Raw genomic sequence first — 144179 nt, forward strand, 5'->3', positions numbered from 1 at the left:
GGCCTCTCAGAGTTGGTAAGACAACTCCCACCTGTTTATGCTCTCTGTATGTGTGTATATATATATCTCCTCATTATATGTTCCATTCTATATGCATCCGAAGAAGTGGGCTGTAGTCCACGAAAGCTTATGCTCTAATAAATTTGTTAGTCTCTAAGGTGCCACAAGTACTCCTGTTCTTCTTATTAGTAAGAGATGCACACATAGATGAGAATGCAGGTTTTACCTCAGGTGGGGTAGATGTGGTATGGAACTAGCGACTCTCTGGCTTTCCATTACCTGGTGGCTGCACAGTTCTCTGCTTCTGAATGCACTGAGGAAATCAGGAGTCATGGTTTGCAGGATTTGCTGGTCTGGTGTTCAGAAACACTGCCCTGCCCACGTGCTGACAGAACCTGATTGGAAGGGAGGAATTGATTTAAGCCAGCACTGCAGTGCTAGAAGACAAACCTCCAAGCACCCAAGTTTATTTTGCCTGCCTCAGCAATGGAGAAGCTGAAGTTATAACTAGGTCATTTCCTTGCATGGAGAATGGACAAGAAGAACTAGGATCACAGTTTGCTCAGGGACCTCTCAGCTGCTCTCATGTACTATGGGCACATCAGAGTATCTGCCCAGCCCTCATCAGGAGGTGGAATGGGAGGGTATGAAAAGGACAGCAGACTATTTAAGGGCAGACATATCAGAACTACCAGAGGCCCAAGCCAAGTGCCTACTGCCCAGTTTTTCTCTCTCTTTACAGAGGAACTCACTCCTTTTCATATTTGGCATTAATATGTTCCAAACTAAGGGCTTGGCATGTGGGGACAGGGGTTAAGTTAATTCTTCTAAACCCCTGTGTGGACACTGTCACTTAGAATGAGAGTGGCTTTAGTTCATTGTAGCTAATGCAGAGGCTCAACCTTTAGTTAATTCATTTTCTTCTGAGTGCCCCTGTGTGAACAGGCCCCCAGGCAGGTTTTTGCACTACATAAGTCTAGGAGTGCTAGCTGAACCTAAAGCCAAAGAATTTTCCAGTCCACTGCTGTCCTCTGTCTCCTGAAGCCTCCCTCAGCACCTGGCCCTCATACCAAGCTATGGAGAAGGCACTGAAGGATAGCAAGATGAGATTAGAAGCTTGATAGCATTCAGGGAGGTGTAAGGTGACCAGACAGCAAGTGTGAAAAATCGGGACAGGGGATGGGGGGTGATAGGAGCCTATATAAGAAAAAGACCCAAAAATCGGGACTGTCCCTATAAAATTGGGACATCTGGTCACCCTAGGAGGTGAGCAAACCCAACTCATTTGCTACAATATTTCCTTGAAGAGATTAATTCCTGCAAGACTGGAGTAAGGAAAGGAAGGAGTTCTATTCTCCCCCCCTTCTCAACACCTCCTCCCAGACTTAACCACCAGCTAGAATGCTGCACCCAGCACCTGCCCTCCCAAGACCCATGGCTTCTCAGATGCAGGCTCCTTACTTGACATAGAAAAAGCTGATTAGTAATTAGGCAGCTGCACCACCTCCCCACCCCAAGGCGCTAACTCCTAAGAGTCACATTAAAGATTAGATAGAAGTGATATTTCAGGATGAGCATTCAGATGTTCTGTACGCAGGACAGATTCCTACACCTAGCACCTTTGAGATGTTTGGACTTTGCAGATTCCCCTGTTTCTGCTCTAAGGACTGTTTTCTTAGATTGGAAGTTCCTCAGGGCAAAATCTGTCTTTTCCCATGTTTGTACAGCACCTAGCACAACAGGTGCCCTAATCCTAGTCAGGAAACTTTGGAATAGCCCTGTTACACCCAAAGCGCCACTTTACCAGTATGTCTAAATCAGATATTTGGGGCTAAATTACTGTTTGTTTTTGTTTGGGGGCGGGGGAGAAGGGGGAAATAGACACACCACTATCACAAAAGATTCTGGCACATCAGAACTCCAGTGTCTGCTAGAACACATTTATACACACACAGAGCAAAGGTTTCAGAGGGGTAGCTGTGCTAGTCTGTATCAGCAAAAACAATGAGGAGTCCTTGTGGCACCTTAGAGACTAACAACTTTATTTGGGCATAAGCTTTCATGGGCTAGAACCCACTTCATCAGGTGAATGAAGTGAAAAATACAGGAGCAGGTATAAATACATGGGGATGCTTTACAGTACAAAGGATGGGGGTTGCTTTACCAAGTGTGAGGTCAGTCTAATGGAGCTAAATCAATTAACAGCAGGATACCCAAGGGAGGAAAAATAACTTTGAAGTGGTAAGAGAACGGCCCATTACAGAGAGTTGACAAGAAAGAGTGAGTAGAGCGATTCCACACCCCTTTTGGAAAGGAGGAATCTTTGAGAACCAGCTAATTTAGTTCTAGATTCCTTGGTTTTGCTTCTGCAGGCCAGTTCTTCCCCACATCACCCTGTCAAAGTTAGAATCAGGACTCACAATTTGTCAAGACCACTCTGTTTATTAGCACAGCGCTATGCCAACATATACAGATAATAATGTGAGCCCCATGCAAGACTCAAACTGTCCTTTTTATAGAGATAAAAGGGCGCAAACTTAACAAAGGAACAAAAGAGGGCAAGCCTGATAAATTTACCTGAGGCAAAAACACACATCTTATTTCCTCACTAACTCTTAGGGATCTCCAGCTAATGTCCGACCATTAGCTTAAGTGGACCTATTGTTCTATATCTTAATGTTTCTCTTCCTGACAACTATATCTCAACATACCTTATTTCTACTTAAAGGCACATACAGCATTTCTTTAATCCATTCTATTTCTTTAATCTAATTCATTTCACTTTCACAACCCCTACAGATTAATGTAATGGGGGAGAGGAGGAAGATAAAACCTCTGACCACTTATACCAGCCCATAAACACCAGACCATGTTATAAACCACTTACTGCTGCTGGTGAATTTATAATCAAAATAAGAGGAAAAACTGAAAACAGCAGGAGATTGATATTTGTATTCAGCCAATACCTGCCCAAGGCAAGGACACGCACACACAAAATCATTTCCTTTTAAACTCAGAGAGCTCTACTCATACACTCCTGAGCCTTAAAAGCTCCATTTGTGAACTGACAGTTTATACCTACACTGCTTCAGTTAATCAAGGGTGGATGATGGGGATGAATGTGATAGTCACATAGTTCCATTAACACAACAATCTTTTCTTAAAGGGATAGCTCGGTATTCTAAGCTCCTCTTTTAAAGAAGAGATGTAAGCCATCTGGGGGTTTACAGGCCCCTCTCCAATCACCATAGTATCTGAAAAGGGTGCTGATGTTCTGAGTAGAAACAACCCAGACACCAAGGGCTTGTGACACCCTGTGGATTAAAACACCAAGTTTTCTCCTCCCAACCACCAGTGTGGGCTGTAGCCCACTCCATTCTGGACACATCACTGAACCAACACCCAATATGACACAGCATCAGCTGATGCTTGAGAGAGACCCAGGGGTGGAATAATGAGGAACTGATGCAGCTCAGGACGGGTGCGCACACACATTGTTGGGAGCGGTCAGGGCAGGACCAAGGTACATGAGCAGAGTGGTGTGGTTATCGCAGGGGTGGGACAAGTCAGGACTGAAGTGCATTGGCAGACTAGCGTAGTGATCCTGGACTGGAGTGGTAGAGGGTGCAGGTCAGCACAGGAGTGAACTCCCTAGGGAGAGATGTGGGGGACCTAGGAGTGGGATAATAGGGGGGTGAGGCTGGTCAGGAGTGAGGTGGATTGGCAGAACTGTCTAGGAGAGAGAGCTGTTCACTGACTGCCTGTTTTTCAAGTGATGAGCCCCAGCCAGGGAGGTTTGCAGGAGACTTGGCAGATTTCGTTCTAACAGCATTGACAAAATTAACCATCTGAATGGCCCTTGGCAGTTCAGGCCAATGGCACTGTAATGGTGCAGGCATTCGGCGCTTACCTGCCAGGTGCAGGCTGCAGACTGCCACCAGTGTCTATCTCCATGGCTCAGTATAAACTTCCCTCCTAGCAAGAAGGTGGGACATGGAGGCTGAGATGTATTAGAGCGGAAACATCTGTATTCATATTAGACACAAGGCTAATACCATATGGACAATTCCTCCTTTATAGTCCTTTTCTGCCACTGACTTGTTGTGTGTCCTTAGTGCAGGTCCATTAATTTCTCTGTGCCGCAGCTACCCAACCTGGAACAAGGGAAGAATAATCCTGACGTACCTCTGTACAGTCTATAAGGTTTATCAAACAAAAGCGATTGGTCCTTATGCAATCTGCAAAGTGATTGGTCTTTGCATGCAAGAAGCAGAGATGTTAGTAGCTAGGAAAGATGTATATTAACTGTGTGGTGCGTGACATGAATTGGAATTGTGGTATCACCCTGTACCTCAACCCCCTGTGTCTGTGCCTAGCCAGAGTGGACAAAGAGCTGTTACATGCCTAATAAAGTAACCTGGGTGACCAGCTGGAATCGAATTGAGTTTTTTTGGATCCCAGAGAACTGGATGAAGTGTTCTGAATAAGCCGAGTGGAAAGGTCTCAGAGAGAATCCCAAGAAAAGTGCTTGGGGATCCTTGAGTGAAAAACACCATCAAAGGACAAATGTTATAGAATGGCTTTGTGAGATGGCAAAAGCTTCCTGCCAATACCCACCAGCCCTGGTATGGTAACCTTGGCCTAACTTGCTAGCCATACTGATACTTCTCATTACCCAGGGCTTAATCCTGCTCTCATTAAAGCCAATGGGAACCCCCACCTGACTCCACCAGGTCCCGGCTCAGGTCCTGTGGGAGATGACATGCTCTACAAGGCTGAATTTAGGAGTGTGACCCAGTCACACAGTTGTGTTCTAGCCCCAACGGATAGAAGCCAGTTATTCTGAAAACCAGACCAATTAGTCTGACGTAAAGCCAGCTCCAACAGGGCCAGTCTAGCCCAGCAGCAGGTGATGAATCCATGTGGACTTTGCAACCAGGCAGATGTCAAGAAAACAATTTTCTAGATTAACTGTAATAAAGGGAAAATGGCAAGTGCCAGACTCCCATAAATCCCATTCTTCTCACACATGCCGAACAGGCCTCGGGCTTATGGCTAAAATGGATACAAGCATCTTCCTATTGCTCCTAATACCATGCTGTTCTGTCTCTAATAGAATTATTAGAGTAAAACTCAGCACAGCTGTGTTCCCTGACTCAACTGCTGAATGGCTGAAGAAAGCTTAAGAAAGAAAGAAAGAAAGAAAGAAAGAAAGAAAAGTGCCGTGAGCTAAAATTTTCCAAGAAACTAAGGACTTTGGCTGCCCAACATGAGACATGTTGAACGGATCCACCGAGCATCTGCTCTCTGAATCTCAGCTCCTTAAAAAAAGGTACCTCAAGTTGGGTACCGAAAAATCTTTATTCATTCTTGGAAAACCTTGTCCATAGTACTTCAATTGAGGGTCAAGACTTTTCCACTGGCCTCTACTACAATACACAAACAGTCCTTTGCTACTTCCCCTCCCCCACCATCCCATAGCGAAGCAGGGTTTATGAGGGGTATGACACATCCTTAAAGAATATCTAGCAACTTGGAATTTTATCCAGAAGTTAGCAACCGTTGCTAATAGCAGATCAGTTCTTGCCGGGGTGATGTGCTACCATCAAACGGCCACCAGTATTTTAGGTATTGCACCAGTTAGATCTGCTCAGAGTGTGGTTAGGTGACATGGTGCTAGACTCCAGCAGCTGTCCAGAGTTGAGCACTGACATAGCTAGCACTGGACCAGTGGTAACCATGGTAATCCATTTATGAAGAATTTCCCTGGTGCAACGGAGTGTCTGAACACTTGGAAAGCATTCGAATTTTGGAGAGAGCACACTGCAAATAAAGATCTAGCTTGCGATTGGAAAGATTAGTATCTGAAGAAACCCAGGACTCTAGGAAAGTGTCTGGATTTAAAATGAATTAAGCCAAATCTGAAATGCTTGCTATAAATGTGCCAGACTCTGAGAAGTCATATCTCCAGAAAACATTGGGGGTATAAATGGGCCACAAATTCTATAAGATACCTAGAAAGAAGAGCTGGGCACAGAACAGAGAGAAATTTTGGCAGACCTGAAGGCCCAGCTCAGAAGCAGGCTACCACCACACCAGAGCGGACAGACAAGCTAACATCAAGAGCCAGATGGAGGAACTTTGCATCAGAGGCAAGCTGAACGGGACAGACATGCAGAAGGGGCAGTCTCGTCTTGCATTCACGAGCTGCTTACAGACACCTATCTCAAGAGGCGTATCTAGCTTTTTAATAAGCAGCTCGCCCACCCAGAAGTGTAGTTTTTTTCACTAGTTGTTTCCCCAGAGAAACAATTCTAGCCTTGTTTACTTTGTATAGGAGCAGGTGGGAGAGGCTTCCCCTATATGGAAAGCAAGCAGTAGGAAGATGTTGCAGTGGCCTGGGACAAAATGCCATTTATAGCAGAAGCTAGCACTTCACTCCTCCTCCTGCCTCCTCACCGGCTGCTGCTTTTCCTCCACTTCTCCCATATGATGGAAAATGTAAGCCCTAGGAGACTCTTATTACTACCTCCCCCCACAGAGAAGAGAACCAGGCAGCTTCTTCCAGGAAGTCCCTCCTCTGTAGAGTGCAGATTGGTCCTGCTCGCAAGACCCTCACCCTGTCCTGATTTACATAGGAGCCTTCTCTCCATTTTACCTTAGCCATCACCCTATTACTGGACTAGCTTTGAAGACAGAGACTAAACATGATCACAAGTCATTTGTTTTCAGCTGTGTTTTACTGAGAGGGACCATGATGGTGCTCTGGGGGTTAATCTGCCACTTTGTAGGCATCCTCCTCAATTCTGTAACAGAAAGAAAAGAGTCTCAATGCAAGCAGGTCCTACCTGGAAGGGAGAACACAGGCTCCACCACGCTCAATCTTCTACTCTTCCCATCACCACGGTGTCAGAGCACCTGCAAGTGGTGGTCGTAGCTGTGGTAGATATGGCAATATCCTGGGCAAGCCTTGGTTAAGTTAAACCTGATTGAATTATGTGCGATATCTTTGGGGTCCCTTGTATTGAAAATGCAAATGATGGTGTACTATTGCGGGACTGTATGGAGCTTGTTAAGGGGGAAGGAGGATTAATGCGATCTCTGGGAGTTAACATGAACTTCAAAAGACGACGTTGACCAATACAAGCAGACACGATTGATCTTTTGGGACAGTGTGTGTTAAGTGGACTGGCTAGGAAGCCCTGAAGAGGAGGGGATAGCAAACCCCCACCTACTAAATCAGCTTTTATATCTTTGTCCTGAGTGGGGGGACCTTTTGTCTGCTGATCACCTGTTACATGAGGATAGTTCAGAGACCCAACCTGGATTCTCCAGGGACCAACAAAGAAAGGATTTTTGAATAAAAGTTTAAACTGACTCGGGGCCTTCATTCTGATCCAGCAAACGGATAGAACCTTCTGTCCAGGGGTGGGGGGAAGGAGCCTTAGGGAAGGGTTGGAAGGATGGAAACAGATCAAAACCCTTGTGGACTTGAGGGTGCTGAGGGGTGGGAGTGATCTCTGGTAAGCTTATTAGCATACACGGTTTTGGGGGTTTTTAATGTTTTCTCTGTAATGCTTTTATCTTAAGAATAAAATAGGCTTGCTTAAAAAGAGCTATGTGTGGTAACTTATAACTGGGAAATCACACTGGTATTAGTCTCTGAAGAGAGCAAACGGGTCTGCTTAGTCAGCCTGTCTTTTGCTGGGAACAACACAGTGAAGGCAGGGTACTATTCAGCCTGGATATACTGCTTTCTGATTGGAGTGAGACGCGAGTCTCCACCCAAGAGAGGCGAAGGCTGGGAAGCCAGAAGCATAGAGTGGCTGCCCTTGCTAGGCCTGAGGGGAGAACAAGCAGGCCAAAGCACATCCCACATTAGAAGCAGGAGTCAGTCTCAGAGATGGTCTGTGGGTGAGAGGGTGCATGAAATGGCCACCTGCATAGGTCAGCAGCCGGGTTTGAACCCAGCACCTGAGATGATACCTCTATCTGAGCTGAAGTAATGATTGTGTAGTGTACTCTGGCTCCACAGCCCACCAGGGGTCTCAGCTGGCAACTCGTCTAAGGAGCCGTGGGCACTGGCGGGTACCTAGCACAAGTCATGAACTCCCCTGACAACTATCGTTTCTGCAGTGAGAGGGAGACCCTGGCACACATCTACGTAGGGTGTGTCAGACTGCAGCCCCTCATCTGACTCCTCCAGAAACTCGTACTCAGTAAGAGATTCTAGCTGCACTTCTCCCTGCACCTCCTCATTGATGCACACCCCAAAGTTGCAAGACCTCCTTGTCAACCTCCTTCTGGCACTGGCCAGGATGGCCATCCATCACTCCAGGAGGAGGAAGCCAGAAGGGGGTAGGGTGCTCTGCGCCTGTGGGGCCTATTTCCGATCCCTTGCTCCAAGCAGAGTTCCTCTGGGTGGTGTCCACTGACTCCTTGGACACGTTTGAGGAGCACTGGGCTTGGTGTCCCCTTCTGGTTCCCTTTGACCTTCATTTCAGCCCATTTATTGTGGCTTGGGGGTCACTGGCCCCGTCTGCCTCAGGTGAGGGGGCCTTTAGTTTTGGGAAGGCTTAGGCCCACCATCTCCCTGCAACCACAATAGGTAGAGTAATGAGTAGTGAACATAGACCAGGGGTGGCCAACCTGTGGCTCCGGAGCCGCATGCGGCTCTTCAGAGGTTAATATGCGGCTCCTTGCATAGGCGCTGACTCCAGGGCTGGAGCTACAGGCGTCAACTTTCCAATATGCTGGGGGGTGTTCACTGCTGAACCCCTGGCTCTGCCCCCATTCCACCCCTTCCCCCGAGCCTGCCATGCCCTCGCTCCTCCCCCACCGAGCCTCCTGCACATGTGAAACAGCTAATTGCAGCAGGTGCTGACTGGCGGGGCTGCTGGTGGGCGGGAGGCGCTGGAGGGTGGGAGCTGATGGGGGGCTGCTGACGCATTACTGTGGCTCTTTGGCAATTTACATTAGTAAATTCTGGCTCCTTCTCAGACTCAGGTTGGCCAGACATAGACTTATCTAACCACCAGAGGGGGCTACAGCACGCACTTAACTCGCCTGGATCATACAGACATGGTCTGTGCTGTGCAGTAGGGGGAGACTCAGGACAAACCCAGCGCTCTAGTCAGGCTTGGAGCAGTGGTTCTCAACCCATGGCCCAATCAGCACACAGCTGTGGCTCATGTGACATCCTCAGGGCTGCACGGGTAGTATATGTGTTGTGTGGATGCAGCCCACACAACACCCAGGGAGTTCCATGTGGTAAATAGGTTGAGAACCATTGACTTGGAGGGACACCAAACATTTGATCAGAGACATATACGATTTTGTTTACAATCCAGGGGTGCATGAAAATAGAGGAGCAAAGCCTCTCTTCCCTTGCTCTTAGAGGCCCTTTAGTCATTACTGTTGGAATTTCACTCTAATTTAAGTGAAGTGGACTGTATTCTCCACCCCTTCCACGTTTTCCTTATTAATTCACTTTAAGACTCAGATAAATGCAGAAGCAATCTTTAAAAAGGAAGAGGAAGGGCTGTTCAGATGCTCTGCAGGCAAAGCAGTTTCATTGCTGGTGATTCATCATCTCACACCGACTGAAGTAATTATTGTCAGCATTTCACTGTATTGAGTAGTCTAGTTCAAGTCCTCCTTCTAAGCAGTATAAACACAAAGTTAGATTCCAAAATAATACTCCCATAAGTGTAACGCAATGGTTCCCAAACTTTTCAGTTGCCCACCTTTACCCCTTCCACAGGCCTCCCCCGGAGCTAGGGGCTGGAGCGGGGCTGCACCTCCCAGGGTGGGGAACGCAGATGGGGTAAGGGAGCCAAGGCTGGGGCCAGGTGTGGGGCTGCAGCCAGGGGCTGAGACTGGGGGCAGAGCTGAGACTGGTGCCAGGTGCGGAGGTGAGGCTGGGGGTGGGGCCGGAGCAGAGCTGGGAGCAAAGTGGGGCTGAGTGGCACTCCCTCCCCAGTCCTCCGAACGTTCCTCCACACCGCTTGGGGGGGCACACCCCACAGTTTGGGGACCTGTGGTGTAATGTGTAGCAATACATCATCTTCATAAGGAGGAAGGGGTGTTTTTCCTCCTTTGGAGGAAGCCTTGTAGCAGAGCTTTTTACAGCACTACATCAAGACTGTCCCTATGCTTTCCCCTCTCTATTACTATGACAATACAGCTCATAGAGACAAGATGGATGAGGTAATATCATTTATTAGACCAACTTCTTTTGGTGAGAGAGAGACAAGCTTTCGTGCTTACCCAGAACTCTTCTTCAGGCCCAGGACAGGAAAAGTACTGTGTCACAGTTAACTACAAGGTGGAACAGGGTGTTTAGCATAAGTAGTTAAACACATCTTTCAAGGGACCATTCAAGGTGAAATGGCCCATTAACACCTCTCCCATGGAGGGGGGAGGAAAAAAGGTTTTGGGGGGAGAGGTTAGTGGGTTACAGATTGTTGTAATATGTCATCAATCCAGTGTTTCTATTAAGTCCATGATTTTTAGTGTCTAGAAATTTATGGATTTACGCTCCCAGGCTCGTCTTTTGAAGATATTGTGCAGGTTTCCCTTGAGGATGAGGACTAGAAGGTCAGATATAGGGTGATCGTTTTGTGAAAAGTGTGATAGCGTGTTTTTGTCTTTTATCATTGTTCTTTCGCAACAATGGCAACATCACCCACAATTACCAAGTCACCACCAACAATCATAGGAAAAAAGAATCATCTGACTTGACACCAGACAGCAGATGAAACAACACTTTCGATCAGTATGTTGATTGCTTCAGGAAATCTTAAACAGCACATCCACCACCACTGAGAGGTCAGGTATACAGTCCCTGAAATTCAACTACCAAATAGCAATCAAACCAGCAAACAAAGTAGGCACCATAGTAGTAGTCCTCAACCATGACAACTACATTAATGAGGCCAACCAACAATTCTCTGACACTACCTATTATAAAGAACTCAAAGGAGACCCACACCATAGCTTACCCAGGAATAGGATATCATCATTCCTTCCCCAAACAACTCCAAGGGAAACTCTACAACCTCATCCTCCATGAACACACATCCCAGGGACTTTCTACAAGGTACAAACAAGGGAACCCTCAGATCTGGCCACAGTTCTCTTACTGAAGGAATATTGGGACTTAGAAACCATCTGCAAACCACTCACCACACAAAGGACCAGCATCCTCCAGGACACAACCGACTTCCTCCAGAAACTCTGCAACATTAACAACCTCCGTCAGAACACCATCCTTGCTACCATGGATGTCACTTCCCTACACACCAACATCCCTCACAATTACGGCATAGAGTTAGGTGAGAGACCCATTTGTGTATGGCAGTGGCTCTCAACCTTTCCAGACTACCTTTCTGGAGTCTGATTTGTCTTGCATACACCCAGTTTCACCTCAATTAAATACTACTTGCTTACAAAATCAGACATAAAAACACAAAAGTGACACAGTACACTATTACTGACAAATTGCTTATTTTCTCATTTTTGCCATATAATTATAAAAAGATAAATTGGAATATAAATCTTGTACTTATATTTCAGTGTGTAGTATATAGAGCAGTATAAACAAGTCACTGTCTGTATGAAATGTTAGTTTGTACTGACTTTGCTAGTGCTTTTTATGTAGCCTGTTGTAAAACTAGGCCAATATCTAGATGAGTTGATGTACCGCCTGGAAGACCTCTGCATACCCCAGGGGTACGCGAACCACTGGTGAATGGAATAGTAGGAACCCTGGGTAGCCTGCAGCCGGGGATTTTTGTTGCAGGTGATGCTTGTAAAAATACAGGCCAAAATTCCCCACCATTCCACTATGAGAAGGGAAAAATCCTAATGTAAACAGAGCCTGTAGAGGCTGGAATTGAATCTGGCTCTGTCCAGTGCTGGATTTGTGAGGCGGGGAAGGAGGTCTCAGAGTCATACTGTGCACTGGAAATCCCCCTACAGACATAATGCAACATAAACCTATGGATGATGCAACCACCTGTACAGGGCTTCACCAGTCGACTGTCAGCCACCAATAGTTTATTTAAAGAACAATCCACAAAAACTTCATTTTCTTCAAACTTTATTGAAGGAGTTTAATCTTGTGCTATACAGGGCCCTCAGGGTCTGCTGTCTTCCACCCTGTAGATGAATTCTTCTCTTTCCTGGTAACAAGGGTGATTCATTAGCAAGATGCCATGGCCTGGATGAGATGATCCATGACCGAACAAAGAATCTTTGCTAGCTGGTAGCTGCCCAGTTCTCTGCCTCTGAAGTTACCAAAGATCTCACAAGCCACATAATATTGAGAAAGTGTTGATCTCATTTCCAGAAGCACTGCCCAGCGCCGGTGCTGACAGAAGCGGAGACTTGGCAGGGAGAGGGCATTAACGGTCAGAACGATTGCTGAATACCAGAGAGGCTCCCATCAGAGCACTGTAGTCTAGAAGTGTGAGGATATGCCAAGTCTCATTAACTGGGCAGACGCTCAGCTTTGACCCCATTTTACGGAGGTCTCAGCCTATAAACATTTTATGTTTTATGTTTGGCCTGCACAAGACCATTTCATTTGAGACTGTCACTTGAGTTGCTTTTTAGACAAGGCCATTGATCGGCGTCTCCATGGTGATGGCATTGGTTGAGCCAAAGCAGTTAACAGGATGCACTGCATGAAGATTGCCAACTTCCTCTCATGCACATATGAGAATACGGCCGCATAACAACAAACCCACAGTTGCCCATCTATGAAGATCTCCAAACTCCCTCCCTCTACCCCTGGAGACACAGTCTTAAGTCCAGAAACCCCATGTCCTTTGGCCAAAGCTCTCAAAACGTCAGGGACTGTCACCAAAAAAGACAAGTGAGAGAGGCTCTGAGAAAACAGTGGGGTCAAGATCTGATTGCATATCCTAGAGACCGACCACCTGGCTTCACCCTGCCACATAAGATATAGATCACAGGGAACCATATCAGAACCTTACACAGGTATTGCAATTACACACTGCACAAATGAAAACTGAAGGGAAGCCCAATATTTGAATGTGGAGAAGACACTCAAACCATGGAACACTAGTGAAACGCTGTCCTCTAAAACCCTTCTGCAGAAAGACATCCTTGATTCATTCTGTGTCACCGAAAGCCACCAAGTGGATGACAAACTTGGACATCCACCTTTAATGTGTTTTATTTTTAAGTTGCCATGTGAAAGCAGCAGACTATGCACAAATACCACTCACAACTATTAGCTGTGCAAACACCCGTGGTGCTGAACATGTCACAAGCTGTTGATATGACAAACAAGCTGTGGGTGGGAGTGGGAAGAGACCACGAGGAGCACTGTACATTCATTCACTATTTCTTTACACACAGTAGGAGGAACGGAGGCATTTGGTGTGACTGCCCTTTCTGAAAGCAGAGCGCAGCTATGGAACGCAGCCCGTAGAAGGCTGGCAGATTGCAGTCATACTCTCAGGCCCCCACAGCAGATCTGTCAGGAGCAGAGCCTCCTGGTGTGAGCACTATACCAAGGGATGCATGTGAGCATATGCAACTGTAAGCTGCTCAGGGCAGAGACCTTGTAGAATAGCCAGTGGCTAACTCCACTGTATCAATGTCAGGGGAGCGCTGTGACCCAGAGCCCCCTTGGTGCTAACTGGCAAAGGGGTCACTGTTCTTTCCAAGCAACTCCCACCTCAGACCTGACAAATGACCTGACTGCTTTCATGGTGTTTATCCATAAAGGGCAACATGTAAGGTCCCTGCTGAAAGCTTGTAACTTATCAATACTCATAATAATTGCAAGATGGGTGTATGGGTAATACCTAAGGAATAAGTTAATATTGAAAATTATGCCCTTATGGTCTGGAAGTGAAAGTGAGTCACCAGGGAATGATGTGTCTGGGTGACGGCCCATTCAAGTGGGAGGGAGTTGTCACCCCTCCCTGGCTAGCAGTTATGTAACATATTGCTCCACTTTGTACCACTCCAGAAAAGTCAATAGAAAACCATCAAACACAAACTACAAACATCGAAACCACTTGGAAGTGAAAAAGAAAGATAGGACAGTGAAGGAAGTGCCTGTCTGCGAATAAAGACAAAAGACTGATTCAGCATATCACAGGGTGGAGAAAGACACACTGCATCCATTTACTGAAGAGGTACTTTGATGAACAGGGGTGCTTCATGAAAGACCGGCAAGCACTGCAAAAGACTAAACTCTGTGGGATGAGAACGAATCTACTTTATTAGCTAGGAAATGTAACAAGTGTAGGCCTGCCTTTGTGTTTTATAATTGGTTTGTGTGTAATCATTTGTTTCCATCACTTTTCTTTTTTAATCTCTACTCGTTCTAAAATAATTTTGTTTTACTAATTGAACTCTAGTGCTGTGAGAGATACAGGAGTAGTGGGCTAAGATAAAACTGGGAGACACGGTTCCTCTGAGAACAAGATCTGGAATTTCTGAGGGTATCCAGTGATTGGGGCTGGACACCACAGGGGGACACTTGGAAGGGACTTGTGGCCGAGTCCATCTCTTTGCAAACTTCAGGGCAAAGGCAGGGCGGGTGTAGCCCAGAGGAGAGTCGGTGGCTGACTGGCTGGTGGTGTTAGGGAGGTAACACGCAGTTGGCACAAATTTCCTCATGCTGGAGTCAGGTTGCAACTAAGACCATGTCTACACTAGCACTTAGGTCAGCAAAACTTTTGTTGTTTAGGGGTGTGAAAAAAACCACACCACTGAGCAACACAAATTTTGCTGGCATGCGCGCTCGTATGCACAGTGCTAGGTTAGCGGTGTGAAAGTGAAATGAATTATATTAAAGAAATAGAATGAATTAAAGAATGCTGCATGTACCTTTAAGTAGAAATGCTGCAATCCATGTGGCAGGAAAGCAGACATTAACTGCTTAATGAATTGCCCCACTTAAGGGCAATTTGTGAAGCATTAGCCTTAGATCGATAAAAGTTAATAAGGAAGCAGGATATGCATATTGTGCCCCATGCAAATTTTACAATTTTGCTCTCTCTGTCCCTTTGTTTAGTTCGCACCCTTTTATCTGTATAAATAAGACTGTTTGAATCTTGCACGGGGGCTCACATTATCTGAATGTATTAGCAGAGTGCTGTGCTAATAAAACACAGTGGTCTGACAAACTATGAGTCCTGAGTCTAACTTTGACAGCGGGAGATGCTCTCCTGTGGATATAGCTACCGGCGCTCGTTGAGCTGGTTTTATATCAACAGGAGAGCAGTCGCCCATCGGCGTAACATAGCTAGATGAGTGCTGTTACAGCAACACCGCTGTAAGCTTGTAAGTATAGACATGGCCAAAGTGACTCAGTTCTGGGTGCCCCAGAGAAGCAACAGGGCCCCCTATTTCTGATCATGGCCTCTGGCTGGTACAGCAATAGCAACAGAAGTGATAGAGTGGCTGAGATAGAACCAGCTCATAGGTGGGCCTTGTTAGGCAAGACTACAGTGGGCAGGAGACAGTTTCTTTATAGCCCCTCAGTGAACAGGCAACAGCTAGGATCAGTCTCAGGAAACCTCCTTGTGGCTTACTGTTCTATGCCCTAACGCCCCGTTATTGCATAGCACTCAAATCCTCACCTGCTGGAATCACAAGCAAGAGAGCAGGCCCAGGCCAGAGAGCAGCAGCCCCCAGGGTGATCTGGAACGCAGGCATCCATGCTGCTCTCTGCCTTCTTCCTTTACCAGCAGCTCGTCTTCTGCAGGAAATGAGCTGCAAGGCTGGCCTTGGAGAACAAAGCAGGTCTCGCCTAGTCTCCTGTACCCATGCTCTTTGAGAGGCCATTTACCCCGCTCTCCCGCCCAGTCCCCTGGCTCAGGCTTGCAGGACTATCCTAGGAGGGATGGTGATGGAGGTAATAGGAAAGGCTCTTGGCTCTCACAGGCCATCAGGGTTCAGCTTTCCTCCCCAGCTCTTATAACTCACTGTTGGAGCTCTGTGCAAAAACTGTGGGGAGGGACACACCAGCCTGGCTGTGCCTCTGCTCCCTTTCCTAGCTGGTGCAGAGGTCCCCTTAAACTGCTCCCTCCGCGGCTGTGTGCAGAGTTCTCTGGTGGGGCCTGGGGAGATTAGCTGGAATATGATCTCCTCCTTCGCCAAGCCAGACGTTCCCCAGGACAGTTAGCAAGACACTTCCCCTTCAGAAATAGTAAATTCCATCAATTCCTCTGCCTAAAACAGCAGAGGATTTCAGTGCAGAAGCATAAGAGCTGCTGCGCTAACCCCTCTCTGGAATGGCTAGGGAAGCACCTGTACAGTTTCTCAGCCAGCTAGTCCCCAGACAAGGAAGTGAAACAGACCAAAACACGGAAGTGACACTGATTAGGGGCAAAACATTGCCAGATAAAGTTTCCCCCCCGCCCCCCATGCTTTTTGGCATCTAAAGGAGTTACAGGGCAGCTTAATACAGACAAATGTGATCTGAGTTGACGGCGTCCTTTTGGAAGCATGCCAAATGTATCAAAGAAGAAGGGGACATAGTGGAGTTATTTGCCATTTATCCCCCTACACTCAGCCATAGGCAGGGACTTGGAGTCTTGCAGCACTGAGCTCTTATTCATATCTCCGTTCAATGTTCTTCGCTAATGCACTTATAACTAATGCAATGCAGGCAAACAGACCTTCCTCGCTTGCAGTGGAAGCTGATGGATTATGAAACTTTGACAGAAGCTTTAAATATTTTATTACCATAAAGTTCAAAATTTCCCATCTCATGAACATGGTCTGTGCAAAGCTAATAAATTCACCATTTGTCCTTACACGCTGAAAGCCAAATTCAGCTGCTTTGTCATGGGGAGGGCTGGGGATTTTTCCTATGTGGTTATGGCAGTAGATGCCACTTTCACTGTAGTAAGTTGGGGATGGGGTTAAGAGTTCAGAATGAACTGTCTGTATAATGACAGGTTTCAGAGTAGCAGCCGTGTTAGTCTGTATCCGCAAAAAGAACAGGAGTACTTGTGGCACCTTAGAGACTAACAAATTTATTAGAGCATAAGCTTTCGTGGACTACAGCCCACATATGCATCCAAAGAAGTGTCTGTATAATATGTCAGACCTCAACCAACATGATAACCATTTCACCATTCACTGTGTCATCCAAAGAGTGTTGCTTCATCTGTGTCAGAAAACATCAATGTAAGTTTCCACATGCTGACCTGGAAGCCAAGAAGGCAACAGCTCTATAAACGAAATCTAGGAGCCATGACTGCATAGAAGTGGGCCACAGGTAATGAGATCTTATAGTAACTGGTTCTATGTTAGCTAGTAATTACTGACCACCTTCCCTATCAGATACTACAGCAAGAGCCTCAGACCAGCAGGGCTAAGGAGTGCTTGCACATAATATATTAGCACCACAAGCAGGGACATAACTTTTTTTCTACCTACCTTTTTCGTAACTGGTGTTCGAGATCTGTTGCTCATGTCCATTCACGTTAGGTGTATGTGCCCACCCTATACGCCGATGCCGGAAGTTTCTCTCTCAATGGTATCCATAGGGGACCAGCGCTGGTGCCCTTTGGAGTGGCATGCATGCGCCATGGTATAAGGGGCGCTTGCGGCTCCCCCCACCCTCAGTTCCTTCTTGCCAGAAACTCCAACAGTGGGGAAGGAGGGCACGTTGTGGAATGGACATGAGCAACATCTCGAAGAACACCAGTTTCCAGAAAAAGGTAACTCTTCTTCTTCGGGTGCTTGCTCATGTCCATTCATGTTAGGTGACTCCCAAGCAGTGTCACCGGAGGCGGGTAGTTCATGGACGTGAAGACTGTAACAAAGCTCTGCCGAACCCCGAGTCGTCTCTGGCCTGCTGGGTGAACGTGTGCACCGAAGACCATGTTGCGTCCCTGCAAATATCCTGAATAGGGACGTGTGCCAGGAAGGCTGCTGAGGACACTTGAGCTCTAGTCGAGTGGGCCCTTCACAATAGGTGATGATTGGACCCGTGCCTGCTCATAACAGGCCCGAGGTAATCCGGTTGAAGATCCTTTGAGAGGACACCAGAAGACCTTCATCCTATCTGCTGCCATGATGAAGAGTTAGGTTGACCTGCAGAAGGGCTTGGTATATTTCAGATAGAATGCCAAGGCGCGCCAACATCCAGGGCATGCAGCTACCTCTCCTCAGCAGTCGAGTGCTGTTTGGGACAGAATACCGTGAGAAAAGTGTCCTGGTTGACGTGGAAAGAGGACACTACCTTCAGCAGGAAGGATGGGGTTGGATGGGGTCACCATATATGGCGGCTCCGAGATCAGGGCTTTCAGTTCTGACACTTGTCTCGCCGATGTAATTGCTACAAGGAAGGTGAGACTTTCCACAACAGTAGGAAAGGGGACAAGAGCCCATAGGCTCAAAGGGTGGGCCTGAGTCTGGCGAGAACCAGATTGAGGTTCCATTGTGGGACTGGGTTCCAACCCGTGGGAAGAGCCTCTCAAGGCCCTTCAGGAACCTGACAAACGTCTCGTGCGAGACCCCTGATTTTCCTTGGACACGTGACTGAAAGGCCAGGATGGGCACTAGATAAACCTTGATGGAAGACAGGGCTAGGCCCTGGTTATTCAGGTGGAGCAGATAGTCTAGATGGACTGCAGGGATGAATGCATCGGGGAGATGCTACGCACCAATGTTCAGTGGGAGAACCTCATCCACTTCGCCAGGTACGTCGCTCTAGGAGGACCTACTGTACCTCAGTAGAGCAGGTCCGTTCCTCTGGGTTCAACCATGTAGCGTCCAAGCCGTGGGAGGGAGGCGAGGTTTGGGTGCAGGAGACTGTCGTGATCCTACGAAAGGAGGTCTGGGCGACCAGGTAGCAATCAGAGGGCAGCTACTGCCAGGTCCATCAGTATGCTGAACCAATGTTGGCGTGGCCACGCTGGGACAATCATGACGACTCGTGTTCTCTTTTGACCTTTGACAGGACCCTGCTGATCAGAGGAATCGTCGAGAATGCGTACATCAGATCCCCTATGACAAAAGAAAGGCGTCAGAGAGGGTGCCCTTGCTGAGACCCTGCAGGGAGCAGAACTGATGACACTTCCTGTTCCATCTGGTGGCGAACAAGTCCACTCGGGGAGTTCCTCACCTCTGGAAGAGCATCTGGACCATCCCTGGATGGAGTGACCACTCATGGCGAGAGAAAAAGGACTTGCTGAGGTGATCCGCCAGTGTATTCCTCACGCCGGGGAGGTGGGCAGCCTCCAGGTGGACCGAATGATGGATGCAGAAGTCCCACAGATGGAGCACTTCTTGACAGAGCCGACGAGCGTGCTCCCCCTTGCCTGTTGATGTAGAAATTGAGGCTGTGTTCATCAGCACCCGCACCACTCTGCCAGTCAGATGTGGCAGGAAGACTAATCAGACTGCCCTGAGCTCCTTGACATTTATGTGCAACCCCAGCTCCTCTGGGGACCACGTCCCTTGGGTCTGCATCTTGCCAAGGTGCTCCCCGCAGCCCAGGTCGGAGACATCCAAAATCAGAGGCTGAGGGGCAGAGATTGTCGAGCGTTACTTTATCTAAGACTGACCTCGGGTCGGTCCACCACTGCAGAGAGGCAAGTACCCTTGGTGGAATCGTGATGACCATGTCCAGGTGATCTCTGGACGGGGAAATCAACTGTCCCTAGCCATTGTTGGAGAGGCTGCAGCCTGAGCCTCATGTGGTAGACGACCTAAGTGTACACTGCCATGTGGCCTAGCAGCCGAAGGCAGACCCGGGCTGTGGTGAGAGGGAATGCGGAGAGTCCAGCAAGGAGATCCACCATCTTCTGGAATCTGTCTTGTGGCAGGAAGGCTCTGGCACAGGTGGAGTTGTGCACAGCTCTGATGAACTCTATACTCTGCACCAGAACTAACGTTGATTTTTCCTAGTTTATCAACAGGCCCAAGGTGTGGCAGGCGACTTGAAGTACTGCAACATCACACTGGACCTGGGACCTGGAGTGGCCCTTGACCAGCCCGTCGCCAAGGTATGGATAAATCTGAATACACCTCTACACAGATATAACACGACCTGATAGAACATTAATTCAGATATAACGGGGTAAAGCAGTGCTCCGGGGATCAGGGGGGGAGGGGAAGGGTGTTGGGCTGCGCACTCCAGCGGATCAAAGCAAGTTCGATATAACGCAGTTTCACCTATAACAGTAAGATTTTTTGGCTCTCGAGGACAGCGTTATATCAGGGTAGAGGTGTACCGTGACACCTGAGGTAAGCTGCTACTACTGACATGCACTTGGTAAACACCCTCAGTGCTATTGCCAACCCAAACTGGAGCACCACAAACTGGTAGCCCACCATGGAACGGAGAAAGCATCTGTGTCCATGAAATATCTCTATGTGGAAATATACGTCCTTCAAGTCAAGGGCGGCATACCAGTCTCCCGGGTCCAGGGACAGAATGATGGAGGCCAGGGAGACCATGCGAAACTTCAACTTCTTGAGATATTTGTTTAGTTCTCACAGGTCCAGGATGGGTCTTAGACCCTTTGACGAAGTGGGAATGTTCTTAATGTTTTCTCTGAATACGGTATGGGTGTTGCAGTTTCCCCTATGCATTTCTTAGGTATCTAGGGACGGGGGGGGGGGGGGGGGGGGAAGGAGAAGAAGAAAAATCAGGGTGTGTGATTGTTGCAGAGCCCAAGATGGCCCCGTGATACTGTCTGCACAGAGAATGGCCAACACTCTGTCTCCTGGCAATTAATGGCCTGGGCCCCTCCTCTACAAAGGTGCCAACTGAAGGTGTTTGAGAACAAAGATGAGGCGACTCCTGGCTGGGAAAAGGGACAAAGGCAGAGGAGGAGCTGAAGAGTTTCAGTTTGGAGCTGGCTGGGAAAACGGAGGGGAGGCCAGACCTCCTGACCTCATAAGATGGACCTGACTGAGGGGGTCAGGTTGTCTGTACCTGCAAGACCTGTCTTGGACTGTGTTCCTGTCATCTAAATAAACCTCCTTTTACTGGCTGGCTGAGAGTCATGGTGAATCGCAGGAAGCCAGGGGTGCAGGGCCTTGTCTCCCCCAACTCCGTGACAGACCCCCTTTGGCCTTTGGAATCAAAGTAACGGGAGTAAAACCCCTAGCCACTGTGGTGTAGAGGGACTTCCTCCACGGCTCCCACCTGCAGAAGGCCCTGCACCTGCTGCCAAAACAGGCTCTTGTGAGGGGTCCCTGAAGAGGGACGGGGAGGGAGGAAGCAGAAAAACTGGAGGATATAATCCTGAGCCACAGTACTGAGGATCCATTGGTCTGCAGGTATAGAGGTCCAGGCAGGGAGGAAAGAGGATAAGTGGCCCAACTAGTTAACATAGTAAGGGAACTATCTAATAACTATTTACAGGAGAAAAGTTCACAACGAACAGTTCTGGACAGGGAGGTTTGCCAAAGCAAAGGACGTACCAGCACATTCACTGTTGGTAAGAAGGAACTGAGGGTGGGGGAAGCCGGCAGTGCCCCTTATACTGTGGCATACACACGCCACTCCAGAGGGTGCCAGAGCTGGTCCTCTACAGATACCACTGAGGAAAAAACTTCCGGCACTGGTGCATGTAGCGGGCACACAAACCTAACATGAATGGACATGAGCAAGCACTTGAAAAAGTTAAGTTACTGCTTCAAACACAGGTGCTATGCAGCCCCCAGTACCAGGAAGTCTAAACAAGTCCAACTTCTCCTTCGTAAGTCTTTTGAGTAGATTTGGAACAGTAGATCAACACATTCACCTCTTCCTTACCAACATCCATCCTCCAACAGAAGTGGAGTGGGGAAGAGATTAACGGCCTAGTAATGAAAACAAGAGCTCAAGTTTAGCTTGATAACACATGATTTGGGATGGAGAGGGAGGGAAAGATTTCTTTCAAAAGGGTTTCACCTACTCAAAGCTTCTCCACAAGGCTCACAGCTGGTTGGATGTACTGTACAGCCTCTCCCCCCCCCGTGCCCAAGCTAGTTTTCAGTACCAGCACAGGATAGTCCCCAGGATTTTCTAATTATGTTATGAATTACTATGGGATAGAGTTAGAAGTGCTTCTAGATCAGATTTCTAGGGGTGGAGGATTTCTGTGGGTGAAGGAGGCAAGTGTGAAGGCTAATAGCTCCTCCCTCTAATCAGACACATGCACTGATTAGAATTGGTTCATCAGCAACACTGGCCTTTCATGTCAGTTTCTGAGCAGATGCTGGTGAGAGTCCCAACCCCTGAAGCCGCACTGCTTTTACCATGCAGAGGAGCGAGTCCCTGCTTTTGTCGAAGTGACAGATACTGGAGCAGACCATGACCACAAAGGTAATTGAGGGTTTTCATTTATTTCACAAAGAGCAACGTAGTGTTGAGACAAATCAAGTTCGATTAAATTTCCTCCAATCTGAACAGCTACAAAAATAGATTCTACCCAAATCCTTAAAACCAGTTAACAGTACCGTCAAACAAAACCTAACCAGAATGCCTCATTCAAATACCAGTTACAGCAGCCACAGGGATCTAAAATGACAGATATATTATTTCATTTGTTTTGGTTTTTTTTTAAAAAAGTACATTATTAAAATACGGTTCCATTAAAACAAACACCCATACGATTTAAAAAATTGTACAAAAAATAATCTTAAACCACTCAGAGGTAACAGTGTGTTTATTAAAACTCTGCACCCAGGGCAGTAACATTTATAATTTAAAACCCAGCCCAGTAGAAAAGAGATAATTGTGCAAACATTAAAAATAGTTACAAAGACGTACACAGAGGCTTGTGGTGCATCAGAGCAGGCAGTCTGCTTCTGGCCTCCGTGCAAGGCAGACTCCAGGAGGAGGTGGTGGTTTCTGGTGAGGCACGAGGGGGAGAGGAAGAGGAGAGGCTGAGTCGCAGCTTTATCTCCCGCTGTGCAGGGAGAAGTAGAAGCCTCCTCTCCATGGGACGGCTTTCCCAGTCAGTAGTGTTATGGCACTCAATCCAATGCCAGGAAGTCACAGCGGCTTTGCTGAGGTCTGATCATTCCGCTTCGGGAAAGAATATGCAGCACCATATTAGGATCATTCTGGACAGATAACTCCCCCTCACCACCAACCCCCTCCCGATTCAAGAACATATGGGATATAAGGTTTGTAGAGCTCATGCCAGTCTGATCTTTAATCTGGGGTTCACATCAATGCTCACAAGATCAACTCACATCCCTATGCAAATCCCAACAACAGGCCTTATGCCCTGGCTGGCAGACACTCCCTTAGAGAAGACAGGCAGCCTGCACATCCATGTCAGACAAGTTGGTTTATCCCTCTGGCTATCATACATACCCTGTAAGGGTTCTCCCTCCCCCCCATGGCCGTGCTGAATGCAGCACAAGCAGCAATGCTGCAGTGTAGGCCTGCCATAGCTTAGCCTTCTCATGGTTTCTTGCAAAGAGATGGAGAGGGTAGTGGCATGCGAAGGAGTTCTACATGCCCCAATGCTCCCAGCTAGAGAGCCTCTCTCTACCAGCAGGTCTCCCAAAAAGAGCCCACAGCAAATGTTAACAGCTTAAAATGCAAGACAGGGTTTTAGGACTTGTGTCACTCCATCCAGGACTGGGGCAGCACTTGTTTGTTCAGGTGGCACCCAGGCTGCTCAAACACTGACAGACATATCAGGCAGCCACCAGGTTCCCATCCAGTCAGATGAGGTGATCTGTAGAGCAGTGACTCTCAACCTTTCCAGACTACTGTACCCCTTTCAGGAGTCTGATTGGTCACGTGTACCCCAAGTTTCACCTCACTTTATTTGCTTACAAAATCAGACAAATACAAAAAAGTGTCACAGCACAATGCTATTGAAAAATGGCTGACTTTCTCATTGCTACCATAGAATTATAAAATAAATCAACTGGAATATAAATCTTGGACTTACATTTCAGTGTATAGCATACAGAGCAGTACAAACAAGTCAGTGTCTGTATGAAGTTTTAGTTTGTACTGACTTTGCAAAAGTGCTTTTAATGTACCTGTTATAAACTAGGCCAATATCTAGAGGAGCTGATATACTCCCTGTAAGATCTCTGCATACCCCCGGGTACACATACTCCTGGTTGAGAACCGCTGCTGTAGAGCGCCGCACTCCGGAGTGCCATGTAAATGTAAAGCACCAGATTGTTAGGAATGCCGACCCTTTGCTTCTTGCCTCATGTTGTTGCACCAGAGCCTGGAAATACCCTTGGCTTCACTTACCTCCTCCATTACTTAGTCCATGTCCTACGTGAATTCTTCTTGAATTTCTCTCTCCATAGCTCCTGCAATGACAAGGGAGCAAAGTCCATCAGTGCAATGCAATCACCCTATCTGGATAGATACATGCAGGTGTGTCAGGCAGTCACTCATCCTCTCCGCAGATCGTTGGAAACCCTGGGTTTCCTACCCCACCAAGCGCTAAAGTATTTTGCATCAATTATAATGCCAGTCATTCATCTGCACTTCTGTAGCCCGTCACCTGAACAGCTCAAAGTGTTCTGTGGACAGGAGTTAAAGCCCAGCACCCATGAGGTAACTTATTGCCTATGTGTAGAGATAGGGAATTGGAGCAGAGAGATACATGTCCAAGTTACAGTCAGTGCAGAGCCAGGATTAGATCCCTAGAGTTCCTGTCCCAAGTCCCATCTTCAGCCACCTAAGCCCATGTGGCTTGCCCATAGAGTAATGTGGGTTGATTTGAACCTGTATGCGAGTACTCAGAGTCCTGCTCCTTTGGGATATGGAAATGTGATCGCTTCTGTTTCTCCAAGAGAAAGAGACAAAGGATTATTCATAAAAACCTCAAGGGAGTTGTTCTTGCGTAGAACAAGTTTCTCTTTGGACCAGTTTGCGACACACACACATATGAGCAGTTGCTAGTGCTTCACTGCAACAATATCTGCCATTGTGCTGGATATTCTCCCCGTTTTCCCACCTTTACCAGCTCACCAGGGAGAAAGGAAGGTTGGTCACAGGGTACTCACCTTCTCTCCCCCTCCAGGGTACTTTGGATCTCCTTCAGAACTTCTGGAAAGCAAACAGTTAAAGAGCAGTGAGAAGTGGGAGCAGATGTGCAAGGTCCTCTGCTTGAATCAGTAAACATTTACAGTGAGGTTGTTTTAAGAGCTTGATTGCACATGCTACTTCTACTGCACCTCATTTCAGAATGGCCTTTAAAATCTGTCTTCCTGCCTCCTCCATGACTGTCAGACCTTTAAATATCACTGCCTCTTCTGCAGTACTAGTCTCTGACACAACAAAACTCTGAATAAGGGGCTGGCACACAGAAGTGAGGCAGTGTCTCCAGAATGCTGCCACCACCAGCACGCTAGCAGTCCAGGAAGATAGCCAGTTCCAGCTGGCCCTTCATTCTTGGGTACTGCTGGAAAGTGAAGTTCCTTATGTATATTAGGGCTAGGCAACAATGGAAGCAGGTAGGCAGCGATGTGGAGCTTTCTTATCTTTTTTCCTTAGGACCCTCCCATCCTCACCAATCCATGAAATAAAGCTGTTAAGGATCTTTGGGGAGAGGGACTATCTTCCTGCTGTGCTTGTCCAGCACCTAGCCCAATGGGGTCCTGGGTCCATTACTGGGGCTCCTAGGGGCTACAGTAATGCAAATAAATAATTCTATTCTGGCATTATGTACTTTCTGGAGCTGCAAGAGTCTATTGTAACCAGGAGGATGAACAGTCCATGCCTCCACCAGAGACAGCTACACGTCACCCCCACCAACCAATGCAGCTGCCCCCCCCCCCCCCCCGCAGCTCCAATTTTGTCTCACTCACTTTCATCATTGAGTAAGGCATGTTCCATCAACCTCCCAGATTTCCTCTCTGAAAGGTAGAAAACAAGTTGATGTCCAGCAACTTTTCATGGGGGATAAAGGCAATATGCACTTAGAACGCTACAGTGATAGGCACTATGGGAAACACCACAAATACAAAAAAAGAGGTGGAAACTTATTAAGCCCAGCTTGGCTTGTTTTAGAGACAGCATCACAGCAAAGTGCTTGTTAAATGGTAAAAGACTCCACACTCACACCCACAATCCCTTCTTCATAGCACGACTGGGCTTCCCTTTCTAAAAACAATCCAAGATCGGCCTGCTGTAGAACCTGACACGTTCAGGTCACCTGAAGGTTCTGAGATGACTACTTCTCATGAAGAGAGAACAATCTCAAATTTATCTTCGTATCTCCCTCTTCCCAACACTACAGCTCCTCACCCCTTTTCTTTGAAGAAAATATGACCACCAATCGCAAAGGCTTAAAAAAAAATGTTTATACACGTCATTAAGTTAAATAAATACATTTGTTGCCTGCTTACCATCATCTTCTCCAGGGTCACCAGAACTCCTGCCTGATTCCCTGGGGAAGAAGGTTTAAAGAAAAGTGTATCAGAGAGGCAAGTAGATTCTTGTACATACCTGGCAGATCAGACAAGGAAAGATTCCTCTGGGTCAGTCAGAGCATGCATGCTAATGCAGAGGGGTGTCCTGAGCAAGCAGCTGAGAGAAGCATTAGGATGGTTGGTGGTGAGGAGTTCTAGTCACTAGGGAACTTCCCTAATTTTTCTTAAACACCCCTCCTAGGGGACCTGCATCAAAACGCATCACCTCTAGGGAAGATCTGCTTCCACAAGGAAGAACATCAGGGTTTAAACTACAAAGCAACAGTCCAGTCTGCTACATAATAGAATGCAAACAAGTAATATGACAAAGTGCAAATGGGTGGAGAGGTGGGAAGTTGCATGCAATGTCCTCAAAAGATGTCACTCATAGAAAGTTGGTAGTGGGAAATGTAAGACAGCTGGTAGGGAAAGGACCAGGGAGAAAGTTACATTGCCTTATGGCAGAGCCCTGCAGCGGGACTGGAATCCTCCGAGTCCCGCAGGACCTGCTGCCATAATAGCGGAGCAGGATTGAAGAACAACCCCGCACAGGGCTCTACCTCATGGCAATCAGTTTGGAGTGATGTTAACAGTCTTCAAAGGAAGCCCTGTCCAGTCCTTTTTGGAAAGAAAGGGTTCTCTGGCTCCACAAGATAATATATGGAGATATCCTATCTCCTAGAACTGGAAGGGACCCCGAAAGGTCATCGAGTCCAGCCCCCTGCCTTCACTAGCAGGACCAAGTACTGATTTTGCCCCAGATCCCTAAGTGGCCCCCTCAAGGATTGAACTCACAACTCTGGCTTTAGCATGCCAATGCTCAAACCACTGAGCTATCCCTCCCTCATGTATCACAGTGAGCTTGGAGGGGGAGAAGGGCAGACAATAAGAACATTTAGAACTCAGAGTAGCATGGTCCTGTCTGGATCAAGCCAGGGAGACTAGATTTAGAAGTAGACCACCCTTCAAAACACAAGCTATAATGGAAAAGCTAAAGAGAGAGAGGTAAGGTGCTCCAACAATTTTTTAAGCTAGTCCTACCTGGATTTCCTTGTAGCCTTCTCCATGCCAGATCTGTTGTGCAAGTAGTTGTTGCCCGGAATTTCTGGTGTATCCACAACACACCGGGGCTCAACCAACCATTTGGTGGACAGGGAGAACCTCTCGAACTCTGATGGTGAAATCAGATAAAAACCTAGAGGGGAAAACGTAAAGGGTATTTGCTTCATGAGAGAACGCATGCTCAGGAGCCAGAATCCCAGTCTAAAAGGAAATGAGATCTATATGTACTCTGCTCTCCACAGAAAAGGCATCTTGTTTATATTTCCTCCAAACCAGTGCACTGGGGCTTTGGAGAAGCGCATTGCACCTGCCTCGTTAAGGGGTCAAGCCAGCAATTGACCAACTGAGGATTGCTGTGTGCCACGTGTCCGAGACCCTGCAGTTTGAGAGTTCTTTCAGCTACAACCCCCAGGACAAGAGCCTGAGCAGCACCCACTCTTCCCACAGTTACACTATGGGTTTGTTCCCTCCCTTTTATAGATGTGAAAGGGGAAAGCGAGTGGCCTGGGAGGAGCTCTTCCACAGATGCCAGTTTGAAATGACAGTGTTGTGGAGCAGTAACTCAGGAAGAGCTATCCAGCAGCCCAGGAAGATGCCAAAATACAGACGTCTTATTTTGAGGCCTGACAAGAAATATGGAACACACCGGACACCACCCTCTACTGCGAGGTGAGTTAGCACCTAATGTCTGTTGGATCTGAATGGCTACAAAGAGGATTCAACATGCTCATTATGGAAGCAAAACCATTGCTAAGTTTAAAGAACAGTGAAACAAGGGTTCCAAAAATATGGCAGAGGCGAGTGATCTAGGGGAGCTTACGCTGTTTGTGCCATTACCTTGGCCATATTTGGTGAAGACACAGGAAGCAATGCCACTCACATCTTCCTTACGGATACAGGGGTAGCGGATCTGCAACTTGAGGAAGGGCAGAGAGATGATCTGAATGTCTCCCAGGTTAGTGAGGATGGCCAGGTCATTTTCACTATAATCATCAGTCTTGCAGCTGCCAAAGTTAGCGACTGTCACCTTTCGTACCCTACAGCCTTCCAGAGCTGTCAGCTTGAGCTTCAGTTTGGAGCTAACCTTGGGCAGCGTGAATACCTGCCAGGAGGAAAAAAAAGCCACATAATACACCTCCACGCTGTACACTGCCCACAACCCCTGCTCAGGAATGGTGCTGCTCCCTCCTGCTTAAACAAAGCCTTGATTCATAGGGAATCTTTGCCCAACAGCATGCACAGAAATGAAGGTCTGAATCTGCCTTCCTGCTTAAAATGAGGCCTGGATATCATGGGATACTGAACAGGCATAAGTGTAGCCAGCCGTGGTCTCAACTTCAGGGCCTGTTCCCGCTCTCACTCAAGTCAATGGGATCTTTGCCACTGACTTCACTGGGAGAAAATGTAAGGCCTCATTACGACTTAATTCCTGTCCTCTCAAACCCTTTCCCCTCCAGCCACAAAGTATATCCACAGGGAAAAACTGAGATTAACCCAACAGCCGACTCTACCACATTAAAATGACAAGGAGATCCCTGATAAATTATTCCTAGAGACTCCTTCCTTAAACTAGCCAATTACTGGTTATGTAGCTATTCTGCAAAAACAGCGAGAACAATTTTTGAACACTTGCCAATTCTCAGTGTCCTTTTTAAAGAGTCATGTCCCCTAAACTCTAATCTGCAGAATCTAAAGCTTCTCCCAATGGCCAATTACTGCAGCTGTCAAAGAGTTTTAAGTAAATCTACAAACATTCCTATATTCTCCATCTGCATTATGCTAAACTCGCACTTCCACTTGTCCATTTCATGCACTAGTTCTGCCCTGACACCAAGTCTATGTTCTGTGGGGCAGGGAGTGTCTTCATTTGTCTGTATGGTGCCAAGCATAATGGGGCCTAATCCTACGCTGCAGTTCCTAGGGGCTACTGTAATCCATCCCTAGGAGTACAGATCAATACCTTAAAAAAGGGAATTTATATCAGATGAGATGCACGTGGACTGTATTTACCTTAAACTGCTCTTCAGACACCACAAGAAGTTGATGGCTGCCTTGCATATCAGGACTTTTAGAAAGGTCATGTGCTACTTCTAGCGGCTCTGGGAGGGGAGTGCCGTGCCCATCCAAGACAAGTATCCCCACAACAGGAGCCCTATGCATCAGCTGAATTTCCTTGGCTAGACAGACAAGATGTGGAGAAGGGTGAGGAAAAAAAAAAAAAAAAAAAAAAGGACAGGTATGATACCAGCTGAGAGGCTGTGACAAGCATACAGTGTTAGAACTCACACACGTCCTCTTGAAATGAGACAATGGTGCATTTCTACACCCAATTAGAGTCTTCCATCTAGCAAATTTTTTATTATTATTAATTTATTATTAATTATTATTAAAGGAGAGACCTATGTGGCTCTCTGTGTTTGCTTCCTTTGCTTATGCACCAGCACCTGTATCTGTAGAAAATGTTAGTTAACTGCATGCCCTAAAGCCATGATTCTAGAAATTACACTTTACCAAGAGTAGTTTCTAAAGCATTTTCATCAGCCATGTTAAAGCCATCCTAGGCTAGAACGTGCATCTAATAATTCAACTCCTTTCATGCTGTGAGGTCAAACAGCTTTAGAACCCAGTTTAACTAGAATGGGCATTTAAACTGAATTCAAACATGGTTTCCAAATTCCAACTGACAAGGGTTTAATAAATGCATAAATGGATTAGGCTGTTATTGTAGGTTTCCCCCAAAGCACCCATCAACATGTCGTCTGAGACTACTACTGATACGCATTGTCCAAAGCAAGCGTCGTTGCAAAAACTGGTATTTGAAGCAGGAATAATTAAATGCTGGTCACCTAATGTACTTTTGCTCTGAAAAAACACCTCCTGGATTAGCACCACAGGCAAAAGCATACAATGGTGATACAGTCGTTTTCAAAACAGTCACATTTAGGCCTGGTCTACACTGGGGGGGGGAGTGGAAAAAGAGATTGATCTAAGATACGCAACTTCAGCTACGAGAATAGCGTAGCTGAAGTCGACGCATCGTAGATCGACTTAGAATTACTTACTTTGCGTCCTCGCAGCGCGGGATCGACGGCTGCGGCTCCCCCGTGGACTTTGCTTCCGCCTCTCGCTGAGCTGGAGTTCAGCAGTCAACGGGAGAGCGATCAGGGATCGATTTATCATGTCTACACTACACGCGATAAATCAATCCCCGATACATAGATTGTTACCTGCCGATCCGGCAGGTAGTGTAGACGTACCTTTAGTGTATGGAGGTTTATATGGAAATATATACTTCTCTCATAGAACTGGAAGGGACCTTGAAAGGTCATCGAGTCCAGTCCCCTGCCTTTACTAGCAGGACCAATTTTTTGCCCCAGATCCCTAAATGGCCCCCCTCAAGGATTGAACTCACAACCCTGGGTTTAGCGGGCCAATGCTCAAACCACTGAGCTATCCCTCCCCCCAAAAAGTCACCTTTTAGTGATAATTTTAGGCAAGGTCCATGGACTCCACTAGCTCATAAATTAGAGCCTTTGCCTCCTAACTAAGTGCACAAGGTCAAATGAGTTTTAAATGAGCAAGACAGCAGATTCCCACTTTTACCATGTTTGATAGAACTGGCTCATTTTAACCCATACACACGTACTATTAACGGTGGAATGAAAGGCTATAATGGGCCCCCCCAGCAGAATGATAAACTAGAAAGTGGGGGACGGAGGTGAGAAAATGTCTTGTTGGGAGAGTTCAATGGCTGAGTATAGGGGTAGTGCCTTCAGCAGCAGCCTAATTGGAATTAAAACTAAAGAGGTTCAGGGGATAGTAGAATCGATTTACAGTAGAACCTCAGAGTTATGAACACCAGAGTTATGAACTGATCAGTCAACCACACACCTCATTTGGAATCAGAAGTACACAATCAGGCAGAAGAGACCAAAATATAAAAAAAGCAAATACAGTACAGTACTGTATTAAATGTAAACTACTGAAATAAAGGCAAAGCAGCATTTCTCTTCTGCACTGTAAAGTTTCAAAGTTGTATTAAGTCAATGTTCAGTTGTAAACTTTTGAATGAACCACCATAATTTTTTGTTCAGCGTTATAAACAACCTCCATTCCCGAAGTGTTCGTAACTCTGAGGCACTACTGTATAAGCAAAAGCTGAACTCCAAGCTACTGTTGTTCAAAACTGCTCTCTCCTCCTGGCCAACCATCATGTTTCCAAGTCATCTTGCTCTTCATTTATAACTAACAGCTTTGCACCTTTCTAGCAGTACATAGCAGCCCCTCTGATCCCATTAGGACCATTTCACATGTTCCCACTACTGAGTGATACTCACCCTGCTCTGCTCTGACAGGCTCATCCATCCTTCTCTCCGCTGGCGGAACACGCAGACAGAATGCATAGACTGTGCCTCCATTGGTGCCTGCCCACAAGGAGGGGCAGTGGCGAGAACCTGGAGCAGGGATAAAGCCCATGAGCAGGATGTCTCTCCAGGAACTTTTAAACATGATGGAGTGGTTCTACTGTCTGTATGCAAATGTGTATGCTCACACTAACCCAAGCGCATACGTGATTAGAGGGAAATTCAGATGTAGGATCAGTTTGGTATCTGATGCATCCCCAGCAGGATTAAGGGGAACCACATCCTCTCCTTGTCAGAGGATTGTCTTTTGGCAGTCAGAGGTGAAGAGACTATGAATGGCGTTTAAGACCAAAGAAGCTTCATCCTATTTGAAAGCCACATACTTCAAATTCTCCCCCAAGGTGAACTCATTTAGTCATGGGTCAATCAGCCGCTGGCAGTGATCATACAGAGCAGCTCTGCTCTCACTCATTTACTTTGGCTTTAGACTGAATAGTTTCAGTGCTACAGGGAGTACAACAAGGGAGGTGCTGGGTCTATGATCTAGAGACGACCATAGTGCTTTCTTTTCACTTAGTGCGGAGTGTGGCTGGGGGAGAGCTCATTCTACTCACTGTCTCTCAAAAAGGTGTCTGCAAAGTACAAGGTGCGCACAAAGCCAGTGAAGGAATCTTCTGCGGACCGCGCTTCAATCTTCCTCTGGATGGGAGCCAGTTCCATCTCCTGTAATGCATCATGGTCAAACTTGGAATTCGCCTCTTGCACCTTCACATGAAGAACAGAGGAGAAGAGAGGTAAGTTCACTCAGACATAACATTTCTCTTTGCTCCTCCTCCTCAACAATCCCTTCTAGCGTTGGAGAGACAGCACGTAGGGATTAACAGATGCTGGTAAATTAAGGTTACTTGTAACCCAGGTTCTTCAAAATGGACTCTGCATCTTCACACTAGCAGGATGTTCCAGTCCAGGCCTGTGCATCCCATAAGAGTGAATGTGCAGAAGCTATTCAGTTTACCTGAATAGGAACAGGGCTATTCAGTTTGTCTGAATCCTACAGAAAGATGAGAATTAGATTTTCATTTCCTTAACTTCCTCCTGCATATTGCAAGAAAACTGCATTTCTCCAACACTAGCCACTTTTGCTAGTGCAATAGGCTGAACTGAGGGAGCACTGGACTCAAAGACATCTTCCATTTTTGCCTGTGTTGTTGTAGCCGTATTGGTCCCAGGATATGAAAAAAACAAGCTGGGGGAGGTAATATCGCATTAGATCAACTTCCATTGGTGAACTTTTATTGGGCCAACCTCTGTTGAGAAGACAGCTATACAGCCCCTGAAATCCAACCACCAGATAGTGACCAAGCCAGCAAACAAAGGGGATGACATCATAGTTCTCAACCATGACGACTACATAAACAAGGCCAACTGACAACCCTGACACCACTTCCCATAAAGAAGTCTAAGAACCCCATATCACAATTCACATAGGAATTTAAGGATTTCATCAAATCCTTCCGCAGACAACTCCAAGAGAAACTCTACCATCTCATCCCCCATGAACACACACCGGATCTTCTACATGCCTCCCAATACACACAAACAAGAGAACACAGGCAGACCCAACATATCTGGCCATGGTGCTCTTACTCAGGAAATATCAGGACTCTCAGAAACCATCCTCAAACCACTCACCACACAAAGGGCCAGCTTCCTCCAGAACATAACCTACTTCCTCCACAAACACCACAAAACCAACAAACTCTCTCAGAACACCATATTGGCCAATGGATCTCACTTCCCTATACACCAACAACCCTCATGATGACGGCAACACTGTCTGCCTCAAATATCTACAAGAAAATGGACAACACTCAGATATCCACCCCAAATACATTGCCAAATTCATCCATTCATCCTCACCCATAACAACTTTATATTCAACAACAAATAATTTGTCCAAACCATGGAAACAGCCATGGGTACTAAGATGTTTCCCCAATATGCCAACCTCTTCATAGGCCACCTTGAGGAAGAATTTCTGGACCATGCTCCACAAAACCAATGACATACTTGAGATACATCAATTATATTTTCATTTGCTGGACAGATGACCTAAACTCCCTCAGATTTCCACTACAACTTGAACTACCACCACCCATCCATCCAGCACTCTACAATGCTCCTGCACCAAGATCAACTTCCCAAACACCACAATCAGCTTCAACAATAGAACCCTCTCACAGATCCAGCAACCAATCCAGATATGCCAAGAAATCAGTTATCTACAGCCAGGCACTCAGATACCACAGAATATGCTCTGAGGAGAAAATCCAGGATACACACGTGTAACACACTTAAAATGATCTTCACCAAACTTCTCCATCAGAGAAGTAGACCGCACCATGGAACAGGGTACCCTAATTCCCTGAGAGCACCTGCTTCAATTCAGAAAAAAAAAAGCCACTGACTGCACATCCCTAGTTATCACATACCACCCCATACTGGCACTCATATGGGGTATCAAATAATTGCAACTCATACTTGATGGGGACCACATCCTGAAAAATCTTTAGCAAATCCACTTTTCTGGCCTTCAAACAACTCATCAGAAGCAAGTTCCCCACAGACCAGGATACACCAACTCAAACCAGTACCAGACACTGCCCTAACAGATGCAAAACCTGCAGTCTCATCTTCACTGCTATAATGATCAATACCCCACAACACACACTTTTCAAGATCCACGGTGCCTACACATGGCTATCACACGTGGTGCACCTTATCTGGTGAATCAAATGCCCTAACAACTATGAGGGTGAAACAAGATAATCACTATGCTCTCAAATGAAGTCAGAAAAAGGATAAAAGACAGAAATCGACATATCGCCTGGAGGTGAATACTTTTCACAAAATGAACACTCCACCTCTGACTTCTCAGTCCAATTTGTCAAAGGAAACCTGCACAACACCTTAAAAGACAAGCCTGGGAGTTTAAATTCATAACTCTGCTGGACACCAAAAATCATGGACTCAGTAGCAACACTGGCTTTCTCTCTCATTAGAGCAATCTGTAACCCACTAACTCTCTTGTCCTAGGACTGCAGAAGTATAAATTGTACACTTCATTTTGAATGGTTTCTTGCAAACTCCTTATGCTTAACAATCTGTTCCATCTTGTGTTAGCTGTGACACTGATGATCTTTCCCAGACCTGAAGAAGAGCTCTGTGGAGCTTGAAAGCTTGTCCCTCTCACCAACAGAAACTGGTCCAATAAAGGCTATTACCTCAGTTACCTTGTCTCTCAAAGACATCAAGTAGTTACCTTTATAGAGAGAGTCTTCCTCTCTAGAGGGGAATTTAACTTTGGATATAAAACCTCCCTCAAATCTTCCCTGGAACCTCTTTATAGTGTAGGGGAGGAGAAAGGCAGTGGCAAGCAAGTGAAGGAAAATACTCAACTTTGGTCCTTGACGAATTTCTGCATTTTATTAATAATTTTTATTTCACCCCACAGGTTCAACTCCGGACAGCGGGTTTTGCCAGAGAAAGACCTGTATTGTTACAGACATACTTTCTGACAAGTATTTTGAAATAAATGAGCAAAATTAACCGAAACTGGTTTGATTATATTGTGTTATTTTGACAAAATATGCAGAATTTGAAAATTGTGTGCAGAATTTTTAATTTTTTGGCACAGAATTCCCTAGGAGTAAATAGTTACCAATGTTAGGAGTGACAAGACTGAGGCCTGGTACATTACAGAGTTAGCTTACATCGACCTAACTATGTAAGGGTTTACACTAAAATTTAGCTCCCGCCGACGTAACTGCCCTGCTATGCCAACTTATCTTCACCTTCATGAGAGGCATAGAGTCAATGCCGATGTAGTTAGGGTGACTCAGTATCAGTATAGACACTGCGTTGATTACATAGACTGTTATCAGCTTTCAACAGCTATCCCACAATGCCCAGCAGTGACAGTACAATTGATACAAGCACTCCTGTTGAGGATGCACACTGCCGACACAAGGAACAAAGTGTAGAATGCACAATTACTGTGGCGGCTATATGCTGACCTAAGTTAGGTCAACTTAATTCTGTAGGCGTGCCCTGAGTGCAGGCCATTATGCCAAGCTGCAATTGGTACAGTAAGGGCAAGTCTACACTACAAAATTAAATTGACCTAAGTTACGTTGAAGTACAGACACTGCAGTAATTGAATTGGTTTTACACATCCACACTATGCTCCTTCTGATCATAGTGCATGTCCTCACCAGGAGCGAGTGCATCAATTTAACTGCCAGTGTGGGACATTGTGAGATGGTATCTGAAAGGCAGCAACAGTCGATGTAAGCAACGCAGTGTCTACACTGACACTGTCGACCTAACTACATTGACTTAAGCACTATGCCTCTCACGGAGGTGGAGTTAAGTTGGGATAGTGGGGGGAGTTACATCGGTGAGAGATGCATTTTAGTGTAGTCGCTTACAGAGTTATGTCAGAATAAGCAGTCTTACATTGACTTAACTCTGTAGTATAGACCAGACCTAAGATTGAAGATTAAGAACATCCGCATTATCCTGCTCCACCCACCGTGTGGTCCAAGCAGGACTTACAGGGCTCAGGCTTAGGGCTTGTCTACACGGGGAAGTTAGTGCGCTTTAAATTCACACTCTAGCTTACTGTGCACAAAGGGTGCCCTGAGGCAGTTTAGCTTAATATGACTCCAAAGTGTATTAAGTGCACACACACAAAGGCATGTCAACGTGCAGCAAGAGTGTCTACATGGAGTTAATGCAGAATAGCTAGCGTGCACCAGCTACTGTGAGATTACCCACCACATAGACAAGCCCTTAGAGACAGACTGACTCACCTCCGCTGCGATCCCACCACCAGCTCGCCGCTTCCTGCTAGACACCCTGCTTCTCCGGATCCGCCTGAACGACTGCCGGAGGGATTTCTTCAAGGACTTCACCCGAGACAAAGGGCCTTCCAAGGCCAGTTGGTCACTGGGATGCAACGTACATCTAAGACAAAAAAAGAGTTGGCAGGCGTGCTCAGTTGCTTTTCTGAACAGCTGGCAGTCACTATGGGAGTAACTGGTAGCTAGGCATGTGAACTCTTACTAACAAGCACAGGAGAGACACTCACCCCAGCAGGAGAAGACTTTTCTCTATACCCATTGCTCTCCATAAACCAAGAAATACCAACTCTTACTAGGACTACCTGGAAGTGCTAGCCAGCCAGCTCCCATACCTAGGGAAGTACCCATATCATGCCAGAAAGGAAGAGACTTACTTGACAAAGACCAGTCGTTTCTGCTGGTGATCAAAGAGCCCAAAGCCATGGCTGGTACCAAAGGCCACGAGCTTCCATTCAGAGTGAAGGGCCAGTGCTGTGACCACAGCAGGTGGTTGACATTGAACCAGGACAAATGGTTGGAAGCCAGGTTCAAATCGGACAGGCTCATCTCGGGCCTTTAGCCTCTCGTGACCTTTCCACTTATAGCCTTCTTGGTCCTGTAGTAAGTCTGCTTCAGCATGGTCAACAACATGCTCTGACTCTTCATCATTCAGTTCCATCACCAGTATCTGAGGAAACAGGAATAAGCTCAGAGACCTTGTGCAATCCTCAGAGCTTTTAGACTCCACCTGATCTCTCTATGGCTTCAACATGCATACTTGTTTCCAACATGACCAGATGCCTCCCCATCTGACTCCTATGACAAATGGATACCCATTGGACAAAGTTTCCGTGAGAACTTTTGCCTCCCATTTTTTAATTTCTTCATTTGATTAATTATGTTGGCAGCATGAAGTTCTAGCTACCAAATTTGGTTACTCCAAGTCAGACCATCCTAACTCATTCAGTGCTCCCTAAAGAGAGGAGAGGGCTTGGGGGACAAAGCAAAGCACAGACGCTCACGTCAGTTTACATGAGAGGAGACCTGTTATGTCTTCACGGAAGGAGAATTGTGGCACAGGCTGACAGACATTATACAGACCCTGAAATGGGGTCTATCACAGCAATAACACAGGCTCTTGCAAGGGACAGAAACAAGGGAGACAGCAGAGGTAGTTTCGCCTTTTTGGGCTGAAATACATAAGGATCATGTATGCCAGTCACAGAAAAGGGTTATAGCATCAAACTATCAAGAACAGGGAGGGCAAAGAACTATCAGCCCCCCTGCTGCAGCCCCCTCACTAGATAGCGAGAAAGCCTCAGGCCGGTTGCCTCCCCAAAGGTTCCTTGCGGCATGTGCTTGGATAGCAATCAGCAGCACAGCTATACCTCCTCCTGTCAGCAGGACTGTGAACTGACCCAGCCACTTTAAATTGTCTCCAAGCTTCTCTGTTATATGAATGTTGCAAGGTGGTGCCACTTACTGATTAGGCACCGGCAACACCAGGATCCAATTGGCTAGCTAGCAGGCAGCATGCCTGCACAAAATGCAAATAGCGGAGGTGTACAGACAACAGGCAGAGAAAATCAGGGGAAAGTTTTAAAAGGCTGAAGCATAAAAACCCCAGGCAACTGGCAACTATCTCAGGGCTGATCAGTCAAATCAGACAGAAGGGGCAGAATACAGTATAGACTAGAAGGAACTGAGAGGTAGGGGGACCCTTCCACAGAATGGCTGTTTACAGAGTGAAGAAAACTCATCCCCAGAGGGGAATCAATTTTGTACTCCATTTCCTATGCTAGGCAAGAAGTACTCTGAAAAGCAGACCACAAAAAAATCAGTTTTGCGGTTTCAGTACCTGCCCTGCCGTACCAGCTACTGTCAGGTAGCCGCTGTATTTACACAGGTAAATCTTCTGGATCCCGAGCCTGGGGTCATCACTGTAAGGGTCAAAGGAACCAACCTGGTGGATGGAATGTAAAGAGGTCACATCAACACAAGCTGGCCTTAGCACTGCAGCTGCAGAGTGGACAGGCAACAACAGCAGGAACGCAAACTCTCCAGCTGCAGAAAGTTTACCTGAGTGATTGCCATCTCACCTTCCGCAGCGGAGGCCATTCATCCTCACCCAGCGGGTTCATGTTGTCATTGGGATCTGCGTCTGTGAGGAAGACCCTCACAGTGCTCAGCTTATAAAGGAGGCGCAAGCAAACACCTGAAGCATCCCAAAACCGCACGGTGCCATCTTCATGCCTGATGGAGAGGAGTCAGAAACAAGTCATGCACAGTCACTAGTAGCTGTGACAGCACGGGGAGAGAGTGGGAGGGAAAGAGACAGAAAGGAAAAGCAGAATCCCCCATTCTAAGAGACCAGCTATTTTAAGACAGAAGGCACAACCTGAGACATAGATGCTAAGGTGTGAAAGTCGTCCTTTTACACAACCCTGAATCCTAGGGAGAATTTTAGTTTGCACTCCTATTGGGTTTTATGAAGCTGATGTTGTAAAATAGAGGCTTTAAGAACACTGATAGAGCCAGACACAGGAAAGGAATATTACCTTCAGTTCACCTCCACCCCCCTACTCCTAGCCTGTAGCTTCTACAACATTCTGAGCCATGGATGACTGCTCTGCTGATGCAACTTTGATCCTTCCTGCAGCACCTCTAGGAAGAGCTAGTTGTGTCAAGAATCTTGACACTGAAAATCCTATAGAACTACCTGGTAGGGATGTTTGAAAAGGGCTATAAATTCCAGATAAAAAGCAGTAGAGGGGCAGACTTCTTGTACAAATATGGACGGGAAATTTTCATTCTAGCACCCAGTATAACACCAGAAACTGAAATGTCTAGACCGTATGGGTCTGAGTGTGCTCATTTGCATCAATTATGTAAGACTGCTGTAACTCCAATGGAGTTATTCTTGATTTATACTGGTGAGGGTGAGAGACAGCCCTGCAGATATATTGTTCCCTCTGAACTGGCATCACTTCTCTTGACTGTTAGTCTAAATTTCAACACTGGAATTAGTCAGTCTTGGGAAAGGTCAATAGTTTTTTCAGGATGATCAAAGACAGGATGATTTCCTGTCACACAAGTTATGGCTTAACTGCTCTGACATCATGTTATAGGTCACAGGCTTTAAATGTCAGCAGTGCAGCTTCAAGAAATGGTGACCACCTCTCTGCAGAAAAGAACTCAGGAGTCAAGTCTATTCATGTGACACCCTTATGACAGGAACATATGCAGTTCAAAAATGGGTAAATACTGGGCAGGAATCCTTGATTTTTATCAGTTAAAGCACCTACCCTGTAAGAAGCAGGTCCCTCTGGGGAGGATCTGGAGCCAGGTTGGTGCCACCGTCAATCGGCCATGGCTAAAAAGAAAACACTCTTGAAGACCACACCATGACTTTCTGTGAAATGAGAGTGCAACAGAGCATGCCATAGAGGGGGAGGAGAACAGGAAAGCATGAGCTACAAGGAAAGCGCATCTCTGTGTGTACTCTGTTAGCCTTTGTCTGGATTAAGAGTAGATGTACTAGTTCTGATCTCATCAGTTGTACTTTCTTAGTTAGGAGTTGTTATAGTCAAGTTTCCTCTTTAAGAAGTTGCTGTGGCTGAGAGCTTCTGGTTTAGAAGCAGCTTTGCTTGCTAGCACTGACTGCTGGAAACAAACTGATGAAAGCTGGAGAACTAAGTACAGCATTTTGAATTCCAAACAGTTGTCTTTACTAAGTCAATGGTGTTTTAGGAGCAGGACTTCTCAGTACTACCACTAACCACAACAGTGCGCCACTTGGCACTCTGCAGCCAGCCGGGCAGAAAAAAGATACCTACTGAGTACATTAGAATGTTATGTGCATGTGAATGGGTGCATGCTTACAACTGCCATACCATAGCTGAGTAATGAGAGTTCTGCTTGCTCCCAGCGCTGATCACCCTCTCCCACAGTTTCAGTGGGATATTGGAGACGTGGTGTGAACAGGTGATGGCTGAGCAGTGGAGAGATGCCAGGTACGGAGGATGGACTGCTGGCCAGCCTGCACTCTTCAGGTCTATTACCACCAGCTCTTCTTCGGCTAGCACCACCATAGCAGAGGGGTCATCAAACTCTGTGCAAAGAAAATGCATTGAAACTATTCAACTGGCTTATTCATTGGCTTTTGATAGTGCACCTAGTGCTTTAATCACAAAATTGGCTACATCTGCTCTAAAAGTAGAAATAAGCTTCCTATAGAATAGGAATGAAAATATATTCCCATGACGCTTCTCCCCACAAACATGATTGTGAACAGCAGTAAATAAATACTCCTCTACCCTTTTTGGGCTAACCTGCATATTTAGCCAGAAACGCGAAACAGCAGCTCTCAACAAGTTTGACAAAACCTTAGCAGCATTAACAGAAAGTCCTGCAGAGGGTCGGCCACAGCAGCAGTCAGATTGGGTCAACAATGTCATTTGGGTATGTCTAGACTGCAATAAGAGACCTGTGGCTGTACCTGGGTCAGCTGACTCAGGCCCGTGGGGCTCGGGCTCTGGGGCTAAAATTTCAGCATAGACATTAGGGCTCTGGCTCTGAGACCCTCCCCCCTTGCAAGGTGTCAGAGTCTATGCTCCATCCCCAGCCTGAACGTCTACACTGCTATCTTTAGCCCCACACCCTGTGAGCCCAAATCAACTGACCCAGGCTCTGAGATTCAGTGGTGTGGATTTTTTATTGCAATGTAGATGTACCCAAAGAGGCCTTTGACCTACAGTTAGCTAATAACACCTGGGATGGATGGGTATGTATTCACCCCGGCAAGGACTGTTTCAGTGCTATGTTAATACCTCAGTCCCTCAAGGCTAAGCTGCTTAAAAGCAGTAATGCAGCAGATTCTGGGAAATGCTGCGCTACTTGTAATTGACAAATGTTTACATTTCAGCTCTCAGACATCTGAAGCTTCCCTGCCTCTGGTGTGCTGTGCCATCTGCACTGCTTGAAAAGAGCATGTCTATACCGGTAACGGCACTACAATTATCAATTACATACAAAAAGCTGTTAATGCAACCACAGAGCTGAGACTGGTAGCATTCTGTATTACTGTACACGACATTAACACTCAGAGGCACAACCAGAATTTTGCTAAGGAGGGGGCTCAGATTACTAGCTGCCCCAAATGTGAGTAGCAATGCAATCCTGCGCACCAGCACCACAACACCACTTACTCGACTTTGGCCTGGACAGCCCTTCATCAGCACAGGGGGCTGGCTGGGTGCACAGGGTCACAATGCCACTCATGTAAGTAGGGCCCAGACAGCACTCTGTCAGATGGTCATGGGCCCTCTGGGCTCCTCTCCCTTCACTGCACCCCGATATTCATGCTTTTGCATGTGTTACAAGGTGGCCACGTTACAACCGACGAGAAACCAAAGTTGGGCTCTACCCATAATCTAAATTATTTATTAATGTAGGTTTTTCAGCTGTTTAAAAAGCATCATAAAAACTACACAAGTACACTTTATTTCAATGTGAAATCTAATGAAATGAACACATCAACGCATGGTAACCATGCCCACTTATACCCTAAACAGCTCTCCTTGGCCATATCTCTGCTCACAACTCTATTTGGGTTAGTTTTCCACCCTTAAATTCACCTCTTGCTCACTTGTCTGACCATCTGAAGTATAAGACTCACCAGTAACAAAATCTACTAAACAAACCCTACAAGACACTCAGTATATTAATATTTGCTTCAAGTGAATTATTTCTCTACCTCACACTGGGTTGGGAGTCAGGTGATCTGGATTATACTTCTGGCTCTGGCCTGCTGAACAACCTTAGGCTAATTACTTCTGTGACTCAGTCGGGGGGGGTGGGGAAGAGGGGGAGAAATACGATATAGCTAAAAGAGCTAAGCGTTTTGTTATTTTCCTCCTCAGTCTGCTGTCCTTCACTGTGCCTAATTTAGACAAACTCTGCAGGGCAGCAACCCAGTCTCTTGTACATCCATAGAGCACCATGCACCTATAAGCACTATATAAATATAGTGAGCGTTGCACCTTGGTACAGCATTAACAATATGGGCAGTACACTGTACATGCACAGTCTAACAGTACAGGCAATAGAGTGTTATGCATGTGTGTCTCATCCACCCACCAACAACTGAAAACAAACAGGGACAGCCAATCTGCAGGTTTATTTTTTTAAAAAGTATTCTCAGTCTGAAGATGCGGGGGGGGGGAAGAAGGGGAAGAACTGCCTTCTAGAATCATGCTGCTATACACTCATTAATTTAAGTGGCTTTGGGATACAACCATCCCTCTCTACTTCCATCATGAAGAACACCCTAAGGGGAGCATGACGTGAGCTGGGCAGAGCCACTCGTATTAGGCACTCAGCCACAAGGAAGCTTGCTGACCACAGACATGACATTTAATTTTAAATAACTTCCTGGTCTGAAGTGCTGCAGCTACAGCTTCCTCTAACAGCTCCTGGGTGCACACATTAGAAACACATGCAAACTGGATGGCTCAATTCTTGGGCAGTATAAGTTTGGTAGCTTGTAGTTATTTCAGGCTAAAGGCTCTTAATTCACATCTAGGAATTGTGTTTAGTGTCAAGTGTGACACTAGAACTCTGGTTATTCCAACTTTAAATATATTCTCTTGTCAGCATCTCAGAGCAGACACCTGCAAGGTTAAAAAAATTGGCTCATGTGCTTCTATATGATGTATAAAGGAGGACTGAAAGGTTGTCTTTTAAAATAAGAGATTCAGGTCTTGTGTATCCTGGAAGACACTGTAGCCTTATCTAGAATAGGCAGTCTAGTGTCAACAAGGTTATAGTGACAAACATCTTTCCTGCTTTCATCATACATCATAAAGAAGCAATTAAAGTCCATCTTAACTAATCCTTTCAAGCCATTTGCAGGAAAACATGGAAACAGCTACAGTGTTTAAGTTTCCAAACTAGATGTCTGCTTCTCCAAGACATCCATCTATTAAAACCGGAAGTCTTCTCTGTATTACAGACCACCATAAACTGAAAAACCTAGCAAGGCTAAGTAGCACATGTCAGGAGAGAGTTGCCCACAAAACCCCTCGAGGCACTTAATTCACTCAACCATCTTTTTTTACTGTATATTTCTGTAACTTAAAATAACTAAGGTCCACATTGCTAGCAGGAATAGGAGAAGCTATGGGACATGCTGATTGGGAGATGGTGGAACAAATACGATTGAGTCATTTCTAAGCGGTATAAAAAATGTAAACATTTGTGTTGGCCAGCAGAGAATTAATAAAATGCTTTGTTTACTGACCCTTAGTTGTAACCTTACCCTTTGTTCATATGCTACATGGAGCCTCATGTCATAAACCCAGACAGTAATTAAGAAAGCCACTCACTCCCAGTCTGAGATTGTTTTTTTTAATTACAGTCCCCTTTGATGAGCTGTCTCTTAATTGGAATATTCAGAACTGGATCTCATATCTTAATCATGTCCCATGTCCAACCTTGCTCTGTTTTCATGAGCTGAAAAGGGCACGAACAACAATATAACAAGTGGTTTTAGTGGGTGCTTATGAAGTTTGTAGCTGACCCATCACTGCTGTCAGTATTTAACACTTCACTTATAAATGGCATCTTTAGACGTTTACAATGCTACAAAACAGCTCAACACAAGCAAAACAATGCTTTGCATCTAAGCTGCTACTTGTCATACCCAGAATCTCCACCCACAGAGCAACTCCAGGCTACCCCTTACTCTTCAGAAGAGAAGGGGCACCTTCTCAACACATACCTGCAGCACGATCTGCATTGCAGATGACAAAGAAGTCTATCACCCGAGATGTAAAGTCAAAGGCAATCTGCTGGCTGCCATGGACGACTGAGATACTGTGCCGGTCACCATAGCTAGCCCGGGGCATCCCTCCTTGGAATATAATGTAAGGTAGCCTTAAAAACAAAGACACACGTTTATGCTCTCTTTAGAGTCTATCTATTTCACCGGAAACTTATTAACTGAGAAAGTCTAAGGCTCCAACGTTTGACAAAGGCTCCCTACAGTGTTACTCAAAAGGGGCTACATGTGTGAGACAAGTGTAGTCAGCAATGGATTACAAGAAAACTTGTGCTCCCCCCACACAATCCTATTATTATTTTAAGCATCTCTTGTGAACAGTAGGTGGGAGGGAGATGAATAACCAAGAACCTACCCATTCTTTGTCGTCTGCCAATAAATCTTGGAAATGGCCTTGCAAGGGAAAGGACCTAGGATGACAGATTTACAAAGTTACCACAATTGTAAGATGAATCTTACATTAGGTGGAGTTCATATTTCTTGCGAGGGGAAGCAGAGTGGAAATTGAAGGCCCTTTTTAATTATTCTGCTTTATATTGAGGAAAGTGCCAAATGCCTGGTAGGGCCACACGAGCTGAAAAGTATGTGGAGCAGTGGCACCTCACTGTGCTGAACTCAGAGAAGCAGTACTTTCTCTAGGAGAGCAAAGGTGGCTAAGGCCAAAGGGTAGCTGACTTGTATCACTGACAGAAGTATCATGTGCTGTACCTGGCTGGCAAGGGCTAGGAGCACTGCACTACAAGCCAGCTGTCCCCCAGAAGTGCCTCAATTTCCAGCACTCTCTTCTGGTTAATGCAGGGGTGATAGTAAGCTCTAAAGGTCAGGTCAGGCCAATATGGAGGCCTCCATATGGCAGAAGGAAGAAGTCATCCTCTTTTGAGGAGTTTCAGCCAACAAGAGGCATCACTTCCTCTTTAGCACTCAAGCAACAGACAGGAAAAGAAATCCACTTAGCTCATATAGAGGAGTCACTTGGTTCTTGCTAAAGAAGAGCTGGACACCTGACTCAGAACAAGGAATAAAACTGAATCCCTAGGCTCCTTTCCTGATAATCTGAGCTATGCTTCTGTACACGGATTTTTACCTCCAGCTCATCTATGCTCAGTACAGACATCAAGTTAGGCATCCTTGCTTCAGCATAGTTCAAAGGCAAAGCAAACTGGATTTAAGAGACCCCTTTGAATTCAGATGTTTAAGGCCCATTGGGTCAACAGCTCTGCATTGCGCTGCCATGACTACACACCAGGGGAGAGCTTGACTCAGATCCCACAGGGGCTTGAAGTGAGTTTGAATTTAAGAGCAGTTCAACAAAAACAGTTTAAGCCTAAGCACAGAAGCAGTTTGTTTCTATCAAACATATACTGACCATAAGGCACTTTGCTTTCCAGGGGCTCAGGCTGCCTGTTATCATTGGATACTGGCCACTGGGCATAACTTCCATCATAATGGCAGCTAATGATTTGACGGCCATCCTTCTGCCAAAAGAGGTTCTCCAGTTGCTAGGGAGGAAGAGAGACAGAATGATTGATATCCAGAGAATCATTAACCCTTCCAGAACCAGAATATACAATCATAGGAGGGAAATAACTAAGTTGGCTCTCCCTGCACCTCCTGGGTCTGTATTTCTTCAGAGAATCCCGAAGAGAGGGGGGCTCACCTTCCCCATGCCCAATGATTTCAGCCATCATTAATACCTGACTGCCCAGGAAGTGGTGCGACACTCTTGTGTTATGCAGGTCCCAGAGGACAATGAGGCCCCTGCTGTATCCAATCAGAATCTGGCCAGGGTTCCTGGGATGCTCCCGTAAAGCTTCCACCAATTCAAACGACCGCCTGTTACGATAGTCTTCTGGCACCCTGGGCAAAATGCGGAGAAAAATTAATCCACGTGCACCTGAATATGACAGCCACATTGACAGTGTAAGTATGGGAGAGAAACATGTTGGGAATGACAGGGAAGGTGAAACTCTTAGAAGGGTGAGAACAAGCAAGGTATCTTTTCAAACACAGCCAAGATCCTTACGATTTGCAGGGCATTAAGCAAGGAAGCTACTGTGGAGCCTCTAAATGAGAGGACCTCCTTGCTCAGTCCCACCAACAGAAGGGGAAATCAGATGCCTATGATGAAATCTACAGAAGGAAACCCACAAAGTGGTGTGTAGAAAGGATGTGAGCTACCTCCCTCTCCAGTCCCACTGACAGAGGCAGGGAAGGAGTGGAGAGGAGAGCCACAGGCAATGGGATGAAGCTGACACAAGCCTGTAGCCAACTGTTTGTGCTTACAGCCAGCGCCGGAAGCAACGCATTCCAAAAATGTTTTTTAGTGAGACTCCCACCTCAAAAGATTACAGGTACATAAGGAATCAGGGCAACATTTTCAAAAGCATCCAAAGTGCCGTAGGAACCTTGGGCACTTTTGAAAATGTTTGCCCACGTCTACAGAAACTCAGGGTAAGTTACCACCTCTTTCCTATTGCCCATACAAAAAAATTAAACGCCTTGTTAAGCCTTCAAATGAATTTAATATTTGTTTGCGAGACCGGGATACATAAATCAGGAGTAAGGCTACGGTTATGGCACTTACGTTGCAGAAGTCATAGAATCCATGACTTCCAGAGACCTCCATGACATTGGAGCACTGCAGCAGCGGCTTGGGGACCCCGGAGTTCCCCAGCCCCACAGGGCAGTGGAGGATCCTCCCCCCAGCTCCCATCCCCTGCCAAAGGCAGGGGATCCCCCTCCCCCCAGCTCCAAACCCCTCGACAGGAGTGGAGGCCACAGCTCCCAGCTGCTGCATGCAGCGGGACGGGGTACTGGACCCTCCTGCCTCTCCATTTTGTCAGGGATGTTTTTAGTAAAAGTCATGGACAGGTCACAGCTTCTGTGAATTTTTGTTTATTGCCCATGACTTTTACTAAAAATATCCATGACAAAATTGTAGCCTTAATCATGAGACAGGCACAGCATTTGCAGGCCTACTAAATGCTTCCCCTACATAGTTCTGCAATGTTCTACAGCGCCTCTGCTATGAATGTCTTGGGTTATTCCTGACCAGAAAATACCATCTGTATAATGCAGATAAACTACGGCCCAGAGTAAGGATGTGTCCCTCCAACACCATCCAACATTTGCAGCCTGTAACAGTTAATGTAAGTCAGGCTCCAGTGTACAAGCCGGAATAAAAAAATTGGTTAAGTGCAACACTCTCAAACTTTCCCCTTCTGACTGTCATGCTTATACATAACAAATCCCATTGGTCAATAGGCCCATTTGCTCACCGCTGCAGCACTGCCTCAGAGGTGATGGTCCTATCCTCTAACAGTCTGAAGGATGGGAGCTCTACCACAAAGACATTGCCACTCTCAGTGCCAAGGTACAGAACTTCCCGCGATGAATGTGGAAGGACAACGGTTATCTGGGTGGCACTTGGAGGAGATCTGTGGATGCAAAAAGAAACCAGTTAACTGCCTGTGAAGGAGATCAGTTCTAGAGAGAAGCAGCTATGGTATTAATTTAAACAGCTCCATAGAGCCGCAAATGAAAGCTGACCCCTGCTTTACCCATAAGCCATTTGCAAGAGATTCAGTAGGCATTTTGCTGGACAAATGGAGCTTTGAGCCAGGATCTTGGGTTTTTTTGGAAGCAGAACACCAGCTTTAAAATAAACCTAAAAATAATCCAGAAATGCATTGATAGAGAGCTGTGTGTGTTAGATGAGTTTCCCCCTAATAGTGACTAACTACCCAAAGAAGCAGAAAGAAATAAGTTGTCCAGAGACTGGAAAAAATTTAACTAGAAATACTGGGATATTTTAAACTGTGTTTTAAATGATTTAGTTAAATCCATGGACACACTTATTGATGTAAGACTAGTTACAGGGGTAAGCTCAACAGATATGTCAGGTTTAAATTGATTTAAGAGAGTACACAGAGTTGCACAGATTTAACTAAATGTATTTTAAAAGTAAACCTTTAAATTGGTACACCTTTGTATTCAGATGAGGCCTCATTCAAATCCTGTTGGCATCAATGGAAACACCCCTATTGACTTAAGTAGAAAGTGGATTGGGCTTTAAGTCAGGGCACTGAACTAAGCCATGTCAGAGTGCATTTCATAAGCTCCGGTGTGGGTGGCACAGGAAGAAGAGAGAGAGCAATATTAGAGCACATTACCCAGGAGGCCCTCGTAGTGTGAAGCGTTGTTCCTCCTGCAGCTCAGATGCCCCACTACGCTGCTTCAGGCTCCAGAGATGCAAGCTGTTATCATCCAGCAGTGTCACCAGCTGGCACTAAAATCAAGAGACATGATCATAAAGAAAGCAACCTATTTAAAAGCAGTACACGAAGTCAAGCAATAAACCACTGCTGTTCAGTGATTATCTCAGTTAATGCAGGATTCAGGACCCAGTCACACAGAGTGGCAGGCTTATACAGTTGTATTCAGGAGAATTCTGCTGACTCAGGCAGTAAAGGACTTGGGGACTACACAGAATGGCCTGCAGGCTTAAAAGCATTTATTGCCTGCTTCTGTATCCAATATACCAGCAGGGAGGGATGAGGGCTTGATCCTTGAAGGATGCAATGTTAGCTGCACTTTCATCAATTGGGAAGTCCCACACTCTGATACCTATTTCAGAGAGCTATGTTGTAGCTAGTACACAGTATTTACATCTTTCATGGTTTGCTGAAGTGGGCACACACCCCTCCACACCCCTGCTTTGGGAGTTGCTGGTGTATTCCACTTCACAACTCATCTTGCATTCTCTGCGTCCAACTTCCTTCTCAAGGGTGGTGCCACAGAGTCCTTTTATGAGCCCAACCCTGCCAGTTGTACATTCAAATGAAGCATTTTGCCTGCTGAAGCCACACCTGGTACAACCATGTAATACTCCCCATGGGAGTTTCAGTTTATACCATTAAGTTTTGAGTGGTTTACTATCTAGAGAATTCACACCCTCTCATAATACAACACTGCTCTCCCCAAATGGGTGAGTCAGACAGTAAAGAGGCTGGTCTGCTAGTTAGTCAGGTTGCGGGGGGGGGGGGAGAAGAGGAGGAGGAGGAGGGCAGTTAGAAAGCCAACAGGCATCTGGGGAATTTTATCTTCCCATTTTTAGTTAGTGGTGAAGCCACCCATGTAAGAGCTAAGGAAGGAAGCTTAAAAGTGGCTAGGTTAGCCAAAGCACGTCAGGCCAAAGAATGATGAAACCTGCTGAACAGCAGCTGCTGTTTCATCTGGCGAGCACTGCACAGCACAGAGGAAAATGGGTATGATCCCACTACAGAAATGCAGGATGCAATACAAAAGGAAGCCTCTTGCAACAGCAACTATCCTAATCCTGTTGCCACTATCACCAGGTGCTTTCTGAGCTCAATTAAAAGGCGCTGCTCTCTCTATTTTTAGGACTAACATCTTCACGACAATGGGTGCTATTTACAGCACAATGAACAACACTGGGGAGGCCTGTCACAGACCCAGCATTTGTAGAACACAGACATTACACAGCCCAAAGGGATTCTAGAACTCAGGGCCTGGAGGTGAACGTGCGCGCGCGCACACACACACACACACACACACACACACACTCACTCTGAGGTAAATGAATTCCACTCACCTGGCCGGGAATAAAGTGTATCTGCATGACGGTATTGTTTTCTTCATGTAAACCCATAAACTCCACCCCAGGAGCTCCATATCTGAAACGTTTGTTGAGGATCAACAGAATTAAAGATCACCTACAGCTACAATCACTTGAGGAGTAGTTGCTAGCAAATGAGATGAGATTTAGTTAGAAACCAAGTGGAGTCAGTGGTGATCATAGACTCCTTTGAATCCATACATGCCTAGTTTGAGTTTAGTGTGCACACAACAATGGAAAGCATGTACAGGAGTTTTTACTTGGTAGTTTGGGGGAGATGCAGAAAGGGTGGCTGGACCCTGCTTTCTCCAAAGGTTATTAGTGGTTTCCCCACACACTTCAATCCCTGCTTAGCCATCTGTCTCCTGGTTACAGATTGGCTAACGCCTTCCTGCAGAGCTCAGCCTCTCTGAACACAAACAGTGCTGGAAATGATTAAGCAAGCATAGACAGCTCTAACTTTTCCTTTCTGGGTTGGAGTGACACACCTCTTTCATCCCAAACTCAGCTGGCCTTGTGTCATGGGAACCACCTCTCAATGCCTTTGTGTATACACAATACACGCTATCCTGGGACTGGACAAACAACCACCTTCAAATGTTTTACTTCTGGCCCAATATTGGGGGACTTTAGGGTCCTGGATGAAGACTAATCCAGGAAGCAGAATGTCTTTATGGCTTAAACTTCAACCTTTGAGATGGTATTTAGTAAAATATAATCTCCCTCCCCCACTTTACAGTATTAAGATAGCCTTGGCCTTTATAATAAGGGACAATTAGCTTTTAAGGCCAGAAAGCATCATTAGGCTCATCTATTCTGATCTTCCACATATGATCTTACTTGGTAAAGGAATTTGTTGTACGCAGTGTTATTATAGCCATGTTGGTCTCAGGATATGAGAGAGGCAAGGTGGGCGAGGCAATATCTTTTATTGGGCCAACTTCTGTTAGAGAGAGAGAAAAACTTTTGAACTTACACAGAGCTTGTCTTCAGGTCTGACCTGAAGATGAACTCTGTATAAGCTCAAAAGCTTGTGTCTCTCGCCAATAGAAGTTGGTCCAATAAAAGATATTGCCTCACCCATCTTGTCTCTCTAAAAGGAATTGATTCACTTCACCCTCTTTTACTGCTTCCATATAATGCATACAAATGTGTTAAATGCATTCTATGAACAAAACTACATATAAAACTGGATAAGGGAAGACAAGATTCATTAGGCGGATTCCATGTACTTCGCTTATTTTTGAAGATCATATATTCCACTACAGACTAGAAATAAGGTGCAAAATTAAGCAAGAGTAATTAACCATCTCTCTAAAAGTAGTGCTAGAGCTCAAACAAAAGGTTACTGGGTGAAGTTCTTAACTTTGTTTGTCAGATAAAGCTCCAGACAATCTAAGAATCCAACCTGACACTGCAAGTTGTGAATCACATGTGTAGAAAGGATACAGTTTGATGGCTCCTGATCTGGTCCCAATAGCCATAAGATGGAGAGAGGGGCTATATCCCAATGCACTGGGCTGGTGGGGAAATCCATGTTCTACAGTCTGGAGAAAACAAAACACACCTCAAGGACATGTAGTTTCATGGGCATTGTGCATCATACACGGGCAGAAGCCAGAAATTAAATATGGTTTAGTTGTTTCAAATATAGCATGTTCAAGGATAATGTTTTAAGTCAAAAGATGCTCCCACAGAAGAAGTTTGGTTGTCTCGGTCAATAACCGTCAAATTGACTTACCAAGATCCGCTTGTTATTCAGTACAGATGCATAAACACTGAAATACTGCAACTTTCACTACCACAGAAATGGCAAAGGAATATTCCACAACAAGGAACCAGTGGAATAGGGGAGGGGAGGGGAGAGGAGGGGACTCAGCAGGGCCGGGAAGAGGTGGGGCGTGGGCAGAGCAGGGCCAGGTCGCTTGCTGCTGCCAGCGCCAGGCCCCTGCTATCCCCCTAGGCCACCCTGGACCCTGCGTCCCCCTGAAGTGTGGAGCCCCCCAAAGTATGGGGCCCAGGGTAGTTGCCCTGGTCGATTCTATGGGCAGGATGGCTCTGAAAATATAAGCCCAAACATTGGTGGAGCCGGGCCCACATTCCTGAATATTGGTGGAGAACAGGCACCACGGGCTCATATAACTCACCACCTACGCTCTTATGTATAGCTTGTATATCAATTCCTGCTAGCAGCCTTATGGCAAGTGCCCAGAATGGACTCAACGTACCAGCCAAGAAGGCAACGTCCCACAGGGCAGTTGGAAAAACTGGTGAATATGGTATCCAATTCCCAAACATAGCAGGGGACACTGGGTTTTATTCATGGTATCTAGGGACCGATCAAGCCATATCAAACTAGCTCAGAGAGGCTCTATTACTGATTATTAAGAGATGTTCATGACTCTAGCGGATAAGAGCACAAAAAGCAGCTTGTTTGGTTTTAGTGACTGCCATATAATACATGCTTAGACCAAGACACACAATTTGGAGTGGATATGTAGTACCTACCTAGGAAGGTAAGAAATTTACTGAATACAACCACCTATGTAAAGTATTTACAGAGTAAACCGTGTCTTAAGAGTGCAGTCAACAACTATGGCACTACTGCAATTTGGAAACAGCTCAGATTCTAGTCTCTTCAGAAGTGCCAGTAGTACAGTTGGCCCAAACCCTGGATATCTGAACATTATGTGGTCTTAAGATAGTAACTACAATTAGATCTGAAGAGAGTTGTAGATTGTGCGCTTCCAGAGGGGAAGTCATTTCTGAACAGACCACAGGACAAGTCAGAGAACAAATGGAATGCCCCTTTACTTAGTTCCACATTTAGAAATTGTGCCAGCATACCTAGGTCAGTTAGGAATGTGGGGGGAGGGGAATCCCACCCCTACCAGATATAGCTGCTCTGGTAAAAGATCTAGTGAACATGCAATCATACTGGCAAAAAAGGTCCTTTCTGAGGTAAGGGAACTGGCATAAGCTATACCAGCAAAAGCATTCTTGCTGGTATAAACTGCATTTCCTTTAGCATTCCTGCTGGTATAGTATACACACAAACCTTTTCTAGTAGATGGGGCCTTAGTGCTAGAAGCACCATCTCAAACTGAAGAGCTCTCCCATTCGTTTATTCTGTGTACAGTCAGTTTCCTCTGTTTGTGAGGTGATCAAGAGTTCAAAAAAGGTACCATGAGCCATAGGGAAGGGCGAAACATTTCAAGTGTTTTTTTTTTTCCTTCTTTTTTAAATGTACTGAAGATTAGGTAGCAAATGGCCTGGAATCCAAACATGTCCTTCAGAGAGGAATGTGGGCAACAGCACAAGGAGCAAGTTTGGCAGCGAAGGCCTTAGCGGCACCTGATACAGGACTAGCTTCATAGAGTAACCATGAGGAATAAATCTGGAATAAAGGACCACTGATATGAGTCCTTGCAACACTTTCTACCAACCCTCAATTACCTGATTTGGTTAATCCAATACCAGTAGGAAAGAAAGGAAGCATTGCTCCATCCTAAAGTGGATTGATTCTGTACATAAAGTACTGTACAGTACAATGAGCTACAGAGGTGCTCAGTATTATCTGAGGACAAATACTCCTTTCTGCTTAAGACAGTTTGAATCCTTATCACTTGAAATGTGGCATCTCGGGGCTGTAATATTTCTTAAGTTTTCATTTAAATCTATACCTTGAAACAATATACAATATTCTCCCATTTCCCCCAATTACTAAGGCCTTGTCTACACGAACCAGGGTTCGACACGCAGTGATCAATGCATTGGCAGTCGATTTAGCGGGTCTAGGGAAGACCTGCTAAATTCACTGCATATCGCTCTCATTGACTGCTGTACTCCATCTGAACGAGAAGCGCAAGGGGAGTCGACGGGAGAGCGTCTCCAGTCCACATCGCATACTGTGGACCCCGCGGTAAGTAGATCTATGTTAACTTCAGCTACATTATTCATATAGCTGAAGTTGCGTAACTTAGATCAATCTCCCCCCATAGTGTATACAAGGCCTCAGTTTACTGATTCTGTTCAGTAATGGGACTGTGTGAGTTTTATTTTTAAATAAGGTTTGCTCACATGTGATTCAAGAGAAACAGTTATTCCATTTAATACCACCTACGGTGAAGGTGTCTTCAGTGGAAACCTTGAGTTCAGTAACATTCAACCACAACTCTAAGCTAATAACGTTTATGGTACAACAGATATAAGTCACATCTGAACCCACATTTATGGAGGTAGAAGGCAAGCTGATTCATCTCAGTGGTATTCTACCATATTAAAACAGCACTAGGTACCACAAATGCATTACCCCTGGATTTCTGTAACTTTAGGATAAGTATAATCTGGCATCAGGCACAGAAATGATTCCAATTGTTGGTAAAACTGATATCTACATCTTGTCTAGAATGACAATTTATCACATGGGTTCATTTCAACCTCGCAATAAAAGTAAAAGATACAGCTATGCTGTTCTGGATTCCATGACCTCTAAAATCAACTCACCTCTTTTCCATCTGTGCTACATACAACACAAGTAATTTTTGTGCTGTAAAAGAGGTTGTAAAGACGACCATTTAGATGCTGTTCATTTAAACAGCAGTGACAAGCTTTGTTGTCTTTGTTCCCAAATTTTCCTGATTCAAGAAATAAAATGAGGATTCTACCAGCACATTCTTCCTGTTCGGTTTCTAAATATGTTCCACTTAATAGAGCTCAAGGCCCAAGGGCAAAGAAATGGATGGAAGATAGACACTTGCTTGCCACTGATCATAAAAAGTGGAAATGCAGTTCACGTGTCTTCCCCTCCCCCAGCTGCATATATAAAAATCCTAACGCACATCAAGGATATGGGAATATCCTGCCCACAACAAGTGCAAAACAGTTAGCTGCAGTTTAATGGGTTTATTTTTACAGCACTGCAGGTGTGCCTGTTGCTTTACAAACGCAAGATAAGGCGCCTGCAATTTAAATGGTGACAATGTACAGACAAAGGAGGGGAAAATGGATAAAATGAAGTTATTTGAATACGCATCATTGATGACTGGTGTGGGGTGTGCATTTCCAGGTTTGTTTGTTGTTTCTAGTGTAGGCAAGACGGCAGGAAGTACATTGTGGCAGGTTTGTTGCTGTGTTCAGCTTTGGAACTGGGGTGTGACTTTGCATACAGATTTCTCTCCGTTGATTAATCAAGATCTCTCTGCGGATTTCTTTCTCCTTGCAAATAGTACAGTGAAGTCAGAACTAAGGCAGCAGCTGTTTGGCTGTCCCTGTTTTCCCTCATTCATATCTGGCTGATGGAAGCAGCAGCCTGTACTTCAACCTGTTCAGCAGGTGAACCTCTAGTGGGGGAAGGGAGGATGAGAGTACAATAGAGCCTTTTAGTGGTGCATATAAAGTACTGGTGTGACAGCAATGTCATCCCCTTCTCAAAAAGGGACCTTTTTGTTTCTTTTAGGTGAGCCAGGAGGTTTCATTTTCATTTTCCTAAAATTGCAAAAACCAGTTTCAAGTTCAGGGCAAAAGGAAGCCTAGTGTCGGCAGCATTCGTGAACAGAGGTGTTTCACATTAGCTATATTTGCTGCAAGAAAGAAATGGGCAAACAGCTCATTCAATCCAAACTGAAGCTGTCTGAACTGGGTCCATAGCTGTTCCTCCTCCTTTCCCTCCCCTGCAGTCCTATTTAGACATTTTATGACAATGCAAAATAAAGGAACTGCATCTTTGTTAAATACTCCCTTTGAAGACAACAATGAGGCCGGTGGGTGTTAAATCTGTTTGACATAGTTCCTTATTCAGCGAGTTAAAAATCAACCATCCATCACACCACTTAGCAAGAGGTGGGAAGAGAAGGAAAAATGCAGCGCACATCTCTGCCATAAATTAAACGGAATGCTTCCAATGTGGTAAGAAAAGGTGGGTGAGGTAATCTCTTTTCTACTATAACCCAGTTTGCAACTCAGCTGCAGGACAGGCTGGTTCACCTATGTGTTACCTATCATCTAATCAGACAGTGCCAGTCTGAACATGTTTTGTCTTGGATTTGGACTGAGCCAAATGTATCAGATATTATGCTAAAAGCAGGATGAACTTTTTTTAAAAAGCAGATTGTCAAGTACACAAACCTTTCACTCTGTACTACCTATTGAGCTAAAAACAGATTATTGCAACAGGTATATACAAGTACAGGTAGTTCTTGGTCATACATAGAGAGGTATGCAAAGCCAAGTCATCCACACAGAATGTGAAAAGGCAATTATTTAAAGAGCACATGTTGTTACAAGAGTTTAATAGGAGAGAGGCTGGAAAGCTAGCCTGGCTGCACAGGTCAGTCCTTCAAAATTATCTGGGTTGTTCAATTTCTGACAACAGGTAAACTCTGGAGCGCAGACAGAACAGGGAGGAGGTGAGAGAACCAAGCTGGGAGACATAAGCCTTTAAAATGCTTAAAATCCCAGTTGAACAATTACATCAAGTTAAGCAGGAGGCATGTCCTTAAAGTAGCCCCATTCACTGATGGCATAAGCAGATGCAACTCCACTGATTTCAATGGGATTACACCCTCATAGCCAATTCATTACTTGAGTATGTAGGTATAGTGATTTACTGCTAATTACCAACATCAGAACTACTGAATTTTACATCCAATATTGAACAAAGAGCAAGAAGCAGCCAGGTCCACGTGTGATGCAGTTAGATACGGGTCTAAAATGAGAAAAATCCCTCAATAGGGAGATATAGCTAAACTGGGATGGAGAAGGAGACAAAGCTAATGTTTAAAAAAAAAAATTCTCCATAGCTGTAATCATTCATATTGACCAGTACACAAAGCCACAGTCCAATAACCCCACCAAATGAAATAGGGCTCTCTCGAAGCAGTCTAGCTGGGAGGATTCAAACGATGACTGGGCTACACAAGACAAATTTTAAGGGAAGAAAAAGCATCCCAGAATATATAGCACTATTTTAATTGGAGGACCACAACACTGTAGGTGTGGAGATCACTTTTCCTCAAATGATTCTTCCTTTCCAGTGCTTATGGGAAGATCATACTTTCTGGGACCATGTCTATTTGCCTGGTTTCTGCATCAGAGGATACTGGGACAGCTCAACAATTAAATGCTGTACAAGGAAACATCCCAGAAATTTGTTCTCGCCCATCAAAAATGTAGGGTTTCCAGTTGATATACTAATGCCAGCAAAATAGGAACAGACAGTGCCCCAGATTATATGGGAATTCTATTTTTGTCACCAAAATATACTGTCTACTGCCCTCTCAATTTTTTCCCTTACACTAATCAGTCAGTAGTTACACTACTCAACTTTTGATGTACTGCACATACATCCCTGCATGGAGAGAAGTTAGACAAACTGAGGACTAACTTGTGCCCATACTGATAGAATGCCAAGCTCTGTATCAGGGAAGGAGGAGGATACATCTCAGCCCCAAGAGAAGAAATTGTTCTCTTTTTATTCACTGGAGTGCTCCTGTTTATTTTTGTAGTACAAATCTGTTAGAGCAGCCAGGTCTACACAGCAGCTGGGGAGGGTGCTTCTCAAACTGATAAGCAGACATGCACGGGCAGGATTGTACTCAGGCAGCTAGCCCATGCCACCAAAGTGACACTACTATTTTTAGCATGTTAGTTGAGGCAGAGCTAGTGCATGTCTGTCTACCTGCACCGGGAAGCACCCTCCCAGCTGCTGTGTAGACATAGTCTTACTTGTAGTTACTGCATCAGCATATCCCACTAATATAAGCAGCACTATGAATTTAGATGTACAAAATCGATTCATGTTTAACCTTTATATAAGAACGCGCAATAAGAACTATCATGGGAATAGCTTGTGTCCTGTAACCAGATTTTGTGTTATACACTATTAGCCCTCACAAGCAACACGTGTAGTACTTAAATATGATTAACAGACATAAGAGATACAATCTGACTGCATTGATTAGATACTATAGACTCCCAACTGAAATTAGATAAAGAATCTGAGCGGTTACTAGTCCCTTCCCAGACCAGTTCTTATCCAGCATTATATTTGAGGACTTTTGAAGAATAAATTCATGAAAGTGCTAAAGAACAGGAACTTAAGTGTTCATGAAGCTCCACCTTCATGTTGCACCTTTAACAAGGACCATTCCCTAGCAACAGAAAATATTCTTAACCTCTTGGCTCCTCAAAGCCATAACCTTTGACATGCCAAAACCTAAGGCCGCGGCAGCGCTGTGAATCCGCAAGTGTAGCCAAGGCCAATGTTCCCTAACTAAACAGAACTCTCCAAGTGCTGGGTAGATACCAGTGCTCAGACACAGCTGTTCCCTGTTTGTAGAGAATGGAACCCTCACAAAAACCTGGATGTATGAATTCAGAACTGGCAGGACAACAGCACAATCACATTTGCCACAAGAGCTGCCTTTGTAGCCTCCCCCATTTGAATCCCATGTACTCACTTCTGCATTAACCAACTGAAGTATGGCCTGAGAACAGGACTCCTAAAATCTAATCGTGGCTCTTGAGACACCCTCAGTGGCTTCAGCCAAGTCACAGCTTCTCTGTCTCAGTCCTTTCCCAGGCCACACCATTGGTACAACGGGAATAATATTTACTTTCTTCATAGAGGTGTTGTGAGAACACGTGTAGCACTTTAAAGACACAAAACACTGTGAAAGTCCTGTGTATTAGTCACAGCAGGACTATAGTCACATTGAGGGAGTGAGGAGATTATTTCAAAGAGAAAATGTTAGTAATCTGTTTTCTCGTGAACCACACACACCTAAAACTAAGAATGTGGTATCTCAAAACCCACGAATGGCCTGTGAACTTAAGACATGCACACGTACAAACATGTTTGTATCAGAGGGACTGCAAAAAAACCCAGCTTTGATTTACCAAATATGAGGGCAATCCACCTCTGTTGTAGCTAGCTTTTCCATACATACCTGAATGAACCTTCCCTCCTCTCCCTTCAGTGACAATGGACAGATTTTCTCTTTCATGCTGGTTTCCCTTAAAGCTCATTTGAAGAGCCCACCATACCTTGTTAAACTGGAAAAGGTCACGCTTGAGCCTCTCTCTTACGGGATCATGTCCGTGTCTCAAAAACCTTCTCATTTTCCCTCTTTAACCACCTGGCACCAGAAACCTAGTAAAAAAGCAAAACCATGTTTAAACAAGTGGGATTTTAGAGTGTAAAAAATTAATCTGAATTGGGTCCTTTATTTTGTTTCAGCAAGTAACACGGAATTCAGCAGGCCAGGACGAGACAGCACAGCTATATGGGGAGTTAACAGGGACTAAAACTCAACACCACGCAGCACATTTTCCCAGATAGTAGGATTTGGTTTGCATAATCCCTTTTTCATGCTGCTCAATTCTAGAATCCCTGTGGCTTTTAAAAAACAAACAGTGCAGTTTACACTTTGCCTTTTTTTTTAAATCTCTTCACCTGACCTTGTCCAAGAAAGATGACAAGTGACAGAACGCAAAAGGATACTACCGCAGTCAGATAAATGTTTAAAGAAACCAGCTCAAAAAGCCACCTAACTTCCAGAGTTGGTGGCAGCATAGACTAGTATCAGTTTTTACTCCAGATAACCCTATGGCTACTGAGCTGAGGAGGGGAAAGTAAACATTTTAGGCTGGCATTATGGGTATAGCATAAGGAGCTGGTGTTGCCTGGAATGTAGTTATGTTAATTATTAGCCTGTTTTTGTAAAACATCAAGCTTAATCCTCTACTAAGGGGGAAGGGGGAAAGAGAATAGTGCACCTGTCCCTCAGTGCAGTGCTACAAGAGAGTATAGTTCTCTGTACCTTGTAATTCTATCACTTCACCAAAACTTTATGATCCACTCAGAGCACTCAATGCAGAAATAAAAAGCCCTGCCCTAGCATACCAGCAATAACACTTGGGACAGCAGGATATGGAGTCTAGTATTCAGCCAGTGCAGTAAAAGTAGCACCTTATGTCACTCCCCAGGACAGAAAGGAGTACGGTGAATGGGCAGAACTTGAAGATTCAGACCTAGGGTGTGGACTTTTCCCAAGGAAGGGGTGTGTACATATTTGGAGCAAGGTGGGAATTTATAGTGCGATAGTTTCCAGAACATTTAAAATGAGTGTCAGAACTTGCCAGGAAGAAGAGTTATTTTTTATCTCTCTGCCCCAGACTACATGGGGCCTGGGACATTTGACTCCAATATCTGACCTGGACAGGTAATTGAAAGCACTGTTCACCCACAATGAGCTCTGAGAAGGAGCAGAAAACCTTTGCAGCCTCTTGGTGCTTCTATTATCCCACTTCTATACAAACAAGTGGGAATCCATCTCTGCATTCTTGTCAATAATGAGGTCATCAACCAAAGGCCATAAATCAGCCAATCATTCCTGCAGGGTTTTTATTATACCTCCCAGCAAGGCCAGCAGAAGTGTAAATTTAAACAGCAAACTAAAAGTACAAAACTGACAAAATCAGCAAGTTCTGGTGAGCGAACAGCTGTCTTTTCTGCATGTCAGATATCAACGTTTCAGAGTAGCAGCCGTGTTCGTCTGTATCTGAAGAAGTGGGCTGTAGTCCACGAAAGCTTATGCTCTAATAAATTTGTTAGTCTCTAAGGTGCCACAAGTACTCCTGTTCTTTTTGCAGATATCAAGGTGTAATCCCAATGTACAGTCCTGGGTTTGCGCCTACACTTGCCACTAGGGGCTAGGATACTTCAGTGTTACTAGCATGTGGAAGGTCGGTTTGGGTGGAGCACCATTTGGACTGGTTAAGGAAGGAGGGAGCAAAGGGATGGATCAGGCAGATGTATCAGTAAGATTCTGACAGGAGCTTAGAGCAGGCTGAGATAGTCCATGAATAACTCAGAGCATCATTACGATCACAGCAATATCTGGTCTGATTTTCAGAGATGCCAAGCACTGCACCTCCTTTCTACTGACTTCAGTGGAGTTATGAGTGCTCAGCACTTCTGAAAGTCAGGCTTATAGCAATTAGCCCCAGAACAATCCCAGAGCTTAGCCTGCAACATCTCTAACCAAGCACACAGTACATTTTCAGGTGCACAAACAAAAAGAAAGGAACCCACCATGATCTCCTCGCTCTCCCAGTATCTAGAGATACCAGCAGGTACCACCTAATCATCAGCTTTCCTTGAATGGTCTCTTACAATATGAGCTAACTACTTATGCAAAACAATCTGTTCCACCTTGCATTTTGCTGTGACACTGGGAGCACCTTTCTCAGACCTGAAGAAGAGCTCTGTGTGGCTCGAAAGCTTGTCTCTCACCCCAACAGGAAGTCGAGCCAATAAAAGATATTGCCTCACACATCTTATCTCTACCATCCTGTGACCAACACAGCTACAACTACACAGCATACAGCTTTCCAACTCTCATTCCTGCATGCTTTCTTCCCTATCCATTCCCCCCTGCCAGAGAAGGGAGAGTAAACCTGAGCTGCTTGGTATATTTGCATGATTTGGGTGGAAACGAAAGCCATCAGAGAACTAGCAGGTGTGAAGAAATGGTGCCTAGCTGTCTGACACAGAAACCTTGACAGCAGGGAATATCAAACTAAAAGGGGAGAGGAGCCTAGCCAAAAAACAGGAACACATTTAAAAAACAAAGTCTCTGCAAGGTGATCCGAAAACCTACACCAAATAAATCTAAGATTAGAGCCCATGTAACAAATCCTTTCATCAGGTTTGCATGATACAATTCTCAGAGAAGAGAGAAACATCTCAGTACATGGCTCTGTCCATGGATCAGCGTTCACCTTGCACTCCTTTTCAGTACCCAAGACAGAGAAGCTAATGATCCAAACATCGGACCAAATTCGGTGATGAATCCTGGTCACATGCCACCTGAGGCACATTGTGCATATACTAAGAAGAAGTGAGAAGCTGCTGTAGAAGTGACAACCTGTTGTGCTATGCAAGGAAAGAGTATCACACCCATATGCAGTAACTATGGCCTTAGTCTGACAGGGAAAGTAAAAATGGGAAAGGGTGTGTCTTTGGCAATCAATATCCTGGGCCTGTGAAACCAGGAAAACCCACACAGAAACTTCAAGTAACTAGTTCAAAGTAACTGGTTTTACAAGTATGGGGAAAGGAGACTTCCATGTGCCAACAAGGCAGCACAGACAAATACTCACAGTAAACAAAGGCAAGAAGGCAAAGGAAAGAGGGGGCTCTTTTGAAAGGATAGATAAATACAGCTGCCCATGTCCTGTAACAAAGTTTAGGAATGATTAATTGCATCTAACACACGCTGCTTATACATGCTTATGCCAAGAGAGGTAGCATTCACAATCCAGCCCACACTGACCTGTTAAACCAACTAAGGAACCTTAATAATAGTTGGCATCAAGGAATCTAATAGCAACTGGCACCAAGGTACATCACCATGTAAACTGATGCATGCTGCAGTCAAAGGAGATTTGCCAAAAAGAATGACGATTCCACATAATCTGTATCATCTTGTCTCACAGGTGCACATTTCCTTTTGGCCAGCCCAATTTCTCTCGCAAATGCCCTTCTCTGATGTCTTACAAAAAACTGCAGCCCAATGTGCTCTGCAATTATAGAACATAAACACAAATACCCTTCACTGCAGACAGCATGAGGTAGTAGCAGTGGCCACTAGTAGCCAGGGTGGAGCCTCTGAAACCATGTCTGCTTTGTGTGGAGTTGATGCTGTTGTATTTTGCAGGGCACTAAAGCCTACAAGAAAATGCAAGATCAGCCTCTTACCAGAAGCTACATGCTCATTAGCAGCACTACATCTTCTCTGGGTAAAGTCTGCCTCTCAGCTGAAGAGAATCTGAGGTCAGTCCATCTGCAGGTAACAATACCCCAGATTCCAGTCCATCTTGACTGGGAACAAGTTGAAACATAACATGTGACAGACAAACCACCTTGCAGCCAGGCTCATAATGGGCCACTTAAAGCTAGCTCCTTTAGCGTCCCTGGCTCTATGCTCAGACAAATATTATGAGATGCCCTCCTCCGCTGCGTTCAATTAGACTCAGCCACAAGCCTATTACTCATTGCTCACACAGTATGGCAGGGCGAGTCCAAGCTGTGAGAGGATCCTGTTTCCACTCAATACAGACACTCAGACAGCTATTAGCATCAAACACAGACTTTTAGATGCCAAAAATTCACAACAGGCACATATGCCACATGGTTCAAAACAGGCTGATACTTAAGCGAAGAAGCCAGAATGTTCATATGCAACTTACATGCGTGTTTACTCAGAGCACACAGGATAGGGTGTAGAACAGGGGAGAGAGAGAGTACTCTTCCCAAACAGCCTTTGTCCAGGTTAAGTCGCCCTTCCAACTTCTCCCCTTGACAACAGTTCAAAGCTTGGCAAATAATTCAAAGATGCTCTAGGGCATATCAAGACCATTTAGCGATTTCAAGGCTTCAGGTCTCCTGCTTGTTGTTCTCTCCCCTCTCTTCCCCTTACCCAAAAGGGATCCTCCCATGTGAGATTTCTATCTATGCATCTAACAGTAAGGCATTGTTCTTGTTAAAAAGGATAAGCAACAGCAAGCCCTTCTTCTCCCCAGCCAAGCTTTGTTTACACCACAAGGATTTACTACTCTTATTGCAGCAACTGCCAACAAGGCCTCATCTGTACTAGACTTTCTCTACACTACGGAAAGTTTCCCAGTATTCCTAGGACCAATACAGCTCTGCCAGTGGTAGCAATAGTGGGAATGCTACAGTAGACTCTCTCTCAGCAAGGTTAGATGACAACAGCCAGTCTACACTAGCAGTTCTGACATTGTTCACAATTGTGGTAGAAGTGCTGGGATGTTTAGGAAGAAAAGCTAAAGCAAATGCCCCACCTATGCCACTGCATGAACAGGAACAACGGTGTAAGAGTTGGGTAGATATGCCTGAGACCAGATTTTCATGATCGCCACTGTAATAAAGGTGCTGATTTCTTCTAGAAGTTCCAGCATTTAATGACAGTTCTATGCATCTCAAAATTCCAGAGAATCAGATGGTGTGTGTAGCCCCCTTTAAAAAAAAGAGTTTAAACCTGGTTAAATGACTCCTGAGATAGACTCTAGTGGGTGGTTTATTGGGAGGGGAATTTCAAAGAGAAGATAGACCATTGTAGGTAATATTCTCCTAGAGAGAGAGCATGCCCAGAAGAAAAGAGAACCAAACTGCAAGTTAGGAGGTATAAATTCTATTCCCAATTCTGCCATTGACTTGATGTGACCTTGGGCAAGTCACTTCACCTTTCTGTCTGTCAGGCCTTGGCTATACTCGGGAATTCACAGCGCTGCCGAGTTGCGCTGTATGTACTCCACCTCTCCGAGGGGAGTAGCTTGCAGCGCTGCGAGTAAGTGTGCAGCGCTGCAGGCTCTCATCACACTGGCGCTTTACAGCGCTGCGCTCGGGGGGTGGTGGGGCATGTTTTCACACCCTTGAGCGCAGCAAGTTGCAGCACTGTACAGCGCCAGTGTAGCCAAGGCCTTAAGTTTCTCTACAATGCTTACCCACTTAATTCACATGCTGTTGTGAGCATCCGTTCTGTCTTTACGGAGCTTTGGACTACTGGTATATGAATGCCAAGTCAGCACACCAAATGTCATGGAAAGCTACTCTTTATCTCTAAAATAATCTCTTAACATTAGAGGGCAAGAGAGTTGCACTCAGCTACTAATGTTTAAGGTTACTGTGTTTAAGGGAGCACAACTCTCCAGGGACAGATAATAAAATCTGCTAGAGGTGGTCAAGTGCGAAATGGTAACTGAGCTTAAGCATACCATTTCCCACTTTTTAGCATGGAAAAAGAATAAATATAATTTGGTGATACAAGCCGTTGCTGTATTCTAAAACTCAAGTTGTCATCACTGGCACTGTTACCGTCTAAGTTCAGGGTGGACTGATTTAAATCAAAGCAATTTAAATAACGAATTTTAATAATGAATTAAATCAGTAAGCAGGAAACCTTGATCACTGATTTTAATTGTATTTTGCATTTGTACTTCTTGTACAAAAGAATAGTTATCAATTAATGAGAATTAACCATAAAAACCATGATGGAATTGCAACTAAATATAGCCTTTACACTAAATGTGGGGCTTCTTATTGCAAACCAGGAAGATATATTGTATGTCTACCCATTTATTTAAGCAATCATATAGCTTAATTTACATTTATTCAGATTCTTAATTTTTACATTTTATGATGTTAGAAAATGGTGAATAATGCATTTTTTATTTACTAGATGATTAATTTTTTGACCTGTGCCTTGTGTCAAGCTCTATTTGGATGGTTTCAGAGTAACAGCCGTGTTAGTCTGTATCCGCAAAAAGAAGAACAGGAGTACTTGTGGCACCTTAGAGACTAACAAATTTATTAGAGCATAAGCTTTCGGAAGAAGTGGGCTGTAGTCCACGAAAGCTTATGCTCTAATAAATTTGTTAGTCTCTAAGGTGCCACAAGTACTTCTGTTCTTCTCTATTTGGATGGGAATTCAAATCCAATTAAAAATGCCAGAAGCCCCACAGCATTTCAAAGTTGGTTAATTAAGTAAATAAATCTACTTTAAATGTGCTGAATACATAAAAGTTTATCAAAACATGTTTTGCATTTAAAATGGATTTATTAAACAAAGGAAGCATTACCTGTAGTTAGTGAAATGAACTGATGGTGATGAGAAACAATGTCCTTCAAGATTTTAGAACTAGTAGATCATAGATTAGAATAAATTTAGGCCTTAACATACATTGTCATAGTTTCAAATGAATTTATTTTTTAAAATAAACCTATTTAATTTACATTAAAAAAATTTAAACAAAATATTTTTATTTTTTTTTTAAAACCATCTATTTTTATCCAAGCTGCTACAGCAACAACTGGTTGCCAAGTGAGATACTGCCCACTCTTCTGCAGTATTACAAAGCAGCCGAGAGGTCTAAATAAAGGAACAGGTGCAGAATGTAAAGAGCTTCGAGATCTCAGAGATGCCACTCTAGCCTACAAGTCTTTGACACAAGGCAGGGATTTTTCCAGACCACCTTCCAAGAACGAGATATTTAATCCAGTAGTGGTTAGTGGATGTCTACACTACCTGCCGGATTGGCGGGTGGCAGTCGATCCAGCAGGAATCGATTTATCGTGTCTTTGACCCCCAAGTGCTCTCCCATCAACTCCTGTACTCCACCCCGCGAGAGGCGCAGGCGGAGTCAACGGGGGAGCGGCAGCAGACGACTCACCACAGTGAAAATATTGTAGTGAGTAGGTCTAAGTACATCGACTTCAGCTACATTATTCATGTAGCTGAAGTTGCTTAACTTAGATCGATTCCCCACCCCCCCAGCGTAGACCAGGCCTAAGTCAAAGGAGGGACAGTTTAGGCTGAATATCAGGAAAACTTTACTGGAAGTGAAATCTATTAGACTGCAAGGAAAACTCAAGTGGTGGAGAACCATCACTTGGGAGGGTTTTTTTTGTTTTGTTTTGAAACAACTGGACAACATGCTAAGAAGTGTCTTGTAAAGAACAATTCTGCACTAGCAAGAAGAAGGACTGAAGGATTCGACAGGTTCTCCCATCCAAGTCTACTTTAACTTCTATGATTCTGCAGAAGTTAAACAGTCAAAAGTATAACCTACCAATCAGTCACTAAATGCAACAGCAGGCAGTGCTCTATCCTCTAGCCTCCTACCACACACACACCACTAGGTTTGAAGCTTCCAAGATGGGTTTCCCAGGCAACCTTGAAATGTAAAGGAAAAATGTTCAAGTCAATCATGCAAGTTCATACACTACCACAGCACAGTGCTACAAACTACTAAAAACTGCCAAATCCTTCTGAGTCCAGAAATTCTGTCCAAACCTCATGTATTAAGGTTTCTTTGTACCCTCTATGTTATGGTAACACTGGAATACATGAGGTTTCAAAATGCTCTAGCACAGAAAAGCATTTTCATTCGAAAAGTATGTTATGAAGAGAAATTTATTGGACGTGATGCAGAGCTCTTGGTACACTCTCCCAATAAAATGGGTGACTTGAGGAAAGGAAGGAAGGTATGGTATCTTGAGAGTCATGTTGTAATGTTTTTAGGCCAGAAATATGGTGGGTCTATTGAGAAGGACATCACAGAGGCTCCTTAGTACCACAGCAGCACCAAAAGGAAAGATGTAGAAGAAAATTCTAACTACTTGCTGATGACTTAAATCCTCATATATATATACATACTCACACATATACATTATATATATATATATATATATATATATATACACACACACACACACATATATACACACACACACACACCCCCAACCCTGCAATCCATACAGGGTACATCAAACAATTACATCCCATACTCAATGGGGACAAAACCCTGAAAGAAATCTTTCCTGATCCCACTCATCTGCCTTCAAACACCTCCAAAACCTCTCCAAGCTCATCATCAGAAGCAAGCTCCCCACGGACCAAGACACACGAACTAAAAGCAACACCAGATCCTGCCAGAACAGATGCAAAACCTCTAGACATATCTCCAAAGCTACAATGGTCAGCACCCCCCCACACCACATTTTTCATGATCCATGGGTCCTACACATGCCTATCACAACATATGGCATACCTCATCCAATTCACTAAATGCCCCAACAACAAGATGGATGAAACCAAACAATCATCATGTTCTCAAATGAACTCTCAAAAAAATAATAGAAGACAAAAACACCAAATCACTTTTCACAAAGCGATCACTCTATATCTGACCTCACAGTCCTCATCCTCAAAGAAAACCCGCACAACACTTTCAAAAGATGAACCCAGGAGCTTACATTCAAAGCTTTGGCTAGATACTAAAAATCATGGACAGACCAGACACTGGATTTATGGTTTATTACCAAAATCTGTAATCCATTTAGTGCTGCCCCCCCCCCCTTTTCTCTTCCCCATTTCCCCCTATGGCTGGAAAGATGTTAAAAGGCCATTTCACTTTGAATGGTCTCTTGAAATGTGTGTTAACTACTTATGCCAAACAATCAGTTCCATCTTGCATTTATCTGTGACACCCACAGAGAAGATTTCTCAGACTCCAATAAGAGCTCTGTAAGCTCGAAAGCTTGTCTCTCAACAAGAGAAGTTGGGCCAATAAAAGTTACTGCCTCACCCATCTTGTCTCTCTAATCTCCTTGGACCAACATGGCTACAACACTGCATACAACATGGCTGAAGGAATCTTGTAAATATTCTGAAGATCAAGTACATCATTCTATCTAGGTATGTCTAAAAAGCCTATCACCATAATATCTGGGCAATCTGCAAAGATTGAGAAAAAAAATCTATCTATCTATATATATATATGGACCATCTTTGCTCCTTCTTTGGCAAGATTGTGTTTCTAGGAATCATGTCGTGTAAGATATAGGAAGGTGGGAGACATCACCTGTAGTCTTTTGTAGGGAGAGGGAAAAGCTGATCTACAAAGAGGTCAGCCTTACATTGGAAAGTAAAAGGTGAAATGTGCATATCCTGATCTCCAGAAGCAAGAAGTTCAACAGCCCAGGGCATTTCACCAAACATCCTGCCTCTGACACCTAGCCTCATCCTGGACTCCGTCAGTCATAGCATTCCTATTGGCTGAAGCGTTCTCAGTTGGCTACACAGAGGGTAAGGTTATCAGTGGCCGGGTCAAAATTCAAGGGTTTTTAGTTATTGGTATTTCACTCATTCTCCACTCACCACACATGCTACCTTTCATATGAGTATAAAGCTTTTTGTACTGTTATCTACTTCAGAAATCTAATCTGAGAAATTTACTTTAAGCGCTCTACTCTAGTAACACTAGTACACATACACAGCTTCAGAGAATCTCTAACTGCTTTACAAACATTATGGCCATGTCTACACTATGATGCTACAGCCACGTATCTATGGCACTGTAGTTAGGCCGCTGTAACCTCATAATATAGACGCAGACTACAGCAACAGAAGGGATTTTTCACCTCATTGTAGGAAAGATAGCAAGGTGGAAGGGAGCTTTCTTCTCTTTACCTAGCTGTGGGTATGTCTACACTGCCCAGTGTTACAGTGCGGCCGCGACAGCGCTGTGACAGGGGCAGTGTAGTCACGCTTTATCACCGGGGGAGAGCTCTCCCGTCGATAAAAAATAACCACCCCGAATGAAGGGTGGTAGTTTTATCACCGGGAGTGTGGCTCCCGGCGATAAAGCACTGTCTATACTGGTGCTTTTCAGCACTAAAACTTTTGTTGCTCGGGGAGAGGGGGGATGTTTTCACACCCCTGAACGACTGAAGTTTTAGTCCTGAAAGTGGCAGTGTAGACACAGCCTGTATCTACACAAGGGGCTAGATCAGCATAGCTATGGCGCTCCGGGTGTGGATTTTTCACACCACTGAGCGCTGTATCAGTGTCGACTACCTACGTTTTAAATACAGACCAGGCCTAAGCCACATCAAACAGAAGTCAAGTATTATTAACCCAATTACAGATGGGGAACTGGAAGCAGAGTAGTTACAGGACTTGTTCAATATCACACAGGAAGTCAGTAGCACAGTATGAAACAGCACTCAGGAATATAGATTCCCATTGAGCTACCTAATGGCTGTTGCAGGGCACCTGTCCTATACCATGTGAAATGCATTCCAAAAGCTGTCACAAATCTTACTGCAAGTTTGGGGAAAAAATTAAATTGAACACACTCCGTACTTAGTCATTAACATACAAATACACTAACCGAGCATGCCAAAGGATAAAGAACGGGTAGTTAATTACCATTTCTATTTAGTCTAAGCATAGAGCCTAGGTAACAAGGATGAAAACCTACAAAGCAAAATTATTAGCAACAATGACACTTTAGAATGTCAGAGGGCAAGCAGCTTGTTCAATTTAATGTATTACACTATTACCTGTGTCTAAGGACACAATGCTATATGCTCCCCAATCTACTGCCAGGTAGCCCCTGGAAGGAAAAACTAAGTGGGCAGATGACTGTACTTGACCTACTCCCACACACAAAACCAATATTTATATTTATGCCTCAGGGAAATACAAACCCTGAATCACTCTGTAATCAATCAACAATTAAACTAGGGAAGCTACAGCAAAATGCTGAGGTTTCTCATGGGTGCAAGGGAGAAACTCCATTGGGAGAAGCTTACAGTCATTGCTTACATGTCTATTGAAGAACAAATGCAGTAAATTAAGCCTGTTGGGAGCAAAAATCTAAAGCTTGAAATCTTAACAGAAGTTGGAGGAAGCTGATGTCCAATACTCTGAAATGCATCCAGCCTCAAGCATTATCCAGAGGGAGCTTCAGACATAGGCTGGATAGGCAACCACCTACAGTATCAATTCTGAGAGCATTTCTACCACAAGCAGCCACATGGCCAGAAGTTACCAGTGCTTTCAAACTATCCCAAGAACACAGGCTGTGGCAACACGGGGCCAGCCAAAAGACTCTGTCCTTCAGGACTCCACCTCCAGGAGCACTAGGCTGCAGGAAGAAGCTAGCAACCTAGGGGCATGTCTACACTGCAATTAAAAACTCACAGCTGGCCTATGCCAGCTGACTTGGGTTAAGGGGCTGTTAACTGCAGTGTAGACATTTGGGCTGGAGCTGGAGCCCAGGCTCTAGCACTCCGTGTGGTGGGAGGGTGCCAGAGGACTGGATGAATGTCTACTCGGCAATTAAGTATCAGGGGGTAGCCGTGTTAGTCTGTATTTACAAAAACAACAAGGAGTCTGGTGGCACCTTAAAGACTAACAGATTTATTTGGGCATAAGCTTTCGTGGGTAAAAACCTCACTTCTTCAGATGCATAGAGTCAATACTCGGCAATTAAACAGCACTTTAGCCCAAACCCAAGTCAGCTGGCATGGGCCAGCCGTGGATGTCTAATTGCAGTGTAGACATACCCTACAGGAGACAAGCTCCTCACTCCAGCATGGAGAAGAGTGAGACAGGAGAAGAGACAGGGGATGGACGCAGGGATGTCATGTGATAGACACCCTCTTGTCTTTGGGAAAGGGACACCAAAAATAATTATTTGCCTAGTTCATTAACACATCACTAGCTGGACAATTACACCATTGGTTGGAATATATGCCTGCCAAAAGGCCACTGATGAGTAAGATACACGGCGACGGCAGAATGTACTCAGACATCAAAATATTCAGATTTTCACTCAAATAAATCTGCTTGTGGATTGAAGTTCTACCCTGATCTGGCAGCTATGCCTTCCCTCAGACATGATATACTTACAATTTATCTTAGTCTTGACAATAAATGAGCCTATTTGATTTGGGTCTTGCCTGCCTTTGAAGCCATTTCGTTCCCTAAACACCCTTCTCTGTGGCTGTGTCAACCCAGATTTGCACTCTGGGGGAGGGGAGGGAGGTAGGGTATTCTATGGGGTAAAGTCCCAGGGCTCTGGAATCTGCTTCTGTTGTTGGTTGGTCAGAGGACACATTCGTTCACCTCTAAGGCATGCTACAAGACCTTTTGTTGGGCAGATGATGCAAGTGAGCCCAGCCCTTTTTGTGAGCGTGGGTTATCGTGGCAATTCCTTTCTGTCAGGTATTCTGAAGTAGTGTAAACGGGTACAGAGATTAGTGCCAGGAGCGCAGATTTATAAATCAAACACATCCACGCAGTTTAGATAGAGAACCAATTGCAGCCCACCTCCAGAGGGGATTTCCGCCCCAAAGGACCAGCAAGCGCCTACCTACTGGGGCAACTTCCCATCACCTCTCACCCGGCCTCCCTCAGAGGAGCGGCAGGCCCCGGGGAGAGCTCCCCGGTCCCATCGCGGGGGAGCCAGGGTTTCTCCCCACAGTTGCACGAAGCTCAGCGCGCCCCTGGCTGACCCCAGGGGCGGCCTCAAGCCCGCCCCCGGCCCGGGGTCCCACTCCGCGGGGCCAGCCCCATTCGCCACGATCCCCCCCGCTCCCCGGCGGAGCCCGGAGCCCCTGGCTCACAGGCCCAGGGCGGGGCCTCGGGCTGGCAGGCAGGTGAGGGCCCCGCAGGACGGTGGCGGCCCAGCACCGTGACCCCCCCCACCGGCCCCTCACCCACTGACCGGGGGAGGTCGGTCCTTTGTGCCCCCCCCCGGCTCGGCCCCATATTCACCTGAGGGGCGCTGGCTGGACCGGCCGGGCCCGGAGGAGGCCGCAGGCTGTAGTGTCCCCTGCAACCGGCTCTTGGGCCACGGGCTCCTCCGCTAGCGCCGCCGCCGCCTCTCCTTCCCGGATACCTCCGGGAGGGGGCGGGGCTCACCGGATATTCAAATAAAGGGGCGTGGCCACGCCGCTCCTTGCGCCCCGTCCGCCCCATGTGCTCATGAATAATTCACCCGGGCACCTCCCTCCCCGAGCCAATCAGGAGGCAGCAAGCCCGGCTCATGAATACCGCCTCAGGGCAGCCGCCCTGTTCAAATGGAGTTGACTGTTAATACGTCAGTGAATATTAACAGGCTAATTGATATTGATACGGGGTGAATGCTAATAAGCTCATCAATACTAATGAGACGTGGCCCCGCCCACCCCGGTGTACTTTGGCTTACCTGCCGGCCGCAGCACGCCGCCAGCCTCGCCCCGTTTCCATCCGCGCCCACGGAAGTAAATAGCTACTAGGCTGCACCCCGTCCAGCACGAGCACGGACAGGGAAAAGCCCAGCACCCAGGGCCGGACCCTGGTCCCTGAGTCCTAGGGTGACCACATAGCTAGTGTGAAAAATCAGGACAGGGTGGGGAGTAATAGGCATCTATATAAGGCAGAGCCCCAAATATCAGGACTGTCCCTATAAAATGGGGACATCTGTCACCCTAACAGGCCCCCTCCAGTCTCACACCAGTATAACTGCCCTAGTGTAACTCAAGTATCAGAGGAGTAGCCGTGTTAGTCTGGATCTGTAAAAGCAGCAAAGAGTCCTGTGGCACTGTATAGACTAACAGATGTTTTGGAGCATGAGCTTTCGTGGGTGAATACCCACTTCTTTGGATGCATGTAACTCCTAATTCACACCGGTTTGAGATCAGAGCCAGGCCCTAAAGCAGGGGGTTACATGGCACAGGACAACTCAGCCCTAACTGCATGGTGCTACACACGTCTGCTAGGGTAAGGAAAGGTGCCAGGCAGAGTGTGGTCAACTTGGCATCTAACTAGTCTCCAAAAAGGAGGTAAAGGTAATTTCTGGTAACACACCAGCCCCTTCGCTCCCACCAGCCTTAATGCTTTCCCAGGCACATCTTTCTATTTTAAAAAAAAAATCTTTTACCCTCATCTTACCCGCACCAACCACAAGGGAAATTAACTATACCGGGTAGATTGTGAGAAGGGGATGTACGCAAAAGGGGCTATCAAATGCAGCCAGCAAACTGCAACATCTCTTTGTAACAGTGATCTCAGGTGTTATTTTTGGATAGAGCACGTCAGACAAAAGGGATTTTTAACAATGTCCCTTCCCATCCACAAGGACAGTCAATTTATGGGGCACACGGTTGCACATCCCCACTTCACAATAAGGCATATGTTTAGGCTGACCAGAGAGCAAGTGTGAAAAATCTGGACAGGGGGTGGGGGTAATAGGTGCCTCTGTGAGAAAAAGACCCCAAAATCGGTCCCTATAAAATCGGGACATCTGGTCACCCTACATATGTTCAAATCTATCCTGCATAAAAGATTCTTGCATTGTCCATGGGTGGAGAAAGCTGATTGGCTGATGATTAAGTAATGATTTATAATTATGCCTGTGATGAGTCAGAGACTTGGAGGTAGCTAGGCCACAGAGGAGACCTGAAGGAGGCAAAAGAAATAAAAGGGATTGAGAAATTTAGTTTCCACAGAATGATGGAGCTGAATGCACCATTCTTCTATGGGATTCTGTCCTTTCCATCTTGTTTTTTTACAGACAGCTCCAGTAGTATGAGGACTGATGTGTTAGCATGAAAAGTGAAGCTAGACCCAGGAAATGACCCTGCCTATCATTCACTTTTTTTTTGTTTTGTTTTTGTAAACCTTTAGAGAAAGTTGGACACACTCTAGTCAGCACCCTTGGAAAGATCACATGGCTAGAAGCACCAGGATTGCTAGAAACATCAAGGTATGTGGCTTCATCACAATTTTGCTGAAGAGAACCCATGTCCTAATGTGAGGGGACATTAACTGGTCCAAAATACACGCTATCCTGCCACAATGCTGCAGAATGGCAGTCCAATGCCCAGTCATAACCTTTTTAGGTTGCAATGGTATGATGCTGCAACAGGCATTGACCCTATGGGACAAATTCCACAAAGTGGCCACTTTTCAGCTGTATTTCAAAAGAGATTATAATTAATATGCCCCTTTCTAGCCCCCTGCTGCAATGTCAGATTGTTCAGGGGCAGGGGCAGGAAGAGAGTCTGGATATCCATCTGCTTTGTGCTCCAATTCTCATACAGGCATCCAAAGCAGCTGAGCAATACAGCTAGTTTCTCAATCCTCCCCAAAGTGGTTATTTGATTGTACTGGTTTGGGGTTGAGTCAGAGAGTCTTGTCTACCCCAGTGAAACTCAGCCCATAGCTCTTGTGGAGTCCATCAAATTTTGCCTTGGAAAGGAAAAGTAAGAAAGTGCAACTTTGAAGTCAATGGGAGTTGGGTCTGCTTAACTCCAGGGATAAATGTGGAGCTCTTTTTTGCTCTATCTGAGAACAGGCAGATCACAGAAGCTCTCCCGACACTGCCTGAAACATGCAAGAATGCTGAATGAGCAGAATGGAGCTGCCACCGACCTTGTCCAGCCCTTCACATCCCCCAAGCAGGCAGAGGCACCCTTATTTCCTTCTAGTGGCTAGGAAGGTGCATGGGGGGTACAAGAGAGAAAGAGGGTAAATATTAGTTCAGAACCCCAGCTGGAGCAAATCAGCATCTTCTCTACTGAAGTCAGTGCAGCTATGTCCACTTACACCAGCTGATGATTTGGGCCAACTTGTCAACTAATCAGAGAGATACACAAAGCAATCAGGGCAACAGCCTCTGCCATCGCACGGTGGCACGTTTGGCACTACCCAAGGAAGAGGTGCCACGCTTACAGCAGCACAGCATTAGGATTCCATGCCCCAAGGACCGTGCATGGACTCACAGGGACTCTGGCTCTGTATGACTGCACTCAGTGACAGCGCAGTTCCACAGGCTGCCCTCTCACAGGACAAGGCACTACTGATCCATTTTCTCAGAAACACTAATAAATAAATACCCACACTCAGGGGCTTGCATTGTTGGAAAAGGCTTTTTTATTGCTTTAGCCTTCAACCCAAAAAAACCCCACCCAAACATTCTGTATCAAATAAAATGCATCTAAAACATTTGCTGTAACATTTCTTAAGAAAGCTGCACCCTGAGCACAATAGTGTTAGGAGTCCCTTTTTAGCCACAGACCAAGACTTTCTGGCACTAGTCACATTGGCATTTTTGCATAGAAGTTAAAGAAAGTTTGGTATCAGGAGATTCAGGGGGAGGGTTCCCATGCTGACGACAGTTGGAAATCAATTGGGTGCTACCGTCAATGGTATAGGACAGTGATCCCCAACCTGGCACACTAGACCCACAGAACTACCAGGTTCAGCTCATGGGGAATTTGCAAGTTTAATCAGAGCTCCTCTCACTTGCAAGAGAGAGTGAGAAACATGTACCTGCATCCAGGAGAAAGGGCGTCAAATGGAAACAGGGGGTCACACTATTGCGATGGTGAGATGTCTTGGCGCTGTGTGCTGTAGTTTTAATAGGGGATGACGCCGTGTTGCAATGACACATCTCAACATAAACACCATAACTCAAAGTTAGCATGTTCCTCTGGAGTGACTTCATGGCTCTCTGTGACTCCACTGGCTTACAAAGCAGCTCTATAAGGTTGAGGATCACTGGCAAGGAGCATTCGCCCAGGACTACGATCTCCTGCTGGCATACAAATACCAAGGCAAAGCCAGCATCATCATTTCTGTAGCAGACTTCTGTTGCCTTGCCTTTATTTCTATCACACCAATTTCCTTGCTAAGGATTTTATTAGATGGGTGCTGGTGCAGTAGAGTAACAGAGGCTTGCTATACCATTGACTGACCTGGTTAGCTTATGAGTCTGATTGATCGACAGCAGTGGTTCTTAAACCATTCATATGTTGTATTCAGACTGGCCTAGCCCAGTGGTTCTCAGAATACCATGTGTGAATCTCCAGTGAAGTTTGTTCTAAAGGCCCACAAGGACTGAGAAAATGTCATGGGGAAGTGGTCCATAGGACGATAAGAGCTGGAGAACCAGTGGCTTAAAGAACAAAGCAGTGCACGCTCCAGCTAAAGCATAGAACATCATGCTTGTTTGTTTGAAGTGTATCTTGCTTTTACAAATGAGCTAGTTCCTAGCTGGCTGAGGCCTGGAGCAGTGGATAAGATGGTTATCCCTCCTGCATGCAGACTGGTTATCAGAGATTCTATTTGATATAATAGTCCATGAATCAGGAAATTAAGTCTTGAGTAAAGTCCCTCACCCTTTGCCCCAAAGCCATTTCTCCAAGGGATGGTAACTTCAGTTATAAATATCAACAGGCAGCTTGAACTCCTTGAAAGAGTAAAAAGCAATGTCTCCATTGTCCACCAGTGCAAAGACCACTGGGACATCCTCACTCTGAAAGGCAAGCTGCTTCACTGCCCGCAGGGATGGGATCTGCTCGTCAAATCTGCAAAAGGAAGAAAGCCGGTCTTTCTCAAACCATAGGAATATTTACAAGGCCAGCCACCCTGGTGAGTGTTGCTTATCAGAGACACCCACAGAGCAGCGAAAATACACTCCAAGGCTCGGAAAAGGGCTTCCCTCATATTTAATATGAACATAAGAACAGCCATACTGGGTCAGATCAATGGTTCATCTAACCCAGTATCCTGTTTTCAAACAGTGGCAGTGCCAGATGCTTCAGAGGGAGTGAACAGAACAGGGCAATTTATCAAGTGATCCATTCCTTGTTGTCGTTCCAGCTACTGATAGTCAGAAGTTTAGGGAAGCACATAATGTGGGGTTGCATCCATGATCATCTTGGCTAATAGCCATTAATGGACCTATCCTCCATGAACTTATTTAATTCCTTTTTGAACCCAGTTATTCTTTGGCCATCCGTTGGCACTGAGTTCCACAGGTTGACTATGCGTTACCTGAAGAAGTACTTACATTGTTTTAAACCTGCTGCCTATTAATTTCATTGTGTGACCCCTAGTTCTTGTTACGTGAAGGGGAAAGAACACTTCCTTATTCACTTTCTCCACCCCATTCATGATTTTATAGACCTCCATCATATCCCCCCCTCCCTTAGTTGTCACTTTTCTAACCTGGATAGTCCCAGATTTTTTAATCTCTCCTCAGATGGAAGTTGTTCCATACGCCTAATCATTTTTGTTACCCTTCTCTGTACTTTTTCCCATTCTACTATACGACTAGAGCTGCATGCAGTATTCAAGGTGTAGGCGTACAATGGATTTATATTGTGGCATTATGATATTTTCTGTCTTATTATCTATCCCTTTCCTAATGGTTCTTAACATTGTGTTAACTTTTTTGACTGCTGCTGCACACTGAGCAGATGTTTTCAGAGAACTATTCATGAGTCAACAGTGTGATGCTGTTGCAAAAAAAGCAAACATGATTCTGGGATGCATTAACAGGTGTGTTGTGAGCAAGACACGAGAAGTCATTCTTCCGCTCTACTCTGCTCTGGTTAGGCCTCAGCTGGAGTATTGTGTCCAGTTCTGCGCGCCGCATTTTAAAAAAGATGTCGAGAAATTGGAAAGGGTCCAAAGAAGAGCAACAAGAATGATTAAAGGTCTTGAGAACATGACCTATGAAGGAAGGCTGAAAGAACTGGGTTTGTTTAGTTTGGAAAAGAGAAGACTGAGAGGGGACATGATAGCAGTTTTCAGGTATCTAAAAGGGTGTCATAAGGAGGAGGGAGAGAACTTGTTCACCTTAGCCTCTAAGGATAGAACCAGAAACAATGGGTTTAAACTGCAGCAAGGGAGGTCTAGGTTGGACATTAGGAAAAAGTTCCTAACTGTCAGGGTGGTTAAACACTGGAATAAATTGCCTAGGGAGGTTGTGGAATCTCCATCTCTGGAGATATTTAAGAGTAGGTTAGATAAATGTCTATCAGGGATGGTCTAGACAGTATTTGGTCCTGCCATGCGGGCAGGGGACTGGACTCGATGACCTCTCGAGGTCCCTTCCAGTCCTATAATCTATGAATCTATGATGACTCTGAGATCTTCTTCTTGAGCAGCAACAGCTAATTTATACCCCACCATTTAGTACATATAGTTGGGATTATGTCTGGCAATGTGGAATACTCTGCGTTTATCAATATTGAATTATCTGCCATTTTGTTGCCCAGTCAACCTTTACAATCTTGAATAATTGTATCATCTGCAAACTTTGCCACCTCACTGTTTACCTCTTTTTCCAGATCATTTATGACTGTGTTGAACAGCGCCTTGGGGACCCTGCTATTTACCTCTCTCCACTGTGAAAAACTGATCCTTTATTCTACTAGGGCTGTCAATTAATCACTCATGCGCTTAACTCAAAAAAATTAATCACGATTAATCACAGTTTTAATTGCACTGTTAAACAGTAGAATACCAATTGAAATTTATTAAATATTTTTGATGTTTTTCTACATTTTCATATGTATTGTATTGAGTTGTAATTGAAATCAAACTGTATATTATTTTTGATTATCATTTTTACAGTGCAAATATTTGTAAACAAAAGAAATAGTATTTTTCAATTCACCTCAAACAAGTACTAGTGCAATCTCTTTGTCGTGAAAGTGCAACTTACAAATGTATATATTTTTGTTATGTAACTGCACTCAAAAACAAACCAATATAAAACTTCAGAGCCTACAAGTCCACTCAGTCCTACTTCTTGTTCAGTCAGTCACTAAGATAAACAAGTTTGTTTACATTTACAGGAAATAATGTTGCCCTCTTCTTATTTACAATGTCACCAGAAAGTGAGAACAGGCACTTTTGTAGCCAGCATTGCAAGGTATTTACGTGCCAGATATGCTAAACATTCGTATGCCTCTTCATACTTTGGCCATCATTCCAGAGGACATGCTTCCATGCTGATGACGCTTGTTAAAAAAAATAATGCGTTAATTAAATTTGTGACTGAACTCCTTGGGGGAGAATTGCATGTCCCCTGTTCTGTTTTACCTGCATTTGGCCATATATTTCATGTTATAGCAGTCTCGGATGATGACCCAGCACATGTTGTTCATTTTAAGAACACTTTCACTGTAGATTTCACAAAACGCAAAGAAGGTACCAATGTGAGATTTCTAAAGATAGCTACAGCACTTGACCCAAGGTTTAAGAATCTGAAGTGCCTTCCAAAATCTGAGAGGGACGAGGTGTAGGGCATGCTTTCAGAAGTCTTAAGAGAGCAACACAGAAACTACAGAACCCGAACCACCAAAAAAGAAAATTAACCTTGTGCTGGTGGCATCTGACTCAGATAATGAAAATGAACATGTGTCGATCCACACTATTTTGGATTCTTATTGAGTAGAACCCGTCATCAGCATGGACGCATGTCCTCTGGAATGGTGGTTAAAGCATGAAGGGACATATGAATCTTTAATGCATCTGGCACGTAACTATCTTGCGATTCCGGCTACATCAGTGCCATGAGAACACCTGTTCTCATTATCAGGTGACATTGTAAACAAGAACCGGGCAGTATTATCTCCTGCAAAATATAAACAACTTGTTTATCTGAGCAATGGGCTTAACAAGAAGTAGGACTCAGTGGACTTGCTGGCTCTTTTAAAATTTTACATTGTTTTATTTTTGAACACGTTTTTGTTTTGTTTTGTTTTTTAACAATTCTACATTTGTAAGTTCAACTTTCATGATAAAGAGATTGTACTTGTATTAGGTGAATTGGAAAATACTATTTCTGTTGTTTTTTTACAGTGCAAATACTTGTAACCAAAAATAAATATAAAGTGAGCACTGTACACTTTGTATTCTGTGTTGTAACTGAAATCAGTATATTTGAAAATGTAGAAAACATCCAAAAATATTTAAATAAAATGGTATGCAATTAATCGCACAATTAATTTTTTTAATCGCTTGACAACCCTAATTCCTACCCTTTGATTCCTCTCTTTTAACCACTTGCTGATGCATGACAGGACCTTCCCTCTTATCCTAGAACTGCCTACTTTGCTTAAGAACCTTTGGTGAGGGATCTTGTCAAAGGCTTTCTGAAAGCCCAAGTACATTATACCCACTGGATCATCCTTGTCCACGTTTGTTGACCCCTTCAAAGAATACAATACGGGGATACATGATTTCCCTTCACAAAAGCCATGTTAACTCTTCTCCAACATGTCGTGTTCATCTATGTGTCTAATAATTCTGTTCTTTATTACAGTTTCAACCAATCTGCATGGTACTGATCCTGCAATAAGTTTTAGGCAGGGGCAGCCCTATACCCATATGGAGCCCTTGGAGATTTGCACAGGCTGAGGGATCTGCTGCACAGGGCTCATTGCAGGACCAGAGCCAAAGGGTTAATATTCTGGTCCTTCTATTCCAGCTGCTACTTGCTTTGGGAGGGCAGTTACCAACAGCCTCTGTGAACCAGGACATGGTACCTCAGTTAAATAACTATATACTATTTCTTGTTTCTACTTAAATAGTGAGCTCTTTGGGGCACAGACTGTCTTTCTGTTCTATGTTTGTACAGTGCTTGGCACAATGAGGTCTTGGGCCATGTCCGGGACTCTTTAAGTGCTATCGTAATAAAAAAATACTAAATAATAATACCAGCACCATTTAGCTGCAATATGATGACAACCCAAAGTAGGGTCAGGGTCTGAGGCTGGGGTGGAGGGTGACCAGGCAACAGATTCCAACAAGGTGGGGGAGAAAATAGTGGGAAAACCTTGGCAGGGCCATTTTAAATGAAGACTGCCTGATAATCCAGCAAATATACAAGATCCTGCAGTCAGTAACTTTGCACTAGGGTTTAAATTTCCATAGCAGCACTTCAAATAATTGCACACAGAAGCACTCATTAACAACAGCCAGGTACATGGCCAGTACCTCCGCACACACATCCTGGCATACGGCTTCCCAGGGTTGTTCTTCTTGAAGTTGGCAACTGCATCTGCTTGATACACACTGAAGTCTATCTTCATGCCCTCCGTATCCTCCTGCAGCCTGTAGGATGAGATACACATACATGCTTGGAATGACACATCACGGGACTCTGACACCTCCCAGGCTGCAGATGCATCAGAGCAAGGAGCGAGACAAAGTCTTTAAGTTGGCCTACCTAAAACCCTAGGTCCTTTGCTTCCCAGGGACCATTTAGAATCTTGCTTCTTAGGCAAAACACCCAGTCCTGGAGTTATTCTGGAAAGGTCTGATCCAAAATCCATTTAAGTTAATGCAGAGACTCCCACTGATGTCAGTGGGCTTTGCATAAGGCCCTAAGTGCTTCATCCTGAAAGATGATGAGCCCCCATTACAAAGCAATTCCTTAACCACTAGCACCATTTCCATGTGAAGTGGAGAATCACACACAGCTTCCCGATGCAATGCCTGTGCTCTAATGGGCCAGCTCCAGCACCCACACTTTGCATGCTACTCTCTCTGTGCCCCATGGTACAGGCACCACAAGCAGAGGTGCACAGTCCAATAGATCCAAATACAAAGCAGGCTGCTTGGACACCCATCTGCATCATAGCACTAGTGCAAACTACTAGAGTGCAATGTTTGTGTACTACAGACCTGTGCACAACCATCACACAACTCGTCCCAGATAGGAGCAGAGCCAGAAGGTTGGGGGATTAGATTTTAAAATCTCATTCAACTCCAGAGCCTGCAGCTGGGATGGAAGAGCATCCCAGCGACAATACACACATTGATGGAGCACTGGAAGCCTATGAAATTAGTAGGCCTCAATGCAGAGAGGGAATGTAAGGGATGAAAGGTTCACTGCAGTATGATGGACTTTGCCCATGCAGTCTAATAAGAGCTTATACACCAGTGCTGTAATCAGCCTGGAACATAACTGATTTGCTGCTGGACTCTGCTGCAGCTCCTGCATGGTGACATGGCATTGCATGTACATGTCAGCCCCTCAGTAAGGATGTACCCAGCCCATGGGAGGAGCACTGGGAAGTACCTTTTGCTCCCATGCGCCAGGTACATTAGGCAGTTCTACAGCCATTGTGGAGAACACATCGCATGAGGAAGGACAATGTTTTGTTGAGTTAGACCCATCTTCCCTAGAATCTGCTGGCTCAATACTAACCGGGAGGCTCCATCCAGGATGTGGGAAGGCTGCAGCACACTGATCTGCTGGAGGACAGCAGCTGGTGGAAGAAACAGGAAAGGTTCAGACTCTTTAATTCAGTCTGTGAGGTCTTCGCTACACTCACGCACAGCGCAGGTTAGACTTGGAGCGCTCCTGCACCTCCCCTCCTTCGACAAGGCAGCTACATCACCCTCCCCTCCTCTTGCTACTTCAATGATTTTTACTTCCCCTGTCTCCTCTCCTTAACTTGCCTGGGCAAATACACACCCTCAGTGCCAGCAGGGACTGCCCTGCTCCCCCCTAATTCCAGATGGAAAACAGCTTAATATGTCACAGAAGAAGAGATGAAAAGTGCCGTCTAGTCTCGCCCCTGGCCAGTGCAGGGCCATTCCATACTCTGCTCGTCCAGGCCAATGCCATGAGGCTTCCTCTGCTTCCCAGAGGTAACTCTTCCCCCTCACAGTTAGGATGTTTGTTCTGATATTCAGCCTACATTTCCCTTCCTTCTGTTCCCTCCAATTGCTCCCTGGTGGCCCATGGTGAGCAATCCTTCCCCCCACATACTCACAAAGGGTCATGACACCCCCATGTGGGTCACTGATTGGCCAAGATGTGTTAAGTTCTTTTCTCCCAGGTCAGATACCTGCTGAGGCCACTTGATCCGGCTTCACCAGTGGGGTGACAGGCTGGTCCCACAGATGCGAAGGCCGCCTCCCTGCCCTCCGCTGTCTCCTCTGCTTCAGAAGCTCCTTGTATTCCTGCCAGTTGGAGCAGCGCCTCACCTCCCTGTCCGCATTGACACTGCTCTTGTATCTGCTCTCCCTCTCCCGCTGCTCCCGCTCCTTCCGTGTCAACTTCTCACGCTTCTGGTTGACCAGCTTGCGCCAGCGGGTGGCGTTGGCCTCCCGCCCAGCTACGTTCTCTGGGAGCAGTCTTTCGTCAGGCTGTGGCAGGAAGGTGTGTGGGCAGTCAGAAGCCATGTTGGGGAAGGCGATTCTGGTGAAGTCCCAGCGGGGCAAGTGGGTGCCACTGCAGCTGTCCCCAGCAGCCTTTCCATAGTCTCCAGCCTGAGCTTGTGAGCGACTGGGGGGCTTGCTGAGTTGTACTGCATCAGTGGGCACTTGGGCTGACTCCCCCTCTCCACTGGCAGGATCGGACTCTTTTGACTTCTCTGACAAACAGCTCCCCCCAGAGGCTGGGTGACTGGGACCGCCACAGCTGCCACTGGCCTTTTCTGTGGTCCCTTCACCTTCTGGAAGATTCCCAGATGCCTTCGGTTTCTTGTCTTGTAACCTTAAAACAGAAAAAGGGGCTAAATTTAGAATTTTGCTCCCTCAAAGTCCTTTCAGCAAATTTTGCCCCCCTCCATGGGTAACAAAAACAGTGTGGTCCCTGAGCATGAGAAGGGGAGAAGGCTAGGATACTGGGAGCCCAGGAAGGGGCCTGCACACGCTCATTAACAGGTTCTTCCTTAGAACTAGGGTCTTTTTGCTTGTGTGAAGTGTTCTGCAGCATTTTGGTGCTTCTCAGAGTGATGGATGGATAGTGCTGGCTAAAGACAAACACAGACGCAGAAAATGCAATGCAAGTGTCCCACACAGCTTTGTAAACGCACCACAGTCCTGACCTAGGGCACCCCCTGCTATTCCCATCTTGGTTCCTCCTCACACAGTTCTGCCCATGCCTTCAAGCCTGTCCGGCAGCCCCCACCTCTGCTATTCCAGCCCTGAGCAGGCACTGACAAATGTACCAATGGAATGGAGTGGGTTTAAAACACAGATATAAAATTCTCCAGTTACTAGGCTGAAACTGTTACACAACATTTGATCCCAGGTCTCCAGACCTGAAAGGCTAGTTCATAAGTCCACGGTTTTACCTCTAATGGCTTTCTGAAATTGCATCATAACTCCTACTGCACTGTGTTTGAAAGATACTTCCGCACCAGGAGTGACCTGGACTGATTATTCTGCCCTTCTCTGTTTCTAAGTCTGTGGTGCCACCTACTGCTAATTGTGTTAATAAATAATAATGTACTATTATTTGCATTATGGTAGCATCTCCAGGCTGCCATCATGGACGCCCTTGTTCTAGGCGCTGCACAAACACAGAACAAAAAACCTGGTCCCTGCCCTAAAGCACTTAACCGTAGCGGAATTAACACTAGAAGGCTTCTTCTTCAGTGGCTGCTGATCAGTCCTTGTTCGGAGCTCCTTTAATGGTGCCTTATTTCTTTAGATGTGAAAAGGAGAGAGGGGAGTTTCCTGCAATTTGCTTCTAATACAGAGACCTCTCTCTTTCCATTCAAGGATCTCACAAACCGACCACCATCAGCAGATGGGACTAACCAGACAATCTTCCCCCAGCTCAGTTCAGCCCTCGTGAAGAGTGGATGTGATAAGGGGGATGCATTGCAAAGGGTCACTACGACGATCCCTGCAGTGTTTGGGTGGAAATGAAACAGCTGCTTTCAGGCAATTTACCTGGAGATGTTGTAGTGACATAGTTAGGTATGAGCCGGGCTCGAAGACAACACTGGAGGAAGAGGGGGCATGGGGAGGGGAAGAAAAGCCATGAATGCATCCGTTGTAAAAGATGTGTTGTGAATTGATCGGGATCTGATCACTTGAATGCTGTTTCCAATGACATTCGGTCAGATTACTAAACTCAGCACCAGCACCCTAGACGGCTTGCAGGGACCAACAGGATGAGGATGGTGGGGATCTGTTTGTTTCTTGCCCTTAGATGGAATGGGCAGCGAGCAACATTTTTAGCTGTGGCCCAGAACATGGGGAATGAGTTAGTCCATGAAGGGCTTGCCACAATGTGTCTGTTTTCCTTTACCAGGGGCTGGAGCTCCTCTTCCTTTTGTGATGGCGTTTTCCAGAGCTCTTGCAATAACTGTCCAGGTTCAGCTGCCTCTCGTATTGAGATGGGACAGCACTGTAATGAGGCAGAGAGACAAAGGGATTGAGGGAGAGAGAGATTGGCAGTGTTAGAAAAACTCTTCCAATTAAAGCCATAGGAAAATGTAACGGCAAAAGCTTCTCACTGGGTATGGAAACTGCTGCAAGGACTAGGCCAGCAGAAAGAATCTCCCCACCCCGGAGTCACTTGTCCAGTCCCTTTACTCACATCCACCCACTTCCCAGCTGAACAATAAGAAAGTGTTGTATTGTTTCTGGTGCAAAATCCTTGAAGCGTCAGAATGCAAGGCACACTCAGAGGCTGCTCCACTTCATCTGAGCCAATGGGATGGGGGGATGCATGTCTCAAGGCTCAAATGTGGGATGCTTACATGGAATTAGAGCATCCAAGAGGTTAAAGGGAAAAAGCCGTATAGGGTCCCGAGGGCTGAAGAGCCTCAATTCAATCAGTTGATTTATCTGTGATATCTCTATAATGGGAAGAAGGGGGGAGCCACCTGCAGGTCTCAGTGACTATTATTTATTATATTTATAGCAGGAGCAGCTAGGGGCACTAGTAGTTATGGATGAGGGCCCCATAGTGCTAGACAGTGTACAGACAGCAAACAAAAAGAGCCCCCAGACAGCTTACAAGGTAAGTGCTGCAGATCACAGTAATGCTACCTCATAATATACTTACTATTCTTATTTGTATTATGGTAGTGCCTACAGGTTCCAAACAAGATCAGGGCCCTATCATGCCAGGTGCTGTACAAACACAAATCAAGAGACAATCCCTGCTCCAAAGAGCTTTTAGTCTAACTAGACCAGACAAATGTCCAGAGGCACAGGAAGGTGAAGTGACTTGTCTAAGATCACAGCAGGTCAGTGACAGAGCTGGGAATGGAATCCAGGTCTCCTGACTCCCAGTCCACCGCCCTGTCCATTGGACCAAGCAAATGATAATACATTCCCTGAGGCTGAGGCACCGTTGAATGTTTAAAGCCAAGGAACAGATAGTATGAGGGGAAGAGGAATGATCATGGCTTCCACCATACAGGTGAATTACTGGCTCAGCTCAGGCTTCATCTGCCAACTAAGAATGACATCTAGAGATTCCCAGACCCCTACAAAGATTTCTAGGCTTCGTGTGCTGGAGCAGAGGATCTGAAGAAGCAAGCGGGAAGGGGTGAGGAAAGGAAAAGCCAGATACCTGGGGCAGAATCTCAGCACAATGTAACCCAGTCTCTTCAAGTGGCTGAACACCTTAAAAGAGCAAAGAAAACCAAGAATGTTAAATGATCACCTTAAAAAAAACCCTCTGTGTTTCATAGGGCAAGCTGATTTAGATACTACCTGAATGGCTGATTCAGACCGAAGACAGCTAAGCATAGAGTGTACCTAGTCTCCAGCATTCTCCTCCACAAAAAGTACAAGAGAGATCATATGGGTAAAAATTCATTAGATGCCAAAGCACCACAACTCTAGCTGGGATTCTGCATGGCTTGAGAGCCAGCATAGCTGTGGGAGTGATCATCCACATGGAGACTCTGACTGTATAAATGCCCAGCTTGCTACAACACCCAAAAAGTGCCAAATGCCTCCTTGGCCTCCAGTGATACAGTGGTGGAATGTTCACTACCCATGAGACTGAAGGAAAGAGAAGGGACATTGTATGGTTTGTACTTAGTGCAAACTTGAGTGATCAGGAGGAGTACGGGGATCACAGAGATCCCATGTTTGCCTCCAGCATCCTGCATTTCAGAAATCTGAAGCTCTCTGTGCTGCTGCCATAGCTAGTGTTTTCCTAGCAATGGGCAAGAGCCAGCAGCAGAGGCAAAACAGGCATAATCCTTGCCAGCTTCACTCTGCTATTCTTTCTGGGCATAGAGGGGAGCTGGTCTTCTGAGGAAGGATTCAATCTTTGCCTTTGCTGCTGCTGCAGAATAAGAGATTGCTTTGCCTTGCCCTGCCCTCTGTGCCCCGAGCAGATCACACCTCTTGGTTCCACAGCAGGAGCAGCACAGTCAACAAATGGCTATGATCAGGTTAATTTAGTTCTGATGCTGCTTCTGTGTATGCCACTGGGTGAAGCTCTGTGCAATCCTAGAATAGGAGAGATCCTAGGGGAAAGGGGAGAACCAGAGCCAGAGGATAACAAAGGAGACAACTGCTTAGCTGAAATGGGAAGACCAGTGGATGAAAGGGGTGTGAAATAAATTCCACCCCCTCTCTAAATTGTAGCCTCCCACCACCATTTGAATGGGTTGGTTGTACCCACCCCTTACCCACTGTAATAATCACCACTGGTGTCAAATCCTTTGTGCATACCTGGTACTGTAGCAGGCTCACTGTCCCTTGGGACAGCAGGGTCTCATAGGCTTCTTGTATGGACAAGGGCAGGTCCCTGTAAAAGAGCTGAATAGAGCCCTGAAAAACAGAAGCTTGGGTTTAGGAACCACAGGTTGCAGGAAACCAGTACTGCAGGGTCCATGCCCATTCCTTCCTTGTGGTCTCAACAGCTGGTCCCAGCATCCAGCTGCTTTTGACTCAAACTCCAGCTTGGTGCTTCTTAAGTATCAAATTATTTTCATGCAACTTCTCTCCTACAAATCTGTGATGCCGACTTATTCTCAAGGGCACAGTGGCACACTCCCTCTATAGTGGGTCTAATGGGGTGGAGTTAGCATTGGTCAGCACTGCAACAAAACTTACTAAGCTGGGCCTTCCCATGCAAGCACACACATTGCTGTAGCAACAATGAGGAGTCCTTGTGGCACCTTGGAGATTAACAAATTTATTTGGGCATAAGTTGTGTATTCATTGTGTATACATTGCTATGTAATCAAAAAATAACTAGCAATAACCTGGACTAGCTCTTGAGATATGCTGAGCACCCACAATCAACTCAGAGGTGGCTATGGGCACTCAGATTCCCTCAGCCTTAATCCCTCTAATGTTGGAGCCTGCTCGTTAGCTAATTTTAAGCTAAACCTTTCCCACCTTGATTTGTTTGCCCACAAAATACCAAGTTACCAAGCACTAGGAAATATGCCTTCCCCATGAAACGGGGTAGATGCATCTTACAGGTCTTTTCTGTCTCTAAAACCTACTTGATTCTGTGCCCAGCGGCCAACTGCACAATTTCATTTTCAAATCAGGCCACTTATGATCTCTAGCCCTTGGCAAATCACAACCCCAAGGCAAAAAAGCCCTTGAAATCAGAGTTTGAGTGAGGCCATCTGCTGTCCTGAATCCAACAGTTTATCAAAACAAAACAAGCGCATCTTTAGACTTGAATAGATGGTCTTGAGCGGATAGGATTTCTCAATGGCAAGACATAAGCCCCTCAAGATCAGAGAATGCCAACCCAGCTTTAACTGGGAGCATCAGGGCTGAGAATTCTCTGGGCAAAGAAAAAGAAACTGGTCTCTTCGCTCTCAGTCCTCTTTGACTTTATGTTTGGCAATGTATGCCAGAAAGGGGGGGGGCAGGCATTTAACCACAGAGCAAGTACAGCACTGGAAACACAGGTACATGCATCTCACACACCAATACCTCAGCTGCCTCACCTGGAGGGGACTGATTAGGTGCCTAATATCCCACATCATCTACAGAGTTAATAAAGGACACATTTTGTTCCAAAACCACAAAGGATTATGCACCAGGATATAAATATATGATTTTGTTCCACAAATAAAGCACTGGGCAGTGCTGGCCCCTAAGCAAAGGCGTGTCCTGTGCATTTCACACAGTTATTTATTTCCTTGTACTGCAGGCGGTAACCCTAATAATGAAAGACTTGTTGCACCAGAGCATGAAAGGGATGGCAGCTACTTTAGGGCATAGGCTCTTCTTTGAACCAGTGGCCTAGAGTTGAAAGGTTTTGTGTCTCATCACCTACAGCCAGTCCCTCAGGAATTAGGCCTTTTGAAGACAATCGTTTATTCAGATTGTAGTAGAGACCAACATGTGCCATGTGGTTTCAGACTGTGTCCTGAAGAGCATACACAAGTGGAGGATCTTGAACTACTGAGAAGTATAAAGGATCTACTGCAGGTTCCCTAATACTCTCTCTGCCTTCCCAGCTACTATTGCTCCTGCAATGGTGTTATTCAAAAAGAATCCACTGCCCCCAAGCCTGGGCATCCTACTCACGCATTCCAGTAGATAGAGGGCTTCCTCTGGCAGCAGGCACTGTTTGCCATGCTCTGTGAACCCCATAGTGTGCCAGAACTTCCCCTGGGAACAAAAGGATAAATCTGTGATGTGCTGGGGCCATCCCCTGCCCAGAGCCAGGCTCTCTCCCACACTGGGACACAAATTAAAAATCAGACAATCTGCATTTGCCAGCAGGAGGCGACAAGGTCAAACTCATAGAGCATCGCCACTTACCGCAGGGGATTTCAGCTCCACGATGCCCTCTCGTGGCTTCCATTCAGCTCTCACCAAACTTCCCCTGAGAAGTTAAAAAAAACAAACACACATATCAGTAGACATCAGCCCCCCCTTCATGTTTTCCCCCCTCAATGTAATGATTAGTGCTCCTGCCAGAAATGCTGCCCATCTGAGCCCACAGTATAATGTACAATAACATTCTGCAGCTCCTGAAATCACTCTACACTGCGGTCTCCAACACACAGAACAAAGCACATGCTCTTGTAGGGGGCGTTTTATAACTGCAGAGAGGGAGCAAAGAGCAACTTGGCAGGAGGAGTGTGGCTCTAAAAGGAAGTGCATTTTAGTGACTGGGAGACAGGAGTCTTGGGTTCTGTCATGGGCTTGCTGTGTGTGCAGAGATAAGTCATGTCACCTCTCTGCCTCAACTACCCCATCTGTAAAATGGGAAGATGCTGATAACTCACAGGGATGCTATAAGGTCTTAATATATTCCTGCAAGAGCCTTGAATGAACAGTGCTATAGAAACCGACTGTACTATCAGCATGAATAGATCATTAGCATCCAGGGCATGACTTCTCCCTGATGCACTCTATCACTCTGATCGTCCTGAGAGTCAGCGAGAGCCCCAAGGGCAGTGCTGCCACTGAGGAACAGGATCTCAGCCCAGATGAAGGAACTTACAGCCTCTCCACGCGCTCCTCTGCCAGGAGCTGCCAGTGCTCCTCCCGACACCGGTGCAGCCTCTCTGCCTGCTCTTCCGAGCTATCAGGGATGAAGTCCTTCTGTCCGTGTGAGTGCTGAGGAACCTTGCGGTCACGCGTCCGAGTTGCCAGCAGCTCAGCTGGGCTGGGGGAAATGAAATGTTAGGAGAATATTTGGGCTGCAGTTCCTTTCCAACAAAGCTCCTGCTGCTTGATGCTGCAGGCCCAAAAGGGGGGCAGGGGAATGCTGGGCACTGTCCACCTCCCTCTGGCTGGCTCAGGGGGTTGATCACAAGCTTGCCTTCCTCCTCCAAGGGGCAGGAACCAAACACTCCCAGGTGCCGACTCTTTGTGAAGGGCTTTTGTACACCAAGGGGGTGTCGCAGCCGAGTGCCCAGCACGCAGGTGTCTGTGTCACAACATTCACACCTGGCACCCGGCCCCTTGGCTGGCACTGGGAGCCGGGAGGACAAGACACTGAGCTTAGCCTATGGCCACACAGAGAATGGGTCCGCAGGTCGGGGTTGAAGCGCGCTGGCAGGGGGAGCTGCCCACGCTGGGCACCTGCTCTGGGGCTGCGGTCTGCAGGGCTGCCCAGGTCCCTGCGCCAGGCCCACTGCCAAGGGGCAACAGATTTCAGCCAAGGTCCAAACACAGCAGCACGTCACGGGGCAGGAGACTCCCTCCCTGCTGGAACGGGGGCTCCTTCCCTACGGGCTGCCTAGGCCTCTGGGGGACCCCCACAAGGGCCCCACCCTGCGGGGGCGACGGGGCGCTGGCCCTTTATCGGTCCCCTCCTCCACACACGTGTGTGGGGGGCCGACACTTGCCCTTTAACCCCCCGCCTCCCCGCAGTGCCGGGGCGTTCGCAGCAGGGAGGCGCGGGCTGAGGTGCTGCCCCTTTAAGGGCCCCTAGAGCCCGACTGCCCAGCGCAGGCCGGCCCCCGCCCCCCAGCTGCCTGTACCTGAAGAGGCGGCCCGCGCGGGGCTCCAGCTCGGGCTCCATCCGGCGGCTCGGCTGGGCCAGGCTCCGTCTTCCCCTGCCTGCCGGCAGAGCTCCGCGGGGTCCTAGCGCGGCACGGATACCGGGCGAGGAGGCGCTTCCTCTGGGTCCTAGCGCGGCTCAAGTACCTGAGATCTACCAAGAGCCAGACCGGGCCGGCCTTGAGGGTCGCTGTGGCCAGGCTGCCGGCCTTAGAGCGCCCCTAAGCGGGCGAGCCAGCTCACGGTGCTCCCTGCGAGAGCCACCACAGCCTAACCCCATCCTCCAGCGAGCCAAGAGACCCTCAGCTGCAGATGGGAGCCCCCTAGACTGGGCTGCCCCTCTGGCCCTGCCCATCCCCTGAGCCCACATCCCAGGGAGTGCTGGGGGTGGGAAGTTAGAGGGGAGCAAGCATGCCAGTGTCTTTGGCTCACGCTCACATGTGGGCTTATACCCATCTATGCATATTCATGCACAGTACAGAGTCCTGCACAAAGGCATCTCAGGCTCTGTGTCTGTCATGCAGACTCACATGTGGCGATTTGCACAACTACATTTTGCATGCATGCTCACAAATGGATATATTCATCCCTTTGCACGCCTGCAAAACAGCATGACTCATCACATGCTCACCACTAGAAGGATCTGTGAGGTCAGACCCATTATAGTGAGGCCCCACAGCCCCCCTCCTGAAAATACATGATAATCGATATCCCCACCTTATAGAGGGGGAGCAGCTAAAGATTGTGTGGTTGATACGTCACAGCCTCACATTTGTTGCAGTCACTGATGCCCATGCAGAGTGAGTGAAGAATACTACCACATCAGCATTCTCCCCTCACACCAGTGGTCATGTCTTACCCCAGGTCACTGAGGTATAAACAACTCCACAACATGCAAGGTAGTGGAACATCAGGTCCTGAGTGAGCAAAGCTTGTAAGATTAACAAGCCTGTTGCAGCAAAATCAGGACAAAGCCCACATAAAAGGGCTTGATCACACTCCTATTAAAGACAATTGACTTTAATGGAAGCAGGATCAGATCCAGCATTTTCCCAGTGACACGACTGTGGTCCATGGTGAATTTATTTCCTCGTAATCAAAGCAATCTTGACAGAATTAGGTGCTCTGGCCAGATTGGAAATGTGAAAAGTCAGCATCTGTATGGTGCTTCACCAGCTCTTGACAAGCTATTTTTTTCAAGAATTGTTGACAATCCTTGAGGAGAGAGTGATCATTTGAAAGTAATTTCTTAACCCCTCTCATCAACTGGCAATAATTTAGCAATTCCACAAACAGATGGTATATTCCTGCTACTTAATGAAAAATTATACAAAGTGGTCAAAGGCAAGTAAACTGAGCCCGCAGCCAAATTTGGGGGAGGAGGGGATATCAAAAGTCTTGTTTCCTATAGATTTAGTTAACTCTATTAATACCAGTTTTGTAGTTTGCTGAGCCCTTCTCTGTTATCAAACATTTCAGGGCCATTAGGAGGACTGATGTGATATATCCCCCCTGAATCTAGGATTTCATCAAATCTCAAACTAAGCAGGGTTCAATCTAGTGAGTTTGGATGGGAGACCTCCAAGGAAAACCGAGGCACTGCAAGAAAGGGTTTTAGTCATTCAGTAGGTGGCACTGTTTCTTCTATGTCAGCACTATACCAAGGCTTCATTGGTGGATGCTGGATGCACTGTGATACAAATGAGACATAAAACTTAAGTCTTCGTTGCTCTTAGGGCTTGTCTTCACTGCTAAAAAGCTAAGGTTTTTACCTTGGGTTAACTAACTAATGCTATCCTGAGGTAAAACACAGTGAAGACAAGTTCCTTTAGTTTTACCATGAGGTAAATTTACTAAGGTCAGCAGCCACATGTGGGGATACAGGGCTAACCTTGGCAAGTTTACCTCGTGGTAAAACTAAAGTGCCTTGTTTTCATTGTGTTTTTACCTTAGGGTGGCTCATGTGAGTTAATTACCCTGATGTAAAAAAACCAAAACAACAACCCATACAGCTTTTAACAAGGAAGACAAACCCACAGCCATTGAAATTCCCAGTTCCCATGCCATCTTTCTCCATAGCAGGGATGTTAGCCTTGCTGCCCTGGCAAAATTCCATTGTGAGTATTTACATGCAAAAATCCCTCTTGTAGTTTCAATCAGAAACATTATTTTTCACTTCCTGGCCTTAAACTGTTGTTTTGTGGTGCTCTTTTTAAAGTGATCCTTAAGTTATATACTCTGTATAAGTTATATGCAGGAAGGTCAATGATTTTGGTCATTATTGTTATTTATAAGGTCAGGGAGTGCCTGAGGACTCATCATTGAAAGAAGGAGGGTGTCAGGGGTTGTGTGGGATACCTAAGGTGGATGGGACAGTTTAATGAATGCACTTGGGGCTCCTCAGTGAGAGAGGACAAATGTAGAACATCTAACACAAGTATGTGCCAGATGTGCCTACAGAGGCAGGCAACCTGATACCCCAACCATTATTGATGGTTACTAATCATTTCCCTATGATCTTTCATCAGAAAGTTCAGCCTGGGCTACCTCCTAGTATTTCAAGCTGGAAGAGCTGATCAGTGGGGTCACTGTTGGATTTGGCAGACACTAGAGGGTCAGAAAGCGGGAGAGATTCACACCCCCCCCCCCAAATGTTTCCTTACTTTTGTAGAAATTTTGTTTTGCAGGAACTTTTCTGACCACCTCTAGAACCTACTGATATTAATGTAACCCCAGGATGCCATTAAGTGATGATTTAGACCTAATAGTTGTCACCTCATCTTGTTTAAATCACTTTTCTTTAAAAAATAAAATAAAATTTAAACAGCTTTGAAAGGCTGCAGCAAAGACTTTAATCCAGCACTGGCCCAGGCACCCACTCTGATTTCAAGGCCTAGAAATGTAAAAACAAATCTCAGTTTATATTTTAGTTAAAAAGTAAGTTTCTAACGTCCCAGGATGTACTTATTGTGTCTTTAGGGGAGACCACCATATCCTCTTCTCAAGCACTGGCCCTTTATGGCCATTATAGGACAAGCATAGCCTAGTTCTGTTTCTATTCAAAACAAAGAAATTCTGGGAGATGGAGGAATCCTGGGAATTGTAGGTTTTTGCAAGGCATGCTGGGAAAGAAGTGCCAGGTTATGTAACCTAAGCACTCCCTCCCTGAGAAAAGAGATAGCCCTGCTGTGGGGCTTTCTGTTGAGGGGGCAGCTATGGAAAGTGCTGTAACAGCATCTGTGGGATATTGCTTTAGACAAGGGATGGGCAAACTTTTTGGCCTGAGGGCCACATCTGGGAACAGAAATTGTATGATGGGCCATGAATGCTCACAAAATTGGGACTGGGGTGTGGGAGGAGGTGAGGGCTCTAGTTGGGGGTGTGGGCTCCAGGGTGGGGACAGAAATGAGGAGCTCAGGGCGCGGGAGGGGGCTCCAGGCTGGGGCAGGGGAGTGGGTTGTGGGGGGGGGTGAGTGAGGGCTTCGGCTGTGGGTCTGGGCTCTGGGGTGGGGCTGGGGATGAGACATTTGGGCTATAGGAGGGTGTTCCAGCTGGAACCGAAGGGTTCGGAGGGCAGGAGGGGGATCAGGGCTGGGGGGTTGGGGTGCGGGAAGGGGTGCAGGCTCTGGGGAGGGGCTGCAGATGAGAGGTTTGGGGTGCAAGAGCGTGCTCTGGGCTGTGATTGAGCAGTTTGGAGGATGAGATCAGGGCTAGGGCAGGAGGTTGGGAGGCGGGGAGAGGCTCAGTGGTGCATGTCCCTTCTCCAGCTACTACCCAGAGGGCACAGCCAGGGGGCTCTGCACACTGCCCCATCTGCAAGCACTGCCCCTGCAACTCCCATTGGCTGCGGTTCCTGGCCAATGGGAGCAGTGGGTGTGGCACTTGGGGCGGGTGCAGCGTGCAGAGCAGAGCTCCCTGCTCCTACACATAGGAGCTAGAGCAGGGCCATGCTACTGCTTCCGGCTCCCAACCCTACTCCCTGGCTGGAGCGGGGCAAGCGCCAGACCCCTCTCCCCAGTAGGAGCTTGAGGGCCAGCTTAAAATGGCCCGTGAGCCATAGTTTGCCCACCCCTGCTTTAGACACAGATCCGAGGAGGGAGTGGCAGAGGCCTAGATGAGGAGTCAAAAGCTTTTGGAGGGTTGAGGTAAAATAGCCTGCTCTGGGGAATGGCCTAGACAGACAGAAGCAGTGTAGGCCGTGGTCCGCCCTGGGAACCAGTATAGCAGCAAGTCTTGGGTGGAGGAGGAATAGCCCCCTTCATAGGTCAGGGCCATGGTTACCCAACTTCTGACAAAAAGAGCCCCCCTTCAGGAAAACAAACCCAACTGTGCCCCTTCTGGGTGTGAAGGGCGTACCCATGGTCCTGTAGATATTTTCTGGGTTCTTTTCTTTCTCCCCCAAGGCCAAGTTAGGTGGGGGTTTTTTGGGGGGGGGGGGTGCCCATGCTTTGGGTAACATAGGAAAGAATAGCTAATACCATTCTTACATGTTCTGGTGAGCAGTGAAATAGTTAACAATGTTGACAATTAAGGGATCATAACTAGCACCTGAGTTACCACCCACTGACTGGATTAGGGCAGTTTACACTTCAGAGCTATAGTTTCTGACTGGGGCAGATACTGCTGCATTGGTTACCTTCAGTTCACGTTGTGAAGGATTTCTTCACAACCATAACAGCTAGGGATTAGCTCTCTCTCTGATTTTGAAGCTGTGACTAGAGATCCACTGTTCTTTCTCCTCTATTCCTCCTTCCCTTCCCTTCCTCCTGCCGGTCCAGTGTGTATGGGGGAAACCTCACAATCCAGTAAGCACTGAGATAGGATCCCTGGACAGGGGCCTGTACTGGAGGGAGGATACAGGCCCTCCTACAATGCCCCCTAGTGAGATGTGATTATGACCCTTGAACCTATCACCAAAGGGCAAAAGAACAAGGAATTGCTTCTCCTGGACTAGGGTAAAAGCTAATTGGTGGAGCCTTGTGTCAATAGCAGCAAAGGCTGTGAGCTGGAAAGAGCCAAGGAAGCATTTCATTCTTCTGCTTGGGACTTCTTTTACTCTGAAAAGGGGGACTCTGATTTGCCTGGAGGGACAAAGAAGTAAAATCACCAGCAACAAGCCTAACTATCAGGGGAAATTGAGCCACCCCTGACTTGACTTCAGACTAGGTAAGCCATGATTTACACTCATCCTTCTTCCTTGACATGCTAAACCTTGAGGTGATAAACCAGTGAAAATAGAATGTAGGGTTGGAAACATGACAATTCTTTTGTAAAAGCAAAAGCTTATTAATGGTTCTTCTACCCCTACCTTACAGTGAAAAGAGAACTGTATTTTCCTTATGTTTTGGGAGGACCCGCAGATCCTTTCACGGCTGTAAAGGGCATTGCTGCTGATGGCACAAAGGCCACTGCAGAATCCCTCCCATGCAGCTGCCTGCTGAAGAGTCAGTGTGAGGCAGTGTTTGTTTTCGGTGGTTTAATAGGCATAGGACTGAAAACAAGGGACTCCTGTATTCTAATCTCAGCTCTGGTAAATTGACTCCCTCTGTGGCTCTAGGCAAGCTACTTCACCTTCCTGCTTTAGTTTTCTGGTCTCTCTAAAATGGAGATAATCATTACCTGCCTCACATGGGGAGCAATTAGTTAATGTCTGTAAAGTGATATGCGTGTGCAGATTCACCAGAATCACACACAGTCCCTAGTGCAGTGGTTCTCAACCAGGGTCCAGGGCCCCCTGGCAGGGCCACAAGCAGGTTTCAGGGGATCCATCAAGCATGGCTAGTTGAGAACCCCTGCTCTAGTGGCTGGGAGCGTAGAGACTTTTAAACTATTTTATTTGGGCAATTTTGTCTCTTGCAAAAATCTTCTAAATGTGTGCAGTTGTGTGCAGACTTCAGTACAACCAACTGGGGCGGGGAACTTCAGGCTCTGTCCTTCCACAGACTCCAAGTCAATTAAGTTTGGGATGCTGACTGGCATCTAGGTACAGAGTGAGTTTTATCTGCAACATGGGTTTTCAGCCAGCTCGGCTTATCTAGAGCCTAAGTTTTCAATTAATCCTGGACAAGTATTTGAAATCCTTCTCTGAAATTTGCCAGTTACTCACTGGAGACAGCTATCGAAAACTGGGGACTAGCCACTAGAGCCCGAATCTAGCAAAGTGCTCTGCAAAATGTCCACAGAGAGCAGAACACAGATTACTCTCGAATCTTTCCCACTCCATGATTGATGCATATTGATTTGTTCAAAGCTTGCATGGGAAAATTCCATTTTTCTCCCAAAATACAACAGAGTTCAAGTCTCTCACTTTTCTGAATTCATGTCTTGCTGTTACATACAGTGCTGATAAAGAAACAGATTCAAGTACTAATGTTTTGGCTCCAGTTGCCTTTCTCAGAGTAGAGAAGCCCCAGTACACTATTCTGAGTGAAGGACTTCAAGTTTTTAATCTTCAATTTGAAATTTCCTACCATGTGTGCACATTTAAAAGTTTCCCCCAAGGCTACCTGTCTACCGCAGTGATTATCTCCCCACACTGTATCTAATAAGCTGGAGAAGCTATCTCAGACCCAGTGTCTTTCACTAGTGAATCCTATGTGAAAGTGCTCTCCTGATGACAGGATGTGTTGTACGTTTAGTGGTTAGAGAATTGATGCTGAGAGTTGGGACTTCACTGATTTGCTGTGGACTCTCGATAAGTTAAATTGTTGAGAGAGAATGTGATATAAATGGATAAGGCAGTGGACTGGGACTCAGAGACCAAAGTTCTGTTCTTCATTGTCACTAACTTGGACAAATCACCTAACTGCTGTCTGTATCCCAGTCTTTAAAAACAAAATAGGATTAACAGTACTCACAGAGTTCTAAGGCTGAATTCAATAACGTCTGGAAAATGTTTGAGATCTTTGATGGTTTGACCGTGGTCCTAGTGGGGGCCAGCTATGGTCCCTCAATTAGGGTGAACTGCAAAGAATGGGGCAGACACAGGGCCGTCTCCAGGTTTTCTGCTGCCCCAAGCGGCGAAAAAAAAAGAAAGCACTGATTGGCGGCACTTCGGCGGCAGCTCAATCACGCCGCTCCGTTCTTCGGCAGCAGTTTGGCGGTGGGTCCTTCACTCCCCCTCTTCCTCTTCTTCGCAGCTCAAATAGGAAGAGAGGGACTGAGGGACCTGCCGCCAAATTCCTTCCGAAAACCCGGACGGGCCGCCCCAATAGCGGATGGAGTTCTGCCCCTTTGTATTGGCCGCCCCAAGCACTTCCTTCCTTAACTGGTGCCTGGAGCTGGCCCTGGGCAGACAATCCTCATAAAGCTGGGGGATATTCCAATACTTAGATTTACCAAGACAGCATAAAACAGCTTCTTTATTACCTTACTGGTTTCTCAAGTTCAAACAGCACAGTTCCCTTAAAGTGATCCAGCCTCAGGCCTCCATCCAGGTACCCACGTCAAATATGATGAAAATTTCTGTAAATCTTATTTCATCATATAAAATAAAAGGTTCTACCAATCCCAAAGGATCGGACACATTACCTCACAGGTTATTGAATACTCCAGATCTTACCCAAATACACGCTACAGCCAATTATTATTAAACTAAACGTTATTAAAAAACAAAAGAGAGAGAGTATGGTTAAAAGATCAATATACATACAGACATGAATTCAATACATTTAGGTGCAGATTCATAGCAGAGATGGTGAGCTTTGTAGTTGCAAAGAGTTCTTTTAGAAATAGTTAATAGATTATAGTCCAATGTCCAAATATCATATTCAGCGCGTACCAGCATAGCTGGGACCTCCGTCTTGTGACTCAAACTTCCCCTGATGAAGCCTAAGCAGATCTGAGATGACAGAATCAGGACCCAAGGTTCTTTTATACAATTTCATGTCTTTTGACAAGTTGGAGTTCAAAAGGTAATTAGTATGACTTTGAAGGAGGTCCATCACCAGTACTTAGCTATAGAATTAACATAAAGCAATTTGCTTGTTCCTTCACCATTCACAGATTATTTTCTATACATTTCAAAGAGAGATGAATACAGAGATTCATTTAAATGATAGGATGTTCTTTTGACCTCTGTATTATCAGAATACAGTATAGACAGGGACTGTTGATTACATTGTGGACCCTACTCATACATATGTAAATACACAAAAACACAAACATTATCTCCCCACATGTCTTCTGAGGGTTAGTTATTTTGCAGGATGTTTAACCCTTTCTAGCCGTGTGTCACAGATGGTAAAAGTGCTAGTGTTCTGTGTGAGAATTAACAATCCCCTGAGACTGTCGAACTCATCTATGGTGAGCTTGGCTAAATTTCGAAGTGGGTCTTTGAGCTGATTAGTTGGACCACTAACAAACTGTGCTTATCTGGGCTCTTATGTTATTGCTTTATTAAACTGCTGCAGAAATTAGTATCACTGTTATCAGACATTGGATTAGATTAGTACAGGGGTCGGCAACCTTTCAGAAGTGATGTGCCGAGTCTTCATTTATTCACTCTAATTTAAGGTTTCGCGTGCCAGTAATACATTTTAATGTTTTTAGAAGGTCTCTTTCTATAAGTCTATAATATATAACTAAACTATTGTTGTATGTAAAGTAAATAAGGTTTTTAAAATGTTTAAGAAGCTTCATTTAAATTAAAATGCAGAGCCATCCGGACCAGTGGCCAGGACCCGGGCAGTGTGAGTGCCACTGAAAATCAGCTTGCATGCCGTCTTTGGCACATGTGCCATAGGTTGCCTACCCCTGGACTAGAGCAATCTCTCACTCATGCCAAACTGTGTTTATTGTCCACCTATTGGAGGAAAAATCTTATTTGATGTGTATCTGTGGTCCCTTCCCCCCCTCCCCCCCCTTCTAAGGTCAGACTTTGGCTTGTGCAAAGTTTGTGGCTGCATAGGACCCTGTGTTCTGGATTTGTGTGTGTGTGTATGGAGGGAATGCTGTCTCAGCATTCCATTCATGTACTCCCCCAGTCAAGGCCACTGCTTCCTATCTCCATTGCCCCCCACACTTTAAAAGCTGAGCGTGGGAGCCTAGAGCTGGTTCAGTTGCTGAAATGCTCCTTGCTGATGGAAGACTCCTGACACCACTACCAAAACAGGCACCCTGACTCCCTCTGTAAATGACATGCATCGCCGATCCTCCCACCTGCCAGACCCCCCCTCTCCCCAGATGTGCTCCAAGTTGGATGTCTGCCTGAGTTCCCACATTCTTCCGTCATCCTAAAAAACACAGGGGTGACACCAGCTTTCCCCTGGAGGCCTTCTCTCTGCTCCCTGACCACTGCTTGGGTCAATGGCCTTTCCATCTGACTTCCTGTGGCCTTTGCAAAGGACCAACCCTGCCCTTCTCAAGACAACCTTCGCTCCAATGAGAATATGCAGAAGTGACACTTCCTGTGTCCTACATTGCACATGAAAATTTTCTAGTTTCATTCAAGATCACTTCATGACTCAGAAGTGTTAACTTTTGTTTGTTGCAAACTTCTTGAAGACCAGATCTGTGTATTTCAAAAGCTTGTCTCTTTCACCCACAGAAGTTTGTCCCGTGAAAGATATTACCTCATCCACTTTGTCTCTCTAATTTTCTCTTTAAAAACATGGAGGGAAGAAACACATTTTTATATGATCACGGTACGAATGGATTTAGAATCCAAAAGCAGATTTAGAGCAGTAGCACCTTTTACACACACAGTACAATTTTTAAGTGGCAAACCATTCTGCCAGAAATCACTGTCAACTTTGTCTCTTGGGATTGTTTGCACAGCCTGTGGCTATCTCACTAGTGCAGACATCTGCTTCCTGCTCCTTCTCCAGCCTTCGGTCTGGAAGATGAAACAGTGTCCATCACCTCCAGCGTTCTGCTGAACTACCTACTCCCTGGGACAGTTTGCATAGTGCTGCCCCCATCAGTCACTATGTTTACTTTGGATCTGCATTAATTGTTTCCAGTGGCAGTAAACAAGCTACTCATTGGATTAGGAATTGCATGAGTTACAATAAAGGTAACAACACCTGCTTGTTCCTAAATGTCTATTGCTATCGACCAACCCTAGCAGGAACTGTCACAGCAGGCTTCACAAGACTACTCACAGACTGAGGTTTCTGCAGCCTCCCTGGAATGGTAGAGCTGTGATTTCATTGTGAAAAATGTAGCCAGAAAGAGGATTTTGTGTCTTGGGGAAGGGATTCTTCCTTTTCTGAGGGTGACCCGATCCAGCGGGGGTCGATTTATCGCATCTAGTCTAGACGCGCTAAATCGACCCCCGGGCGCTCTCCCATTGACTCCCGTACTCCACCGCCGCAAGAGGCGCAGGTGGAGTCGACGGGGGAGCGGCAGCAGTCAGCTCACCGCAGTGAAGACACCGCATGAGTAGGTCTAAGTACGTCAACTTCAGCTACGTTATTCACCCCAGTGTAGACCAGGCCTGAGTGAAGAAGGGGGGGAAGCTGTTCTAGACTTGATTTTAACAAATAGGGAGGAACTCGTTGAGAATGTGAAAGTAGAAGGCAGCCTGGGTGAAAGTGATCATGAAATCATAGAGTTTGCAATTCTAAGGAAGGGTAGAAGGGAGAACAGCAAAATAGAGACAATGGATTTCAGGAAGGCAGATTTTGGGAAGCTCAGAGAGCTGATGGGTAAAGTCCCATGGGAATCAAGACTGAGGGGAAAAACAACTGAGGAGAGTTGGCAGTTTTTCAAAGGGACACTATTAAGGGCCCAAAAGCAAGCTATTCCGCTGGTTAGGAAAGATAGAAAATGTGGCAAAAGACCACCTTGGCTTAACCACGAGATCTTGCACGATCTAAAAAATAAAAAGGAGTCATATAAAAAATGGAAACTAGGACAGATTACAAAGGATGAATATAGGCAAACAACACAGGAATGCAGGGGCAAGATTAGAAAGGCAAAGGCACAAAATGAGCTCAAACTAGCTACGGGAATAAAAGGAAACAAGAAGACTTTTTATCAATACATTAGAAGCAAGAGGAAGACCAAAGACAGGGTAGGTCCACTGCTTAGTGAAGAGGGAGAAACAGTAACAGGAAACTTGGAAATGGCAGAGATGCTTAATGACTTCTTTGTTTCGGTCTTCACCGAGAAGTCTGAAGGAATGCCTAACATAGTGAATGCTAATGGGAAGGGGGTAGGTTTAGCGGATAAAATAAAAAAGAACAAGTTAAACATCACTTAGAAAAGTTAGATGCCTGCAAGTCACCCGGGCCTGATGAAATGCATCCTAGAATACTCAAGGAGCTAATAGAGGAGGTATCTGAGCCTCTAGCTATTATCTTTGGAAAGTCATGGGAGACGGGAGAGATTCCAGAAGACTGGAAAAGGGCAAATATAGTGCCCATCTATAAAAAGGGAAATAAAAACAACCCAGGTAACTACAGACCAGTTAGTTTAACTTCTGTGCCAGGGAAGATAATGGAGCAAGTAATTAAGGAAATCATCTGCAAACACTTGGAAGGTGGTAAGGTGATAGGGAACAGCCAGCATGGATTTGTGAAGAACAAATCATGTCAAACTAATCTGATAGCTTTCTTTGATAGGATAACGAGCCTTGTGGATAAGGGTGAAGCGGTGGATGTGGTATACCTAGACTTTAGTAAGGCATTTGATACGGTCTCGCATGATATTCTTATCGATAAACTAGGCAAATACAAATTAGATGGGGCTACTATAAGGTGGGTGCATAACTGGCTGGATAACCGTACTCAGAGAGTTGTTATTAATGGTTCCCAATCCTGCTGGAAAGGCGTAACGAGTGGGGTTCCGCAGGGGTCTGTTTTGGGACCGGCTCTGTTCAATATCTTCATCAACGACTTAGATATTGGCATAGAAAGTACGCTTATTAAGTTTGCGGATGATACCAAACTGGGAGGGATTGCAACTACTTTGGAGGACAGGGTCATAATTCAAAATGATCTGGACAAATTGGAGAAATGGTCTGTGTTAAACAGGATGAAGTTTAATAAAGACAAATGCAAAGTGCTCCACTTAGGAAGGAAAAATCAATTTCACACATACAGAATGGGAAAAGACTGTCTAGGAAGGAGTACGGCAGAAAGGGATCTAGGGGTTATAGTGGACCACAAGCTAAATATGAGTCAACAGTGTGATGCTGTTGCAAAAAAAGCAAACATGATTCTGGGATGCATTAACAGGTGTGTTGTGAGCAAGACACGAGAAGTCATTCTTCCGCTCTACTCTGCTCTGGTTAGGCCTCAGCTGGAGTATTGTGTCCAGTTCTGCGCGCCGCATTTTAAAAAAGATGTCGAGAAATTGGAAAGGGTCCAAAGAAGAGCAACAAGAATGATTAAAGGTCTTGAGAACATGACCTATGAAGGAAGGCTGAAAGAACTGGGTTTGTTTAGTTTGGAAAAGAGAAGACTGAGAGGGGACATGATAGCAGTTTTCAGGTATCTAAAAGGGTGTCATAAGGAGGAGGGAGAGAACTTGTTCACCTTAGCCTCTAAGGATAGAACCAGAAACAATGGGTTTAAACTGCAGCAAGGGAGGTCTAGGTTGGACATTAGGAAAAAGTTCCTAACTGTCAGGGTGGTTAAACACTGGAACAAATTGCCTAGGGAGGTTGTGGAATCTCCGTCTCTGGAGATATTTAAGAGTAGGTTAGATAAATGTCTATCAGGGATGGTCTAGACAGTATTTGGTCCTGCCATGCGGGCAGGGGACTGGACTCGATGACCTCTCGAGGTCCCTTCCAGTCCTATAATCTATGAATCTATGAATCTATGAATCTATAAGAGAGCTTAGTTTGCATCATCCAAGACAAGAGGACTGGGGGCACAAAAGGCATGGATCCCCTGCAGCCTTATTTCTCACTTTAAAAGAAGGTTTTGTTGTTTTTTTGGGGGGGGGTTTCGGTCAGTTGCTCCCTGCTCTGCTTCACAGAAGCACTCAGTGCCCGGATGCAAGACAGAGGTATGCCTGACTTTCGCATAGGGATTCATTCATTAAACAGTCACTGCCAGACAGCTGTGTCCCACTCTGCCTTCAACCTGGTCTTTGACTAGCCCACATCACAGAACATATAGCTCTGTAGGACATAAGTTAATTGGCCTCTCTCACAGGAGAATCAATATTTGTAAAGACTTCTGCCCTTCTGAATTGCTCTTAAAAGGTATATTTATATAGACCAAACTGTAGGGAAAACTATTGCACATTGGATTGGAAAAGTGGCCTTTGGCGTTCAATACTACTCTGAATGGGGGAAACAAAGGGCTAAATTACAGCCTGCTGTAAGGAACTCCACTGAGATGAACAGTTGACCCAGCCACAATAGGAGGAGTTCAGACCTTATGTAGGCAGGTGCATCGCCATCAAAATCAGCTGAGTTGCACCTGAATCTAGCCTGGAGTGTATTCTCAACATATGACTGAATCTGTTCCTTTTCCCAATCAAAAACCCACGCTGTCTTCCCCCATTTGCCAGGGATAGAGACAGGACAGTTAACCAGCTCTGTTGAAAACCTGATGGAATTAATGCTCCAGCTATAATGCAATATGCCGGCCATCCCAGTATCACTATAACAGGGGCTCTCCAACTAGTTCATTTAGTAGATTGCTTTATAGGAGTCCTTTCAACACTTACCTCTGGTAGCTCTTTCAACTATGGGGGTTGCGAAGAGTTCAGAGGGTTTTGCCACCCTTTCTTCGTGGCCAGATGGGTGGGAAATTCCTTAAAACTCTTGGTAACACTGTCACAGTATGAAAAAGGTTGAGCACAGAAAGTGCTGGAGCAGATTGTTCCACTGGACAGTTAGCACAGCGGTTCCGGTCCCAGGAACTGATTAGCACTATACAGTTTCAATAAAGCACATATTAAATGGTTTAAAAGCTGGCTAACTGAACGATCTCAAAGTAGTTGTCAATGGGGAATCCGCATGAATGAGGGTTCTGCAGGGATTGGTACTTGGCCTGACACAACTCAACATTTTAATCAATGATCTGGAAGTGAATATAAAATCACTGCTGATAAAACTGGTGGATGACACTGACTGATGGAGTGGTAAATTACTTCGTACAACTGCCTGTTATTTGGGTCATTTGGTAAGCTTGGGTCCATTCAAACAAAATGTGTTTTAATGTAACTAAATGCAAAGTTATACATGTAGGAACAAAGAATGCAGTCAATACCTACAGAATGGAGACTATATTCTGGAAAGCAGTGACTTTGCAAAGAATGTAGGGGTTGTAGTGGACGAGAACGCTATATGAACTCGCAGTGTAATGCTGCGTCAAAAAGAGCTAATGCGATTCTTGGATTTATAAACAGGGGAGTAGTGAGGTAATTTTTACTTCTGTATTAGTGGGACCAATACTAGAATGCTGCTTCTAGTTCTGTTGCCCACATTTTAAAAGGATGTTGAAAAATTAGAGAGGGTACAGAAAAGAGCCACAAAAATAATTTGAGAGCTGGAGGAAATGCCTTTCAATGAGAGACTTAGAATACAATCAGTTTAATTTGTCAAAAAGATTACAGTGTATAAGTACTTTCCTGAGGAGACAAGAGTAGGTACTAAAGGGCTCTTTAATCTAGTGTAAAACGACATAATGAGAACCAGAGGCTGGAAGTTGAAGCCAGACAAATACAAGTTGGAAATAAGACACACATTTTTAATAGTGAGGGTGATTAACCACTGGAACAACCCACCAAGGGAAGTGGTGGATTCTCCATCTCTTGATGTGTTCAGCTCAAGATTGGATGCCTTTCTGGAAAGTATGCTTTAGCCAAACTGAAGTTATACTTTAGTTGAATTCAAGGGTTCAATACAGAGGTAACTGGGTGACATTTAATGACCTCTGACATACAGGAGGTCCAACTAAATGATCTAATGATCCCTTCAGGCCGTAAACTCTTATCAACCTAAGAATCCACCACACCAGTGAGTCAGTGAACTACATGGTCCATTCTAGCAGTGATTTAGAAGCTCTTAGGAAATAGTGAACATGCAGTGAGCAGAATCAACACTGTATGCAAGAAAGAAAATGACTTCTTGGGCTCTCAGTAATGGTTTAATATCTCTACCATTATCTTCCAAGTTAAAGGTAGCATTATGTCTGGGTTATTAATGCTCTCCTAACCAAGCCGCAAGACATGCTAGGCCAAATTCTGCCTTCAGCTACACTCCTGCAATTCCATTGAAGCCAATAAGCGAGGTCAGAATTTGGCCATAAATTCTCTGGCATTCATAACCAGCACACACTATCCGAGCTCTTCTTAAAATACACTGCTACAGAATGAGGATGGCCTGATCGTCGGAAACTGACATAATCCTATTTAAATGACAACTTGTCCTGCAGATGAAGAAGCCTTTAATGAGTTAGCCTGGTGGAGGAAAGGGGGATTTAGCAGGAGCCCTGGGAAATCTGTGGTAATTAACCGGCTCTTGTATTCCCTTTTATGAAATCCAAATGAAAGGGATGTGGCTCAAGCAGACGTCAGCTTCTTTCTGTGCCTAAGAGCCTCCTAGCGCCTCTATGGGGTAGGAAAGCCTGGGCTATGTTGCTGAAACTGAATCAAGCCAAATCCCAGGACTTCATTCATGTTTTGGCTGTTGAGGGCTTATTAAAACTAGTAATTTGTCTGACATTCATGCCTAAATCAGCTATGGAACCAAAAAAGACACAAGGCCTACCTCTCCACTGCCATGGGGAGTGGCTCACACCTGTGCAAAGTGGGGGTAAAAAGGTACCATATCCGAATGGGAGTGTTCCACTGGTCTTGCACAGGTATGAATGATGATACAAGGGGCAGGGCAGGATCAGGCCCCCTTTTGTTACTTTGGTCCTGTAAATGTTTCTTGTGTCATCCTAACAAAAAGTCCTCATATGCAAAAAGTCTTCAGTGTGCTGAGTCCCGGGAAAGTCAGGAAGGAGCTCAGGTCTCCATCCTGTGGGAAATCAGTTTACAAGTAAGTGGGGTACTCTCCCTGCTGCCAGGGTGCACCCCCCAGCCTGCGCAGAAGAAACAAACTGCCTGTAATCCCTTCTGAAGAATTCCTCCATACATCTGAGCTATGGAATTGCTTCTGAATTCTGATCATGCTTGTGAGGCAGAATCCTTGTTTAATTAAAACGACGGTGTGAGGGGAGGCAAGTTTGAACAGTTTCCCATGGTAGAGGCTGCCTCCTGCTCGGGGGAGTGAATTGTCTTTTTCTTAATGAAATCTGTCCCCTTTGTGGCAGGGATGAAATTGCTGTAGGTCTTTACCATTCTCCAGAAGAATGTGTCAGAGCCTCCTCCCTCCATGGGGAGGCCAAGGATCATGTTTGCTTTTCATCTGGAGCAAATTAGGAAGCAGCAATGACAACATTTGCCTGAGAGCTAGATGTGTGTGAATGAATGGGGCCTCTTAGCCAGAAGAAGAGATGCTTTGTAAGTGTTCTCTTCAGGAAGATGGAGCAGGGATGCAAAACAAATACTTGGCGCTTATAAGAAAGCTTTGTATGGTTTTAAATCTGGGATTTGTGGACTTGAGCCTCCTGCAAAGGACTGGCTCCTAGGTTCCCAAGATTGCAACCCTGAAAAGCCATGTGGCCTGACTTTCTGCATTGCCATGCATGCATCTATCATACAGTCATCTACCTCGGTGCAGAATGGGTATAAAACAATAGCATTCTGATGTGATAGCCTTTAAAGTCCACATGGCACTCCGCTTCCAGTGGTGTAAATGACCGCACAAGGTGAAGGACAACCGACTCACACCCTGTGCCTTCTTTATATGCCCAAAGATGTGTTGGGCACCTCAAAAGACTAATAGAGAAAGCCTAATGCACGGGGTGCCCTATACCTTGTGCAGTCACTTGCAAAAGTGTAAACTGAGTGCAATGTGATTGCTGAATACTAGCACATTGGCAAAGTAGGGCGTTATACCCACTTGAGTAAATGACTGCAAAAGGTGCAGCACAATGGAAAATGGGGCCTCTGGTGAACACAGTTCCCTGATAACCTATTGTGTGTTAGACTGATACTACACTTGATCTTGGCTAACGTTCCTCATATAAGGAATCTGTTTTGCTCCCTAATGGTATACCTTATTTCCCTAATTTCACTGGCCTGTGGTGCCACACATCACAATAGGGGCAAAGGCAGAAATCTGTGCCAGGGGGCATAGTATATCCATAAACTAATTTCACTGGGTCCAGTCCTGTGGAGCTATGTTGATTTACACCAGCTGAGGTTCCTGTCCATTAGCTCTAATAAAAGTAAGTGGATCATCACAGAACACTTTCACGGGCAGTTCAGGTAGACGGACTCTGTGACATGACACACATCTTCTTGGGACTGTGCTGTGATCACCAACTCATTGCACATAGTTTCCTGAGTAGTCCTTAGGTGGTGATGAGTTTTCCCACTACCAAATTGAATGGGATCACTTGAAGCAGATAGCCAGCTGAAAGGCCTAGTAGCCAACTTACGAGCACGTGAGCCATCTTAAGGCTCTGACCCTGCCATCGTATCTGTGCAGGCAGCCCCTGTGCATGAACATGGCCCTTGTTCAGTAAATGGGGTTATGCATGGGTGCGGGGAGCTACCCATTCATATGAATGCTGGCAGAGGGCCTAATTGTGTGGCTGCAGTCACTGATCAGTATAGGCTGTGGTGATAGGTACCAATGTAAGAAGTTAGGTAGAAAATACTGGAGGGAGAGCAGAATTGGGCCTCCCCTTTGCCATATTGCATAAGAGGTATTTCAGTGAGAAGCAAATGCCTGAGAAGTTATTATCCCCTCGACGCACAGGAGGCTCCTGTCGTCATGACACTGATCATTCTTGAACCTACTTTCTTTTTCTCTCTTCAGGTTCTGACAGACTTCCCAGCTGCTGTCTGATAAATCCCAGGCAGGTTTCATAATTGACCCAGTTTCCCTGGGGCTCTCAAGCAGCAAATCAGCTTTTGTCATTTTCGCTTCTCTGATGAAACTTCTTTCCCCTGAAGAATGAAAATTCATCTCCCCTCCTCTCCCTGATAATTCTTCCTAAACAGCAAACATTTTCAATCACCGGGAAGGCAACAGGTTGGGGGTGTCCACTGCTTCTCAGCTGGTAAGGTGAGTAATCTTATTCTGTGCTACATGACTGTTCACATTGAGGCCTTGTTGAACTCTCTTTAATTTACTACCAACCATGCAAAGGTTATGCTTCGCTCACTGTGGCCCATATTAAAAATTTCACCAGTTCCTGAAGATCTGCATAAAATTAATTTCTCAGGCTTCCTCGGGATTCTTTTTATTTTGTGTTTGGGGCAGTAGGTAAGGGAATTCTGACTTTTTTTTTTTTCCATCCAGTTTCCTCTCCCAACTTATTCCAGGCAAAAATTCTCTTCACTGCAGCTTTCCCTGCTTCATCTCCCCCCCAGCCTCCTCTGCTGGGCTTCTTGTATTCACAGTAGAAAAATGTGGGAGAGGACCTAGTAATTGGAGCAGGACACCTGGAAGTCAGGATTCCTGGGTTCTATATTTCCCAGCTGATGATGATGTCAAGCCCTAAATAATTTGCTCAAGGCCACTGATGATGATGTGTGGCCTTGGGCAAATTATTTAGGGCTTGACTTTTTAGAGGTGCTTCACATACTTCCAAAGTGGCTTAAGCTAAACTGGAAAAAGGCACTCTTATTCCAGAATGAGTGTCCACACAGGAAGTTATTCTGGAATAGCTATTCTGGAAAAATTCTAAGTGTAGAAAACCCTTACCTGTTCGTTTGGGTTTGGGGAATTATAACGGAAAGTATTCTCCTGCCTTTAGTGACACACAATTGGTGTCTGTTTCAGGCACCTTGATCAGAAAGCTATAAATCCAGGCTTGTTCTAATTCTAATTTGTAGCAAATTAAATTTCTCCCAGCAAAGTGCCTCACTCCGTGTGCACTCAAGAGACCTGCAGCTTTCCTCCATCTGCCCACTCTCTCTTCAATAGCTAGAACCAAGTCATTCCGGGGTCCTTGGCCAGTTGCTGTATCCCTCAATCTGCCTAGGTAATCAGTTTTGTCCATTTCAAAATCACCTCCTAGAAAGCGAACTCTTCTTGTGCCTCTTGGAGTCCCTGCCCCGGCAACTGTCTCTCAACTAAAACGATGTGAGGGCCAAGACTGCCAGAGAGATGTGCCCCTCAAGGAAATCCTGCTGAGCTGTAGCAAAGAATAATAGTAATGTAGAGATGAAAGGGAACTCCAATGGTCATCTAGTCCACCCTCCTGCACTGAGTCAGGACCAAGTATACTTTGTCCATTCCTGACAGATGTTTTTCCGACTTGTTATAAACTTCCAATTATGAGAATTCTACAACCTCCCTTAGAAGCCTATTCCAGAGTTTAGCTACATTATAGTTAGAAAGTTTTTCCTAATATCTAACCTAAATCTCCCTTGCTGCAGATTAAGCCCATTACTTCTTGTCCTACCTTCAGTGGACACGGAGAACGTTGATCATGGCTGTGAGGACGGCAGGCAGGCGGCTTTCAGCGGCATGCCTTTGGGAGGTCCGCTGGTCCCATGGCTTCGGCTGCAATTGGGTGGTGGGGATGCCAATGGCATGGCACCGGCGGACCTCCCGCAGGCATGCCATCGAATCCGCGTGACCAGCGGACTGCCCGTAGGCACGCCACCGAACGCCACCTGCCTGCCATGCTTGGGGCGGCAAAAAACATAACGCCGCCCCTGCTCTTTAGAACAACTTTTAACATATTTGAAGACTGCTATCAGTTTCCCCCCTTAGTCTTCTTTTTTTTCAAGATTAAACATGCCCAGTTCTTTTACCATTCTTCATTGGTCAGGTTTTCTAAACCAATTATCATTTTTGTTGCTCTCCTCTAGCCTCTCTCCAATTTATTCACATCTTTCTTAAAGTATGGTGCCCAGAACTGGACACAGTACTCTAGATGAAGCCTCACCAGTGCCAAATAGAGCAGGACAATTACCTTTGACTATGGTCTTTCAGCCAGTTTCGCACCCATGTTATAGTAATTTCATTGGGACCACATTGCCCTAGTTTGCTTATGAGAATGTCATGTGGGACTGTGTAAAAAGCCTTACTGAAGTCAAGATATTTCATGTCTACAAGTGTCCTAGGCCGATAATCCTATCAAAGATAGAGATTAGGTTGGTTTGGCATGATTCGAACTTGATAAATCCATGCTGGCTATTCCTTATAACCCTATTATCTCCATGGTGCTTAAAACTGATTGTTTAATAATTTGTTCCAGTATCTTTCCAGGTACTTGAAGTTAGCCGGTCTATAATTCCATGGGTCATCTTTGTTCTCCTTTTTAGTACTATGTTTCCTCTTCTCCAGTCCTCCGGGGCCCTACCTGTCCTCCAGGAGTGCTCAAAGACTAAGGCCTTGGCTACACTGGCAATTCACAGCGCTGCACTTGCTGCGCTCAGGGGTGTGAAAAAACACCCCCCTTGAGTGCAGCGCTGCAAGCTATTCCCCTCGGAGAGGTGGAGCTCTCGCAGCGCTGCGAGAGAGCTCTCACAACGCTGGCGGCGCGACTACACTCGCGCTTCACAGTGTAGCCAAGGCCTAAGGGTCTGAGATTGTTTCTGATAGTTTAAGTATCCTGTAGTGAATTTCATCAGGGCTTGCCAGCTTGAATATATCTAATTTATCTAAACTAATGTATCTAACTGATCTTTCCCAATTTTGGCTTGGATTCCTTCCCCCTTGTTCTTAATATTAATTGTGTTAAGTATCTGGTCACAATTAACCTTTCTAGTGAAGACTGTAGCAAAATGGACAACATCAAGAAGGCTGAGGTGTTTAATGCCTATTATTAGCTCTCCTTTCCTGATAAGTAAAGGACTTACACTTTTCTTAATCTTTCTCTTGCTCCTAATGTATTTTGAGAACAACTTCTCATTGCCTTTCATGTCACTTGCTAGGTGTAACTCATTTTGTGCCTTTGCCTTTCTAATTTTGTCCCTACATGCTTGCATTATTCTTTTGTACTCCTCCTTAGCAATTTGTTTATGTTTCCACTTTTTGTAGGATTCCTTTTTCATTTTCAGGTCACTAAAGATATGGGGAAAAGAAAAAATACCAAACAAATAGAAAAAGGGTCATATAGTGAAGCTGCCAAAGAAAGAAGATCTCAGTCAGTGTAAAAACTGGAGGGACTTTCCATTGCTGTCTATCCCAAGTAACGTATTTACGCACATTATTCTAGAGAGAATAAAGAAAATGGTAGACTCGAGGTTATGACAAGAACAGGCAGGTTTCAGGCAGGAGAGATCATGTATAGATCAAATAGTAACCCTACGTATTATCATAGAATTGTCGATCAAATGGTAGTAACTGCTTTATATGAATCGTGCAGGTTTCCAAAAAGCTTTGGCACAGTGGCTAGAACAGTTTTATGAAAGTTGCTATACCACTACAGAACCCTTCAGAAATTTGTAAACATCGTTCAGAGCTTCTATAAAAATGTCATGCCAAGTAATATGTAATAGTAGACTACCAGTGGTTCTCAACCAGGTGTACGCATACATCAATTCATTTAGATATTTGCCTAATTTTACAACAGGCTACCTAAAAAGCACTAGCAAAATCAGTACAAACTAAAATTTCATTCAGACAATGACTTGTTTATACTGCTTTATGTACTGAGACAAAAGCTTTATCTACACTGGAACCTGAACTGTCATGCTGCTGCAGAGGTGTGAAAAAAAACACCACCCCGAATGACAAAACTTTTGCCAATGAAAAATGCCCATAGGGTACGTCTCTTACACGGATATTGCCCTTAACCTAGCAGCGTGGCTGCTCATACCCAAGCAAGACTAACTCGGGTGCTGATCACCGTAACCTCAGTTAACTTTGCAGTGAAAACCTATCCTTAGTGGGACAGGACTCATTTGGTGTAACTCACGCTTTCTCACAGTGGAACTCAAGGTTGATGAGCCTGACACTTGTAACACCATGCCCCTGTGTGGAGTGGGGATTTAAACCCAAATCCTCTAGATCAGTATTTTTCAAACTGGGGTCTGCGGACCCCTGGGAGTCTGCGAGGACACTCCAGGGGGTCCGTGGGCCCCACTGATCAACTCCTCCCCCTCCCTCCCAGCACTTCCTGCACGCCAGGGAACAGCTGTTCCGTGGCATGCAGGAGGTGCTGGGGGGGAGGGGAAGGAGCAGGGACAGGGCGCGCTTAGGGGAGGGGGCAGGAAGAGGTGGAGAAGCAGGGGTGGAGTGGGGGCTGGAAGAGGTGGGACAGGGATGAGGCCTTGGGGAAGGGGTGGAGTGGGGGCGGGACCTGGGGCTGAGCAGGGGGCTTCGGGGTCCACGAAAAATTTTAAATCAAAATGGGATCCTCGGGTTGCTAAAGTTTGAGAACTGCTGCTCTAGATCAAAAAGCAGGCCTGTCAGCAGCCTGAGCGAGAAGAATCAACTCTGATAACTCGAGGGCTGTAGCAAACTCATCTGCCTCTGTATCCAGCCACTAGACAGGGCCAGAACCACCTTGGTTAAGTGTGGGTTACATTGGTGCACAGGCCAGCGCTAACCCTCTGCACAGAGATGAACTTGACCTGCTAATGAAGATCGTTAAAACTATAGTAAACTGCTCAGACAACTCAGAAGCTAAATTCATTCAAAGATCTATTTGCTCTGAATGATTCACTTCTCTGTAATTGTTTTTTTACTTATTAGTAGATGCATACTCTTCCCCTTTGCTTGTTAGAAAGGAAGCACGAGAACAGCAATGCTTCATGTTGTGTAAAGAGCACAGGCCATTAATCAGTTTGAAAGCTCCACTTCAATTTTTTGCCTAAAAAAAATAGGCTGCACCAAATATCTCTCTCCCCCCTCTAATTTCTGAGGCAGTGAGTGAATGAGAGATCTAGCAGTCCCCATGCCTAGTAGCAATAGAACAGGACTGAGCAAACCTTACCATGACAATAAGATCTTGTTTTAATGGCTAAAAAGTGGAACGCTTGGCTTTCAGTCAATGAGATGAGCGAGCAGCTTTGTGATTCATATTTGTGAGTCTTTCATTTTTTGTGATAGCTATTGTCTAGTGGTTAGAGCTGCGGAACCAGCCAGCAGGAGCTCTACTTTTAAACCCTAGCTCTGCTGAGGTATAGGGCTGACCTCAGTGTATTTACCTCCTGGTAAAACTAAAGGGCCTTGTCTTCACTGTGCTTTTACCTCAGAATAGCCCACGCATATTAGTTAGCCAGAGGTAAAAACCTCCGCTTTTATGCAGTGCAGGCAAGCACCCTCAGTCATTTCCTTGCCTAGATGAATAAACCTGCTCAACATATCCTTGAAGCCAGGCTTGTTCACTTCCTAGAACAGAGCTATAACTGCTGAATAGGAGGCAGGTTCCCCTAGGATCTCAAAGGAAGGGAGTGCTGAACCTAAGTACCATACAGCTCTATTTGTTAAACAAAGAAGAGATGAGCTGGCAGGAAGGTCTTTTGTCCCGCCATTGTTATTGGGCTTCAGATCTCCTCAGTCAGTTAGGGCTTCATACGATGTCTGAATACATGACTCATTGAGACAGCTATCGGCTCATTAGTGAACGGGGCACTTAGTAAACTGGCAGCTTAATTTGCTCCTGAGGCAGCAGACGCTACTGGTTTGAATTTGTTACAATTTGGTTTACAATACTGATGTAACTGCACCTGGCTGGCCACCAAGAATTGATCCGCTGCTGCTTAATTTGCCTGGAGCAAATTATTTACTGATGTATCAGATTTGTAGACGTTAGCGGTGGAAAAGACATAGTACCAGGCCGTCCAGGCTATCTCCCAGAAAGCGCCAGCTTGTTCCTTCCTGCACAATGTAACAATTATAGCACTCAAAAGTGGGGTAGGCACTCTCCAGAACAATAGATATTGGGGTGTCTACCCCCAAAAGCTTACAATACAGTTTTTGAAAGGATGCTGCAAAGGGAGGGTAAGAGATCGGAGGAGGATGGCATGCGTCACCTGTAGATTTCACAGCACTTTACAAAAGTGGGTGACCATCATCCCCACTTCCAGATGAGGAAACTGAGACAAAGAGAGGTCCAAGCAAGGTCATATGAAACCCAGAGTTCTGGACTCCAACTCTGGTGCTCTAGCCATACTTCCTCTCTCAGAAGAAGGCAGCATTGGGCTCCATTCAAAAACCACTTCCCTACGGGCCTACTTGGCTCATTAGCTGCAGTATGGGAGCCCCACTCTAGCTTTCAGCTCTCCTGCTTCTGTTGTGGCTATTGTCCACTATAGCTCATAAATCTTGACCAGCAAAGCCAGGTCTACACTTAAGATTTAGATCGACCTAGCTACTTCGCTCAGGGGTGTGAAAATTCACACCCCTGAGCACCATAGTTAAGCTGACTTACTCCTCGCTGTAGATGTGGCTAGGTTGACAGAAGAACTCAGAGATGTGGATTAACTACAGTGATGGAAAACCCACTTCCAGCGTTCTAGGAAGCATTATGCTATAGTTGCACAGCTGCAGCACTCATAGCATAGACATGGCCCAAGACTCTGCAGAAAGGAGCCTTCTCCTGAGAAGTGTCTCCAGCTCTCATAGCCTGGGTTCCACTGAGATTCTTCACACACCAGGGTAGCAGTCTTAAGGGCAGGTCTACATTTAAAAAGCTGCAGCAGCGCAGCTGCACCCCCATAGTGCTTTAGTGAAGAAGATGCTACTATGTTGAGGGGAGAGCTTCTTCCATGAGTGTAGTTAATTCACCTCCATGAGAGGTGGTAGCTATGTCAATGGGAGAAGCTCTCCTATTTACCTCACGCTGTCTACAGCAGAGATGAGGTTGGTATGACTGCGCTGCTGAGGGATGTGGATTTTTCACACCTGTGGGCAATGGAGTCATTACCGATGTAAATTTGTAGTCAAGACCTGGCCTAAGTGAATTATTCCCACTTGTCACCCCACTATACATCAACAAGCTAAATTAAAGACACATTGAAAGCTGCAAATTAATTGAGCAAGGTGGCAGGCAATCTGTGAGAAATTAATATCCCTGAGGCTTGTCTGGTTTCACTTTTCCTTACACCATCTAATTTCCCATGTAAATTAACCCAGCCTTTGAGCAGAAGATCTAGAAGCTATGTGCTGTGGGAGTTGCAGGGCTTACCTACATGGGGGAAATGATTGACATAGCTATAGCAAAATAACGATTGTGCTATAGCTATTCCGGTATAACTTCCCTGTGTGGATGCTCTGTTCTGAATTAAAAGTGACTTTATTCTAGAATAATTACTCCGCCAATTATAGTTTGCTAAACTGCTATAAACCAGATTATCTATGCCAGTCAGTATCACCACCTAGACAAGGTATCAATACTTATTATGCCAAGTATGAGCTGTGTTGCTCAGTTATGATTGGCCAGATAAACACATGGTATTTTGTTCCAGGATCAATAGAGTACTCAATCAACTGGGGTTGGAATTGTGTGAACCTAAAAAAATCATTTTCCACTAAGGGCTCGTCTAAAGACAAACCATTTTAACTTAAATCTGTTTCTTTAAAATTGCACAACTTTGTATGTGGACCCTCATATCTACTTAATCCTGGCTTGGGCCCCTGCCTTGCTTAACTGTTATGAGCCAGATTAAAACTGAAATGAGAGTTCACATACAAAGCTGCACTGATGTAATGAAAAGTGGTGTTTTAAACACTTTTCATTATATCAGTGCAACTTTGAATGTTGACTAGACATAATGCTCATGCATGCAACTTTGGTTACAGAAAACCCATTTCATTTTCATCAGTAAAACTCATTCATCCAATATTTGCAGAAAATACAGAGGCTTCTCCCCGCCAACCCCTCCACCCCCTCACTTCCAAAAAAGCTAGCAGCATTCATCCAGCTCAGGGTGTTACCGTACAATCTAACTTCACAGCAAACCAAGCCCAGTTTTCCATTTTTAAAGCTGGTCAAAACCAGGCAAACTCTGAAAACTTTGTAAATTATTTTAAATTACAATTTTTTTCAGTTTTGAAATAAAAAAAAAAATAGTGGGTCAATCTTTTAAGTACTGCTGATGCTTAAGATAGTGTATAACACTCAGGATGCAGATAGGACTTGTCCCAAAGAGCTAATCCACAAAGAGCCAATGTCTCTCCTTATATTGTGTCCCAGGTGTTTTGCAACAGGACTCCCTTAAATTGCCCACAGCAAACATCCTGCCTGTGAGTAGCAGCAGGGAACTAACGAAACATCAATAATAAATCAATGGAGGGAGGGAAAGTTGTGCTGAAAAATATCACCATTTGACCTCAAAATCTCATTATGTGAGACTGAAACCTTAGCAAACACTGAGACGCATTACAGTGCATACAACAGGGAACAAACTGCAACCAGTGCCTCAGGCTCAGAGTAAAAAAGTTGAGAAGGTCAACCGATTTAGCCCCTTTTTGGGTATGGTATTTGCCCCATGGTGTGCGCCATGGTATGCTGTGTTGGAACAGGATCAAGTACACCTGGCTTTGTACACCAGTGAAGCCTGACTATCCCTCTTGTACATGTTTGCTCCATTACTCCTCTCCTGCAAGACTTGTTGGGAGACCATGCACTTCATCCATCCCTACTGCTTGATTCTCTAGCTTAGGGTTACCATATTTGAACTTTCAAAAAAGAGGACACTCTGGGGGGGAAGGTAGCCCCGCCCCCTAGCCACTCCCTCCCACTTCCCACCTCCTGACTGCCCCCCACAGAACCCCCAACCCATCCAACCCCCCCTGCTCCTTGTCCCCTGATCGCTCCCTCCCGGGACCCCTGCCCCTAACCACCCCCGGGGACCCCACCCTATCTAAGCCTCCCTTGTCCTTGTCCCCAACTGCCCCCTCCTGAGACCCTCCACCCTAACTGCCCCGCTAGGACCCTACTCCTTACCTGTCCCCTGACTGTTCTGACTCCTAGCCACACCCCTGCTTCCGCCAGATCTCCGGGACTCCCACGCCTATCCAACCGCTGCCTGTCCCCTGACTGCCGCCCCAACCCATCTAACCCTCCCTGTCCCCTGACTGCCCCGATCCTTCTCCACACCCCTGCCCTCTAACAGCCCCCCACAGAACCCCCGACCCATCCAACCCCCCCTGCTCCCTGTCCCCTGACTGCCCCAATCCCTCTCCACACCCGTGCCCCCTGACAGCCCCCCACAGAACCCCTGACCCATCCAACCCCCCTGCTCCCTGTCCCCTGACTGCCCCAAAACCTCTCCACACCCCCGCCCCCTAACAGCCCCCCCATAACTCCCAACTCATCGAAACCTCTCCCTGCTCCCTGACTGCCCCCCCGGGACCAGGAGTGGCGCCAGGGTTTTTGGCGCCCTAGGCGGGGGTCCTTCCGCGCTCCCAGACTTTGGGGCACTTCGGTGGCAGGTCCCAGAGCAAGTGAAGGATCCACCACAGAATTGCCGCCAAAGGCCCGGAGATCGGAAGGACCCCCCGCTGCCGAATTGCTGCCAAAGGCGGCAAAATGCCGCCCGCCCAAATCCTGGTGCCCTAGGCAACCGCCTAGGTCACATAAATGGAAGCGCCGGCCCTGCCCGGGACTCCCCTTACCACCATGCCACTCGAGCCACTGGCTCCACGTGGAGCAGGCTGCTGCGCTGCCGTGTGCATAGCCCCTCCCCCACAGAGTGCTGAGGCAGGGGAAGGAGGGAGCGGGGGAGGGGCACTGGCTGCTGATTTCAGCTGAAATCTGAGCATGTAGCATCCCTCACTATTCTAGTCCTGGCCCTGTCTTCAGCAAAAAACTGAGTCTGTTAACTACACTTGCATCATGTGTGACCTAAACCAGTCTTGGACAAAAGAGGAAGCCGGTTGAATAATTTGAGAAATAAACACTTGCCATCAAGGCAGAGCTCCTGCTACCAACTTGTTCACAAGAAAGCAGTGCAAGTTAACAATCAGCAAGTAAACTGGAGAAATCCCTAGCTTGAGGTTGAGTTCAGTCCTATAACCCCTTAGGGCTGAATCTAACGTTCCCAAAGGCATGCTCTTCCCTCTGGCTTTCAAGAAGCTACTCTCTCTGGGCACCTGTTCAAGGGGAAGGGGAGCTGAGCTGAAGTTAACCCTTTATTTACTATGAACCAGGCTTTGTTCATGCTGGGGTAGCATAACCCAGTACTTGTTATTTAACCTCCTCCCAGCTTCTGCTTTAATTTCAGGGATGGCAAAGTCTCTCGAATTGATTATCACCTCAGCTTTCTGTGCCTGCTTCTTCACTTTCAGGGAGACGTAATTATATGGGACTGTTCTTCTTAATGTGCATGAAAAGTAATTGCTTCATTCTTTCCACAATCTTTCAAATTCCATCCCAGACAAAGGGCTGAGTGCAGGATTGGCTCAGACCAATTGCAAATGTTTTTGCCTGACAGTAAAGGAATTTAAATCAGAAGCATGAAAACTGAGAACTCAGAAGGATTTAGTAAGAACCTTTCATTACAGAATAGAAGATGTTAGCATCTTTGATCTTCCCCTCTTTCCAGCTTTGAGTTCTGCCTTTCCACTTCAATGGTATTTTATTTGGTTAGATGACAGGATTCCTGCGTTCATTGTCTGGAACTTGTCCATCTGTTAGGGAGGAGCGATCTCTTTGAACTTGACTTCAAAACGCAGCGGGACCTAGAGAGAGGCAATATGAGGGGAGCAGCCCACGGCTTGCAGAACGGACCCGTGTGTCAGCATTTCATAACTGAGCTAGGCAAATGAATAAGGAGTATATTAGAGATGAGAGGAGGAGGAGATCATGTGATCCAGGGTATGGGCACTGGCCTGAGAGTCAGAGATCTGGGTCCTATTCACTGGCTTGATCACTGACTTTCTGGATCACCTTAGTCAAGTCATTTGAGATCTCTGGCTGCATCTACGCTGGCAAAAATGGGCCCTATAATAACCAGCACTTGAAACTGATGTAGATGAGCCTTGAACATCTTTACCACTCTGCCTGTACAGCAGTGGTGCACAAACTTTCCCTCTCACCCTCCCCCCACCAGTAATGGAATGTATTCATGCCCCCCGGGCCAAGAGTGGGGACCAGTGGCCAGGGCCAGAGAGGAGTTGGCGGCAGAGCAGGGCTGGGTGGCACTCCCTTCCTGTCCCATCACCCCCCGGGAGATGGCCTGGGCCCTCTCATGCTCCCCCTCCCAGACGTTCCTTTGTACCCCACAGTTTGGGGACCACTGCTGTACAGGATGAGGGGGTGCAGTGGTGCTAAGGCCTGTGCCTGGTCTGTACTCCTACTCTTACTCTTCCCACCTGAGGAACTGCACCAGTGGTGAATTATGGGTCACGTTTTTGCCAGTATAGACAAGGCCTCCATTTTCCTCCCTGTAAAATGGGAATGATGGTGCCTTATTCCCTGCATATAAAAAGTGGTAAATAAATGGGGGTGGAGGGAAATATTATTGTTAGTTATGGGCCTGAGCCACCAAGTCCATACTTGGATCTGAACTTTTCTAGAGTTCAGGGTGTTGAGAGTGGGAGGGAGTTTTGACTTAGCCCTTTATAGAGCTACGGTGGGGGCAACCACAACACTCAAAACCAGATCCTTCCTACCCTCTCTTGCCAGTTATGGATGATGAATCAGAGCTATGCATCCCTGTGGCCATCTCAGGGGATCTGTCCCATTTCAGTTTCCTGTCACTGGGTTGTGAAGTGGCTGGATAGATGGATCCCAAATGTGTATAGTTTATACATATAAAGATGCCCAAACAGAGAGCATCATGCCTAGGATGAGGCAGATTTACCTAGGAACCTGCAGATGTCCCTAGGGTATCTTAAGGTGATCTAGTAGCACAACCTTCTTGATGCCCCAGGTGTCCTGAACCTGAAGAAATGAGTTCCTTGGGTGGTACCAAGTATTGTCTCATCAGCCTTCAGCACCATGGCTAGAGCATCAAGGGGGTGGAGGAACCCACAAACAGTCTCACTGGGACAGATTCCGAAACCATTACTCGGGTTAAAGAGGGTCAGAGAGAGCAAGAACACAGAGAGCCGTACTAATTAAAAGTAGCCACTCAAAGTGACAACCAGGCAAATCACACTGCAATGGATTTTCTTCTTAATTACTTCTGATTTTAATCAATTGAATAATTGTATTTTCAAAATCTACTCGAAATACTGAGCTAGCTTAGATATTTCCCTGCCCCCATAGGAAAAGGAAATATGAACTAGTTTCTTGAGCTTGTGTCACAAAATTTCTCTTTTAAAATAAAATAAAGGTTGCTTCCCTTCACCTTCTCTACCCCAAGTACTGGAGTTGTCTGGCTCGCTGAACCTCCAGTGTCCATCTCTGTCACTGGGACACATCCCCACAACAAAGTGTCCTTTAGAGGTATTAATGATGCTTTCTTTGCTACCTAGTTCATCAAAGCAGCCTGTGCATTGCCATCTGGCACCTGGCAAGTCATCACAGCTTACCCCTTCTGTCTGAATTTTATCTGCCGAGTCCTAACATCACCTCTGATCATGGAACCTCTTTTGATTTGAGGAGCTTGAGCAGTTGTACCTTATTTTTTTTTGGATTTGAATTCAAATTGGACATCTGTCCAGCAAACACACAATCATGATGATGATCCTCCTGGGTCAGTAGAAACCAGGCTTGTCATCCTCCACAGAAGGGACAATTAGCTGTCTAATGGGAGATTTCAACAGGGGTGAACTCTACCTAGGGGTTCAAGGGAAAATGTCAGCTCAACGCTGAAAGAGAAGGAATACATTCATGCCACGTTGTTGGCACATATATACTGCATCTTATTGTGTGGTAGAAATGCATTCAAATCTCAGCAACTTGTCTCCTTTAAGCATCAGTTTTGGAGGGGGGGTGAGAGAAAGAAAGAGTGTGTGAGCGAGAACACAGACAGATACTTCTTCATCTCAAATTCTGTGCATGTCCGTGTCCATCCTGGAGAATCACAAATGAATAGCCTCAGATCTTCCAAACTGATCCCTAGGAATTTTAAGTAGCTCTCCAGTATTCTCAGCACTAGTGGTTTTGGCAGCAGTTTGCTCTTAGCAGTGCTACTTGTATGTTGTGAACAGTGACAGGTTGAGACAGAGCTGTTCAGATCCAGGTTAGGTTTAGGTGAACTTGGCATTTGTCTTTGGTGTTGAATCAGGAGCAGGGATCATGTTCTGATTTGACTATGCCAAAATGTCATGAAGCTGCTCTTGTGAGATTTCTGAACATAATGGTATGAATCTTCTGGGCTTTTCCTTCTGGTCCATCCTGGGCTTGGGGGAGTCACGTCGCCATGCGTCCTCTTCTAATCTAGGAATCACTTTATTTCCCTGAGGGCTCACTACACAACAAGGAGGAGCAAACTGGCCCTCAGCGTGAGAAGCCTCATCCACAAAGTGATCAGCAACCTAACACCTGCTCAGCTCATCCAGTGTTATCTATCCACAAAGCCCCTCATTCTGCACAGTTCACAAATCCTTGCATGAGCAGGTTAACTGATACCAACAATAAAATGGGCATGGGGGTGGAAGCAGGTGAGTTTCATCTGAACTGAGAACAGAGATGGTCTGATACTAACAGACTTTGGCAGTTGCAAATTTTAATGTATTGCCAAACACACTGGACGTTTTTCCCTACTTTTCTTCTTTAAATTAACCCTCACCCAATCCCAATGTGACAATAATAATAATACCTACCTCTTATATTGTGCTTTTCATCAGTAGATCTCAAAGTGCTTTACAAAGGTGGTTGGTATCTTTTATCCTCATTTTACAGATGTGGGGGAAAAGGGCACAGAGAGGTGAAGTGACTTGCCAAAGGTTGCCCATCAGGCCCATGGCAGAGGTGAGAATAGAACCCAGGTTTCCTGAGTTCCAGTCTAATGCATTAACCAATAGACCACAAATTAAGGAATGGGTGTAAGGGAGTACATGGGTGATGTAAGTTATCAGTTACCCACCTTTTTTATTTATAATGGTATTAGAGTATTGGTCCCATTTACTGAACCCCCAAAGTTTGGATAACTGGTGGTGGTTTTAGTGCAGCTCTGGCTGGTGCTTTGTCTGAAAATACAGAGGTGGTTTAAGAGGTTAGGATGGTCTGTTGGTTAGCATCTGACTGAGGGCTGGTCTACACTAGGGGCAGGGATCGATCTAAGACGCAACTTCAACTATGAGAATAGCGTAGCTGAAGTCGATGTATCTTAGATGGATTTACCTCGGGTCCTCAAGGCGCGGGATCGATGGCCGCGGCTCCCCGTCGACTCCGTTTCTGCCTCTCGCTCTGGTGGAGTTCCGGAGTCGACGGGGAGCACGTTTGGGGATTGCTTTATTGTGTCTAGACGAGACGTGATAAATCGATCCCCGATAGATCTATTACTACCCACCGATCCGGCGGGTAGTGAAGATGTACCCTGAGAATCAGGCAATCTTGGTCCTGCTTGGTCCTGCTGCTGCCTTACTCTATGGGCCTGAGCAAGTCTCTTCACCACCTGGAGCCTCCGTTTTCCTATCAATAAAATGGTGTTAATGTCATGACTACCCTTATACCAGGGATTATGAGGATGGATCCATTGTTTGTAACATACTTTTGAGCTTATTGGGTGCAAAGTGCCATCGAAGTGCAAATGCGATTATCATGAAAAAATAAATGTAAACCACCAAAGAAAGAAAAAGATCCATGACAAACGAGATCCTCCAATCAATAATAGCCATTCGCACCCATGCTCTCCAGCACCAACCGGGGCCCAATTGATGATATTTCTTCAAGTGTTCATTGTTCAGACAAACGCACCTTTATACACAGCCATCAGTGCAAGAGCGCAGGAGCTGATGCTAGGTGGAAGAGACAAGAGAATTGCATAATATAATTTCCCCGTCACCCTTGCTACTGAAACCAAGCATGGGGTAATCAGAGCCACCTACAGAGTTGTCATTGCCAGCTGTGTTCTTGTTCCATGTGAAATGACCCAGGTGCAGGAAGAGAATTCTCCCAATTAGCCAAGTGGCACTGTTCCAGAGAGCTTTCTGCAAAAATGCTCCAGCTCGTTAGGGCGCTTGTTTGTACTTCACAAACCAAGAACATTTTAACTCCTTCCTGCTGGGTGATGCTCCCGCGGCTCACTGCATCCATGTATCTAACCCAGCAGGGATGTTTGCAATCCTTAGAAGGAAAGCACAAGAGAAGTTTGTGTTTGTATTATTATGGTGCTACGCCAAAAGTTAATAACCCCTGGCATGTGTTTGTTGCATCTTCAAACCAATGAGGCTTGCTTCTTGAAATAAGTTTATTAAGTTGAGTTCTGGGCTTTATGAGGCATAACCATGCCTTTCATACTTTGAGACTATGCCCTACCCTGTTCTTAAAGGGATATCTCATACTAACTAAAATACAAACAGTAAAACATCCAACTTCACTACTCAATATATTGCGTTACAATACAAAACCATTTTGGCAATGTCCTTCGTTGCAGGGTCCTTGCGCTTGCCCTGTTATAGCTTTTTCTCAAGAATCGGAAGAAGGGAAGCAAGAAAAGGAGACAAAATGAGATCATTTTTACACACTAAAAAATTATCTCTGGAACTATCCCGTTATGGCTGATGGGAGGATGGGCTACAGCAAGGTTTCTCCAGCTATCATTCGTGGGTGACTGGTGATCCATAGAATGAAACCTGATTAGGGACTAGGTAGGTTGGTGAGGAAGGGATACCTCCCTTTTGCGAAGGGGTCCATAGACTGAAAAAGCTTAAGAACCAAAGAACTACTTGGCCTACTTGGTCTACATCCATGGTGAGGAATGTGGTGAGGAGGGATGGGCCAGTGATTGTGGTTTTAGCCTAGGATTTGGGAGACCTGGGTTGAATTCCATGCTCTGCCACAGACTTTGACCTTGGGCAAGTCACTTGGGGTGGAATTTTCTAGACATAAGGAAAAACTTCCCAAGCATCAGGGTTAAGCCCTAGAATTACCCAAGGAGGTTGTGGAATCTCTGCCATGAGAGTTTTTTAAGAACAGATTAGATAATCACTGGTCAGGGACGGTCTAGATCAGGGGTAGGCAACCTATGGCACATGTGCCAAAGACGGCATGCAAGCTGATTTTCAGTGGCACTCACACTGCCCAGGTCCTGGCCACCGGTTTGGGGGGCTCTGCATTTTAATTTAATTTTAAATGAAGCTTCTTAAACATTTTAAAAACCTTATTTACTTTACATACAATAATAGTTTAGTTATATATTATAGACTTATAGAAAGAGACCTTCTAAAAATGTTAAAATGTATGACTGGCATGCAAAACCTTAAATTAGAGTGAATAAATGAAGACTCGGCACACCACTTTTGAAAGGTTGCCGACCCCTGGTCTAAATAATACTTAACCCTGCCTTGGTGCAGGGAACTGGACTAGATGATCTATCGAGGTCCGTTCTAGTCCTACATTTCTGTGATATTGCAACCACCACACATGATAGCCACATGTAACTAATTGCAAGGAAATGCCGAAAGGGAGCTGTTTGGGTGTGGTAATTTTCTGTATGTGACCTTAAAGATTCCAGAGTTCTTTCCATAGGACTCGAGGGAGAGGGGAGTAAGAAGGAGGGAGAATCAAAATCCCATTCCCTTATAGTTGTGCAATGACTGGGCTGCCCCAAGGTGGCTGTATTTCAGTGATGGAGCTGTACATGTATTAGTTAGTGCAGTGATTTGAGTGAAAAATGTTTTGTGAATGCCGCCTGTTGATCATGGGATAACCTTGTGAATTTCACATCTTGTCTTCATGAGTCTTTTGCAATAACTCATTATTGTGGCAACAAAAGAGTTTCAATCACACCTTCAAGCCCCATATTGAATCCACACTCCAATCCTGGGAGGACAGCGTTTGTGCAGTGTTATTCCAGTCTGCTTCACTCAGCATATGGATTCCAGTCTGGTTCATTCAGCAGATGGAATATAACGTGGGATGCATAGTCTAAAATTCAGGCAATTACACTGAGTTGTCAGAATTTCAGTTCATTGTACTGATGACACTTCTTAAGAGAAAAGATTAGAAGTTCCCGAAAACAAGGCATGATCAGATCTGACGCATGTCTTAGACATATTACTAGGCTCAGAAGTTTAGTTGCCAGCTAGCTGTGCAACTCCAGAAAGTCTGGTTGTATGTCATTAAAATTTACCCAACCTAACACTCATTTGAAATGATATTCTCTTCCTGATTGGCAGCATTGCCTAGTGCAAGTACGTCTGACCCCAAATGTCTGCATATGAAAGGATTAAGCCTAATCAAATGATCCAATCAGACTAGGGTGACCAGATGTCTCAATTTTATAGGGACAGTCCCGATTTTGGGGTCTTTTTCTTATATAGGCTCCTATTACCCCTCACCCCTGTCCTGATTTTTCACATTTGCTGTCTGTTCACCCTAAATCAGACTAAAGAAATTGTAGTGTGTGTCCTTGGTCTAACCATCAAACATTTGGGACTGAGCCTGGATGAACGCTGCTGGCTCCTAGGTCGTCAGTGATTTGACTTTATCTGTCAGCTGTTCTGGTGCATTGAACTCAAGTTCTTCTTGTGACTTTATTTTCCCTTCTTGAGTCATAAATTGCTGTTTCCTGGCTTCAGTTCCCATAATGCAGGACTAGGAGTTGAGCGATCTGGGAATTGTTCCTAGCACTCCCATAGCCTTTTGCTGGGACCTTCCTCTCTCTAGTCTGCACTTTCTCAGGAGTAAAATAGTGATAATTATTTCCCTGCCTCCAGGAATGTTATGAGGTTGAGTCCATTGATATTTGTAAACTACTTTGAGATCCTCAGATGAGAGGAACCAGAGAAGAGCAGTGTGTTAATATCCTCCAAAGCAGCGCACTTAGCCAAGGTAGGCACCGGTTTGGTGGGGCATATTAGTGCTCCCAGATTAGCTCCCAAACTCACTCCTCTCTTGTGACCACAAAAGAAACTTCTGCTGTGATTTAGATTTAGATTTCTTTTGCCCTGACTTTATACTACAGTGCTACTCTATTGACCTCAGTGAAGTTACTCTTGACTTGCACTGGGGTGTGAATGAGAGCAAAACCTGGTATTTCAATTATAGTCTAAGAACAGAGAAGAGTACGGGATTGCTTACGCAGCAGGCCTGTTTCCTTTGACGTTTGTCAAGGGGAAAGCCTAGCAGGGATCCACGCTTCTCCCTTCTCAAATTATCCAGCGCTTATTTCTCTGATTGTCCTAATAACATTAAACGCATGGACATGTGCACATGACGTATGGGATCTAGTTCCAATTCCACCCCCGTGTCAGCATGAATTAATGCACCTCAGACGGTGCTGCTGGCGTTGGCAGAAGGAGGTGGCAATGCCGAGTGGTGTTGATGAATTACTTTAGCAAGTCATTTCAGTCTTGTGATAGGTCTATTTATTTTGCGTGTGTTTTGCCATTCATCAGGCGAGGTTCTTCATTTAACAAGTTAATTACTCTACTCAGGGAGCCAGTTATGTGTGTCCCAGTGTGCACACGCACACAAGTGGGTGATCTGAGATTTCAGCCTTGAGGGATGCTCATTAAGGCAATTCTAATATACAATTGCCTAATATCTCCCCTGACGAAATGTAGGTACAGTATACAGCTATAATCGGTATTTGCAGGGGATGCTTATAATTATTCTTTGCTCTTCTCTAAGGCCTTTCATCCGCCCATCTCAGAGCACAAGTGATAAATTAAGCCTCATAATAATATGTGAATTGGGAATTATTATCCATTATTGTACAGACTGGGAAATTGAGGCACAGAGAAGAAAAGTGTCTTGCTTAAAGCCACAGAACAAGTCAGTGGCAAAGCTAGGAATGGAAGCTGGAACTCATGACTTCAACTCTAAGGTCTAAACTCTACCTTCTTATTGCCCCATTGTCATTTCTTATGGCGGAGGCTAGAGAGAGATGCAGGAGTTGATCCAGTGGTTGATAAACAGCCTGGAAAATCACCTTGCCAACCCCATTTAAATTAGATACTTAATCATTGCCTACTGCTCCCTACACCAGGGTTTTGTAGCTAGACTCCACCTGCCCTCCCTACAAGGTGTCTGGTCTCCAGTCCCACCCACTCATTGCAGCCTTGGGATCCTGCAGGCACTATTGCAATACAAATAAATAATATAAATGCTGCTTTAGGTCAGGCCAGGCCAGGACTTAGGGAGACTCTGTGTAGTGACATTAGGCAGCAGTCTGGGAACTAGAGACCCGGAGAGAACCACAGGGTCTATCTCCATCCACCAGCCTCAAGGAAGAAGCCAGTATGCTGTAGCAGGAGAGAGTTACCCCTGGCCTGAAGCCAGAAGCTCCCGTTTATTTCTGCAGGTGGACGCAGAGCTTCTGCACTTCCATAAATATGGCTACACTCGCAGGTGACCTGGATGGCTGGCCGTGGCTAGATGTGCCCCAGCACCGTGGTGGTGGGGTTGTCCTGCTTCAGTTACCAGAGAGAGGAGCATGAAGAGAATAACAAACAAGAGCGGGTCTCTAGAACACATGGCTCTGCAAAGACAACCGTGAGGCTAGGCAACTGAGGTGTCAAAACTTGTCAGGCTCCTGAGGGCTTTCCTCATCCTAGACCCCTTGGTCTGATATGTGACATCCCAACAGATCCTCACACAGTCAGAACAAAGGCACAGCCACTGAGCACGTATCTCTCAAATGCAGTCAGCGTAGCCCCGCCACCCCCACCCCACCCCCACCCCCCATGCACTGTAGCCCATTCACCTATTGAATGCAGCCCTGATCTCTTCCCTTTTCTCAGAAAAATAAGAGTAATTAACTATGCTGTAACGACATCATGCATGCCAGGCTGGATTTGCACGGTAGAGCCTCCCAGATCACAGAGGAGACATCCTAATTATCCTGATTGGGACATTAAGATGCAGAGTTTACAGGGAGATGCTGGAATGTGTTTTTTCCCTGAATCTGAGAGCGTCAGGGGAAGCGGTGGAAGCGGGGAGGTCTCATTAAAATCCCACCAGAAGGATATATAATTTATTTCACACGGAACAATTGATGTTTCCAATGCTACAGAAGGACTAGATATTAATTCCAGCAAATGGAAGCCTTATTATTCAGCTGTTAGTGTTTATGTTCTTAAAAGTAAAGCTTCAGGGGGTTATTGTGTCAATATTGGCTCAGAGCTGTATCTTGGCACAAAATGTCTCAGCCCAGGAGCAAATGTTTATGTTGTTGGGTTTTTTTTTGTTTTTTTTAATTGCATTTGTTGGAGAGACGGAAAAAAAAATCTGTTTGGAATAAAATGAGAGTAAAAAAGTAGGATAATCAGTTTTTAATTTCAAAGGTGACTTTTGCCCCTCTCTGTGGTGCGGACTCTGGGAGGAAGTTTAGGTATGGGGTGCAGACTCTGGGATGGGGCAGGGGGTTGGGGTGTGGGAGGGGGGCAGGGGAGCAGTGCTTACCTCAGGCGGCGCGGATCCCAAAGCGACTGGCGCACACACCCCTCCTGCAGTGGCTCCTAGGCGGGTGGGGTGTGGCGGTGCGGGGCGGGGGGTCTCCGCGCACTGCCTGCAGGCATCGCCTCCACAGCTCCCATTGGCCGCAGTTCCCAGCCAATGGGAGCTGCGGAGTCAGTGCTCAGGGCAGGGGCAGCGCACAGAGACATCCATCCCCCTGTCCCCCAGGGGCTGTAGGGACATGCCCTCGGCTTCCAGGAACATGGTTTGTTTCATGGTAAATCCACTCCTAGCTTTTGCACACCCTCATTTACGTGCATGGCCTTGTTGATGTACATAGTCCAATTGGGGCAAGTTCTGCTCCCTGTTACTCTGATGGAAATCCACTGAATTCCTTAGAATTACTTCAGATTTACACGGATATAACTTTGGGGTAGAACTTGGCTCTTGTATTAATCACGAGTAGGGAGCTGCAGGGGCCAGGCCCTTAACCTTTAGTAATAGCTGAATTATTCAGCTGCCAGGCCTGGGAGAGTGAATTTGATTGAGTCTGACCTCCCTGGAGAGGAAGAACTGAGGCTCCTTCTTACAAAGGCTCAGCCACAGTGAGCGGTGGCATAATTCCAACACTTGTCTGCAACGGGAACTAATCGTGTTTAGTCCTGATGTAAGGTACCAAGCTGACAACTCCGGAGATCTTTCTGATGTGTCTTGTCTTCCCAAATGGTCCCAATGTAATTTATAAACGTTTCTCTATAAACAAGGGTTACTTTCCCACTTCTGAATTGCAGCTACCTCTGAGGTGTAATGCCGCAGCTGTTTAACAGCAGCACAGCACAGCCCGTTAGGGCAAGAACGAGGGATTCTGCTTTCATTTGCACTGAGGTAAATCAAGTGTGACTCCTTTTGAAATCAGTGCAATTATTCTGATGGGAAAATGGTGAGAGAGGAAAATAAGACCCACTGTATCCAGAGAAGAATGCCGGGAGGAATTCCCCAATTGGAAATTGGTTGGGACACTGAGATTGATTCCTTACTCTTAAATACCATGGGCTCTCTAATGACCACCAGTGGAATTGAATTCCTTGCAAAGAATGGCACCTCCATGCTGCCAGCATAGCACCATGTAACAGCGTATGCATGTATCTAATGTTTCCTTCTAGTAGTGCGTGGGTGGGTGTCAGTTGTCTGTTTCTTTCTGGTGATGAAGGACCAGGATTCTTGTTCAGGCTCCCCGGGGGTGGATAGGATTTCTCTGCTGCCTGCAGCTGATGGATTCATTGCATTGGGGACCACCTCAGAGAGAAGAGTTCCACCAACAGGAGCGTGGAGGGGAGCCAAAGTGTTTGTGGTTGCACAATGGAAGGGAGGCCACACTAACCAGCATGAGGGGATGGGCATTCCAATCAAAGCTCTCCTTATTTTGTTGCCTAATTATTGCAAATCCCCTCCCCAATGCTCTATTGCCACACCCACTTATGGAGCCTGCCTAGACCCCCCAAAAGTGCACCGCAGGGCTGCAAGGAATAAAGAAACTAGAGGAGGCTGTCAAGAAGCAATTTAATCTTTGTTGGTCATTGTATCACTTGTGCTCACCGGATGTAAGTAAAACAAGGCAAGAGGAGGCTTATCTACTTGTGGTCCCTGTAACAGCCAGAAGGATTAAGACAAGAAGCCTGCGAGGAGGGGAGGGAATGGGTTGAGAATGCCGAGAACTTAAATGTGCCTGCCACTGGTGATTGTGTAGTGGACGAAATGCGTCAGTTTAGTGACCTGTGAGGATGCACAAAACTGAAGAAGCCATATCCTGCCCCCAGCCCAGAGCCAAAGTGATATGGCTATTGGCCCCTCCCACCTCCATATGCACATCAAACAGCTGCAAGCATCTAGATTTGCTCTGCGCAGCAGTTGCAACTTCCCCTCAGGGCGGGTTGCATAAGGGGCCCAAACAGTGAGGCAAAGGTTGGGAATGGGGTATGAGTTGAATCACTGCATCCTCAGTCAACAGAGTTCTTATAGACCCTTGGCCACAAGCTAGGCGTTTCTCTGCCAACTGCTGGGCAGACAACCCACAAGAGGATGGCAGAAGTAACATCATCTCTCCTACCTTGGAGTAAATCCTCATGGCACGGACAGACCAGATTTGTTAATTTGCAACATGCTGCACCAGTTCCATTGAGTCTGGTTCTGCGTCTCTCACTGGCTGCCCTGTGATCAATGCTAAAATTAATTTTGTTTAGTTTAACCTCTTGTGAGTTTCATTTTCTCATGCACAAGACGAGTATTGGCTCTCGCCTCTCAAAGGCTGGGTTTCCCGGGAACTGAGTGAGCTGTTCTCAGCAAACAGTTTACACAGTTCATTTCCTTCCTTTGTAGCCTAATCTGTAATTCTAAGGTTCATTCTAATTTAGCATGCCATGATCTGAGAGGGTTCGGCCTCCAGCTGAGCTACAGTAGAGAAGCTGGCATTAGAATGTAGATTCCGAGACGCACATGGGAAACAATTTAATACTTTTACTTTTATTAGCAATGTATTAACAAGCCAGACGAGATTGCACATGCTACAATATAGCAAAGGAGAGAGAGAGAGAGAACACAGAATGTCCAACACTTGCATTACGCACATCATCCCTTGTGGGCAGCCCTGAAGAAGGTGAGGTGATGCCTAAGATGGTCAAAAGGTGGTCATCATCCTGGTGCCTCTCATGGTGTACAGGCCAAGAAACAAGCTTTTATAATGTGTTATTCTGACACCCACTGTGTCTTATACATATTCATGAGGGTTTCAGCCTCTCCTCTGAACTTCCATACCCTACTTACGTTGGGTTCCCCAGTTTCTATAGTTTAACCATTTACATCATACTCATTAGCATTGACGTCAATTGGTTGCCATAGTATTACTGCAGTCAAATCTTGTGCATTTCAATTATACGTATTGCTTAAACATATCTTAAAATATCAATAACTCATGTTCTGCACTTTCTCACTTCACACTACTCAACTGGCTTATCATTCTTATTTACTACTGTGCTTCGTCTTCTGGTGTTAAGGTCACTTACTTGTCAATTACTTACATCAAGAAAAACTGTAGGCCTTGATTGGTTACGCTAAATATCTTACCCTATGGGCCCCAAGTCTGCTGATTCTCTACTTGTCACACCACGTCAATCAGTACTTATACCCTATACATCAGGCTGGCTACACCTTTGTGAATGATCTGCAAACAGATTCTGGTTTTTATGAACATGTTTCTAAGAATTATTTGATGGATGGTTTATGAGAAAGTGTCCCCACCTACAGGCTGCTGACTATCTCCACCAAGGTTCCTGCTTCAAGAATTCACTATTTGCTAGTTGTGCTGTGTGATTGGCCATCTAGGTCACATGGCATTGTTTTTGCTCCTGGCATAGCTGACTCCCAAAGCCACAACCCACAATGAACTTTCAGGATGGTTGTGTGGACCTTTCATCCTAGTTTAAGCTGAGAATTTAAAGGGATTCTCTCATCATTGCACTAGAACTGGTGCAGATCCACTGGAGGGAGCAATGGTGGGAGTGTCAGAACAGACCAGTGACAGGTGTGTTTATTACTGTATTGTCTAGCCCTGCTCTAGTCTACTTAGGATAAGAACGGACATACTGGGTCAGATCAATGGTCCAGCTAGCCCAATAGTGACTGCTGCCAGATGCTTCAGAGGGAATGAACAGAACAGAGCAGATGGAGTGATCCATCCCTGTCATTAACTCTCTATGACGCTCTCCTGCCAACATAGCTTCTGCCTTGCACGGAGGTAGAGTAATTATGCGGATGGGAGAGCACGCGCCTGTTGGCATAGCGCGCTGTCTGTAGCGCTTCTAGTGTAGACCTGCACTCGTTGAAGGGAGGTTATGGCCTAGGTAGCAACTGATGAGGCCTAAGCAGATAGCATGCTAGCAAAGGGCTGAAAGAGTGAAAGAGGACAGATAGGTGCAGGTATTGCCTGGATATACCCATGATTGAATTCAGAAAGGAGGTGACTAAGGAGGGGCAGAGAGAGAAATGGCAGAGGCCAAGGACAGAACCCAGAGGAACACCCTACTAAAGAGACCCAGCAACAGAGGAGTACATTCGTGATCAGAGAAGTAAAAATGAAACCAGGAGGACAAGGTGCCTGAGACTCCAGTGCAATGTGTCAGCGTCCCAAGAAGGATGCCTTGATTCATGGCTTCAAATGCAGCTCCAAGGCCAAGAAGGATGAGGAGAGGGAAAGAGGAAAAAGGGTCAGACAAGGAGAAAAGACCATAGAGCACATGGAGAATTGTCTCAGGAAAAAGCAAAGGAAACTCTGCTCTCCCAGCATGCCAGATTGCTGATCTGAGAAACTAATTTGTGTCCTTTCTTACTACTCTCTTTCATCTAGCTATTTAGACAGATTCCAATTAATCACTGGAACAGATCAGATAAGGGGCTCGGCTTGTGTGAGTCAGAGGCAGGACTGAGGTGTCTTAATGGAGTGTGAGTGCCCTGACTGCATCTCTGTGCCCGCCTGAAGGTCTATTTACACTTGTGCCAGTGTGGCTCGATGTGTACAGCTGTGTACGAGGGCTGAATGCTTTCCTTTTCCACTGCCCCTTTTGTTCAGATATTGCAATCAATAAAATGACCCCAGTTCTCAAGCCTCATATATAAATGTCAAGAGCAAAATACACAAAGGGATAAATGCCACAGCAGAATAGAACATCAACATACTCACTGTGTTAACAAAGCAGGCTTTGCAAGGGCGGGAAATGAATGTGATGCCTGATGTTAGCCATATTGTGCTAGACCGAGACAGAGCTTGGGGATCTATTCTATGCAGCTAAGGTGACATTTTGCTGATAGCATACTTCTGACTTTCCAAGCAGAGAGGTTCTTTCTGTGCTCTTGGTTGTGGAAGGGTCAGGGAGGTTCTGTCTGGGAGGGTCATGTGAAGATGCCTGGGTTGGGTTGGAGCCTGTGCAGAGGTAGCTTTGTCCTCTTTCCAAAGGAGCTCATGGGACATGGGGCTTGTTCTGGATGGAGACAATACAAACTAAGTGACAGCAAAGCCCCACCCCATCTTGCCATCTGAGGATTCATCTCATTGTGCCTGGGAACCCCTGGAGGGCAATGCTGGGCATCTGAGCCCTTGAGATCAGAGGCTCAGAATCTCCCCTCCTGACTCAGAACCCAGTTGAAGGCTGTAAATGGAGACCCTCTGCCAGGGCCACTTTGAAACTAGCAGCAACACTGGGAAATGGCCTTGCACCTCTTGGGAGGCAGGAATGGGCAGAAGAACTGGATTTTCCGGAACCAGAACCAGGTCAGACTTACACATGGCGATGGTTTAAAACTCTTTCCATCTTAACGGAAGGAGCTAGATGGGGCTTGAGGAAGACTCTTTTATTACCATTCCTGTTATAGCTTCCAGGCAAAGCTGCAGTAAAGAGAGGATGCACCGTTTACTACAAAAGGATTTCCTGGGTGGTGAGCAAAGTCCCTTCAGACCTTCTCGTAGTACTGCAGAAGTTACAATATGAGATGGGCCTGAACCCAGTCCCTGGCTCAGTGCTCCTCAGAACTTTGGTGTAGCCAAATTCTGGACCCACATTTTCTGGCTTGAGCCTATCTCCAGTCACCATGTACTGCTGCTGTAATGGGACTTGAAGCAAAGGCACATGCACCTGTAAAAATGTGGTCAGCCCCCTCTCTCATGCATGCTGCATGTGCAGAGAGAGAGAAGCTGGATAACTTACTCTGGGAAGGTGTCAAAGGAAGGTCAGCTGCAGGAAAGCAGTTCTGCTGGTTGCCCCCTGCTAGGCTCTGTCAGATGTGACCATGCATGTGAACGGGGGTGGTCCTTAACAGTTGAAGACCAACATTCATAACACCCAGAGACAGTTTTCTGGTGTGTTCACACCACACGGCATAGCATCTGAAAGAGGAGGTGTGTGTTTCTCTTTGGGCCAGTGATGCTTATGTCTGTGTGCTGGGCTGAGAGTATGGCATTCAGTGCCTTATTAGATCCCTTCCATTAATGCCTGGGAGTCCTGCTCTCTTATTATTCATGACTTTCTCCCATCACCAGCACATCCAATATGTGGCCCATGTCTTACGGGATCCTCATCAGGAGACAGCTTCTTGACAAATATATTTACCACTGATCTCTTGTCACATGAAGGTCTGTCTCCCCCCTGGGCTGGCTGATGGAAGGGGTGGTGAGTTGGGGTGGGGAAGGCAGGGACATATTACCTTGTTCGCTGTGTCAGATGGTTCCTTTCCAGGGCTGCATTGCAACCCTAGTTATAATGGTGCTGCAGTCAGCCTTGCCATCTGCCTTGTCTTTTCCAGTCCTCAGCCACATGTGGTGGGCTTGGAGGGCTTGATCCTGCAGGTCAGTGGGAGTTTTGCCTGTGTAAGGACTGCAGGGTTCCAGGAGAAAGACTCACTTTTGTGGGGTGAGCCCCATTGCTGCCTTTCTCCTGCATGGCTTGGCTTCTCAGTCCAATTCCATGTGACAGGGTGGCCTGGCATTCTGCTTTCTTCGTGGAAGGGTGGGGGCTGTTCTCCTGGCAGTTGTATGAGCTGTGACTATTATAATTCTTCCATGGCTGGCCCCTTCACCTTACCTGGCTGGGCTAGGCCTCTCAGGCCTGATGCCTTTGTTTGATGCACTCAGAAGTTGTAGCCTGGGATGGTTGGGTAGCACCTCCTGTTAGCCTCAGCTGGGTGCACAGTTATTCCCATCCCATGCTTTAGAGGGCACACTGGGAGGATCAGGGTCTGGGGGTTAAATAATCTTTCACTCTCCTCCCTCTCCCCCATTTTATTTCAATCATTCTATTATTCCTCTCTCTTTCTCTCACACCCTGCCTCTTTCTTTTTCTCCATCCCTATATATCATCTTCCCTCTTTTCCTCTCACACCCCACATTCTCTTCCTTTTGTAACCTCATTTCCTCTCTCCCCCCCCTCCTCTGTCCCTTTTCCCCAATGTTCCCTTCTCCCCGTCTTTACTCCACTCCCTCTCAGCATAGCCACTGGGACATCTGGCCTTGCTGCCCTGTCCTTTTTGGTGTTAAACTGCCTTTAAGAGGAGGGCCAACCTATCCTGTAAGATTATGACAGTTTCACTGCCTGTATAATGAGATCCGTTGGAGAATGATGGCTTCTGCCTGGGGCCCTGGGAAACCACCCCACACCCCAGATACATATCCTCTTTCTAAGGAGTCTTTGCTGCTGTTGCTACAGACACTCAAGCTCTGGAACAAAAAGCAGCAAAAGGTTGTGCGTAAATGGAGATCCTAAGACACGTTCCCTGCCATTTCCTTTCACTGCCATCCAGGAGCCTCACTTGCCAAGACCCTAATTGGGCCAGGCTTTGCCAAAATGGCTATTACTAGCATAGTGGCTTTCTCCACAGGTGTATTTAATTGGCTGTGCCTGCTGCTGCTGCTGTAGAAATGGCACCGACAAGAGACAAAGCAGGGAGCCCTTTGCTCTTTGAAATACCGACCTTTCCCAGGACACTGTTTTCTCCTCTCTTAGGAGCTGGAGAGAGGGACTGAGGAGGCAGCCGGTGGAATGTCTGAGTCAAGAAAAACCTCATGGGAACAGGCAGAGAGGAACCTACTAAAACTGGTAACTAGAGCTCAGCAACTCAGTGATTTTTCAGTTGGGTGGCTGAACCAAAACACCTGAAAAAAAAAAATTGGGTCATTTCAAACCAAAACTGATTTTTTTTTCCCCTTGCCAAAACAAAAAATTGTGTGTCTCAAACACAATTGTGAACATTGTTTGGAAGAGACACGTCAAAATGAACCATTCAGACTTCTTTGAATTCCCCCCCCCCCCCCATTTTTTTTTATTTGGCCAAAACGGATCGTCAAATTCAACCCGAATTCACAAATAGTTTTGGTCTCCTGGAAACTGAATTTTTCGGCAAGTTTACTATTCAACCAAATTTTTTTCCCCCAGCTCTACTGGAAATGTTACACTCTCATAGTGTCAGTTGTCAGATGCCGGCTTAGAGGGGGCCCCCGCCCCTGACAGTCAGGACCTGCTCATGCCGACCAGTCAAACCGTGTGTGAATCCCATTGAGGCTACAGCCAAGGTCAAACAGCCTTTAAGCACTGGTTTTAAAATAGGCGTAAACTGGGGATCTTCTAACACAACTTTTCCCTGATGTAGACAGGGACTAAAAGTCTGGTCCCTGAACGATGCACGGTGTCTTTCCCTTGATTTCAGTGTGAGTTGAGGGGCATTCAACACTTTTCAGGCAGTGCCCAGCACCTTGCAGGATTGGGTCCATATGAGAATGGACAGGAGAGGGGAAAGGATGCCACCAAAGACCATTAACAGCTAAATTTCATAGAGAGCCACATTTCTGTGTGACCTGGTTATGCCTTGGAAAAGGCGTGGGCACCCACACATGCTCACAGAGCCATTTACAGTTCTGGCTCCTTGACTCATTGGCCAGCCTGTGATGGGAAATACAAAGTGTTTAGCAGCATTGGGCTTGCAGTACGGGATCAGACGGAGCACAGGCCTGGAGCCAACCAGCTCAAGCACAAATGTCTTTATTGTACACGAGATAACAATATGGCACTCTCCGAGAGCCAAATACCAGCAGCACGAAGTACACAAGAGGCCTTAGGCCCCGCAGATACATCCAGCTCAAACTTTGCGGACAGACTGATAACTACACATTTGTAGCATACGCAGGGAGTGTTGGGGAAATCCTCTCAATTTAAACTCTGTTGGTCTTGATCCCTGAAGAGGTCTGTGCGGCCTGCTCAGAGACGCGCGGGAAATGCCCGACTCCTGCAGGGTGGCAGAGTCTCTACCACAAGGACCAATATCTGATTCACACAAAAATGAAACCAGCCCTCTCCCTTACCTTGGGGGATGTTTGATTTGGTTTTCCATTTGTGGAGCCTCGGGATTCCCTGTCTCCCTGCTTTACCTCCCCCACAGTTCCTGCTCCTTGCAGGAGCTGGCACTATTCCATCCAAGGAGCCTCATCCAGAATCTCTCAACGCCACTCCCTGATCACAGCCCGCCCTTAAGCACAGGCCATAGGGAACAATCCTGCTTTTGCTCTAGAGTGCTGTTCTGGGGGAATCTAACAGGTCTCCTCCACTTCTCATGTCTGTGATTCAGGCTGTCCAGGTGGGGTCCTGCAAGTTCCGCAGTCCGTAGAGCAGCCCCAACTCCATCTCTGGCAGCAGACCCAGAAGGGATAGGGAAGTAGTCGCCCCTTCCCCCGAACTCTATTCTCCCTACTCCAGCAACAAGAATGGAGAAGGAGCAGCAAGGGGCCCATTGCTGCTTGGAACCCATCCTAGCTTTAAGAACCGGGAGATGCTATCAAGTGACACATGACATTCCTGCCTCGGAGGCCGAGCCTGCTGCCTCCACACCAGGCACAGCCCCTGACTGAATAGGGGAGTGAGGGACATTTTGTTTTATGCCTGGTTTGGGAAGAAAGGACCCATTCATTCTGAAGATCTTCAGTTCAATGTAATAAGACCCTGCTCACCTAGCAGTGAGTGGGGAGCTGGCCTGGACGGAAGGGAAGATGAGCTGCTGCTTAGGGGATTTTTGGGTAGTTCAGTCCCCATGTTCATCCCCTCCCAGAACTTTCCTCACTCAATCCATTTCTTTTATTAGAATGAATTGGAATCAGTCTCCACTGGCTACCCCTTCTCACCAGAAAAGGAGCCACAATCCTCCCTCCTTCCCACTTCCTTACCCAACTGGAGGGTCACACAGGATGTATTTGCCCTTCTTGAGAAGAACAAGACTCTCCTTAGCAACCCCCCAGACCCTGTTCCTTATCTCTTGCTCCCATCTCCTCAGGGAAGTTATTGGCCAAAGAGCAAGTAACCACAATAAAGCTCCCCCTAGAATCTGCACAGGTGAGTTAAATTCCATGCAGTCAGGATGGGAAAGAAGATCAGAAGAGGAAAGAGTATGTTATTGACCGAAAGAGTTGACTGCCCACCTATCTAGATTTATCCTCTAGGGGCAGAGAACAATATTGGGAGACTACAGTGCAGTCATGAGATGTGTGTGCTTACATTGGTGCATGTAGTTAGAGAAATAACTGTGTCTATATGGGGTTGCCTGCATGTGTATCAGCTAGTGTAGATATAGGTGAATGTGTGTGCATGTTAATGGGTTTTGTGTGTGTGTGTGTGTATATATATATGTGTGTGTGTGTGTGTGTATACACACACACACACACACATGCCTACAAATGTGTGCATAGTTTCTGAAGAATGTTTTGTAGTTGTATGTGTGACTGTGTGTAGCTGCATGGAGGTGTGCAGCGGCATGGATGAGTGTATGATTATGAGGATGTGAATTAGCTCCTTTGCGCCGTGTGTGGTCTCTGTAGGAGTGCATGTGAAACAGTGTGTGTTTGTAATGTTTCTTCTACATCAAACACATCCACAACAGTCACTTGCTCCTTGTTTAACAAGCAGCTTAAGACTTTCTTGACTGTCTCCTGGGACTCCTGTGCAGTCTATCAATGTGATCCCCAGCACTTAGCTGATCCATGTCCCTCTAATAGGTGAAAGTACCTCGCAGTCTCTGGAGAGATAGAGCTGCATTTTCCAAATACGGATGTTTTGGTTTTAATTGGTAATATTATCATTATCCTCTGGAAGTCCATTAAGCAGCTGCATTTTCTCAGAGCGACCTTCTCCCATTCTCTTCCTCTACACACATCTGCCTTTGTGCACACTGGCTTGTTTGGAGGAATCTTTAAAAAGCCACCTGTGTGATATTCCTTAATGAACATGCAGACTGATGGGCGCAGAGGGAAACTGAAGGAGCAGCATGAGGGAAGCAGGCTCAACCGGATGACTATCTACAGATCAGGTGTTAGGAGCAGCAGCTTTGCTCAACTGCGTGAAATCCCTTGAAGCGTACAATCACTATCGCCAGAGGGCCTGATTTTGCTTGCAAATATATAGAGACAGCTTGTCAAGGCCCCAGAATCCAGTTCCTGAATATTCATAGGTTGGCCAAGCAGCATAGCTCACTGGAGGCAGGTTGGGACTTCACCAAAAAGTCCAGAGGATCTTGGCAAGGCAGGAGTTCCCTCACTAATGCTTGTGGGTTTGTTCCTCAGGCACTTCGAAGGCTGCTTTGCTGAGCAGTTCCTTGTCTTTTTGCTTCTGGAATTTAAGCATAGGCCTCGGTAAGCTCAGTTTTCTAGCCCTCTCCCCCTTTTTTTAAAATAGTCTTTTTAAAAAGTTCAAGTCTTAAAGCAAGAGGGTCCATATCAGCTTCTTTCCCAGAAACAATGGTCAAACAGTAAGGACCCAATTGAGATCCTTTTGCTAAAGGCTGGCATGGCGTACAGTGCCAACAAAATACCTTCCGAAGATGTCTCTCTCTTCATGTCTCCCTCTCTTTCCCTTTTCCCTCCAAGAGGAGCCCATTGTTCTGTGTGAAATTAAAAGGAATTCCCAAGTCCTTCCTCAGTGGACCAAGGAACCAGTATGCAGAAGCTTTTAGATCAGGGGTAGATTGAATGCAGAGCCCTGTAATGAGAGAGGACTCGACTGTGAGTCTCCAAAGCGGAAGCCTGTAGTCCATGTGCTTCACTGAGAGCAGTCAAAAGCTACTTCTTATACACAGCCCTACTTACTTTGTGTCATTCCCAGAAAAGACCCCCAAAGTCATCTTTTGGCGTGACCATAGAGTCCCTAGTGAACAGCGACAGTCACAGGCAGCGAGTGTGGGGAAAAGTCCTCCAGAAATTGAGTCTGTTGAGTGGATTCTGGTGCAAGCTTTAGACACACACTGGCCTCTGTTGCGCTGTTGTTGTTGATGGAACTATTGTTGCGGAACTGCTCCTTGGCAGGACGGATGGCCACCATGAACTGGCGCTTGAAGGTCTCACTCAGGGCAATGTAGAGGAAGGGGTTGAGGCAGCTGTTGGCATAGCCCAAGCTAATGGCGAAGTTATAGGCATAGAAGAAGGCAACAGAAGGCGTGTCAATGCCGAGATGCACCAGCTGGAGGATGTAGAAGGGGGCCCAGCAAATGAAAAAGGCAGAGCAGATGGCAACTGCCATGCGGGTGACTTTCTTGGTACGTACCTGGAGGCTCCTCTGGGGAAGGGGGACCACAGTGGTAGCCATGTGCTGGAGGATCTTAAAATAAACAACACAGATGACAATCAGTGGGATAGCAAAGGCCAGCATGAACTGGTAGAGCGTGAACCAGTAGACATCAGTCTCGGGGTTGGGAAGCAAGAGAGCACAGCGGACAGTCCCATCCTCCAGAGGCATCAGGCCTGCATACATCCACACGGGAATGATGGTCAGAAAGGAAAGAAGCCACACCAAACAGATTACTGAGGCTGCTACACATGGTGTCCGGACATAGGTGGATTTCAGAGGGTAGACGGTTGCCAGGTAACGGTCGAGGGTCATCACTGTCAGGATGTTGGTGCTGGTGATCTGGCTGTTAGTGTCCAAGGCGGTGATGATGGTGCACAAAGGAGCCCCGAAATACCAGGCGCCGTTACCAAGGAGCTGATGGATGAGGAAAGGCATGCCCAGCAGGAAGAGGAGATCCACGATGGAGAGGTTGAAAATGAAGATGTCGGGCACGGTCTGCTTGCACCTCAGCTTCTTCTTCTTGACAATGGTGTAGATGACGATGAGATTCCCGACAATGCCCAGGAAACAGATGATGCCGAACAGGCTAGGCATGATCACATTGGTGTAGGGGGCTGCCCTTTCTGCCCCTGCCAAAACAAACCAGAGCCGTGAGTCTTAACAGCCTGGGCTTCATCCCCCACTGTGCCAATACCCCTGTGTAGCTGGATTTCTCCTCAGCTCAGAGACAGGTTTAAGGAATTCTGAAATTGTGTGGATACTAAAGTGGGGGGTAATTTACACCTTTTCCTGCCCTGCCCAATGCACATGGCACACCAGCTTAGTTTCACATTTACATCCTCTTTGCCATATAAGCTTCCCCATAAGGCAGTGGTTTTCAAACTTTTTTTCTGGCGACCCAGTTGAAGAAAATTGTTGATGCCCGCGACCCAACGGAGATGGGGATGAGGGGTTTGGGGTGTGGGAGGGGCTCAGGGCTGGGGCAGAGGGTTGGGGTGCGGGGGTGAAGGCTGCGGGGTGGGGCTGGGAATGAGGGGTTCAGGATGTGGGAGGGGGGTTGGGGTACAGGAGCGGGGTCAGAACTCTGGGCTGGGGGTGCAGGCTCTCAGGTTCTGGGATGAGGGGTTTGGGGTCCAGGAGGGGGCTCTGGGTTTGAGGGGGCTCAGGGCTGGGGCAGGGGTTTGGGGTGCAGGAAGGGGCTCTGGGTTGTGGGGGGGCTCAGGGCTGGGGCAGAAGATTGGGACGTGGGCTTGGGGCATGGGTTTACCTCAGGCAGCTCCCAGTCAGTGGCACAGCGAGGGTGCTAAGGCAGGCTTCCTGCCTGTCCTGGCACCACGGACTGCACTGCGCCCTGGAAACGGCCAGCAGCAGGTCCAGCTCCTAGGCAGAGGCGCGCAAGTGGCTCGGTGTGGCTCTTGCCCACAGGCATCATCCCCTCCCCCGCTCCTATTGGCCACGTGGAGCTGGTGCTTGGGGCAGCACGTGGAGCCCTGTGGCCCCCTGTCTAGGAGCCAGACCTGCTGCTGGCCACTTCTAGGGCGCAGCGTGGGATTGGAACAGGTAGTGACTAGCCTGCCTTAGCTGGGCAGCACCACTGACAGGACTTTTAACGGCCCAGTCGGCGGTGCTAACCAGAGCCACCACAACCCAGTGCCTTACATTCCGCGACCCAGTACTGGGTCACGACCCGCAGTTTGAAAACCACTGCCATAATGTACCTCAGTCCTGACTTGAAACAGCTATGCCAATGTACCTCAGCTCTGACCTACCTCCTGCAAGAGGTCTCTAAAGCTTCTCCTAAATACTAAGGCCAAGGTTTTCAAAAGCGGGTGCCTAAAATTAGGCCTCTGAGTCCATATTTAGGCACCTGATTTTCAGTAGTGCTGAGAACCCAGCTGAAGTCAATGGAAGCTGCAGCTGTTCATCACTTGTGGAAAGCATTAGGCCCAGATAACCAAATTCATTTTCACTTGTTATGTTGATAGTCTCTGTAGGTTAATGGCCCAATGGCCAATGCCAACTCACACCTGATTTCTCTGCATGACATCCCAAGTCTGAGTTAGTGTTTGCTGAAC

General features: G+C 45.9%; 3 protein-coding genes across 5 annotated transcripts in view; all 3 read right to left on the reverse strand.

The window, feature by feature from the left end:
* Positions 1 to 22325: 22325 nt before the first annotated feature.
* LLGL2 (LLGL scribble cell polarity complex component 2) lies at positions 22326 to 72498 on the reverse strand. 2 transcript variants are annotated; one of them, XM_034790061.1, is made up of 26 exons: positions 72363 to 72498; positions 59254 to 59359; positions 51658 to 51755; positions 50185 to 50266; positions 48743 to 48858; positions 47849 to 48007; positions 46265 to 46427; positions 45937 to 46069; positions 44926 to 44980; positions 44511 to 44665; positions 40624 to 40841; positions 40036 to 40103; positions 38830 to 38983; positions 38589 to 38693; positions 37126 to 37418; positions 36701 to 36854; positions 32441 to 32591; positions 31800 to 31916; positions 29473 to 29639; positions 28300 to 28564; positions 27442 to 27595; positions 26338 to 26378; positions 25798 to 25845; positions 24994 to 25036; positions 24230 to 24291; positions 22326 to 23029 (listed from the first exon to the last, which is right to left on the reverse strand). In XM_034790061.1, the coding sequence occupies exons 2-26, from the start codon at positions 59326 to 59328 to the stop codon at positions 23022 to 23024; spliced, it is 3084 nt and encodes a 1027-aa protein (XP_034645952.1). In that variant the 5' UTR covers positions 59329 to 59359; positions 72363 to 72498; the 3' UTR covers positions 22326 to 23021. The 2 variants fall into 2 exon arrangements, with proteins under 2 accessions (XP_034645952.1, XP_034645953.1); XM_034790062.1 differs by lacking the exon at positions 72363 to 72498 and adding an exon at positions 59668 to 59818.
* Positions 72499 to 75485: 2987 nt separating this feature from the next.
* TSEN54 (tRNA splicing endonuclease subunit 54) lies at positions 75486 to 91634 on the reverse strand. Of its 2 annotated transcripts, XM_034790374.1 has the most exons (11): positions 91556 to 91634; positions 90571 to 90735; positions 89883 to 89946; positions 89646 to 89729; positions 87819 to 87917; positions 86701 to 86753; positions 85426 to 85524; positions 83228 to 83877; positions 82582 to 82642; positions 81366 to 81482; positions 75486 to 76939 (listed from the first exon to the last, which is right to left on the reverse strand). In XM_034790374.1, the coding sequence occupies exons 1-11, from the start codon at positions 91594 to 91596 to the stop codon at positions 76789 to 76791; spliced, it is 1584 nt and encodes a 527-aa protein (XP_034646265.1). In that variant the 5' UTR covers positions 91597 to 91634; the 3' UTR covers positions 75486 to 76788. The 2 variants fall into 2 exon arrangements, with proteins under 2 accessions (XP_034646265.1, XP_034646266.1); XM_034790375.1 differs by lacking the exon at positions 89646 to 89729.
* Positions 91635 to 140208: 48574 nt separating this feature from the next.
* LOC117887795 (melanin-concentrating hormone receptor 1-like) overlaps positions 140209 to 144179 on the reverse strand; it is an 8186-nt gene continuing 4215 nt past the window's right edge. Inside the window, exon 2 of the mRNA XM_034790524.1 lies at positions 140209 to 142733. Coding sequence (XP_034646415.1) covers positions 141685 to 142733 — 1049 coding nt within the window. The 3' untranslated portion in view covers positions 140209 to 141684. The remainder of the gene's footprint in view (positions 142734 to 144179) is intronic.

The sequence above is a fragment of the Trachemys scripta genome, chromosome 14 (assembly GCF_013100865.1).
Source record: "Trachemys scripta elegans isolate TJP31775 chromosome 14, CAS_Tse_1.0, whole genome shotgun sequence".
Classification (NCBI taxonomy): Eukaryota; Metazoa; Chordata; order Testudines; family Emydidae; genus Trachemys; species Trachemys scripta.

Bases quoted from the DNA above. Each gene is read 5' to 3' on its own strand.
- TSEN54 (XM_034790374.1), bottom strand. From the start codon at position 91,596: ATGGAGCCCGAGCTGGAGCCCCGCGCGGGCCGCCTCTTCAG. The intron at 90,736-91,555 runs GTACAGGCAGCT...CATTTCCCCCAG, and splicing joins CGCGCGGGCCGCCTCTTCAG to CCCAGCTGAGCTGCTGGCAA. The intron at 76,940-81,365 runs GTACTGGCCATG...TTCCTTTTGCAG, and splicing joins GCCAGGATGTGTGTGCGGAG to ATTTGACGAGCAGATCCCAT.
- LLGL2 (XM_034790061.1), bottom strand. From the start codon at position 59,328: ATGAGAAGGTTTTTGAGACACGGACATGATCCCGTAAGAGAGAGGCTC. The intron at 40,842-44,510 runs GTATGTGTTGAG...TTCTTTGCACAG, and splicing joins CAATGCAGATCGTGCTGCAG to AGTTTGATGACCCCTCTGCT. The intron at 24,292-24,993 runs GTGAGTACCCTG...TTGTCATTGCAG, and splicing joins ACCCTGGAGGGGGAGAGAAG to GAGCTATGGAGAGAGAAATT.